Genomic DNA, 144179 nt, shown 5'->3' with positions numbered 1-144179 from the left:
AGAGGCAAAAGTAACCCAAATCATACACTTTTTAGGCCAAAGTTATGTATATTGGGGAAGCACAAAGAACCGAAGCTGCAAGTAAATAAGAAATGCATATTCTGTAAACTTTATTAGGTGGAGCCTAATTGCACACTTGTGTCGTTGGAAGAGTGAAGAAAGGAATGTAAAAAGATGAGAAAATTAGGATGCACTTGCTTGAAATGACTCATGACTTCAGTTAAAAATCAATATATTTCAAGTCAAACACTTAACCGAGCAGACCCTTGCATATTATTAACACCAATGGGGAAAAAGGAAAACCTTAAACTACCAGAAAAACAACAGAGAACTGTATATATCTAAAGCTATGTACTATCATCAAATAATAGCATGTTATGTATGGGCAAATTTATTAACATTTACACTTATTAACTTAAAAGTCATTATCATGATTTCTAAATAACTAGGAGAGTTACGGTAGAATAATGTACTTCTGCATTAAGATAATTTGTCAAACCCTATTAAGCTGGTAGATTAATAGGCATTGAGATTTTTTTTTTATCTGTCATGTACATTAACTCGGCCCAATCCCTTTTAAAGTTAGTTTTGACAATTTTGAGTTTTAAAAATGAAAATCAGTGCAAGTTTTAGGTTACGGTTTGAGTAGTCCTATTCATGTCTAGTATCTTATGGAATTAGTTTAAAAGTATTTTTTTCATAATTATATATTAATAATAAGACTTCTAAAGGACAATATAAATCCAATTATGAAGTTATATTTATATTAATATAATTTATATATTTTAAAAAACATGTCTCAATTTTTAGTTTATGTTTCCTTAATTTTATGATTTAATTATATATGATATTAAAATTGATATATTATATTGATAAATTGAATCAATTTAATCTAATTTAATATATTATCAATCTCAATCAAATTAAGTTAAATCCCAAATTAATAAGTCAGTCAACTAAACACAGATTATTGTTGAAATGACTCAATTACACCAATATATAATATATCATGAATAATTATATAAATGAATTTCATATCACATCTTAACTAAAAATTTTAAAATTTAATTTTATGAGTCTTGTCTTTATTTATATGATATTCAATCTTTTCATTTTTATATGATATGAAATTTTATCTCACAGTAGGCTTTATGTACTCCAAGAGATCTGGCCAGAGATGCAAGTAAGAAATAATTGGAACCAATTTGTTGCATATGTGAAATGCTATGGAAGGATGATTATAGGTCAGTATGTGCGTAAGGCCACCAGCGCTTGTATATCCAAGTACTGATATCAGTTGAAATGCGTGGAGTTTTCATTCACGATAGGCTTGGACACAAGAACTCCCTCGCGGTCCCTTCCAGCACATGTTTTGTACTTTTGCACAAATGGAATTTTTCATGACAAAAACCAGAAAGGCCACCTTCATTTACCAGAAAATTCCTTAGTAATATATTTTTTTTCATCCTTCGTGCTATACTATAGTATTAATTACTACCATCGATGTCTGATTCCAAATATCTAACCGACCAATAGAAGTGATACAACATGTTACAATCTGTCAGAACAATCATGTTACTCGTGGGTGTTAGAAGGGGAGAGGAGAAAAGGGGAAAATGAGACAGAGTGCACTGTCGGAAATCAAATTCGTATACTCACCATTTCTATAGTGCAACTTTGGTTTTCTTACATTACGATGTGAAACGAATTGCACGAAACATATATATCAATTATTTTTGGCATGATTTCTGTAAAACTTTTTTTCATTATTTAATTTATTATTCAACCAATTGTATGCACCCACCTTAATGTTTCGTACTAACATATCTCTAGAGAAAAATGTAAGCCTTGAAAACTGACAACAAATTTTTAGACTAATGTTTGATAGGTGGATTTTTAAAACAAAGCTATGCCACCATGCAACTGGGTCCAATTTATTTCTACGTGATCCAAATTATATTCCTCTCCCAACGATCCCTTAAGTGCCACTACGAACTTAGCTGGCTCTGAGGACTTGTCTGCCTCCACTTTCACATTCATATATATCTGGTTGGAAAAGTTCCAACTCTTCATTATGGTTTCATTGACCAACCTTTGTTAAATTTTGGTTTTAGCTTAATTTAATATCATCATGAAGAATGGAAATATTACGCTCTGTAATCATATTTTTAATATTAGATCCGAATCGGATCTTGTCAACCGGGTGTGCTGAAGCATGCAATTTGCTGACAAGGATTCTTAGAGCCACAAAATACCCCTGCAGTATTGGAAGAGAGAAGAAAAATAATTAATCTGAACCCTTAATTTTATTTTTCATTTTTTATAAAATTAATGAATGAAAAAAATCAGCCATTAGATCATGGCTGCTGGCTCAAATGTGTGAAACCTGACTACAGTGAATCCAGTGTGGCTTTTCACCAATGCCAGCACAGCACAGTGCCTTGAATATCAAATGGGATTCAATAGGTAACCATAACCTGGTTATTAAGTTGTTAATAAAGGTATTTTTATAATATAATTTGGATTACTTGAATAAATTCTAGCTTTAACTGATGAGAATAATATCAGATTTTGTTTTGATTTTTTTGTAAAACATTTAATTATTTTAAACAAATATATTTTCTGTACATTGTTTTATATTTTTTGAATTTAATGAAATACTGTATATAGTTTTTCTGTGTCCAAGATTTTAGAAAGAAAAATCAATTTAAAGTAAAAAAAAAGTCATCAATTTGAGAGTGCAAACTATGAGTTGAACAAGGAAACAAAATGGAGAAGGATTGAAAAAATGCATGATCTTTAAAATAACAAATATTGGCGACACTTTTTCTTACATTCTATTTTCAACACTACTCTTTATGTAATTGGATAAAATTTGTTGTAAATCATCAATTTTTTTATGAATTTTACGTATCTAAATTAGGATAGAAAATCATTGAATGATAAATGAAATCATCAAAATTAGTGAATTTCAATCAATCACATAGGAGTGTCGAAAAAAAAAGTTACTAACATTTTTCTTTCATACATTATTTTTATTGATGACCTTAAATAATCACTTTTAATAAAAATCTCAAAGTCTGGGTTAGTACTGTGTAGGGTGTATAAGCCAAAAAAAACTTTAGTCGATTGATACATTATATTTTTTTATTTATTTTTGTTGTTATTTAAGATTTTTTATTTTATATTTTACATTCAATGCTTAAATGTTTCTTTTGCCTACAAATATATATTTTTTTCTTTTTCATGTAAATTCTTTTTTTTCATTTTAATTTCTATAAAGAAAATTCTAATTTTAGTCCTCTATTATGATAACGTGGAATGTGATTATGTTAACTTTTTGCTGACGTGGCTTTATGATGACCTCAACATTCATGAAATGTTTGAAAAAATTAGACTACAAATAAAAAATACTAAATTTAAAAAATATTTAATTACACAAACTAAAAAATATATTTAAGTAAAATAAAATATAATGAACATAGAGGACCGGAAAGTGTTATATTTTCATTATCATTAGATCATTTAATCCTATAAAAACTTTATATTTGCATCTATTTCCATAAGTATTAAATTAAAAAAATTATAAAATACAATGAATATTTATGATAGGTTATATACATATAAAAATTTAGCAAAAAAAATCATGAACCAAATAAAATGTATATGTCTTCGATAGTAGAATTTTTTTCTTTTTTTCTTTTTAATCTATTTGAAAAAAACATTTCAATATAAATTGTTAAAAAAAACCAAAAGGGTATTAATTAAAATTTAAAAGGGAAATTAATAAGTAAGGGGAAGTAGGTAAACAAAAAAAATTCTTCTATTTTCTCTCCGTCTAGAGAGAATCTCACATGCTTATTTACATTTTTTCTTTGGCCAAAAACAAAAATAAATAGTGGTTCTTATTTGAGAACATTATTTTATGCCCGCTTTTATCTCAAGCAAACAAAGTTGGGTGTTGGCCATTAATATTAATGTCCGTCCAACTCAAGTTAATGAATAGCCAACCATAAATATGACAGAGTATGTTATAAACTTTTTTAAAGACCTATGATTCCATAGGGTACCCTTCGGAAAACTCAGCAAGGGGCATATGAATTTAATTCTGGAAATCAACTAAAGGTTGCCCCTCTTTGTGATTAGAGTGTCGGTGTTTGTCACCCATTTTGGAACATAGGTGTCATCATCCTTACCTTAGCAAGATATTTCAATCTATTTAATTACCTTACAGCATATTTTTTAGGATCTGTAACTATCTTGCTGAATAACTTAAATGGTGTTGGGTAACAATATTACATATGTTAAAAATGTATTAATGTTTGAATAATATTTTTCTTGTATATGATGTGATAGGTAGTGATACTTATTAGAATAAAATTTTCTCTAACTAATTAAATACATATTTTATTCTATTTATATTTAAAAGACTTGATGATCAAAACTATATATGTGCTGATTTTCCAAAATATTTCCTTTGCAGCAAAACGTGATATCTTGTTAAATCTTGAAATTGACTTTCTGTGTATTTATTAATTAGTTTTTCTTTCTTTTTCTTTTTTCTTCTTTTGTGGGATAAAAAGAAAAGAATGTCTTATAAAAGGAAAAAGGATAGACATGAAATTTTCATATTTATTATATTAACTGTAACCCATGCACTATAAAGATTACTTAATATTCGATTTTTTATTTTTTGCTTTAAATTTCCAGGCTACTTTTTTAAATGGGATAACTCATGCATTGTTTTTTTTTTTTTATAAAATTTCTCATATCCTACTAGTACTTTAGTCTACGCAAAAAAGATAAATGTTTATTTTGTATAACTAAAACTTATAATAAATAACAAGTTTGGAATGTATAAATGATATTACAATTAAAGTGTGTCATATATAATTGAGTATATAAATTATATTTTAAATTTAGTTTAAAGAATTTTATTTGTGAGATAAGGTAACTTTTAACTATTGATATTTTTTAAAATATTAAATTTAATTTTAAAAAAATAAATATGAAAAAGATAGATCAAAAGAAATAAGAGGTTAAAAAAATTCCTAAAAATAGTCTAGTTAAAGAAAAATTCATAATTAGTATTCTCATTAAAGAATAATTTCTAAAAGAACTATCATTCAAGGTAATTATTCCAATTTATATAGAGATGGAATTATTTCATTTTTAGGAAAGGATTAATTCGTTGAAAAATCAACATAATGTTTTTTATTTAGTAGTTTTTTTTATAGAATTTATTTAGTATTTATCTTTTTATTTCAAATATTTTTTTCTTCTCAAGAATTTATCTTTGAAAAAATTTCAGGGTGATTTTATTATATGATATCATTATTATTTGATTGTTCTTTTTCCTATCAAAACTTACACTCTGATTTCGTTTCCTTTTTGTTTTTGACTATTCCATAATTGTTTTCGCCTTTTTCTCCCCTTGTTCACAAAAAAATAGTAACGTATTGAATTTGGGTCGCTTTTTCCTTTTTGTCTATGACAATTAATTTGGGTCATCTGGAAGAAATTACAATGGGCTCTAGCCCTTTCTTTGCAAAAAACTGTTAACAGGCTATAACCTATATTAAAGGCAGTTGCTTCCTGCACCTTTAAATATGTTTCCAGCACCTTTTTAACTTTCTAAAAAGGCTAATTCGAAACGAAATGACATTCGGAAAAGGCTAATCTGGAAGACAATTTTACATTCCAAATTATATGTAGGAAATAATTAGGAGGTGCAGGAAGCGACTGCCCTATATATATTAAGGAAGGTCTGTAATTTTGCCAAGATGGGCCCGATGTCTTAGGTCCATTCCCTTGTCCCAAAAAATAAAATAAAAAATCAAAAGATTCCTAGCTAGAGAGAACCACTTTAAGAAATTTAAGGGCAAACAGGTTGCTCCACCATGCAAATTGAATGCATTACGGTGAGAAATTACGATGATAATTTCTTTTCACTATTGGGTCATTTTATGTTGAAATAAATTTAAGAAAATAGATAAAAAATATAAATTTTAAAATTAAAAAAGGATTGAAAAATAATGGAAAACTGCTATCCTTTCTTGGCCATTCTCAGAAGTGTGGTACTTATATAAATGAAGTTGGAAAGGCCCTAATAGCTTTCGTAACTTAAAGCCCAATAGAGTTCTTTTCCAAAAAAAATTATTAATATAATTGAAAAAAAAATAAAAATTAAAGGATTGAATAAAAAAATGAGAATTAAAAAAATAAAAACAAAATTAGTGGAGCGTCTAGATTCACAAATTCCTCTTTTCAAAACGAAATTTTTCTATTAAAAAAATATTGTCTTTTCTTCACCCTTTTCTCTTGAATAATGCCCTTTGTGAAGACTCCTTTCATGCGCTTTGATTTCTATTGAATTTTCTTCCCTTATGGCCATAGAAGACCTTTCAGCAATATGGTTGTCTAGCCTCCTAACTTGAATATCAAGATTTCTAATTAAATTTTGGTTGGCTTCAAAGCTAGCTTGAAAAGCTTTCATGAATTGTATCAGCACATTTTCAAGATTCAAGAGTCTATCTTTTCCAAGTTAGTTGTGAGGGTGTGAGTCTTGCTTCCATAATGAATTTCCCACAAAGTAGATTATAATGACCAATTGAATACTCTTCTCCATAAAGAACATTAAAATTTTGTGGGGCATTGACCCTCAACTGCATGAAATCAAGATGCTGAGACAATTTCTCTAGTTGATTGCTAAGAAGTCTTTGTTGTGTTAGCATGATACTCCAAGAATCCCCATGTGTAAATCTAGAATTCATCAAAGGTTCTACTCTATAAATATTAACTCCAAAGATACACAAGGGACTAAAGTACAAAGGGTAACACAAGATAACATAGTAAAAGAAATTTAAGTGTGAAGAATGAAAGAAAAAAGAATCAATGCCTAGAATATGAAAATAGCACAAATTGCCTAATGCGAGAAACAAGTCCCCGAAACGACACCAATTTGCTTGATAAATCCTTGACAAGCATACCAAAGTATCGTATAAATAAAATAAAATGAAAAGTCTGAGTATCGTATCTACAATAACTTGTTTGCATCAAGCTATCCATGCAAATTCAAGATCTAGTCAAAGAAAATTTTGTTTTAATGTAAAAGTGCAGAAAAATAAAGTTGGTTCTAAACTAAAAAATAGAACAAATTAAAGGTGAGCAAAAAAAAAAACAAGCAGTTGGTGGATAAAAGTAGCTAAATACAAAAATAAACAAAATATTGAGGATTTGGCTATGCTAAGCTAACAATCTCAATAGTTATAAATATTTTCTTTATCCAATGTGTTAGATAAATGATCTCAGTTATCTTAAGAAAGGGAGGTTGTATTAAGATACAAAAACTATTCCCCAATTAAAATTTCACTCTCTCTTTTTGGATTAACAATGTACCCTTAATATGAATTACTCAAAAGACAATTCAAAATAAACTTCTTTAAAGCAAAACATAAAAGAAGTTTAAAGGAAGAGAGAAATGCAAACTTGATTTATATTGGTTCGGTCACTTCCCGTACCTACATCCAGTCCTCAAGCAACCCACTTGAGATTTTCCACTCTCTTTGTAAAACTCCTTTTACGAAAGTCTGAACCACACAGGGATACCCCTTCCCTTGTGTTCAGGAATCCTTACAACTTAAGAGACCATCGGTCTCTTAAACAATTTCCTTTGAATAAGAAGAAGAAGAAGTTTCTCTTTTAAGATAAGGATATTACAATTGAAGATCAATCAAGATTCCTTATTGAATATGCAAGTGTTTGACCAAGGAATCCTTTTTGAGAGGATAAGACATTTCAGTTCAGAAAAACTCTCACAGAAAATTCGTGTCCCAAGTCACCTATATATAGGCCTTTAATGATCATTCAAAATCATTTGAAAAGATATGACTGTTGGGAGTTATTTTAGAAAATTTCTCACTGGTAATCGATTACCAAAATTGTGTAATCGATTACACAGTTGTTTTTTGAAGAGTTGTGACTCTTCACATTTGAAATTTGAATTTTAATTCTGGTAATCGATTACATACACTCTGTAATCGATTACAGACTTTTAAATTTAAATTCAAATTTCTAAAGGCTGCTTTAAAACGTTCAAAACTTCTGGTAATCGATTACAAGCTTTCAAAAATATTAAAAACATTTTAAAATATTCCATTAAGCATTTTGGCCACTGGTAATCGATTACCAGAGAGTAAATATCTATTTTAAAAGCTTTTGAGAAAAACCTTTGGCCATAACTTATGCATCATCAATTTGGAAACTTCTTTGTAAGACTCTAGAGACTAACTTCATCATTTATCTTGGATTTCTTGGAATCTTGTTTTGGATCAAACTTGAAAAGCGCGTTTCTTTGACATCATCAAAATATCATGATATCTTTGCTTCTACACAATGGTCACTCTAATGTCACCTTAACTTACTATGGTGCTCTAACCATTATCTATCATATGAAAGAGCCTAAGTTGCTTAACTTAACTCCTAATTTCTTAGCAAGTCAAGTTAAACCACTCAGACTCAAGAACAAAGGTTTATCAAGGCTAACAACGTTATTTCATCCCTAAACATAACACCCATTAGATACCACTTTTAAGTCTTAGTTAAAAACCATTTACAAATGATATTTTAACTATGAAACATGTTCATGTGGTTGATCACTAATGATACTTACAAACATTCCTTCATCCCTAAATAAGACATTCAATAGATGCTCTATTCAAAACTCAATTTTCAAACATTTTCCAATGATAATAAAATAGAGAATTAAAGCTAGGGTGATTAAGTCATAAAACAAGCAACCAAAATAGAAAAAAGTAATAACACAAAGATAAGTACTGGATAAATATAAAATTGACTACATAAGAGTAAATTTTAGTACACCAATTCTCCAACAAAGGATAAACTAGCCTCTCATTGTCATGAAATGCAAAAAAAATACACAATGAAGGAGAGGAAAAATAAAGAAAAATGAAAGATGGAGGTAAACGGGAGCTCTAGTTCCCACACATAATTCTAGGTTAATACCCCCCCCCCCCCCCTTTATTACAATATTAAAAGTGTCTTATCTAGCCAAACAATCTTTGTCTTTTCTTTATCACAATGCTAATAGCACGAAAATCACTTGTTAAGCGCACCATCACTTTTACACTGATGAAAGTTACAGCTAGCTCAACCTACAAATGCTAGCTAAGCCCAATTACAAAAATTCATAAAATTGTATTGTCAGATGGGAATTAGGCTTAGTGCAAAAATCACTTGCTAAGTGTCTTTAAAAACTCAAATTTGGTCCTTTCAATTTCTAAATGTTTGACATGCGGTCTTCCTTAATGTTCTTATTTGTGTTAAGCAACTCCCAACTCGTTAAGCGAGCAACTTCAACTTCAAATTCTACAATTCCTTTATTGATGCACCAAAATTCAGCAAAACACAACTAAAATTAATGAATTCACTAAAATTAACTTCATTAAACTAAAAACATCAAAAGACATTAAATCCTACTTTATTGAGATCAAACTAAGCATTAAAAGAGAAGAAATGAGATAATTACTATGAAATTTAAGTGCAAAAACTAAATATGCATAACAATTATCATTACCATGAAATTCCTTCAAAGCATCAATTAAAAGAAACATACTTTTATATTGTAAGATCAAAACATTCATGTATAATACTAAGAATAAAGTAAATGTGTTACAAACTAAAATGATGCTCAGAACAAACCATACAAGAGCATTGTCCCTAGGACAAGTCACCACAAGTTGTCAATATTGTTTGTATTGGAGAAAAGTTAGTTACAATACAAACATATTTTAAATGCATTTGTTAAATTTTACTTACTCATTCAAGTAAGTTCTAAGGTAGATCTTTCTTTGTGATTCTTACATCCATCTTTAAATGTAATCTTGAGACTGTTTTTGTGTATTTCTTGATAGTAATAGATTTTTAAATTTTGTTTGAACAAGAGAAAATAAACAAAATAGAAAAATTTAAAATTAAATTAAATAAAAATATGGAAAAGAAAAAAAAATGTTTCTTGACAATTTTTTTCTTTATTTTTTCAACCTAACAAAGTAAGAGATCTTATTTTTTTTTTCTTTTTTCTTTTTTTCCTAACCAAATATAATGTAAGGGTTTTTTTTTATGTACAAATATAATTTAAGTATGATATCTTGCTCGAGTCTCCGTTTCATGCCTTTTTTTTTCTCCTTTTTATGTTTTACCATCAGAACACACCTTTTTTTTTATTGGTAGCTTTCGTTTTCTCTGGACCATTTGGCTCAACTAAACTTTTACTCTCTTTTTTCTCCTTTGACTATTTGCTAGTTTTGGTAGATAAAGCAAAAAATGGTGAATTCCACCACTTTTTATTTCTTAATTTATCGTGTCTCAGATTGAGTAGTGTGTACAAGTGTCCAACACAGAACCTCTTCTACTTCGACCTTTCCTCCTTCTGCTCTAGTAAACATCAATATGCACATTCTTTTTTCCAAGACTTACAAACATCAATAAACACATTATTTAGACACGTACATTGAAAACATTGGCACTCACTTCTATTCCTTAATTAATAAAAACAGAATGGAGCTCATACGTGAACATTCATCTCAGAAGAAGTCTAGATTAATTGCTCAAGCCAATTAGGAACAAGTACTAGAAAGGGAAAAACAGTTTTTGCAGTATGACAAAAGAAGGATTTTTAGAATAGAGTTGTTTAAGTGTGAAACTAAATAATAAAATTAAAAATTTACTTTTCTAATGTTTTAAATATATGGATTAATTAAAAAATTATAGAAATTAAAAAGTGAGAAATGAGTGAATATCTTTATTTTAGTTATACTTTACAATCATTAATTAATATGACTTAGAGAAATACTAGCAATACTTTTTCTGAAATTTTATTTTCAACACTCTTTCGTTCATTTATTAAAATTTGTTAAAAATCATCCATTTTAGTGAATCTCACTTATCATTTAATCATTCATTCTCCTGATTTAGATATGAAATCCATGAAAATTGATCATTCAAAAAAAAAATTAAATCAATTAAAAAAAAAGTATTGGAAACAAAATGTGTGAGAGAGAGAGTATGAATAGTATTTCTCACACGACTTAAATCTAAACCTTTTATTTAAATATGCGTAACTCATCTTGACTACGGCGTAACAACGTTGAAATTTGTTAACCGACGTCGACGCAATATATGTGGAAAATATATGTGTATGTGTGTGAAAAAGAAACTTACAATCTCATTCATCTAGCTTTCATTCGGTGGCGTATTCAACTTAGAATCTCTGTCTTCAATTTGTTCACAAAGTCGTGACAGCAAGTCAGCAATGCTTACATTGCCCAGTAAGATTTTCTCAAACATTTTGTTTTTAACATATTATTTTTATTAGTTAAAGTTCATGTAAATCTTATTAGGCTTGGAATGAGGCATACCAAATTGAAAATAATAAGACATACATATTTTCTTTTGTGTACAATAAGACATATATTACGTCTAGCATTTGTCTTGCCTGTATATCAATAGAAGAGAATATATGAGAAAAGAGTCTCTTACTAGCATATGTAATAAGACATACTTATTTTTATAAAACGTACTAAATTGAATATAATAAGACATACATATTTTAAGTGAACTTTATTGAATAGAAGAGAATATATGAGAAAAGCCTTCTCTTACTAGCATTTTGCCTTGCCTGTATATATTCCTCCTAATTATGCTAATATGAAATTTGGACAGTGAGGCCATTTTGGTCATGGTGTGATCATTTTCTCTGCTCTTATTCTTAATGAGGCTTATATCCAAGTTTGGCCGGTTGCATATTGCACAAGGCGTCTATAAAAGTAACATCACTGAAATCATTGTCAAATTGACACTGCTTTTCTCTAAAAGGACTTCAAAGTTCTGTTAGATATATAGTGTTATTCTGCTTTCGATCGCTCTATTATTCATTTGCTAAGACCTTAGAGAAGACAGAGGATGGGTACCCTGCTTCCAGATGAAAAATCAGAGAATCCAAATGCTTTGGAACAACTTCAACACCAAAAAGATGTGGATGCAGGCGCTCTCTTTGTCCTCAAATCCAAAGGTATTCCTCATTTTTTTTTATTTTTATAACCTTCTTCTTAATGTCTCTTTGTTCTTCTGTTTAGTCTTTTATGAAACATTATTTAGAGCCATAGGATTCTTGTCCTTGTTTCTTTCTTCTTCTCCCACCTTTCCTTCTTCGGAATATGCTGCACGGTTTTAAAAAGTGTTGGTCCTTCCATAACCTTTGTGAGTTCAAAAACAAAACCGCAAAAAGGAAAGGCCATGTTTCTTCCCCTAAACCAACACCAAACACCTCCACCATAATTATAGAAAGGAATATGAGCATCATATTTTATCAAGAAAAATGTTGGAGGGACACTCACAATGTTACTCAACACCTAGAAAGAGAAAATAAATATAAATATATGAAAATTTTTTATTTCTTATCTATTTAGTCAAAGAATTTGAAGAATTTTAATATCTAAAAAAATTGTCATTTAACTTTTGGTAGATGAATATACTGAATCGAAAGAAGAAGAAAAAAGCCATTTAATTTATCCCTATTATAAGTGGGAGCTTAATCATTACTAACTGGCTTTCAGTGATTTCATCGTATAAAAATCATTTCGTTGTTGATTGTTCTCCCAGCCGACTTTGATGAACGAAAAAATTGATGCAATTTTGTCTTGGTTGACTACCTTGGCATAATAATTGGAGCACATGGGATGTACTTGAAGCAATTAAGACGAGAAAATATTCTACATACATTATAAAATGGATACTATATGATATTAGGTGTGATTTTGTAGGTTCTTGGATGCATTGTGGGTACCACTTGACAACTTCGATCGTGGCACCACCTCTTCTAAGTCTTCCTTATGCATTCACCTTCCTTGGATGGACGGCTGGGATCTTAAGCTTAGTGATTGGAGCTTTGGTCACTTTCTATTCATACAATTTAATATCTAGGGTTCTTGAACACCACGCTCAGATGGGTATGCGTCAGCTACGCTTTAGAGACATGGCTCGCGATATTTTAGGTACCTCTTGTGCTCATTTTATTTGCCAGCTCTTCATTTTGCTCTATGAGTTATATTATACATATCTTTTGGCATCAACATCATCCGATACAATATTATTTACTTTTCACACTTCAAATGACTATTCTGCGCCTCAAGAATTGAATAATAAATAAAGTCTAAAAATATCATTATGGTTTGTAATTTTCTTCGAATATTATATTATTAATATGATATATTTATCGATTTTATTAATAATTAATTTTTGTCGAAAAATTTAATTATTCATATTTGAATCACTCTTTTAAATTATATTTTTTTATCCATAAAATTCAAAGATCTTATTTAAGGAGATTAAATTTAATATCCCTCAAATCAAAAACTTATTATTTATGATTTGTAATCTTATCATGCATGTGATCGATTATTTTTATTTTAGAGTTTAGAGAGCACAAGTGTTTTTATCGTGCATAATACACATACGTATATGATTAATTTTTCCTCTCCAATTTTCTTTTAACTTCTGACATCAATGTAAATCTAACCTTGGCAGGTCCAGGGTGGGGTCGTTATTTTGTCGGCCCAATTCAATTCGCAGTCTGTTATGGTGCTGTAGTAGCTTGTACTCTCTTGGGAGGACAATGCATGAAGGTTATCTTGAACAATCTGACTTATTTATCTCCATCAAAATGAAAAGTATATTTTAGATTATTAACTATGTGCATTTTTTTTTATCAGCATAAACTATGTGCATGTATTTCTTTATAATTTCAAACCGTTGGTTCTTTAATCAAAGATTACTCCATATTTTAATCTTTAAAGGTCACTTGTGAATTTTGAAAAATCAAATCGATGACCTCTACATTGCCCTTAACCTTTTATCCTTTTTCCTAATGGAAATAACTCCAGGCAATTTACTTGCTGTCAAATCCAAACGGGACCATGAAGCTTTACGAGTTTGTAATTATATTTGGATGCTTCATGCTGATTTTGGCTCAAATCCCATCTTTCCACTCTTTGAGGCACATTAATCTAGTGTCCTTGGTTCTGTGCTTAGCCTATAGTGCCGGTGCTACTATTGGTTCCATTTACATTGGTAAATTAATTTCTCAATCTTCTTTTCTTCTTTTGGTAATTTAGTAATTTGCACTTTATGCTTGGCAATTGAATTAACTTTTTTTGGTTTGCAATTCACCAATATACAGGAGACTCATCAAAAGGACCAGAAAAGGATTATTCTTTGAAAGGTGATTCAGTGAATCGCTTATTTGGAATCTTCAATGCAATTGCTATCATTGCCACGACTTATGGAAATGGAATCATTCCAGAAATTCAGGTTTGAAACAATTTGTCCCCCTCTAATTCAGCTCACGTATGGTTCAATCAAATTAATCATTGTGTAATTAAAAACAACTCATTTCCTTTCATTATTATTCACTTAATTTGCATTTTCTTCGATTATAGGCAACATTAGCACCACCCGTAAAAGGGAAGATGCTCAAGGGACTATGTGTTTGTTATCTTGTTCTTATAGTTACCTTCTTTAGTGTATCTGTATCCGGTTATTGGGCATTTGGTAATGAATCAGAAGGCCTCATCTTAAGCAACTTCGTGGACAATGGGAAGCCTCTGGTGCCCAAGTGGTTCATTTACATGACCAACATTTTCACTATAACACAATTATCTGCGGTTGGTGTGGTAAGTGACACACTAACACTATGTGGCTATAGGCCAATTTGTTTAAACTTTAAAAAATAATTTTTAAAAAACCATTTTTTATGTAAGAGTTTTTTTTAATAAACAGATAAAATTTGTTTGTTAAAAAAAACAAAATTACTTATTTTAAGTAAAAAACAGTTTAAACAAACACATTAAAAAAATCATAAAATTACTTGTATTATTTTAAAAAAAACACTTATTTTATCCCATCATCAATGTCACCACCTAAATTGAGGGTTAGTATATGTTTGATTCAATTTATTTTAGAGAAACAATTGTTCTTTTTTGTTAACTTTTGAGAGAGTTTTTGAAATTTTTGAAAAATCAATCTTTTCAAACATACAGTTATCCTCTCATGTTAACTGTTAACACGATAATTTCATATTTAAATTTTCTCTCTCTCTCTCTTTTAATGAAAATATTAAATATATCCTACCTATTTAATTTCTATCAAGAAAGAAAGAAATATAAATTTAGAGTCATATACATGAGAACCATTGAGATGCATTTCATCGTAAGAAAAATAACCCTTGAATTTTAATGCAGGTTTATTTGCAACCAACAAATGAAGTGCTAGAGCAAACATTTGGAGACCCAAAAAGCCCCGAGTTCTCCAAACGCAATGTAATCCCTAGAGTGATATCTCGGTCATTAGCTATTGCTATTTCAACCACTATAGCAGCCATGCTTCCATTTTTTGGAGACATAAACTCTCTTATAGGAGCTTTTGGCTTTATCCCACTTGACTTCATCTTGCCAATGGTTTTCTACAATTTGACATTTAAGCCATCTAAGCGAAGCCCTGTTTTCTGGTTGAATGTGATAATTGTTGTGGCTTTCTCCGCATTGGGAGCTATAGCAGCAGTTGCAGCAGTTAGGCAGATAGTTCTTGATGCTAAAAATTACCAATTATTTGCTAATGTATGATCATGTTGGACCATCCAATGAAGTTTTGTTGTTCTATGTATCATGGTTCATACTCTAGTAGTTTAAAACCAATCATTGAGTTATTTCAATTAATATAATTATATAAAGACTATTGCAGAACGAAATTATGAACTAAGGAGACTGAGACTGAGTAACTATTATAAGATGAAGCATTGTGGACACTAATTTCAACAACGCTATACATACATCGCAATTACTTGAAGGGATTTTAAGTTTTAAACTAAACATTGCTAACCACTCTCATTTTTTTTGTAACAATAATTCTTTTTGGTTACATAACCACTCTCTCATTAGTCCACTACATCTTTTTATTTATGTATAAAATTGTAAATTACATAAATCTCCTATATTCATAATGAGGGTTATCAAAACTAGATCAAGTATGGACTAAAGTTATAAGATTGACTTAACGGTGAAATGAGAAGTAAAGGGAGGAAAGAAGTTGTGGGTTCGAATTTTTCTATCAAAAAACTAACACCCGTTGTTACATGTCCGACCCCAACCAGTGACAAGGAAACACACGCTTTGATGAGAGTTGGAGTTGGTTTTTCTTGCTTTGTACTATCAGGGTAACTGTCTGGGATTGTGAACCTCCACCTTGATTCAGTCACAATGATCCACATTCTCCATAGGATTGAGCTTAAAAAGTGACAAAAATCACGCTTTAACCAAAGTTCAACTAGGCCAAAACCGTTCACAACCCCCACCCCCCACACTAGGTTTAGAAGGCAATGGTGGTCTGTCACACCTTAAGCAAGACAGTCAATTTAAGAAAGGAAAATTACTCTCATCCATTTAAGAAATAAAGCACGAAATGAAATCACCGAATGAAGCATCACATTTTTACAAAGATGACTAACGAGTTCTCTCCCACTTCACCAAAACTACATGATGAACAACTTCTCATAAAGTCAGACACTAAAAACAATTTAACCACTGGCATGAACAAAAGGAAACATAAAACTTAATCTCCACAATGAAAACTTGAAGAAAGAGGCTATTGTTGATAACTTCATAACACCATGACACTTGCACTCACATCTGCATAAGTCCTTTGGTCTGAATCGTCTGATGCGGGCTGCGGGGCCTGGCTGTCTAAATCAACAACACCATTAACAGAGGGAGAGTGCACGTTGTGATCTGGAGTAATAGCATTATCTACCATTCCATTGGATGTTGCAACAAAGACATTATCTGCTACACCATTAGCTGTTGCTGTTGGCTCAAGTGTTGTTGGTGGTGGTGAAGGACAACTCTTCTCACCTCCTGTCAACTTTGGAAGTTTCAGTTGGTCCCTTTCTGAATCTGAATTGCACAGCATAAGGGGTGCATTAGAAGATTCAGACAACTGTTTTCTCTTAATTTGTTGGCTGCTGATGTTTTGCTTGAAAGAGGCCATAACAAGCTGATGCACACGAAATAGAAAAAGTTTGAAAATGGTCTTAATGCAACAATGACCAATAATAAATATACATAGTACATCTAACAAAATTTAAAGACAACTTACATATAGTAATGTTGTTCTCTAATTAGAAATAAAGTTTCACTCCGATAATTCACCTAATAGAAGTTTGCATTAAATATGTAAAACTCTAATTCTAATTGGAGAACAATACTCAAAGTACCTGAAGAACTCTATCTAAGTTTTGTTAAATTTAACTCCCATGTCAACAATCAACACAAGGAATTAATTGTCAATAAGTTTGAACACTAATTTACATATATTTGACCCATTAAGACTACATATGATCAAAAGGTACAATCTATCTTCTATCTCAAAAAGTACAAACTACAACGGTTTTACATAAGTTCATTCAGCTTTGACAAGATTTCTTGCCATCCAAAAATTAAAGACATCTCTCATATGCCCTATATGCTCCAGTATATGTACAATACAACTATACTTGTAAATAACTCCGGAGTTATTGATTTGAATTAGCTTTCAGATTTACTTTAAGTCCCATCATGCTTCAATGTTTAATAACATAGCTTTGGTGGAATCAAATGATAAATCTCTACCACACATTTTATAAAATTCTTACTTGAATAGGGCAAGCTGCTACCAATGCACTCTCAAGAACACCTCCAAAAACTCTCCCATCAGTTCTAGCCAATGAAACACTCAACGAGCCAGTTTTACGAACTAGACCAGAAGGGCTACTAGTGTAGGTACATGCTCCAGATAAAGACAATATCTCAAAGGTACCCTGCATGTAGCACAATTAATTTGAAGAAGAAAAATCAGAAAACAAAATGTATACAAGCATAAGCACACACAAAAAAGGTGAGTGAGAGAGCTTATCTAAACATTAACATGCAAAATTTCAGTATATAATTGTTAGCAGCCTCTCTCTTTTCCTATTCCCTTAACCCAAAATCTATATAGTTCTTGTAACACAATGCAAAACTTCGATGTCAAGTGAAACACAGTAGAGAAATTAAGATTCACATGAATACTATTTATTACGTACCTCAAGTCTCATAATAACATGAGAAGCACCATTTTGGCGAATGGCCACATCTGAAACAGCACCAGTGGCAGAAAGTATGCAAACTGCTCGAGGGCCTTTGTCAAAAAATGACATTATGGTGCTGACCAAATCCTGAAGAAAATGACCAAAAACATATAATTTTTCGTTGATAGCACATTGATAGAATAGCTGTTAAACCAAGAAAAATCTGAAATTTGAACAATTCTTTTTACGAGTCTTGTATTACCTCTCCAATTTTCACAGTCAGCACATGAGGTATGATGCTTCCCCCAGCTGTTTCTGCCACAAAACCACCTGTGACAAATAAAGTTTCAAGCATGAGAAACAGATCAAAATATTTTATGCATGGAATGTTTGAAAAATAGAACATGAGATGAAAACATAGTGCATTAATTTTCTGTTCCTTTAAAAAATGCTCAAGCCAAAACAAGGAAATAGAATAAGACGTTTCATTTCGATTTATCCTTGTCTAGACGTTATCTTCAAAATTGATGACTATTTTCAAATTGCTAGTGTCTGGTTAAAAAAAAATTGAATATTACTTTTAATGTTGAAGTTAATGCACCTGATGACTTAAAAATTTATTATAAACTTTAATGGATTAATTGATCATGTTCTTGTTACATGTAGTATTTAAGAGTCCTACAATTTTTGTCTAATAGACTAATAGTCCATTTGTATTGCACAACCATTCCACCACCAAATGTTTAATAAAATAAAGATTCAAAAGCATATTTTTTAACTTATTTTTAAAACTTTTGTGTTTCTTAATCAAATTATTCGAATCTTAATTGATTTTTGAGTATTGAATAAATTGTATTGACCCTTTGACAAGGACAACTTCTTACCAATACCATAGTAAAAACAAAAAGAAAAAAAGAGAGTTCTTCCTTCACTCAAATAATTTAAACTTTAAGAATCATTTGTAAAACTTTAAAGTTTATAATAACAATTGAAAAAAAATTAAAGAATTGTTTACTTCTTTTTTGAATTAATTAATAAGGTAAATATAGTAATAAATAACTATTTATAAAATACATTTATTTTATTTTTTTAATACATCTTGATTGAAAGAAAAAATCCTGTGAAGAGCAAAAATACATATTTAATTTCATTATACTTTTTTAAAACTTTTTGGGGAAAAACTGAAAAAGTATGTTTTATCTTCTAAAACTCCCATGTAAAATAATAATAATAATAATAATAATAATAAATAATTCTGCAGCATCCTGTATTTGTTAAGAGTAATAATTTTGTTCAAATTAAATAAGATTATTATATGCAATAAAATTTTCCATTTCTCAATTAAATGATTATTATGTGTAACAAAATTCTCCCTTATTTAAATTGGTTGGGATTATTATGTGCTGCAAAATTATTATCTCATTCCAAGCATTCCTAACATGAATTTAAAATCATACTGTTTTTTGTTACAAATTTAAACTCTTATATACCAAATTCTTTTTTAAAAAAATTAAAAAAAACATAATCTTTTCTTATTCTAAAAAAAACACAATTCTTCACCAAAAAAAGTATAGTAGTTAAAAAAAAACACATTTTTTTCTCTTCAAAGACATATCGATCTTCCATGAGTTTATAAAATCAATAGTGGTGGCAAGACTCGTAACAAAACAAAAATAAATAAAATCCATGCAAATACGAACAAATAACGAGAAAACTCACCAATGGAAGCTAGAATCTGCAGTTTCCCAGAACCACGGGGGCGTCCCCGACCTCTCTTGACAGTCTGATCAGAAAATCCCGGCGGTCCCGTCGTCGCCGGCAACACAGCACTCCCGACAGCGTCGTACTTCCGAGGCCTCCCCCTCCCTCTCTTCACCATCTGTCCCGAACCTACAGCCTCGGACTTTGCTACAGCCACAACAAGCTCCGAAACAGAACCAACTCCAACGTTAACGGCGGCGCTAACAACGTTGTTGTTGTTGTTGTCGGCGTTGACATGCACCATTGGAGTGTGTGGCTCGTTCGATGTGGGGCCCAGAGTCGAAAACTCATCAGTGTCTGTCGTATGGTTCTGTTTCTCCATGAAAATATAGTTACAGATACCCTTTGAGATTGTGAACTTGGTTTCGTAACAAATTTTCTTGTGGGTGATCAAGAATAAAAGAAGAAGGTGTTAGAACACGCAACAATGTGAAGAAGAAGGTGGCAGAAGAAAAACCCGTTTTTGAGTTTCTTTTCGGCAGAATTTCTTAACTCAAGAAGTTCTGGAAAAGAAAATAACTCTTCTGTTATTCTATTTCTTTAACGTGAATTTATAAATGAAGAAAATGTGGTTTGTTTGCATGTCATGAATACCCTCACCGGGGATTTTAAATTTTGGGATAAAAAAGGACAAAATAAAATTAATACTGGTTGTTATTATTTCGTACTGCATTTGATTTTCTATTGTTTTTAATTAATATAGAGGGCGAAAGAGGAATCTCGTGGATTATGAAAATAAAAATACTTGAATATTAAATGATTTTATTTATTGGCAATTAAAATTTTAACTGCTGTGAATTAAAAATTTTAATGTTTTATAATATTTAATCAGATTTTTTGCCAAATATTATTTTCCGTCTAAAATATTGATTAGTTTTTAATATGGCATTTATTTTTATTTTTGGAAAATGTTTCTATGTGTCTTAAATCATAAATAAAAAAATTATAGCAAAATGCGTCAAAATCTTAATTAGTATTATAAAGTTTAAAGTTTAAATTGTCACCAAAAAAAAAATAAAGTTTAAAGTTTAAAAGGTGTGTAACTGTGTATTACAAACCAGTGAAAAAGTAGTTTTAAAATTGAAAAATAATAATACTTTTCTCTTTTTTCATATAAAAATTTCTTAAATAGATTTTTATGTTTTATAATGGAAATCATTTTATTCTTTTTTGAGAAAAATCATTTAAATTTTTTAAGGACTTTTTTGTATCAAATAACTTAATATAAAAAGAAAATAAGATTATTATTATTGTTGTGAAATGATTTTATTCTTTTTTGAGAAATTTATTTTAATTTTTAAACAAATCAGAATCAAAAGACAAAACAAATTAAATTACGAAAGAGTTATAACAGATCTTAATTCCTAATAAATATTTTCTTTCACATATAATATTGCAGGTGAAAAATCCTATATTCGAAAAAGAAAGAAAAAAAAATGAAACAGAAAGAAATTGCAAGTAAAGAAGTCACATGTTACAAATTGAAGCCTAAACCAACCAGTTGCAAATGGCAAGGAGGCCATACCATATTACTTCTAAAATTAATATAAATAAATTATTTAATAAAACTTCTTATTTAATTAAAAAGATATGTTTTGTTGGCACTTTTACATTGAAAATAGACGGTGAAAGATTTTATAATATCCAATAAGATATTATATAACTTTAACGGAGATTATGATGAAAACAATTGATTTCTTTTTTATGTATATGATAAAAACGATTGATTTATTGTGCTAAAAATTTAATATTTATATATATAGTAATGAATACAGCTATTCAAGTTTACAATATAGCTTTTTTCTTTGCGTCAGTATATATATATATATATATACACACCCCTTTAAATCAATTTCATTGCTTAAAATTTAAATTGCACATTACATTCGATCTCTCAATGAAGTAGCATTGGTCAAAAGATGTTGCTAAGCGATTTTTTTTCTAACATGAATATTTAAGGTACATGTTAAAATAATAACTTTTTAAATTATTAAAAAATATTAATATTTAAGACGTTAAAAATTAAAAACATTTAATACTTTCTTTTTAAATGATTAATAATATTTAATTCAAATTATTTTAAAGAGTAAATGATTTTAAAACGTTCGCTAATTTTAATAGAGAAATATTGGTATTATTTATTTAACATTTTACAACGTACGTTAAGAAAATATTTAATTTAGAATAAATATTTTTATACTGTAAAATAAATAGAAAATAATATAATATAATTTTAAAATAATTATTAAAAATTAATTTATATATATATATATATATATATATATATATATATATATCAATTGGATGCTAGTGAAACAAATAGGTTGGACTGAAATATTATTCAAAAAATAGTAAAACAATTATTTAATTTTGAAACATATTAATAAAAGTGAAGAGGTTTTGTCACTTCATCATGAAAATTCTCAGTATACGTGACAACTTATTTTAATCCATAATGAATCAAATTAGATATCAACAAATTTATAACAATTAACGTGTATATTGGCCAATCAAAAAATAAAAATTAATCTATGATGCTTAATTAATTGAATTAGACGGCTCTTATTTAAAGTGTTACATAATTTTTTTTATTTTTTATAATTAAAAAACTAAGTGTCACTTGACAAGCACATTTAAAAAAATTGTCACGTGAATGTCACAGTCCATGCGGCAACCTTTAAAAGAATTAAAAATGAATAAATAAAATTAAGTTATTAAATATTAAAATTAAATCAAATTTAAATACAGTATTAAATAAGTAAATAAAAATACTAATTAAAATAAAAAAATAAATAAACTTAAATAAAAAAATTCAAAATTAAACTAATAAATTAAATTAAATAAATTAATAAATTTAAATTAAATATTAATTGGAATTAATAAATAAATTTAAATAAAATATTATTTTAAAATAATAAATAAATTTTAATTATAACATTAACTAAAATACTAATTAAATCAATTAATAAACTTCAATAAACTAATAATTAAACTCAATAAATAAAATTAAATGCAATATTAATGGAATCAATAAATTAACCTAAATAAAATATTAATTAAAGTTTATAAATAACTTAAATAAAATATTAATTAAAATCATAAAATAAAAACTTAAAACTAAAATAAATAAAGTCAATCTTCAAATGGTATACATCATGCATGAGGATCACTGATATAATATAGTCAATCTTCAAAGACCATACATCATGCATGATGAGTACTTAGATTAAAAAAAAAAAAACCTTCCAAAGACATATATTCCTACGGGTCATTGGGTTTAAATTTAAGGTAAAATAAAATATGAAACAATTAATTTTAATTGCTTCAATTTGATTTTAATTTTAGAATTTTTTTTTCTAATCCAAACCAAATCAACTCAATAATAAAAGGACTTGATCGGTTTGGATCACCAAATATCCCATCAATTTTTTTAAGAAAAAAAAATTTAAAAAAATAGTTTTGTTCCGATTTTGACAAATAAAGATATCATAATATAATGTTATTGACTTATAACCAACTAAATAATAGCATAAATTAAAAAAACAACACATGATCAATTGATTAAATCATAAAATTGCATTTATAAATTAAAAGAAAAAAAATTAAATTATCCAACACAAACCTAATTTTGAATATTGAAGTAAAATGCAATGAAAAGATTCAAAACAACACAACAGTATCTAAATTAAGCATTAAAAATAGATATACAATTGGTATAGTTCAAATTTAAAAAATGTGAATCTCATACACGATTCATTCAACATCGGATTTCAGTTGTTTTGGACCCAAACAAGAAAAATATTTAAACAAATTGGTTTGATTCCAATTGTTGGATCCATGAATTGATCGAACACCCCTACATATATTGCATTCATTAAATTCTCTTACAACACCTTCCTATGCCGCATTAACTTCTTGCCATGAGGCACAATATCCTTTATCAACTTACCAAAAAAAAAAAAAAAAAGAGAACCAATTCAACCTCAGGCATAAGTTTATTTTATTGAAAGTGTGTCTAAGGTAGTGCATTCAAAAGAAAACCTACTAGACCTGCTTGTGGTGCTTGTGCTCGTTTTAAAAGTGTAGGAAATAAGGTTGCATGTAATTATTGTGGCTGAACTTATGCATGCAAGATTAAGGGATAATGCTACCTCTAATCACATGACTTTAGCATATCTAAAGAGAAATATGTTTAGTTAATGGGTGCACATTATTGGGTAGGGATTAAATGCATTTGAGGTGTAACGCTCACATATTGAATTTGATAGTTTGTGATGGGATGAAGGAGATAGATTGTTCTATTGATAGAACAACGGTTTATTGCAAGTATGTGATGCCTATCTCTAGCTAGTTTGGCTTGTTTTACAAAGTTTGCCCAAGAGACAAACTTAAATTTAAAATAATTACTTGAGTTAGATTGTTAACCAGATGGAATCACACATAATGTTGGAAGCAACTAAAATATATGAGAAGACATTTATTTGGCTTGAATATGATGATATATAATACCTTTGTACTAGTTCTTAATGTGGAAAGGGAACCCTTAAATTTTTGTGATTGGAAATGTGCTCGTTTTTTATGCGATTCTTGAAGATTTTCAATTATGCTACACTTTTTTTTTATCACTGCATGTCACTTTCCAAGTTCAAACAGTTTCTTTACTAGGTTAAGTGTCAAACGGGATGCATTAATTGAATGGATGGGAATGAAAGATTTGGTATTGAAAAAGATGGCAGGAAATACGAAGGCAAATTTTGACAAATATTGGGATAGAGTAAAAAAGTGTGGTTTACCAAAATGCCATCATGAGTAGGGGTCGGAATAGGTCAAGTCGGCTTACAGAGGCCTACGACTTGACCTACATAAAACCTGATGTAGATTGATCTATTTTATTAAAAAGTTAGGCTCAAGCTTCTTTAAAAGCCGATTAAATTAAATAGACCAGTCTTAGGCTTATTAAAAAGTCTTATAAATCTAATAGGCCGACCTATATATATATATATATATATATATATATATATATATATATATATATATATATATATATATATATATATTATTTTTTGAGTACAATTAATATTTTTTTTTAACTAGCAAACTTTGATTACAGATTGCTACTCCATAACTTTCATTCCTATAATCAAGTAAGACTTTAATTACAATTTAAGTGTGAGTCATATGCTCCTTTATATTTCTTATTATTTTTATTGGCTTATTTTCCTATTCCTATTAACGTTTCATTTTCCATTAGGTTTCATTTTCCTTTCCACGTTTCCTATTATGGTCTTATTCCAGGACAAACAAAAATCATATATTTTTCACTTCAAACTTTGATAGAGGTAAAATTTCAAAACCTTGCCATTTTTTCTTGCATCTTCTTATTCCTTTAACATTTTTTCTTTCATCTTCTTTTTACCTTCTCTTTTCCATGCATATATTCTTTCTTCATGGTGAAAGCGTTTCTCCTCCTTTTTTGAAACCTTGTGTGGCTAGTCCTTCTTCAAAGTCTCTTGCCATTGCTCATTCTTTTAAGTTTTTCACCATTGCTCCATCTTCGAATAAAGTGTGTTATTTAAAAACAACTATCAAAGGAATATTAGGTTTGATGTGAAGAAGACTTTTAAAAAGGCTATCAGGTCAGGCCGATCCAAAATAGAAGTCTTTCATAGGCTATAGATCAAGTTCAGGCCTACAAAATTTATCGTAAACTAGGCTCAGACCTTTTAAAGTCTGGTCTGGTCTGACCTATTCTCACCCCTAATCATGAGTAGAAAAGACAATATATTTTCTCAATTGTGGATTAGCGAACACTCAAGTGAAGTTCGACATGGATTAACTACAATTAAAATGTATTAGAAATTGAAGTTAGTGACCATTTTCAATATAAAATTGAACTCGTGTCATCAGCCTCCATCCATTTATTCAATTTATTTCTTTATATTATATTCAAATTATTGTTTATTAAATTATTTATTTTTATTTAATATTTTCTACCTAATTTAATTTAATTATTCAAAATTATTTTGTTTAATTAAATTTATTGATTTATTTTAGTACTTTTACATCTTAATATTTTTTTAATATTTATGTAAAAATCATGTTCACTTTAAAAATAAATTTCAATGACAATAACTCTTAACCATAAAAAAAGAATTAACAGTGAATTTTGAAGATATAAATGCTTTTGTTATGGGTCCAGTTAGCATGTAATATTCATTCTTGATTAATTATGGTTAAGACAATGATGAAAAAGATGACTTTTAAATTTATGCTTCCGTGAGCGTAACTATTACGTGGGATGTGTTTATTATAAAAATTTGAGATGGTTGTTGAGTTGAGTAGTAAAAAAACGTTTTAACACATAGTGCGATGATGTCAAATAGAAAAAACCAACACACTCGGAAACTCGTTTCATAATGAATAACACTAATGCAATGCATATGGTTAATTGAGTATACCAAGTTAAATGAAACTCATGGTTCTCTCATCATTTTTCTTCACCGGGTTTATCTTTTTTCCATTTTTTCACCCTCTCACGCATTTTTATTTTTTATATCTCCTGAACTGAACTAGAAAGGTACGCTTTTCATTCATTCAATGCTCTCGTTCAAAAATTGAACTTTTTCAAAGTTATATTGTTTTTCTCTCTATTTCTATTTCCAATATCTGGCATAATATCTCTTTGTTTGTTTGGGATAGATGAACCATACCTTTCAAATATAATTTGTTAGAAAACAAAAATCACAAGCATTTTCTACCAAAGATTCTATCCTAGGTACTAATTTCATTGCTAATTGAGCAATGAAACCATCAACTACAAGATTAAGAGGTTGCTTGAGGAAGAAGTGAAGAAAAAAACAAAAGGAGATGACAACGAGGCGAAGAGGCGTGGTGTATCTAGAAGATGGAGTTTTTCTCAAGTGTATTTTTTTGTATTACGAATGTTGGTGGTGAAGTATAGGTTCCAAGAATAGAAATTTTGAATATTTAGAAGTTCCCGTCATACTCGTCATTTCGATGAAGAATTGGCTTAGAGAAGGGGGCAAGTATGAATTACTACGATAGAAAGGACGATGAGAAAATTATGCGAAGATCTAATCCATCAAGTTATCAATTTAAATAAAGAATTATTTTTTATTTTATTATCATATTTATTGTTTTATTAAATTGTAAATGGACAAGTCTCTTGATCAAGATTAGAGGTTTGTTATCATGATAGAGATTATGATAATGAGAAATAAGTCCTTTATAATTTTAATCTAAATTGTTCTTGATAGTAGGATCATTTTGAATAAGACATCAATAATCTGAATAGATCAATATATATATATAATGATTTTTATTGGATAAAGATTAATAAATCTCATTTATTAAATTAATTATATATACAGACTCAATTGAGAATCTACAGTGAATAAGCTGGTTACACGTGAAACGAGTGTTACTCGTTCTCATCTTTCCAAAAGAACACAATTTATTTGATAATTAAAATAAAGAATGTAATTTAATCAAATAAATATTTTAGTAGAACATTATTATATTTTTTATTGGCATCAAAAATATAATTAATATAAAAAAATGGAGTATTATTTTATGAATGTGGAAGTTATTCATACTATAAGAAAAATAATATTCTATTGCTATATATGAGAGGTAATTATCATAATTAATGATTAATGGGGAATTAACTTTGTTCTAGATCAGGAAACTTCTTAAAATAAAATATACGAGATAATTGTTATTTTTATAAAGATAAAGAGACATGAGATTATTTTACATCTTTTTTCTTTGAAAGAAGGTCCAACTCCATATATCTTTGACATTAACTTGAGGCAAGTTACACTAGGCACAAACTACGAAGATTAAGTCTAGTCTAATTTTGATAATAGAGATTGGTCTGGGTGTGGATACACGTAGGATCTTTACACTGTTTGGAGAAGAAAAAAAATTATTGCTTTAAAACTACACATCCAAGTATACAAATCTATTTTTTTTCTATTTATTATTGTAGTATAGTTTGAATGCAAAATAGATCCTAATGGTTATAGGGTTCGCCACAACTATTAGGAATCCTCCTATGTAACTATTAAATGACGAAGGATTCATTCATGGTTGAAGTGCTTGTCTCTAGCCTATTGACCTACGGATTGGTGTGAAAAATATTGAGGAAGATATCAATGGAGATAATTATGTGTGAATGTTGATTTCTCCGTGACTTTGCCATGAGTGTGGGGAGAAAGGGAGTATGGGAGTAAAATTGTGATTTCTATCTCACATTCTATTTTTTTTTTTAAATAATAAGAGTGACTTTGCATATCATTGATAAATCTACTCATGTAGATTGATAAAGTTGCTTTGCATGATTATTGCATTAGTTCATGGGAATGGGAAAATTATGATAACTCAATAACAGTAAATTCCATGCAATTCATATTCTTGCAACTTTTTATTGAAAATTGCATGATTTGAGACATTACTAGGCGGGTAGAAAAAATTGTTTATTTTATTCATATGTGCTTGTTTTTTATACATTAGAAAAAGAAAAGACAAAACTGAACTAAACTCTAATAGGTAAAACACCCATGTTATTTGCTAACAAGGTAAGCAGTAATTGGGTAGGACATTGTGACCAATGCATATAAGATTCAACATGCTTGGCACCAAATTTTGCCATCCAATCTGTGAGAAAGTTGCCTTCACGAAGAGTATGACAGAAAGTGACATTTCACTCCATAGCTAGCGGTCCCGGATGAACAATGCCAGAGAGAAATATGGGTGAAAAGGATCCACGTGATCTTGAATTAAACCCAGAGCAATTTTAGAGTCCGATTCGCACACCACATGCCTAAAACCACGTTGCCATGCTGTCTTCAAACCATGATAAACTGCAAACAAGGCCGCCTTCAAGCATGTTGTATTTCCATAGTTCCCAGAAAAACTAGAGAGACATTTGCTTGTTTGATCACGCAAAACACCACCAAAACCAGAGATTCCGGGGTCACCAAAAGAGCTCTCATCAATATTGAGCTTAATAGAGGGAGCTATAGGGGGTTTCCAACCAACATAGCCTGTTGGTTTGTCCAACTTCTGATGAAGAAGAGTTGTATTAATATCAACAAATAGAGAATGAATCTGATTAATAACCTTCCATAGGTTCCAAGGCTGTCTTGAAAAATAATTGCATTCTTGGCCTTCCAAACAATCTAGCATGAGGTAGCAAATAAAGTTCCATTAGGTCCCTGAAGGTTGATCACGAACCATTCCATGTATATGATGCTCCTTGAACAATAGAGGTATTGAATAAGGATTTATGTTCTAAATACTTTGTAGCTAACATCTGAACCTAAAGCTCTTTCTCGTGCATCAAGTCCCAAGTGTGCTTCCCTAACACAGAAATATTAATGGCCCTTATTGGACGAATACCAAGCCCCCACGAGCTTTAGGAAGTGAAATTGTTTCCTAATTCACCCGTGGCGATTTGAAGTTCCAAAGGAGTCTCTAAAATCATGTCATCAACCTCAACGTGAAATTCCTTATTACCCACATCCATAGTATGAGCTTCATTGTCATTCTCATGCAAAATAGTGAATCTATTATGTGAGACAATAGTCTTCATTGGGATTGTAGAATTTTTCCCAAACCCAACATCATAGATAATGGCTCCACTAGTAGTAGGTCCACTCTTGGCATTCACGGTCCCACTTGCGGCCAGTGTTGTTTGTGTTGGACACCATGTTTGCCTTTGTCAAAATTGCTCACCACTTCATGTTTTATTGGATCATGTGTTGGTTTCACAATAGGAACAATATCACATCTAGATTCTTTTCTTTTTTTGTTTGGAATTTGATGTTCTATCCCTATTCGATGGCCCAATATCACCTTGAGTCCCATTCATATGCTTAAAATTATTAGGGATAAAAGGATTGACATACTCTTTTCTGTTATTTCCCCAAATATTCAAATCATGCTTATTATTTGGGGTCATATCTTTACCTCTTATCCGTTGATTCTTCGGTGATTTGTTGCGAGATCTACACTTGACAATGAGTCAATCTCCATGTGGTTGGTCCACTTCATCATTGGCAATCATCATTCCTGTAACCGTGTCATTATTCCTCATGATATTAGCATTTGTAACCGCATCAATATCAACCCCCATATTAACTATTCCCATAGAATTCAAAGGTTGCTTCTCCGTCATCAGAGGCTATGCTTGGATTTGCACATTATTTTGATCTAGAAGTTTGATTTTCTTGTGACAGTTTCTAGCAAGGTTCTTAATATAACTAATTGATTAGTTGGTATTCTGTTGTGATTAGTTTGTATTTTGTTATAACTACTTTGTATTTGTATTCTGTTATAACTACTTTTGCATTCTAGCACTTTTCATTGTTGTATATAAACAAGTTTTCATTCATCAATAAAGTAAGTTGTTGATTGGTCATTTGTTATTTGGTATTCTTCTTCTCCTTCTATGGATCTGTTCATTTTTGTTATGGTATCAGAGCTCTTCATATGAAGAGCTCTGTTGCACACTCAACCTTTCTTCTTCATCTTTCGATTATCACTTTCATCCTTTCTTATCAACAATGAGTGAGGGCAGTGAACAAACACCTAGCATGGACAATTTCTTATACCTCCATCCGAACGAGAATCCAGCAGTTACTCTTGTCTCCCTGGTTTTAGATTCCACCAACTATCATTCATGGAGCAGATCCATAGAATTTGTAGATGGAAGTGCCCCTGAACCACCAAAGACAGATCGAATGCATGGTACATGGCGTCGCTGCAACAACATGGTTGTTTCTTGGATTGTTCATTCCGTATCTACTTCCATTTGACAAAGTATTTTATGGATGGATAAAGCAGAAGAAATTTGACACGATTTGAAGTCCCGATATTCGCAGGGGATCTTCTTCAAATCTTGAATCTTCAGCAAGAAGCATCATCAATGAAGCAAGGTGATCTATCTGTCACAGAGTACTTTACAAAATTACGCATTATATGGGATGAAATAGAAAATTTCATACCAAACCCTATCTGTTCTTGCACTGTGAGGTGTTCTTGTTCTGTTCTCGTTACCATTGCACAACACAAACTCGAGGATCGGGCTATGCAGTTTCTAAGTGGCTTGAACGAGCAATATAGCAATGTTTGATCACATTTCTTGCATATGGATCCCATGCCTACAATCTCGAAGATCTTTTCATATGTTGCACAACAAGAATGACAACTATTAGGTAACAATCTCATGACAAATATTAATCTTGAATCTAAAGGAAGTTTGATCAATGTTGTAAATTCCATTTGTAACTTTTGTGGACGAGCTGGACACATGGAGAGCGTTTGTTATAGAAAACACGAGTTCCTTTCCAATTATGATGGGAAAAATAGAGGAAACAATACCAAGAATGGAAAGACATGCACTCATTGAGGAAGGAATGGTCACACTGTTGATGTGTGTTATAGGAAACATGAATTTCCTCTTGGCCACAAATTTTATAATGCAAAGACCATTGCGAATAGCATAGTGACAGTTGATAGCAAAGTCACTGATGACCAAACACAGCACCATAAGTCTCAAGAGGTTCGTCTCTCACCTGAGCAGTATAAAGCATTGCTCGCTTTAATCCAACAACCATTTCCTGGAAACTCAGCATCTACTCCATCTCATGTCAACCAAATTGCTTCTGTTTCTTCATGTTCCACTAATCCAACACCAACCTCAGGTATATCTTTGTCCTCTATAAACTACACACACACACACACTCACTTCTTGGATACTAGATTATGGAGCGACTGATCATGTCTCCTCTTCACTAACTCATTTCCACTCTTACAACCAAACCAATCCTATTTTGGTCAAACTACCAAACGGTCACCATGTTCATGCTACTCATTCAGGCATCATATATCTATCTGTTTCCATAATTATGTCTGACATCCTTTATATACCCTCATTCACTTTTAATCTCATGTCTATCTCTAAACTTGTTTCCTCTACTAACTGCAAACTAATTTTTTCTTCCACTTCATTTATTTTGCAGGATATGAACACTCAAGCAAGGATTGGTACAGTTGAAGTGAGAGACGGGCTTTATCATCTTACACCTAACCACATCACAACATATGCCTTACACTCCACTATTGTTCATCCAAAATGTAACATAATTCCTATAGATCTTTGGCACTTTCGCATGGGCCACCTATCCTTTGAACAATTACAACTCATGCAGTCTTGTTATCCTTTCTTACGAAATAATAAAAATTTTACGTGCAATACATGTCATTATCCAAAACACAAGAAGTTGTCTTTTCCTTCTAGCAACTCACATGCATCTAGTTGTTTTGATCTCTTGCATATAGATATATGAGGACCATGCTCGAAACTTTCCATGCATGGTCATCATTATTTTCTCACCCTCATGGATGACCATTCCCATTTTACATGGATTTATCTCATGCATACAAAAACTGAAACTCATAAAAACATTACAGATTTCATTGCATACATTGAAACTCAATTTAACAGCAAGGTTAAAATCATACGAACTAATAATGGGTCTGAATTTTTCATGCATGATTTCTTTGCCTTAAAGGGAATAATTCATCAAACAACTTGTGTTGAAACCCCTAAACAAAATGGGATTGTTGAACGTAAACATCAACATCTTTTAAATGTCACACGTGCTCTTTTATTTCAAGCTAATCTTCCACAAAGTTTTTGGTGTTTTGCTTTACCTCATGTTACTTAATTAATTGCATTCCTACTCCCTTTTTACATAACACATCACCTTATGAAAAACTTCATGGCAGCCCATGTGATATTTCCAATCTTCGTGTCTTTGGATGTTTATGTTACATTAGCACTCTCAAAGCTCACAAACAAAAACTTGATCCAAGAGCTCACCCATGCATTTTTCTCGGCTTCAAACCACACACCAAAGGTTACCTTGTTTATGATCTTCACTCCCATAATATCATTGTATCATGAAATATCATCTTTTACGAAGATCATTTCCCAAACCTATTCACTGAAACACAAAACACAAATAATACCTCTCCCTCTCTTGTACCATTCACATATGATAACACACATTTTGATCTTCCCTCTCCAGTTTCACATAGCTCCTTACCAGCATTACCTACTACCCCTACTACTAATAGTTCTCTTCCTCCCTTACGTCGTTCAACAAGAGTCAAACATCCCCCCACCTACCTTTAAGACTACCATAGTGCTCTCACTTCAACCAGTGTTGCCACCTCGCCAAATGTTCGGTATCTTCTCAATTTAGTCTTGTCTTATTCTCGTTTTTCTCCATCTTATCATCACTTCATTATGTCTATTTCTGCCTCTACTGAATCCACTTCTTATGTTGAGGCTTCTCATCATGATTGTTGGATTAAAGCAACGCAAGCTGAATTACATGCTTTCCAAATGAATCACACTTGGACTCTCACTACCTTACCACCTCATAAAATTGCCATCGGGTGTCGCGGGGTGTATAAAATTAAATATAATGTTGATGGTTCTATTGAGCGGCATAAAGCGCGCCTAGTTGCGAAAGGTTATACACAAATGGAGGGATTGGATTTTTTGGATACTTTTTCACCGGTGGCCAAGCTCACCACTGTTCGCTTATTGCTAGCCTTAGCAGCTCTTAATGATTGGCATTTGAAACAACTAGATGTAAACAATGCTTTTCTTCATAATGAGCTTAATGAGGAGGTATTTATGAAGATTCCTCTGGGTCTCTTCGTTGACAATCCTAATCAAGTTTGTCGATTTCAATGATATTTGTATAGGCTAAAACAAGCCAGCAGACAATGGTTTACTCGTCTGTCCTTTTTTCTTCTTTCTCATGATTACAAACAGTCTCATGTTGATCATTCCTTCTTCCTGCGTTTCAATGGTAACACAACTACAGCTCTCCTTGTTTACGTTGATGATATTGTTTTAACAGGGAACAACATTGACGAGATTTGTCATATCACGACTCTCCTTGATCAAACTTTCAAAATAAAATACCTTAGCAATTTGATTTTTTTTTCTTGGCCTTGAAGTTGCTCGATCCCATAAAGGCATTCATCTGTGTCAGCGGAAATACACATTAGATATCCTCTCTGATTCTGGTATGCTTGGTTCTCACCCCACTTCAACCCCTATGGATTATTCTACCTGTCTGAATGCCACCTCGGGCACTCTACTATCTGCTTCATATTCATCTTCTTATCGTCGTTTAGTTGGATATCTCATCTACCTAACAAATACGCGACCAGACATAACTCATGTTGTTCAGCAACTAAGCCAATACATGGCCAATCCCACTACTGCTCATTCTCAAGCTACATATGTGTTCTCCGTTATCTTAAGGGCACCCTAGGTTCTTGTATTTTTCTTTCTGCCATTGGTACTCTTCAACTCAAAGCTTTCAGCGACTCCGACTGGGCCGGATGTAGTGATTCTAGACGCTCCATCATAGGTTTTTCCATCTATCTTGGTAACTATCTAATTTCTTAGCGCTTGAAGAAACAACCTACTGTGTCCTGCAGCTCCTCTGAAGCTGAGTATCCAACTCTAGCTTTAACAACATGTGAACTTCAGTGACTCACTTATCTTCTTCAAGATCTTCATGTTCCTTTTGTCCAACCGGCTATTCTTTATTGTGATAATCAATCAACAATACAGATAGTCTCTAATCAAGTGTTTCACGAAAGAACTAAACATATTGACATAGATTGTCACATTGTTCGTGAGAAAGTCAACATTGGTCTTTTAAAGCTTCTTCTTATTTCCTCTTCCATGCAACTCGCAGACATTCTACTGAAGCTTTATCTCCATCCATATTTCAAGGCCTTTGTTCCAAGCTGGGAATGATGAATATACATTCCCAGCTTGAGGGGGGCTCTTAATATAACTAATTGATTAGTCTGTATTCTGTTATAACTACTTTGCATTTTGGCACTTGCATTCTGGCACTTTTCATTGTTGTATATAAACCAGTTTTCATTCATCAATAAAGTAAGTTGTTGATTGGTCATTTGCTATTCGGTATTCTTCTTTTCTCCTTCTATGGATCTGTTCATTTTTGTTAAAGGTACCCATAACATCCACATGTGGCACAAATATGATGTAAGCCCTCATACTCTACCTTGTACCAAAAATCCTTCAACCAAACTTTGCCAATGGCAAGTTTATCTAAATCAATCTCTACACACACACGTGCAAACATTTCCCTCCTAATGTCCAAGGTATTGGAATCAACCTTGAGTGGTTAACCTACCGCAATTACTGGGGCTAGCAAAATACTTTCATCATAGTAAACTAAGTTCAACCCTAAAAACTTTACCCAAACTAGGGTTTTCTCAATCTTTGTCGAGGGAGAAATAAACTCTAAGGACCATTGTTAAACTGACAGATGACGATCAAAGATCATCCAGGGACCTTCCTCCATGACTATCGTTTTATTTGTGTAACACCTCTTTTCTTAAATAAATTTAAAAGAATTTTATTTAAAAATAAATTTTTAGAAAAAATAATGAGATTTTTGTAATTAAATAAATAAGAAAAAATAGTTTTATTAATTAAAATAATGATTTTAAGGTAAATAAAATAAATATATGTTCTTAGAAAATAAAAAAAATGTTTTATTTATTCATTTGATAGGGAGTAAAATATAGTTTCTTTTTATAAAATAATAAAATAAAAAATAGAGTAAATAATAGGCTGAGAGTATGTAGCTATAAATACAGACATATTAAGTCTCAAATTCGTTTTCTCTTATCCCAAAACCCTATCTTTTTTCTGCATAAATTCAAACTTGTCTCAGTAAAACTATGATCTCAGACTCGTTAATCGTTGGATCGTCGTCATGAACTTTGATCACCAGGTTTGGAACTCATTTTCGAACATCCCCGCCGTTGGAATTTATGAAATAATGTCTGTGAAGGGAGAAATGTCCCTCGAACGCACACAGTGAAATTAAGGCTTCAATCTTTTCTTCTTCTAACACTTGGAAACCCTAGTAGAGCAATTAGAGTAAAAGCTTGAGGAATCTTAGGGAACCACTAGAGACGTCACTATCGTTGTCGAACTACACATGTGAGCCCGCTTAGAGGTAAGTGATGAGTTTATCGTAATTGGGGTTAAAATGAACATGTGTAAGAATCCTTAGAGAATTAAATTGGGGTTTATTTTGGGATATTTATTGCATTATAATTCTTTCTTTACGATTATAATTATAAGATTGTTGTGTTTGATGGACCAATTGATGCCCTTGTGCAAATTGGTTGATAAAATTGAGTGTTCTTGGTGTTTTCATGTTTTTGACCTATGATTTTGATTCCTTTGATTTTGATATGATTATGTAAAATTTTTTAAAGGGTTTTACTTCCCATGTTGTGAGAAGAATTTTTGTATAATTTGTTTGTATTTTGGACAAGATTTACTATATTAGCGTGATAAATTGCTATATTGGGATCATGAAATTGTGATTAAAATTGTATGTAAAGGATAAATTGAGCATGTGTTAATCTATGAGATACACATGAACATGTGATGGTGGATTGTGACATTGTGAGATGTTAAATTATGAACATGGGATATGGTTGTGAATAAGTGTGTGGTTAACACTTGATGTGACAATTACTTTGTTGTGAATTATGAATTATAGAATAACTCGACTGGTGTTTATCTTGAGAAAAGTGTTTATGCGCAAAGTGTTAAAAGGAAAGTGTAGGGTTCCAAGTTAGGAATTTGAGGTGTCAAATTGTAGCGCAATGCGCGAGGTGTTAAAATAAAAGTGTAGGGTTCCAAGCCTAAAATGTTAAATTGTAGCATAATGTATTAAACGTGTTTGAAAATAAGTGTGAGGTCGTGGGTATTGTTTTAGGGGTTGGACCTGAATCAGGAAGGTGAAGCCCTAACGAATTCTTTGAAGTCTAGGCCTTGAGGATAAATGCACTCGATTTGAGTGCTCCTTTAAGCTTATGTTGATCTCTTATGGTTAGAGCATTCTCGCAAAATAGAGTGACCCTAACTGGTCACCTTATGATTTTACTTAGTGAGAGTAACCTGACATACTCATTGTGTAGCATGTCTTGTTATGTACTCCTAAGCGCCCTAGTGTTATTTTTCACTAACATGGTACCACATTGCATATAGGTTTGAATCTTAGTATAATTATTGCATAACGACTGTGAATTGTTTATTATGAAATTGATGAGTATTGTTACGTCTTGAATCAAGTGTGTGACTCATGTGTAATATGATTGGTAATTGAAAAATGAGTTTTAAATGATCAAGTGGTGAAGTGACGTAGATTGTATTAAGTTGAACTATGTGATAAATATGTCTATAATGTATTTTGTTTATGTATTTGTTTATCTGTATTTTATTTAGAAATGTGATAACTCACTCCCTATGCGTTGTTTGTGTTTGGATCTTGTGATGATCTCGAATCTTGTGTTTGTAGGAGCAGATGACTAGATAGATGACTTTAAAGAACCTCATATTAGAGAACGCTGAAATACAATGTTCTAATAGAATGTGACATTGGAGCATGAGTTTCTGTTTTGATTACATGATGTTTCAAACATGTTATTTTACTTTATTTTATTTCGTTGTTTAACTTGAATTATTTTGTAATCTTGGACGGTCTTGTTTTGAGGCAGAGATGTTTTAATAAATTTTATTTGATTGATAACAGTAAAGTAAATGTGACCATTTTACTCATGTGGATTTGTTTTCATGATTTAAATAAAATTGATTTAATTAAATTTCATATTTTTTTTTATATTTTTTTTATTTATATGTATATCGGAATAAAAGGTTTGAGAGTTTCTTTCCACATCGAATTTGACCATATAAAAATTATTTCCAATATCTAAAATGTCAAATCTTGCTAACAACTTCCAAACTCGTGAGAGTCTATCCTTCATTGCATGAAAGCCAATGTTCTTCCCCAAAAGCTTCACCACTAACGCATCTTGCGACGGTGCACATAAACCATCAAAAACATAATCCGCAACATGAACCATTTTAAGCGAGTTGTTGTCCTCGTACACGATTTTCGCCTAGTTTTCCTTGAGTAGATCAACTTTTGGCCTTGGGGGTATAACCTCCTTGTTGCCCATCATCATGTTCTTGAAAGAAACACGTATTTTTCAACCACCATCGCCATTTGGTGGCTCTTTGTCGGAATTGTCATCGCCTATTGCACTCGCCGAGAAGACAAAGTCCTGAGTCTCCATTTACAAGTGATTAACTTTGGGGTATGTAACATATTCATATGTGCTTGTTAAGTTATCCAAATTCAATTTATAACAAATTTTATTTGCGGGTGTACGTAAGTATGAGTTCCTTTGTCGTCTCTAATTTTAATTCTATATATCAACGAACATAAAAATGGAAATATACTTGATTACTGTAGCATTTTTAAGATATTGCTCTACTCATATTCTCTTATATTAATATTTCTTTTGAAAAGTTTTCTATTATATAATATATCAAATCATTAGTAAATAAAATGCACATTAATAGGATGATGACAATGCATTGACCAATAAAACCAGAATTTGAGACAGAAAACAAGTCACCCAAAGTCACATAACGGTTAGTGTATTTCTAAAATCAGACCATTTTGAAGAAACGGTGGGCAAATTCAATTAAGCGGGAGAATTGTTCCCGCCAATATTTTTCTATAATCATTAACCTTTTGTGAGCGAAAAGAAAATATGGCATGCCTACGTTCACTAGGTGCAACGTGCAAGGTCATTGTGCTGCCTGAGTTAACTCACCGTTCATTCCGAGTTAACTCATTATCTCTTCTTTTTTTTATTAAATAAACTATGTTGAGTCGCATTATCCCCAAGAACGAGTCTTAAAAAACAAGAAAAATAAAATCTTAGTAGACGCGAATGAAAAAATTTAAGTATATGAATTACCTTTTTTTTTTCTTTTATGCAAGTATATGAATTACTAGGCAGTAACGGAAGTCTTTTATGCAAATATATAATTAAAGTTAAGATGATTCTTTATAATTTATTATTAATATATTTACTAAATTGAAGCAAAAAAGTTATTAAATATAATATAACGGTTACAATATTGAATAATTTTATAATATTTATTTATATATTATTTTTTAAAGAATTATATATTCAATTTATCAATTATAATATTACAAAAATTATTATAAAATACTTTTAAAATAAATACAGTAATTGATTATATATATATGAGGAAAAAATCTTTCTTTTTCAGAAAAAAAAATGCGCCTTCTTATTTATTTATACAAATATTCCGACTAACTTGTGATAAAAATTAATATAATATATATTTGTAGAGTTATTTAGGTATTTATTATTGAGAAGAAGAAAAAAAGGTTATATATCAAAAGTGTAAAATGTTTTAAACATTCATCCAATCATAATTCATAATATATAATAAATTTGTTAACTTTTAAAATAATTATCTTAAAATAATTTAAATAATAATTTATAATTAAATTATAATGAAAAATTGTTTTATACTGTTAGTACATACCATTAAACTCTATAATATTTTAATAGTGAAACTTTATGTAATAACAATAACATAATTTAAATATGTAGAGCAATTCATAAGTCATTAAATCTAAAGGGATTAGTCCACCGAAACAAGAGAGGGTCTCGCATTTGACATATTGTAGGTTCGAACCTCCACTTATCTTGTTAGGGTGAGATAAATGTAAGTGTCTTTATAAGTGTGATTCTCTCTCCTAAGTTTTCATTATAAAAACAAATCATAAGTCGTTTATGTAAAGAAATATAGTTTATATTTGTTTAATTTAAATATAATATATTTAATAGGTATATTTTTCTTAACCCACAAGATCTTTCAACCGTGAGTCAACAACTAATTTTTTTTAATATGATATTGGTGTAAAGTTATTCTCATTGAAAGTGGTAACAAATTTCTATTGAAAAAATGTATATAGGATGAGTTTTCTCCTTTCAACATAATTTGTTTCATATCCAAAAGTCAACCAAGATTTATCCTAGACCACTTGAACACAAGTTACTACCACTTATATCAATCATTCTTGTTAACTAACTTCTTGATATACTAAGATCAATTTAAGTTGTTAATATCTTTCAATAAAAATTTTCCATATGTATGTAAGATCAAACTTTTAAAATTATATATCAATCATGTCATAACATAACATGTTGGTTAATAAGTATAATATTTAATATTTTTTGGTATAAAAAATATTTAAATTTTTTATAACATCTACTTATATATTAAGTTTTATAGTATTATATTTCATAATAGTATCAAAATTATTAAAATAATATATTTCATAATAATAGAACAATTGTGTAATTTTTGTTCTCTTAGCACGGTTCTTCTTGTGCTCGTTTTCTTACAATAAAGTTTGACTTATAAAAAGAATATAAATATTCATATTGATTTATTTAAATATTAATTTATGATAAAAAAAAATCTGTGAAAAAACTAGGATAAAAATTAATGGAATTAAATACGATTTTGATCTTTATTGAGTCATATTAATGAAGTTAATGAAATTATTTTTGGATTACTAAAAACAATATGGCTCAAGAGAAAAATCATATTTAACCAAAATCTACCTATATATTATACTTTACCCGTCAAAAATATATATTATTATACTTTTTATGTATGTAATGTTATATTTAGTAAATATATTATACTTAATAGCTATAAAATTTAATAATTTTAATAAAATTCCATTAGATATTAAATTTAATTGGTATAATATTTTAAAAATATTTATTCAATATAATAACATAAGGAAAAAATCTCTATTTTTACTATAAAATTTTCTCTTTTATTTATTTATATAAATATTTTAAGAATTTTTAAAATGATAGTTTAGTATAAAAATCAATATTATATATATTTTCATATTTATTTAGGTATTTAATGTATTGAATATATTATATTTAATATTTTAAAATAATTTCAATCATGAAATAAATTTAATATGTATATTATTCAATAATATTATAAAAATTATTATGTAATACTTTTAATGAATACAGTAACTAAATCTATATAGGGAAAACAATATTTTTTATTAATTTAAATTTTAATAATAATGTATTTAAAATAAAAAAAATTAATATAAAAATTAATAGTATTTACATTTATATTCTTGTTTAGGTATATAATATTTTTATAATTAATAGTATTTGTAATTAAATCTATATAAGTAAAAAAAATCTCAATTTTTATTAGAAAATAGCATCTCTTTTTATTTATATAAATATTTAGACTATTTATAATAAAAAATTTAATATTATATATATATATATATATATATATATATATATCTGCATACTCATTTGGGAAACTAATATTTTAATGATTAAAATTTAAAATTTATTTCATAATATATTTTTAACGTTTATATAGAGATTCATAAGTCATATATCTAAAGAAACATATTTTATTTTTGTGATATTTAGCTAATACTTTACATTTAATAGGTATAATATTAAATATATATTTTTTATAAAATTTAATGGGTATAATATTTAATAATATTTTAAATTTAACTGTATAATATTGTTGCTAAATAACTAAATCTATATAAGGAAACATATACATTTTCATTTATTTATTTGAATTTTCAGACTAATTTATTGATTAAATACATTATAATTAACAGGAATAATATTAAATAATCTATAAAATTTAATTATGCATTAAATATAATAGGTATAATATTTAATGGTATCAAAAAATAATTATATAATATATTAAAAATACAGTAATTAAATATATATATATATATATAAGTAAAAATATTCTTTTTTATTTATTTATATAAATGTTTGTAATAATTTCTTTAAAAGAATGATTTATTATAAAACAAATATTATGCATATTTTTATATTTATTTAGATATTTATTTTTTTAATAATATATTTTTAAAGTACATAGATGTGCGATCCATATATTCAATAAATGATAAACTAAAAATGATGAAAATATTTTATAGAGACTAGAAATAAAATTGTAAAATTTTAGAAGAAATAAAAACATAACTAACCCTTGTTATTATATATACCGGCCGTTCACCCTTGTTCATCCGTATTTTTATTTTGCTATCGTGTTTTTTTGTGTTAAAAAAATTTGAAATATTTTTTTAAATTTTATATTACTATATGCATTGAAGTGTATAATAGTAATATAGAAAACTTTAATTACGTACATAGGAAAAAAATGTTAGAAATATTTCAAAAATAAAAGTAAAAGTTAAAATATTACTTATGTACAATAATCTTCATTAGTTAACAAACCAAATAATACATGCATTTCAGCATGGTCTTTAGCTTCCTTATAAACATATAAACATAGGAACCAAATGTTAATTTTGTCATTATATTTAATTAACCTAAAAGAAAGCATACCAACGAAATAATAAATATTAAATTTAAATAGTTTTTGACCTTTCAAGAATTCTTCTTAATTTTTAATAGAATACATCATTCATAGTTTCACGACTTTTGAAAAATTACAAGTCATACAATGTGAGTTTAATTATACTTCAAAATTATTAACATGAAACATGCCACATGCTATTGTCTTTTTCTTCTCGTCAAACACCCAATGCTAAAAATGCCAGTAAAAATAATAAACTTGAATAGTTGCTACATATTTATCTTGTAAAGATTTTCTCAACTGATTATAATTATCAATAAATTTTTAAAATTTTTTATTTTTAAATTTAAGAATCTGAACTGAAATAAGTTAATATTATTTTTCATATAAGATTGATCTAACTTCAACTAAAATAATTTCATTTTAATTTTATAACATAATTTTTAAGATTTGTTTTTTATATTTAAAAATCTCAACTGAAATAAGTTCTCATTTATTTTATGAGTTTACTCTAATCTCATATGAAATACAACCACTTTTAATAAAGAGGCATAACAAAAATAATTTTATTAAAAATGAAAAAATATAGAGAAATTGAAGATATTGATTAATTATATTTAATGAGTTTAATAAAAAAATTAATAATTTTAAAAAGGAAAGTATAGAAATATTTTGATTTCTTTTGAATTTTAAATATTTAGTTTTTTTCATTTATTTTTTCATTTTTTAAATTTTAACTCAGATATACTGAATAAAAAAAAAACAACCTTATTCATTAATGTGATATGTTAAAGGAAAAGTGAAGATAAGGAGCAGTAGTTATTCAAAATCTACTAGAAATAAAAATGGTTATTCATTAGTCGTGAGAAAATTTTTAATTTTCTTGCATTTTATTCAAATTCAAGACTCAAAATAAGATTTAAGATGTAAAATCATAAAAAAGAAAGAAAGATGAGAATGAGAGATAGTAATTAATGTATAAGTATACAATATAGATACACATGCCTAGAACCAAAGAGAATATAAAGTATGTGTCTTTTTTAATCTATCACTATCACTTTAATTGAAACTTAAGTGTTATCAAGTCTGCATTTTTATTTTGTTATTGTGTTTCTTTATACTGACATTTAATTTTTTTTATTTCCTCTTCTCGAAATATGAGAATTTTTAAAATTACTATTTTTCCTTTTAAAAATAAATGATTTTAAAAATTATAAAAATCTATTTTTAGAAATAGGTATGTGTCTTTTTTAATCAAAGAGAATATAAAGTATGTGTTTTTTAATCTATCACTATCACTCACGTGTTATCACGTCTGCGTTTCTATTTTGTTATTGTGTTTTTTTACACTGAGATTTAAATTTTTTTTTTTTGGATTTACTCTTCTCAAAATATGAGAATTTTTAAAATCACTATCTTTCCTTTTAAAAAATAAATGGTTTTAAAAATTATAAAAATCTATTTTTAAAAATAGGTATGTGTCTTTTTTAATCAAAAAAGAATATAAAGTATGTGTTTTTTTTTCAATCTATCACTATCACTCTGATTGAAACTCAAGTGTTATCACATCTCCATTTCTATTTTTATTTTGTTATTGTGTTTCTTTATACTATTTTTTTTTTTTTTGGATTTCCTCTTCTCGAAATATGAGAGTTTTTAAAATCACAAATTTTTCCTTTTAAAAAATAAATGATTTTTAAAATTATAAAAATATTTTTAAAAATAGGTTTATAATTATGTTGTGTTTCAAAAGTTATTTTCCTGCTTTTAGTTTTCTAAAATTTATTAAAAATTTTAAAACAAATAAAAAATTTAAAAAAAATATTTCTGCTTTCGTTTTTCTAAAATTTATTATATTTATGAAAGAAACCAGTACTTTAAATTTAATTTTTGTTTTAAAAATATTTTTCATTTAATAAAAATGGTTGGTTACTTACTTCAAGAATTATCAACATGCAGTTTAAAAAAAGGAAATTTTAAAACTTTAAAATTGGATCAAATAAAGAGGGAATTTTTTTGTTATCCTTTTTCAGTCTTAAAATTAAAATCATTATTTTTCCTTTTAAATAAAAATTCATCATTAAAAGTTGGTTTAAATTATGTTGAGTTTCAAACGGTTTTTTTTTTTTTGCTTTTATTCTTGTTTATGTTAATGATGTTTTTTCCACTTAAGAATATAATAAGATTTTTCTATGGAATTACCATTCTTGCTTTTTTTAACTTCACCTTCTTTTAACTTTAAATATAAGACACACACTTTGTTTGTCTCCCTCGTCATGAAGTTCAAGAAAGATTCAGTATAAATGAGGAGAAAAACTTTTAATTGATCAAACTGATTATCCACGTAACCTAATTCTCAGTGTTTTGTTCTAAATTCTAAATCCAATCTTGATCTCTCATGCACTTGGTACAGTTTCTGTTAGTTTAGTATATATAGGAAGAACACACACAAAAGATAAAGTTTTGATACGAAATTACAAATGACTTCTCTTAAAAGAAAACTTCAATAATGGAAATAAATAAATGAATAAAAAAATTCAAAATTTGATGCATCAAATATTCTAGAGGCCAAAAACAAATATTTTGTAGAATTGGTATAAAAAAACAACTTACCCACAGAAAAATACAAAATAAATTCCAGGATTTCAACACTAAAGGTTTTGCTTGAGTTTTGAGGAAAAAAGTTCACAACTTTAGAAAAATTGAACAGCTTTTCAATCTCAATTTCTCAATAATGAAGGTTCGAAAGTTATATTTCTTCAACATGAAAAATAGAAAGAAAAAAAAAAAAAGAAATACAAATAGGAAGCTAAGAGTATTAAGGAATGAATGAGTTTATGATGAATGTTAAGCTCGATCTATGAAATATTTGGGTTTGATCAAACTCTTATTGGAAATAAACCAATCATCCTTCAGAAAATTAAAATAAATAGAAATAAGAATGAGTAATGAAGTGTGATGAATGATGACGTATGTCCTGAAACTGAAAGGAGTGGTGAGGAGCCTCTTGCGAGAGTACCATGACTAACAGTAAAGAAAACCAAAAACAAAATGAAGCAATTCATGACATAAACCTCATTAGTGATTGTTATCACACACCTTTAACTACCAACCATTAAACTTCAAGATACGATTTTTATTAGAAAAAAACATCATCTACAACCTTAATCACATCCATTAACGTTGGCAAATGGTTGAAGGAGACCGAGGGTAATGTGGTGGTCAAGTCACCAGAGCATAGCCATGTGGGTCACTTTGCCAAAAACAAAAAATAAAATAATTGCCTGGGATTAAAAAAAACAAATGGGATATTCTTAAAATCTTGGCTTGAAAACTAAGAAAATGAGAGAAAAAAAATGATACTCACTGGAAACTTCTTCTGCTATATGCAAATTTAAGAAGATAGTTGTTAAGAACCTGAAAAACAGCATGGTACTGACTTTAGTACCCTGCTGTTTTCAGAGATAAGAACCTGAAAATCAAAATGGGTCAAATCCAAAATCTCTAGGAGATCAAGGAGAAGCAATGTGCCAAAAAGTGAAACATAAAAGAAGAGGAAAAATAGAAAAGGCAAATGAGATCAAACATATTTTGCGAGAGCCTCCTGACTTTAGTAGAAAATGGGATACTGTTTTGGAGGAGCGTGCAATCATAATAGCAATTGAATGAGACAGCAGGGTAGAAAATAACAAACGAGCATGTACATAAAAAATTGATAGGTAAAATTGCATTTTTGATCTTTTAGTTTATCTCCAATTTTAGATCTGGTCCTCCAATAATTTAATTCACAAATTTGGTTCCCCAATTCTATAAATCCTATAAATTTGGTTCTGAAAGTTCGATTTGGACGTTGACTGTTAACCTCAGACGTTGACTGTCACGTGTCAATGTCTGAGTGATTTCTTGTAAAGGCTCTATTTTTTTAAGGAAAAATTATACTTTTGGTCCCCCAATTTTACTCCAATTTTGATTTTGGTCCCCCTATAATTTAATTTACACATTTGGTCCCTCAGTTTTATAAATCCCTTTATAAATTGGTCCTGCAAAATCGGTCTTTTGAATGGTTTAGCCACTGGTGCTAGAGACATGGTAGGTCTTGATAAATCTCGCACTTCTTTTTCATCGCAAATTTTTTACTCACTTGGAACCGAGAGAAAAATCACTCTTTGTCTCTCTCCCATAAACCATAGTTTTCTAGTGAATGGTGATAATAGCTTATTTTTATCCATACCACATAGTTTTTCTTAGATTAAAATGAGTTTTGAGGAGTTTTAATAACCCGCTCTTTTTTTTTCTTTTTTTTTGCTCCCCCATACGGTATTATGTGCATACGACTGCTTAAGTGGCTTATGAATGACAATGGTATTTTTGTTTGAAATTTGAAATACAACTTCTCCGGTAAGGAAATTTGGCTGAATTTATAAAAGGGATTTATAAAACTGGAGGACCAAATGTGTGAATTAAATTATAGGGGAACCAAAATCGAAATTGGAGTAAAACTGAGGGACCAAAAGTGTAAATTTACCTAAAAAATGAAGCCTTTACAGGGAACCACTCAGACGTTAACACGTGGCATTGACACGTGACAGTCAACATCTGAGGTTAACGGTCAACGTCCAAATCGGGTTTTCAGGACTAATTTTGTAGGATTTATAAAACTGGGAGACCAAATTTATGAATTAAATTATCGGGGAACTAGATCCGAAATTAAAGATAAACTGAGAGACTAAAAGTGCAATTTTACCAAATTGATACGAACCATCCGATAGCATTGTATTTGAAGGATTATTTTAGTCTTCTTAACCATGTAAAACGGTAAGGGGGTTGCTTTCGTGGGTGAGTATAATGAGAGCAAAGGGCACGAAAGAAATGTAGAAGAGAAAGAAATACACGTTTTCATGTCAGTTTAATTTTTTTGTGAATATTTATTTTTCAACTTATCCTTTAACTAATACATGTTTTTCTTTTTCTGGATTTGCCTAACAAATTCTTTATTCTTTTTTTTAAATTTTCTTTTCAATCTTTCTGTTTTCTAATACTCTTAAACTATCAAGCATAATCTTAACACCTATAAAAGAAAAGAATAAAACATATATATAAGAATGATTAGTCAATATCTAAGATAAGGGTGGTTATTCAAACTTGTTCATTTGCCAATTAATCTTCTTTCCTAAATCAAATGCATATCTGCACACACATATCAAAATTATGTAAAATAAATAAGACGCTAATAAAGAAAATGGACCGACAAAGATGGGGCAAAAGGATTTATAGAATGGAGGGAGTTATTATTTTTTTCTAATGCAGGCAAGGAGTAAAACAAATAATTGATTTGAAATTAGTATCTTGACTGATTTGGAGTCCCACGCAAATGCCCTAACATGAAAAATAGATGGTTACAAGAAAGAGATCTCAAAACAATTGATTAATAAATATATTTTTTTAAAAAATAATAAGCACTCACAACATTATTAAATTGATACCTTCAATGATTTAGAATCACATATAATTATTGAAAGCACAAAGATCTTTCAATAAATTGAAAATACTTTCATTCAATGAGTTAAATTTTGATGGAAAGTGTTGTGTGACGCGGAGGACTAAAGATACATAGAGATAAAGTTTGTATTGTTCATTGAGAGATGGGAGATAATTGAGAAAGAGAATACACTAGTGATAGAAGAGTCATTTGTATATATAATTATTTTAATCCTAGGCAAATGAAAATTTATTGGGCAAATTTAGTAATCAAATTAAGTTTGGATGTTGTAAATACCAATATTTATCCGAATAAATTTAAAAAATGTTAAAAAAAAGAAAGAGAAAGAAATTAAAAATAAGGCACTTATGAAGCATGACAATGTGAGTGTGGCAATAGTACAAGAAAGAGAAAGAAATTGAAAATAAGGCACTTATGAAGCATGACAATGTGAGTGTGGCAATAGTCACAGTGGAATCAAGGAAGTTATCAAGTTCCTCTATCAAAGAGATAAAATCTTTGATTTGCAAAACAAAAAAAAAAATCTAAAGAAAGTGAGGAATAGAAACAAAGGAGGATTAATTAATATATATGTAATATTTAATATTATCAAGAAGAAAATGATCTTAAAAAAGTAAAGACCAAATTCTCTATTTTAGATATGTACTAGTATGAACACCGTGCATCACAATTTTAGGAGGTAATTTGGAATAATTTATTATATTGTTAAAAATATTTAATAAGAATATATTGTAACAATACAATAGGACTATAAATATAATAATAGAAAACATAAATAATATATGAATATTATAGAAACTTAAAACATAAAATTGTTATGAAATATAAAATAAATATTATTAAAAAAATTATCCAATGCGTGAAAGACGATTAACCGCGTAACACCTATCAAGTGTCATAAATTATCATCAACCACATAAATTATCTAGCCATTTCATTTATGATACTTTTTCTGATTATTTTTTTATAACTAATTATGAGATGAAAATTCTACAAAAAAAAAAAAAAGATTTTCGATGACATTTGATTATATCCCACATTATGGCATCGGATTGGTAGAAAATAAAAAATCAATAAGGTGAATATTTATTTTACTTTTAATTGATATAGGTTTAAAATATGTTAAGGATGAAGAATCTTCATTAATCAACGTTATTCTAGATTGGAGAAAAAATCTCAAGTGACCTTTTTATATTATTTTAATTTACATCATTAACTCAAAGATTAGAAGAAGAATATATAAACTTTCAAAATTCCTGAATACAAATGTTAAGAATAATTTAAATGTGTGAAATGATTTACTAATCAATGAAAGGTAAAAAAAAAAGAAGGAATATATGCATAAGAGGAAATATATATTGTGTTCATCTCAATTTAATGGTTAGTGATAATAAAGATTTTATTAGTCAAATTTGGTTAATAGACACACGATCAATTTCTTTCTATTACAATAACTCCAATATATGATTTTACTCAAGTTAGAATGTAATTAATCCCACTAATTTAAAAGCAATTATAATATATGATTTTAATAATTTCATTAATAAACTCAAGAAATAATGCAAATCAAAATTTAAATATAACATAAAACCAAATTTAGAAGCATTTATTTATATTTTTGTAATATAGATAATAAAATTTATATTACATGTTTTATATCTCTTGAGATAAAGATACAAAGATAAACTTATGGTTCAATCTATGGATACTTCAAATTAAAAGAAAGTTTTTATGCCGAAGATTTTTTAAATGTAGCCTTTATCCTTTTTTGAAATCCTTTTTTTTTTCTTCATGAAATGCATCCAATCACTTTCAAGAGAACGCTCAGTTCGTCTATATATGTCCACCTTCTTCAGTATTTCACACTCGTACAACGAATTGTCATCTTCATCAACTGAGTAAAATAATTTATAAGCATTTGCATGTCATTCTTGACCAAGTCTTGTTGTTGGAATTCTATGGCAAGGAAACAAACTAGTATAACAATTACGAATAATGTAATATGTTAATGAAACGTTATAAAAATACTAACATGTGCAACAACAGTCCTAGAAGATAATGTCACTGGAAAAAAAGTCGTCAACACAATCTCTTCTTCGTTTAAATCAAAATAAGATTTATCAGTCACTCTTTCTTTTGAATTCATATGGCCCTTCAACAGAAGGAAAGGAAAAAAAAAAAAAAAAAGACCTATATGGGATTGTGCGATAACGCTCTATCTATATATAGTGTGAAGGAATGAGAAAAAGATAATCTTAAAAGAGGTAAAAAAAAAACACAATTAATAAAAACATATTTTGTTGGATTTTAAAATAAAACCAATCAAAATATGTAAATCAGTATTTGCAAATCACGTCCAATAATGATAATAATGAGTGGAAACCACATATAAAAATTGTATAATAATATTTTGTCTGTATAAAATGATATTTGTATAAAAGTAAATAATAATAAAACATATAATCAAATAAAACATATAATCAAATAAAAAAATAAAATATCAAATATTTAATACTCAATCAGCAAATATTTAAGCGCAAATGAAAGTTATACTAAATTGGTTTGTTGCATGTAGTGAATAGGAAATGGATTCATATAACGTTTGGGAATATGACATAAAACTTAAGAATTCACTATTTCTTAAAAAATAGTATTTTTATATAGAGGGATTTTTTTTCTCTCTTCTAAACTACTTTTTATGCCAAATTCTAAACATGCAGTGAACTTTTTTATATAATGATTGATTGGCTTTTATAGTTGAAATTATTTAATTTACTAATGGTAGTTGAAATTAATTGACTCTTATATATATATATATATATATATATATATATATATATATGTATATTAAATTAGATCATAGTAAATTAGGCTTTAAAAGAAGTATTGATGTAGCATACAATGTTTTTAATGTAGTATTTACGTTAATATATATTTTAATTCACAGTATTAATTATAGGAAATATTAAAAGTATTAAACAATTAACTTTAATATTTTTACTCAAAATTATATTTATTATATCAAATAAATGCAATTTTTGCTTACTAAATGTATGAGTGCTCATATGAATTTTTATATATCAAAATTCTACCGATCTTTATCATTATATAAAAAGTTTAGATTATAATCTATATCTATATATTATAAAAGAAGGTTTTATATAATTTGTAAGCTGCTACGTGTTCTCCTTTGGCTCATTCTTGAATTAAATGTAATTAAATCAATTCTAATTAATTAATTAAATCAAATCAAATTAATAAATAATAAATAAAGATTTAATCATTGGTTTAATAATTTCATTCTTTCATTTTTAAATTGCTTTAATTTTTCATTAAATCTTAAATTTTGAATTTTCACTATAATAATAAAAAAAGGTCAAGTAAATAGTGATATCTAGATTAATATGTCATATCACATATCATATACTATACAAAAGACCGTTGCTAACTGTGACTATCAGCACATGTGTCATGTTTTAATAAACGGATGTCAAACTTTTTACATTTCAAATTTAACTCAATAAATAAATTATAATTTGAATTTTGAAATGAAAAAATAATTAATTAATTATTGATTAACAGGATCACAATCTTAATGTTTATAATACATTTAATTGATTTATATTCTCCTTCCACACTTTAATAACCAAATAATAAAATAATATTTTTAATATTTAAATAACTTGAATAATATATATTTTAATATTTTAATTCCAAATTTAGCTCAATTAATAAATTATAGTTTGAAGCTTGAAATTAGAAAATAATTAATTAGTTATTGGTTAACAAATCACAATCTTAATATTTATAACACATTTAATTGATTTATTTTTCTCCTTCCAGACTTTAATAATAAAATTTTAAATATTTAAATAACTTGCACAATATATATTTTAATATTTTAATAAAATTATTTTTAAAATCAACTGATATTAATGATTTGAATATTTAAAATAATATTTTAATTATTATTATTATTATATTTGTAATTTAAATATTTGATATTTAATTTGATTCAATTATATATTTTATTATTAGTTAATTTTATATAAATATCATTTTATATAGATAAAACATTATTATACAATTTTATACGTGATTTCCACTCATTATTATCATTATTGGACGTGATTTGCAAATACCGATTTATATATTCTGATTGGTTTCATTTTAAAATCCAACAAAATCTGTTTTTATTAATTTTATTTTTATAATTTGAAATTAAATAATTAATTATTGGTTAACACAATCACAATCTGAGTATTTACAACACGTTTACTTGATTTATTTTTCTCCTTCCAGACTTCAATAACCAAATTATAAAATAGTATTTTAAATATTTAAATAACTTGCACAATATATATTTTGATATTTTAATAAATTTATTTTTTAAAATTAACTGGTATTAATAATTTGATTATTTAAAACAATATTTTAGTTTTATTATTATTATTATATTTGTAATTTAAATATTTGATATTTTATTTTTTTATTTGAAGTGGCCATAAATGGATTAATACTCAATCAGCAAATATTTAAGCGCAAATGAAAGTTATACTAAAGGAAGCAGGGTCTTATACTAATGCATGTAGTAGCTATAAATGGATCCATTGACTGTCACACTAAAGGAAGCAAGGTCTTAGACAAGGGGATCCTCTCTCCCCTTATCTGTTTGTGCTTTGTTTGAAGTACTTTTCCAGATATATGAGCAGCCTCAAGGATGATGCCAATTTTAAATTTCATCCCAACTGTGCAGGTATTCAGCTATCTCATTTGGCTTTTGCAAATGATATTATGCTTCTATCTAGAGGAGACATCCCTTATGTGTCAACTATGTTTGCCAAACTTCAGCACTTCTGTAGGATTTCAGGGCTTTCCATCAGCTCTGATAAATCTGCCATATACTCAGCCAGTATTAGGCCTCATGAGCTTTCTCATATTCAGCAGCTTACTGGATTTAGCTTGGGTGACTTCCCTTTTAGATACTTGGGTGTTCCCCTTTTATCATCTAGATTAAATGTATGTCACTTTGCTCCCTTGCTTTCCAAGATTACTGACTTGATTCAGGGATGGAGCAGGAAGTCTTTATCTTATGCAGGTAAGCTAGAGTTGATCAGAGCAGTTATTCAAGGAATTATGAATTTCTGGATGGGGATTTTTCCTTTGCCTCAATTTGTTCTGGACCGGATCAACGCTTCATGCCGTAATTTTCTATGGGGCAAAGCGGATATTGGCAAAAACAAGCCCTTAGTTGCTTGGTCAGTAATTTGTTCTCCGAAAAAAAAAGGGGGGTTTAGGCCTTTTTAATCTCAAGGACTAGAACCTTGCGCTTCTTTCCCGTATCCTGTGGGACTTTCATTGTAAGAAAGATTCTCTATGGGTTCGGTGGGTTCACCATTACTATTTCAGAGGGAGCGATGTGTGGAATTACAATACTTCTTCATCAGATTCAGTTTTGATAAAGAAAATCATTCAAATAAGGGACTTTATTATCTCCAAAGAGTTAAGTACGGAAGAGGCCAAAAAGAGGATTCAATCTTGGAGCACCAATGAACAATTGCTTGTTGGCAAAGTCTATGAATACATTAGAGGTGTCAAGCCTGCTATTAGTTGGTGTTCTGTTATATGGAACCCAACAATCCCCCCTAAGATGTCTTTCATTCTATGACTTGCTAAAAGGAACCACCTGCTTACTCTTGACAAAGTTGCTTTTTTGAACAAGGGTTCCCTCTGCCCTTTATGTTCAAATGAGGCTGAGTCAAATGCTCATTTGTTATTTTCTTGCAGGAAATCTCTCCAAATTTGGGCTCACATTCGTGATTTGGCTCCTTTCCGTAGACGTTTCACTTCTTTGCAACGCATTACTAACTCTTTAATTAGGGGCAGATCCACATCAGGTGTTTAAGGAAAATTTCGTTGCCTGGCTATAGCAATTACAATTTACTGCATCTGGTTGTCTAGGAACAAGCTGATTTTTGAAGATTATCAATTTTATGTAATAGAGGTTATTAGCAAGATTAAATTTCTTATGTATAGACAAGCGCACCTGTTGCATTTGTTTTAGCATCTTGATCTAGGCCTTCTTGTATTAGGGAGACTTTTGCTTTTCTCTAACTGCGGGGTATGTCCCGTTTATTGCTGTATCATTTTGGGTTTAATATAATTTACATTCCCCCCCCCCCTCCCCCCCAAAAAAAAAGACTAGGGACTAAATTAGAAGAATATCTTCTAGGCCAAAATTTAGTCTTGTACCCGCAACCAATATGGCAAAAAGGAAGAAAAAAAAAGTGATTAAAAATCCCAATATAATACATTTTAGCTTAATAGCTAATTTGCAAGTTATCTAGGATCAATTAAGTCCATTTAATTTCTAAAGCCTAAATTAAATTAAGTTAACTTTCATTATCCTTATATTCAACATTGTTACGAATGTGGGTTTGAGTCTAATTCAATTTTACTAAATCAATTTATAAGATGAGGATTACTTTTCACTTATATACTCTATCTCGATATTATATTTAACCAATATAAGACTTCAACACACTGCCTTTTGTTCACAACTATTCGCCACAATATGGGACTTCAACACACTTTTATTTACTCACAACTACCACAACCACAACTAAGGTGACTAAGACCGACTCCAATTAAGGTGGCTTTTCAACACTCTCCCTCACACTCAAGGCTATTCGCCTAGAGTGTGATAAGTACAAAAACCCACCAACGGATTTAAGATAGGCTCTAATACCATTTGAAGAATTTTTGTAGAGATATATATTTGTAAAAGAAGGATATCTTCAATATTTTATTCATCTTCATTACAAGTTTTATGGACAAACTTGAAAGTCTCCTTCATAGGACTCCTATCTCATCTACAATGATTGGGTGGGGTGATTCTTTTCTCTAAAAAACAATTCTTTGTAAACTTAACATCCTAATGATAATATCTTTAAATCTAAACAATATCCTAAAGATAATATCTTTTAAATCTATGCAATATCTAGAGATTTGAAATGAGAAATTTGAATTATTTCCCAACAATCTTTCCCTCTATTAAAATTTCCAAATTTCATCTTTATGAGTACTAGATGGTCTCAATTTGTGAGCTATCAACTCTGATGCCACTCGATTGCAAGATTGGACATAGAGGGTGGCACAATAGGCTAATACCATCTTAATTAGAAATGAGTTATGGGTCTAACTTAATACTACAACACCGACTTGTAAGGTGAAGGTTGTCCTTCACTTATATACATTATTTTTGCCTTATCACTGGCCGATGTGGGATCTCCAACAAACATGTTCCTAAAATATGTTCCATCAAGTTTGCTTTGAAGTTGTTGATGACTATATCTTTGACAAGTAAGTGTTCTCCTTAGTAGGTATATTACAAAATTAATTTTTGTCATTCCCATCAATAAGAAAGGCATGATTCTTGTTCTAAAAGCAGTTAACTTCTTTGGAAAATTCATATAGCAATTAATTGTCACCCACTATTCATTTTTGTTAAATAATACATTGTCGCCTACTATTTGATCCAAAATCTTCTCTAAATTCCTTGTCCCATTTTTTTCTTTTTAGTTCACTTGCTAGTTTCAAGACTATTTAAGAGATGCCCTTTCAGGTTTGTAACTCCTCATTTTTCTGATTCATTTCCCTCAAATAACACTTCCCACCCATTAGTGCCTCTACCTTGGATTTCACTATTTGCTCATCACTGTTAATTTGAGACTTAGCCTTGGATCTCACTCATTTCTCCTTTATCTCCTTAAAGCAAATGAAGAAAAAAAGGTTAACTTATTATATATGACTTTTTTTATCCATTACTCAAGTGAATAAGGTATCATTGAATACAAATAAACATCAAATGATGAGCATCTTGTATGTATGGGTTTCTTGTTTGATTATGATTTAACCATGTTTAGGTTTACTTGTTTAAGTTTGTTTTTTATTTTAGTTTTTTTAATCTTTTATCTAAGGTTAAACCTAAACTTTCTTACTTTTTCTTTTAATTCTATTTATTTTGGGCCGAAGTTCAGTCCTATACTCATTACCAATAAGGTCTAGTTAGGGAAAACAATGATTAAAAAGCCCAACTCAATATCTTTTAGCATAATAAATGATCATTTGGGCAATTAGGTTTACATTCTCTAAATATATCATTCTCATTTCCTCTTCTTTCTTGTATCTCCGCCGATTCCATAACCATTCGAGAAATGCATTTTCTTGTTCCCAATTCCTCCATTGTCTGGTTTTCTTCTTTTGATCCCACTCTCCACCCATCAATGTTACTACCTTGGATCACTATACGCCCATCCCAACTAACTCAAGATTCTATCTTGTATCTTGTTCATTTATCCTATCTCCTATTACTTGAAGCAAGCGAAACAAAAAAATTAGGTTATTGGAGATGGTTTCTTTCCGATCCATTACTCAGGTGAGTGAAATATCATTGAATACAAATATTGGATACTATGATGTATGTCCTGTATTTATACAGGTGTGTGTATGTGTTTTCACATTTAATTATGTTTAGATTTTTTTTTTCATTTTGATTTATGATTTTTTTTATCCAGGATCAAACATAATTTTTTTGTTATTTTCCTGTTGATTTTGTTCATTGCGGCTAAGGGTGTTAAAATATAATCCAATCCAAAAAAACAATAACAAAAACTTATTTTTTAAAAAAAGCTTGACACAAGCCATTTTTTATGGGATTTGTTTGGATGATTTTTTTGTCTAATCAATTGGTTCGGTTCAATTTTCAATTAGTGTTTCCAAACTGAATCATACCAATAATAATAAAATTTGTGATTGCTCACAAAAAATGTGGTTCTCAAATGTTTACATAAAGATTTTCTTGAGGTATATGTGTATAGGCCCTTACCAAGATTTTTCTCCCTTACATTGTTTGATTTGTTTTGTTTTCCTATCAATTATGGTTATATATTCAAGTGTTCCTTTTTTTTTTGTTAGAATCTAATTATTTAATTGTTAGTTTTTTTTGAAATGGGTGTTTAAATTCACATGATTAAGACACATGTTATGTCATGTTTGTTATGTTGTATATGATTATTAGATGTAGTTAAATAGTTTAAACCTTGTTGTTTTATTTTTTTTATTTTTGTCTTACATCTTTTGCTTTTTCTCATGTATGGATTTAGAAAAATTATAGTCAGATGATTCTATGACTAAAAGTTACCATGCTATGAATTTAGTATTTAGAGTTAAAGACATCCATTATTAGGATACTAAAATGCCTGCTTGTATAAGGATGCGTTAGTAAAAACTAAAGCATGCAATCAAATTCAAACCACACTTTATTGGATCAGGTCAGATAAAGTTTTTTTAGAAAATCATCAAAATCCGTTTTTGCCTCTAAACAATGTTGTTTAAGGTTTTGGGAGTAAATTTGTGATTTCTTCTTCATTTTCTAATAAAGTTTTTTTGGTAAAATAATAAGTGTGACTTATTTATTACTCATCGTGAATTTCTTTATTTTAGGGGAGGGGTTGAGTATTTATATGTGCAATATAAATTACTTAGTTCATAAAATATAATATTATTTTAAATAAATATCATCTTGTTTTCTTCTATGATGACCATTGTGCTATAACATTTTCATAGTTGGCCATTTTCCAATATTAGTAACTATGAATATGATAATGCCATAAAGTGTAAACAAGTTACTCATGCAAACAATCCCTACAACAATATAGGAATAAATATAAGTAGATGAGGCATTTTGAAGCAAGCTTTGAACCCTCCGATGAGATAACTTCAAGATGATGTTGCGACACTCTCATGAAGGAAACATGAATGACATCAAATAAGGTGTTTGCAATGCAACCATTAACAAAACCAATGAACTCATCCAGAGTTAACAACATTAGAAACAAACAAATGTTGAATGATCTTAGAAATTCATATATGTCAAAAAGGTGTGAGACACACTACTTTGGAATACCAATGGTTCCAAACGATGACAACAATTCTATTGGCAACAATGCCTCCAAGTCAATCCTAGACTTGTGATCTCTCGAGCCTGAGTCACTCGATGATTCATCCTCCATATCACCATCATTCTCCTTTCCTCCATCATTCTCAACCACTGACCCACCTTTTAATCAAGTCACTCCAACTAGTGATTCCTCCTTCCTCCCTTCATCATTGTCTTACTCTGATTTGACCTTTACACTACTCCTTGCCTTTAATTTCTCTAATCCGACCCTCTTTTGTGCCAAGTCTTTGTAAAATCCATCATCCTTTATGAGTATGGTGGGGACCTCTGCGCTGTCTAAGTCCTTAAAATCATCACCCTCGTAACTAACCCTACAAATTGCATATGAAAAACACAACTTTCCCGAGAAACACTCAATTTCTAGGAAAATCCTTTAACACATACTTTCCAACAATCGTCATCCTTTAACCCTATTGTTGGTCGCTTCACCTCATTCTCATTCTCATCCTCCTCTCTTCTTCGCTTCCTTGGGCAGCTCCTCAATCGAGCAATTGATAGTTTCATTGTTCAATTGATAGTAGAATTGGAACCTTGAGATAGATCCTTGGTAGAAAGTGGCATTCATTTTTGTTTCCTAACCAACTTTTTATTGGAAAGTTAGGATTTAAGCAGATCTAGCAAAAACATGTAAATAGAGCAAATGTATTAGAGAAATGAGAGTGAAAATGGAAAATGAGATGTGGATTGGATAGAAATTGGAGAATAAAAAAGATGGAGAAACAATTAGTGAGAGATTGGAAAAGAAGGGAAAACAAGTAGCATACCTTTTGATAGGTAAGAATGGAAGTTGATGACGACTAATTTGAAGATGATGAATGTTTGAGAATAAGAAGGTGCGAGAGGGGGAATAAATGAAAAGGAAAAACCTACATGAGTGCAAAAGTAGAGTGAACAATGGGTTTGTTTATTTTTTTTGTTTTCTTTATCTGTAAAAAATTTAAGACATGTACTAAATGGTTTACAACAACTCATACATTTTGTTCAACCTGAGTTAGACTCCATTGGTGACAATGGATTTGTTTTAATGAGTAAAGTGAACAATGAGTTTGTTTTTTGTTTTTTTGTTTTCTATATCTATAGGAATTAAAGACAGGAATAAAAAACTTTATTAGAATAAGATTGATTAAATCCAATTTTTAAAATAATTGTTGATAATAAAAATAATTTCTTGCTTAAGGACAATTTTTACAGGTAAAATATCTCTAATCATTTTCACTCTTTTATTCATGGTTGATAAAGGGAGAAAAAAAGGGAGGGAACCATTTTAAATCTTGTGTTTCCCGGCATAATGGTTACAAATTAATTTTTTTATCATTCAAACTAAAATTTCTTGATTTTGGTTTGAGTGAACAACAATGTTTAAAACGAGTGTGCACTGCAGTGACGTCGATTTCCTTACATGCAGCGAGTGACACGGAGATGACTCAGGTGTGCGCCAACTCGGACGAGACGAGTCAACACACCCTCCGACTCGTCCAAGTACACATATGAACAACGTAACTCGGTAACTGAGTCTCTGAACAAACAAAACCAAACTAAATCCCATTGTTCTTCATTCCATACTCTGCATCTCTTCACTAGGGTTGTTATCTCTTTCCTTTTCTGCCTCTTTCGCATCTTTTTATACCCAATAATCACACTCTTCACTCATCTTCAATAATCCCTTTTGAACCCTAGCAGCAGAGGTTTGTTCGTTCTTCTCTGTTTCCCCTTTTCCAATTAATTTCTCGCAAATCATTTCTCCATTTTTCCCAATTCCCAATTTCCGTTCACTCCACTCCTAGATTTCCATTTCCTCTGTCATTTTCCCCTCACCGTTTTGCAGGATCCGATTGAACCCTAGCTTTCTAATCGAAAGTTTGCTAGGAAAAAAATAAAATTAAAATCAGAGGCACTTTCTGTGGAGGATCTATCCTAGGGTTCTAATTGTAGAATGGAACCGCCGGCTGCTCGACCGAGGGGTCGACCGAGGAAACGAAGAAGAAAGGAGGAGGAGGAGAATGAGGCCGAAGCAAAAAGGCAGGCTATGGGAACGCGAGCCATAGCTTTGGTAGGGAGGTACGTGCTCAAGGATTTTCCCGGAAACGGAATTTTTCTCGGGAAAGTGGTGTACTATGAGTGCGGATTGTACCGGGTGAGTTACGAGGATGGCGATTTTGAGGATCTCGACAGTGGAGAGGTGCGCACCATTCTCGTGAAAGATGATGAGGAGTTTGATAAAGACTTCGCCCGGAGGAGGGCCGCGTTGGAGAAATTGGTGGCGAAGAAGAATAGTGTAAAGGCCAAAGATGTTTCGGAGAGCCGTGGTGAAGGGAGGGAGGAGCAATCGGCCGTTGGGGAGGCTGAATTGAAAGGTGGGTTGGTGTTGGAGAAAAATGAAGGAGAAGGGAACGAAAATGATATGGAGGATGATTCTTCCAGTGACTCAAGCTTCGGGGAAATCGAGTCTGGGACTACTGATGCAGAGTTACTGCCGCCTATGCCGCTGCCGCCGGAGTTGCCCTCGTCGTCCGGCACCATTGGTGTACCGGAGGAGTCTGTATCCCATTTGTTTGCTGTATACGGATTCCTCAGATCATTCAGCACCCAGTTATTTCTTATGCCATTCACACTGGACGAGTTTGTGGGTGCTGTAAATTGTCGTGTTCCAAACACGGTGTTCGATGCCGTTCACCTTTCCTTGATGAAAGTGTTGCGGAGGCATCTGGAAGCCCTCTCATCGGAGGGCTCAGAGATTGCTTCCAAATGTCTCAGGTAATATCTATTCCTTCAATCCGCGATAGCAACTCTGTCAGCTATTGCAGCCACCAACCATGGGTTTCATGGTTGCGTCCTGCATCCTGTATTCCTGTTGTCATCGGCGAGTCTGTGACCAATTGGACTTTTTAGTTAATACTATGCCAATTTTTATGCTCTTTTAGTTTTATTTGGGTACAACTTAAATTTTTATAAATATAATTGATGTAAATCATTTTTCAATTAAATATATCATATATAATTGATATGGGGATTATTGGCTTTCCACCATTTTCTGCGACAACATTGTTTTAGGGGTAAGAATGGGGTTTTGAAGCCTATATGGTTATATGTTGATGATTTTGCTGTTATAGCATGCTAAAGGTCTCTATTGTAACTGCAATGGCTGCTATTGAAAATCAGTCTTTTGTTTGAATACCTAGGGCTACTCTGCTATTTCGCAATAGCACCGCTACAGCATGCCATTGACTACCATTATTTTATTAATAAGATATTTTGTTTGATGTATAACAGGTGCTATGATTGGAGCTTGCTGGATTCATTGACTTGGCCAGTTTTTGCAATTCAGTATTTAGTAGTCAGTGGACACACAACTGCTCATGAATGGCGAGGATTTTACAAAGAAGTTTCCACCGATGAATATTATTTGTTGCCTGTGAGTAGGAAGTTGATGATATTGCAAATTCTCTGTGATAATGCTCTGGAATCTGAGGAGATTGTAATGGAAATGAACATTCGGAGGGAATCAGAGGTTGGGATGGATTATGATGGAGAGGATATCCTTCCTTCAGAAGTTGGGCTTAGAAGAGTCCAGCCAAGATATGCCAATACTCCAGCTTCTGAGGATAAAGAAGCTACAAAGTTTGTTTCAGCTTCAAATGCTGTGAACCAACCTGGGAGCTCTATTTCATATTCCAGAGATACAGAAGGCACTGAAGATGGTGATGTTGATAGAAATGGAGATGAATGTCGCCTTTGTGGAATGGATGGGATCCTGCTTTGTTGTGATGGGTGTCCCTCTGCTTATCATTCAAGGTGTATTGGTGTGTTGAAAAATCATATACCAGAAGGGCCATGGTATTGTCCCGAGTGCAAAATCAATATGATGGGGCCAACCATTGCAAAGGGAACATCACTTCGAGGGGCGGAAATATTTGGAAAGGATTTGTATGGGCAACTCTTCATGGGTACCTGCGAACACTTACTTGTGTATGTTCAGCATCTTCATACTTTCATTTATTATTGTGATGCTGGATCAGTAGGTAGTATTTCTGAAGTTAATGAAATTTGAAGTTCAGTTCGAAAATCCTTAGACTCGAATTTGGGCTTAATCTTTTTTTTATGCACTTTATCCTTATGATCTTTTATTGTGGTTTATTGTAGGCTGAATATTGGGAATGATGAGTTTTGTCATAGATATTACAATCTGAATGACATTCCCAAGGTTCTCAAAGTGCTTTATGGATCCACGGAGCACAGGGCTATATATCATGATATTTGCATGGCTGTGCTTCAATATTGCAATATTCCAGAAAGTACTTTATTATTTCCTCCTTTGGGTGAAACCCCTCTAAGTCCTGCTACTCAATGCAATGGCAACGGTAGCAGCAACGAGTGCCCTTCTTCCAAGTGCTCTTTGGTAAATGGTCAAATTGGTAACTATGACCATGCAAATGATACAGTAAATCTTTCTTCCCAAACCAAAGAAAGCACACAAGCAGGTTTTGAAAAGTGTGAACGCAATGTAACCAATGATCCTGCATACATGGGTTTCTCCTATAAGCCTTTGTTGTACATTAATCACTATGCTCATGGTGATTTTGCTGCATCAGCAGCTGCTAAATTTGCCCTTCTTTCCTCAGAGGAATCTAGATCAGAGGGCCATGTGTCAGACAATCAGAGGAAAACTGCATCTGGAAACACTTACTTGCAAGCAAAAGCATTCTCACTAACAGCTTCGCGTTTCTTTTGGCCAAGTTCTGAAAAGAAGCCTGTGGAAGTTCCAAGAGAAAGGTGTGGCTGGTGCTTTTCTTGTAAAGCCCCTGCTTCAAGCAAGAGAGGATGCATGTTAAATCATGCAGCTCTAAGTGCCACAAAAAGTGCTGTAAAAATGCTTGCTGGTTTTTCTCCTATAAGAAGTGGAGAGGCAATACTTCCTAGTATTGCAACTTACATTATATACATGGAGGAATGTCTACGTGGTTTAGTAGTTGGGCCCTTCCTAAGTGCAAGCTATAGAAGGCAATGGCGTAAGCAAGTGGAACAGGCACCAACATTTAGTGCTATCAAACCACTTTTACTTAAAGTAAGTGATTATTAAATTTTTAATTTGTTCTATTGCTATATTTTAGTTTTTGCAAATAGTTCATTTGTTGTTGAAGGCACACATTATCATTTAGCTAGTTTTGCATTTGTTATTTTGACTTATCTAGTCTCCCATGTAAAATATACTTCCTGCAACAGTTGATGCTGATTCAATGAGCGAAAAGATGCTGAATGGCTTTATGGATGATTTCTATGACTGCTTTTCTTTGTTTTATGAATTTAGGGCTTTATACAGATCTGTATCTCTTTTTGTTATGAAATTCAGCACTGGCACCAGGGACTATATCACTCGTGAAGTAGTTATTTAAGGATGCCTTTTACCATTGATTGCCTTGCTGCTTCAAGTAACTTTATGTACTTGAGTAGATCTTGTATAACATGTTTGGGGCTGTATTCAATTACTAAATGTGGGCATACATATTAGGGTGGTTGTGTTGATATGATGTATTAGTTTTACATTACTTTGTAGCTTTTGGATTGTTGACAGTCAACTTGGTTGCTTTAAATAGTTTATGCTGATGTTGCTGCCTGTCACTGTGATCCTTTTCCAGAATGGTATATTATCTTGCCTGTATTGGGAATATCTCATGATGACATTTCTTGCATGTGCCATATGAGCAACTTTGTTAACCCTTCATTTTCCAATAGCTAATAAATTTTCATTTCAGCTTGAGGAGAACATTCGAACGATTGTTTTTTGTGGGGACTGGGTTAAGCTGATGGATGATTGGTTGGTTGAATTTTCCATGGTACAAAGTGCCTCATCTACTCTTGGAACAGCACAGAAACGTGCACCAAGTGGTAGGCGTTACAAGAAGCGGTTAGCTAATGATGAAGCTACAGCTGATGGTTGCCCTGAAAACTTTGTGTGGTGGCGTGGTGGCAAATTCACCAAATTTATATTCCAGAAAGCAGTCTTGCCAAAATCCATGGTCAGGAAAGCAGCACGTCAAGGTAATTTATTTTTAACCACACACATTATACCAGAATATAGAAAAGAGAGAATAGAAATGAAGTCAAAATGAAACTTCTATTGAATAGCAGAATAAGGTTCTCCCTTCTAACCAGAATTAGCAAGAGTTCAGTAATGAAGGTGAAAAAATAGACTAGGCCTCTCTTTGCCCTGGAATTTTGAGAGTCCTGGCTCTCCCCCTTAACTTCCCAAATGCACACAATACCCTTACACCTGGTCCTCTCTTCCCTTTTTATACAAGCCAACCCTCATTCCTGTGTAATTAACAGAATATGTTATAACTAACAGATTCTCAACTAACTGATCAACTTGCTTGTTAAATGATCTTCCAATTTCTTCCTTCAAACATCCATTTTCCTAATTAATTTTTTGGGGTTGGGTGGGGTCTAAGTTCAGCTTGACTTGATTTGAATTATGTTTTTCTTTAATTTATTGTTTTGTGAACTAATTAATTATAAGATTTATTGCAACATTATATTTTTTAATTGAAATATTACATTACGTGCATATGTTAGTTGAGATGACTAGTTAGCTTTCAAGCTGAATATTGGGTGTTCAAGATATATCTGAGTGTTCAACATACAATAGACTCACCTGATATGATCAAGGTTTGGATCAAGTTAGGTTGAGTCAGTCTACAAAGCATATTGAATGTTTCAATTTGATTGTCTCCCCTGCTTTCCTGAACACTAGTATTTGTGAATTCTTTTCTGCTTAAATTATTAGGGAATAAAAACATGTTCTGTTTATTGTGGGGTACAGGTGGTTCAAGAAAAATTTCTGGCATTTTTTATGCTGATGGCTCTGAAATTCCCAAGAGAAGTAGACAACTTGTTTGGAGAGTTGCAGTTCAAATGAGTAGGAATGCATCACAGCTGGCACTTCAGGTTCCCTATTTTCATCGAGTTATATTTCAAGCATTACCTATAACTTTGTTTGGCTGTAAGCATATTGGATCTTGCAAGCTTGGTGACTTGGTGACTTGGTGAATATTTGATTATTTGCATCAGGTCAGGTACCTAGATTTTTATCTCAGATGGAGTGATCTGATTCGTCCTGAGCAGAACATCCAGGATGGGAAAGGTCAAGAGACTGAAGCTTCTGCTTTCAGAAATGCAAATATTTGTGACAATAAACTTGTAGAGGGGAAAAGTTGTTATGGAATAGCTTTTGGGAGCCAAAAACATCTTCCTTCTCGGGTGATGAAAAATGTTGTTCAAGTGGAGCAAGATCCAGAAGGAAAGGAAAAGTATTGGTTTTTTGAAACACGTATTCCATTATATTTGATAAAAGAGTATGAAGAAGGTAATGGAAATATGCCATGTAATGAGGAGCACTTGAATACTGCATCTGAGTTGCTGCACAGAAGGCGGTTGAAGGCTATCTGCAAGGACATATTTTTTTACCTAACATGCAAGAGAGATAACTTGGATGTGGTGTCATGTTCTGTATGTCAGATGGGTGTTTTAATTCGGTAATAATCCTAGCTTGATTACTCTTTCATTCATCTCTTTTTTCCCCCTTCCCAGTTTGCTCTTTGCACCTGTTTTCTTTGAAGATCATAATTCCTATCTGCTTTGATTTCAGGGATGCTCACAAGTGCAATGCATGCCAAGGTACTCATGATTCTTTATTTTGCTGTCCTAAGTTTCCAAGATAATCTTGAAATGTGAATGTTGTTTAGTTTCTTATATAATGACTTGTATATAATATATAAGTATATAATATTGAATTAATAAAATTTTTCATACTTGGAATATAGACCTTTTTTAGATTACTACCTAACATTCATTTTTTATCAACGAAGTACTTGAAAAAATTTTCAGTTTTATTTTACTACTTGCCGTTAGTCACCTTCCGTTAAGTGATTATGCGGCAGACGGAGTGTCACATCATCATGCCTTGTCACAGACACTTCATTGTCACGTCATTGAGGGTGATAACGTGACAATGAGGTGTCCATGGCAAGGGGTGATGTTGTGACATTTTGTCTGTCACGTCATTACTTAACGAAAGACTACTAACGACAGGTAGTAAATGAAACTAATTTTTTTTTCAGATACATAGTTGAAAAAAAATGAATGTTAGGTAGTAATATGAAAACGCCTTATATTACAGGTATGAAAAATTTAATTAAGCCTATAATATTTCTATATAATTAACAGTTATACACAAACAATACTTTGTATTGATGTTTGAAATTTAAAATCCAAGACTAAAATCTGCTGGTTGATGTGAAAGATTAGAGGATGTGGTTATGATATCTTTAGCTTTTATATTATTCTTGTTCATAAATGTATCTTATTTTAATATTTTGTTCCTTAGGTTATTGTCACGAGGGCTGTTCAACAAGATCAACAGTCTCGGCAAATGAAGTTGAGTACTTGACTACATGCAAGCAATGCTACCATGCCAGATTACTTGCTCAGAAAGAGAATACTAATGAATCTCCAACCAGTCCATTACTCCTACAAGGACGAGAGAATAACTCTGGGACATTTTTGAATGGATCAAGGCCTAAATCTCATGATCAAGTACTGAAATCTTCCAGGACAAAGGCTAATAATCCCAACGTGAAACAAGTTACTCCTGTGACGGCTTTGAAAGGAACAAAGGCTAAATATTATGAACAAGAACCGACTTCTACCAGGACAAAGGATAATAATCATTTTGGCACGCCTCAAGTTGCTTCTGAGGCCACTTTGACAGGAAAAAAACCTCGCAAAAATTGTTCTTGGGGTATTATATGGCAAAAGAAAAATAATGAAGATACAGACAATGATTTCTGGCTCAGAAACATACTTTTGAAAGGGGGTTCAAACATGCCACAGTTAAAACCTGTTTGTCACTTGTGTCGGAAGCCATATATGTCTGATCTGACGTATATTTGCTGTGAGACATGCCAAAGTAAGTTTTTCTGTAGTGAATAATTGATAAAATGTTAAAGGTGATTATATTCATTTATCTGATGTGTTTGTTTTTTCACAGATTGGTATCACGCTGAAGCTGTTGAACTTGAAGAATCCAAAATTTCTAGTGTGTTGGGCTTCAAATGTTGCAAGTGTCGAAGGATAAAATCACCTGTTTGTCCATACTCTGATTTGAAGCCTAAGAGACAAGAGGGCAAGAAGTCACGCACAAGGACTAAAAAGAAAGAGCATTCTGGAGCAGACTCCGATTCTGGAGCAATCTATTATGATATGAGAGATTGTGAAGTTGCTACTCCTGTCTTTCATGTAGAGGATGATCCCAGTCATGTCTTTCCTGTAGAGGGTGATCCTACTCACGTCTTTCCTGTAGAGGATGATCCTCTTCTTTTCTCTCTTTCGAGTGTTGAGCTGCTAACAGAACCTAAGATGGAAGGGGATGTTGAGTGGAACAGTGTCCCTGGGCCAGGGCTTCGGAAATTGCCAGTGAGAAGGAATGTTAAGCATGAAGGGGATGGTGATGTTTCTTTTGGAGGTATGCCTGCAGATGTATCTCCACCTTTAGAATATGCCTCTGCTGTTGACTTTGACAACAAGCTGCTGAATGACTCTGATAATGTAAACTATGATGATTACATGGATTTTGAACCCAATACCTATTTCTCTCTAACGGAACTGCTGCAGCCAGATGATGGTAGTCAGTTTGAGGGTGTTGATGTGTCTGCGGACTTGTCGGGATATTTGGAAAATTCTAGTACCCTTATTCCTGAAGAACGTGGAGATGATAAAACAGAACCTGCATTTTCCTTGCAAGACACCGGCGGGGACTTGTCAGGATATTTGGAAAATTCTATTACATTTATTCCTGAAGAATGTGGAGATGTTATGACAGAACCTACATTTTCCTTGCAAGACACTGGCTTTAGTTGTATGAAATGTTCACAAATGGAACCGGCCCCTGATCTCTTTTGTGAGATTTGTGGGATTTTGATTCACAGCCAATGTTCGCCTTGGGTTGAAATACCATCTAGGCTTGGAAGTTGGAGGTGTGGGAATTGCCGGGATTGGTAATAGGCTGATTTTGCTAGTTCTCTTGGTGGCGGCGTTGAGTCCTCTGGAGAAGTAATTTTGTAATATAATCAATCATGCAAGCTGGTTGCAATTAGCTCACCATGGATGAATTGAATTCTTAGCTCTGCGACCTTGGGGGCAAATGATGAGTGATCAGAGATGTTTTTCAACCTGCAGTCGACGGTTTTCGTTGATGCTATGGAATCATGGGATATCGGCTGATTTTGTTCCCTAATTAGTCAGTCCACAGAAACAGAAATTTGCTCTGGTGTCAGAGATAAGCAATATTTTTTTTACAATGCTTCTCTGATGCATTATTTGTATAGATTAAAAATTAAAAATTCACATTTGTTTTTGAGTTCGGTCAAAATTAAGAAACTGCACTCAATTTAAAGCTCTTTTATACTGCATTCTTATTCATTATAATTTCATTGCGAATGCAAGATTTTTGCAATCTTATATGAAACCCATAACTTAAGCATTTGAAAGCAAAATATATTTACACGCCCCATCCTATTATTGAAACTAGTTTTTAGACAATGAAGGTCTACGGTTGCAATTTGCTCTATACGACTACTATGTGCACCACGAATAATCCAGTAAAAGAGGAAGTATAAGAAAATTCAACCCTCGCCAAAATCGGAGTTAATGAGCACCACTTAGTGCAGAAAGAATCTAAAATTTGCCAACCAACCCAGAAATTCCGCCATCCATTGCTCATGGTTTTGTACCTCCACCCCGCGGGTGGAGTTAGGCGTGGTTTACAGGTGTGTAACTAACATCCATCGTTGACCTCAATACTGTCATATAAGTGCAGCCAACATTGCTCCAGCGTCTGTCAAAGCTTCAAGAGTGCTGGCTTGTTGAGTGTCATTGGAGGTTCTTGCATAGGTATATGCATATCCCGAAGCAACTGTCATTCGCAGCTCTGTTGTCTGCAGGATCCGTTTCAATTCTTATCTGAACACCATTTATAAATAAAATGTTGAAATAATTACGTTTCAGATATCAACGCAACATCATTCCTAAGTTCAATTATGAATGCGTAGCAAACCTAATAATGTTGACAATCGATTAGCAAAAACAGCTGCTCAAAGGAAAACTATCTCATCCCTGTCTGCATGCTTAATGAAAAAGAAAAACAGTAATGACAGTCAAAGAAAATGATCATTTGATATCTCGAAGTTGGTGCAGATGAAAATTGCCTTCTTTCATTATTTTCATACAACAGATTACTTCAAGAATTGTAGATTAAACTCCTAGCAGGAACCACAATGAAATGTGTAGTTCAACATACACTTACTAAACAGAGCATCGCACTTGTACTTTCTGAATGGAATGTTATACTTGCAACAAGATTGTTTGGATTGGGGTCCTAAGGCAGATAGCAGGAAAAAAAAAAAGGAAATAAACAAATAGGTGCCAAAAAATTGAACAAAAGTGAAAAAGGAATTTAAAAATATCATACAAGTCCGGGGCAACTAGTTAAATGGTAGCTATTGAATAAGTTTGCCAGTTCAAGCAGTGGAAGGGGTCTAACTCCTCTAACCTGCAAAATCAACAAAATACAGTGACCATAAACAAGACTTACAAATTGAATTAACTCACTCAAAACTGAATTGGTAAATACACAAACTTGTAGCAGATACATACCACTTCTTGAAGCTTTAAAGGTGGTCAAGAAAGTGATTTTCCATTGAGGGGAAAATTCTTCAGCAGATACAGGTATAGGCTCAAGAAACTTATTTAGGACAGCTAGAAGGTGAAGTTTGGCGTTGACCTACAAAAGGGCACAAATGAGAATGCTGTCACAAGTTGAACCCAGGGGTTCATAATTAAAATTGAACTCTTTTTCCAAACTTTAGAAATGAAATGTAAAATATTATATTACAATCATATTTGAGATATTTCAATTTCCTCAGTAACAAAGATCAGATTAACATAAAAGAACACATTTTTTATAAGCTAAAAAATTTTAAGATTTCAATTGAAATTTGAGGAAAAAAACCTGTTTGTAAAAATAATCGTGTTCGGGACATCAGCTGAAATTTGCTAAAAAAGTTTTTTTTTTCCCGGAAAATAAGTTGTTTTCAAGCATTTGAACATTTGTTGTAGCTTATGATTTTTTCCCAATAACTTTTTTTTTCTCTATAATCAATTATTGAAATAAGTTAAATCACCAACTGGACCTTAAAGCAAAATCAACATGATAAAGGTTTCAGATTACAAGCTGGACTTCATGAGAGATATCTCAAGATAATTTGTTTTAATGCAATATAAAGTTGCAATGGGCCAAACTCTTTCAATATAAGTTTTTATGTAGTAGCAGTGCATGTTAACTGTGTTTGGCATAAATTCTGAGGGAAAGAATCCCATCAATTTTTGAGTTAGCTACATAGAACACAGGTTTAAATTTATGTACCATATTGTTATCAAACTTGTATGAGAAGTCAAGAACAGCTACATCCCTGCTTGGGTGGAGATTAATGATTTTGAGTGGACATTGTACCTATGCAACCAAAAGAGGAAGTTTGAACAAAAAATAAAATAAAATAGAAAGCTTTCACAGTAACAATGGTTTCTGACCTGTGACCGGGGAGGTATGGTTTCTGGTACTAGTGAAAGCTCCATCTTCAAATGAGCAGGAGGCAACACTAAAGATTGAACAGAGATAAGAGGAGAAGTATTCTTGTTCCCCAAGAAAAGAACCAAATGCCCATGATGAGCCCTCCACTCTGCTTCAACACCAATCTGTTACAAATACATAAATGTGCAAAAAGCTAAGAACACCAGAAATCTACTGTAAGCTTTAACCTAACTTAAAATGTCATAGTACGCGAAGTAAAAAAAAAACTAACCTAGTTTCAATGATATTGGTGAAAAATGAAGAAAAGACCTGAATATAAGGATCCTCATATAGAACACCACTATCCTTCAAGCACAAAGAACAAAATCTTTCACCAGTATTTCCAATGGGCTGCATATACAAAAGGTGAAATTGGTTATTTTCCAATACATACAATTTGTGTTGAATGGAGAAATGGAGTCTATAGGGGAAAGGGTAAATGGTCTAAAACTTTTTTTCATTCTAGTATAGAAGTTTTAGCATAAAAATTAACAATGTGGTTCATCCCGAATCTTAATTGTTTGTGCCAAAGAAAATGAAAGTAATACATAATTATATATATATATATATATATATATATATATAGTGACAAACATACAAATGGAATTCTGCAGTAGCATTCCAGTAATGGCACCTTCCATGGCTGATAGGAATACATTGGGTAAAGCAAGAGACTTGATTTCTGAGTTATTATGTTGCTACTTAAGTGCCTGTTTAGTTAATGGCCAAGCAGCCATTGGTGATTGAAGAATTGATTTTGTACAGTACCCATGTTTGTTTGGGTAATTTTTGTGGTGGAGAAAATCAGTTGTGGTGGGTAGAATTCATTTTGGAAGAAGTGGAGTTTTTAAGCTTTTCTGTTGAGTTGAATTGATACTGGGCGTGATTTTGGAATGTCTCATTTATATTCCAAAAAGCATATCTACTTTACCAATCAAACAAAATCATATTTTCACAATTCAATTTTAAATATTATACTCAACAAATCAATTTTTCCAAATTCAATTTTACCAAAATTTGAAACAAATGGACCCTAAATCAATGAAAGTACCTGCATGGAATCGGCCTGCTCTCCAGCAGGTACTATGGCTGATAGGGATTTAACACTGCAGCACCTTCAAGTCCCATATTTGAATTTGAATAAGAGTGGACACTGCTACTGGGAGGGCTCTCAATAGCCAACGAACCCAAGATATCGCCAAGGAGATCAGCAAGGGGGAGGCTAGGAATCTACTTTACTCAAGGTCCCATTTTCCAGGGATAAACTTTGATCTGTTGAATTATTATCCTGAATAAATTGATGTCAGAGTCAACCTAGGAAGCACAAGGAGAAACATTTTTCAATTAATATGAATGATGGTGTTAAAATTTCAAGGCATCTTTCTTATGTTGACAAAAATGATATTGTAAAAAACCACATAAAAAAAGGTGTAGGTAGAGAAGAACTAACCACATTACTGCTTGTACTGGGGCTCAGCATCTTTACATGGCTAAGTTGGCTGACAGGTGGAGTTCCATTAGCAGGACATTGGTCAGTTACAACCAAAGCATTTGATGTTTGTGAAAGCTACTGGGCTCTGAACTTAATAACACTTTGCTCAGTAGTATTGACTTCAGTATCCTCAGCCTTTTTTTTAATCAACACAGACTGAATTCAAAGTAGAACAATGCTTTGGACCTCATGATGACTAAACCGATCAAACAAAATTGTACAACAAATGACTGTGCAATAGTATAGCAAAAAATACCTGCCGCTCGGGGAATTTAGGCATTTCAGCCAATATATCCATTAGAGCTGCACCTTTTCTACTCAATGCAAAATATTCAACAGCTCATTGCTGTATCTCAACTTCAATGCAACCATCATACCTAAAACATTAGAAAAGTAATTAGAAGAACCTATAGCATATTGCAAACCATAGAGCAATACATAATAAATAAATTGAAGGGTAAATCTCACTTCTTAAATATTGCCCCATATCTGATTCTGTAGCTCAGGGTCTGCTGGTTGAGTGTGCATAAGAATTTTAGCATATGTTGAGAGAAGAACAGGAATGGTAAAAGTGTATGAAGGTGTCCAAACTCTCCAAGGATATATGCACTAACCTGTTGAAGTGTATGAAGAGGAGAAACAGATATTAACTTCGTACTGGATAAAAATCAGACCTCATGCTATGTTCCAGTGATTCGATAAAGTAAAAAATGATTTAGTGACAGCAAATATGACAATACAAAGGAAAGTTCATGAATAAACAGAAAAAAATAATTTAACATTCAATCTAACTACCTAGTTCTCCAGCACTATCCTCTATCTTAACGGTAATTTTAGTTTTACTACCAGAAAATTCAAACCGAATGAAGGAAAATATTCTAGAGATTTGGACAGACATAACAAACTGCTAATAAAATCCTACAATGGATCTCATAACGAATACTCTAGTAAGCTATTAGGTGAAGACAAATGAATAGTTCAATATCTCTAACATGCCCTTTCATTAATAGCCCTTTGGGTTGAAGTGTAGACAATGCACAGCCCACCTAAGTTGTGAAATGCAACATTTATTTATATTTAGCAGAATAGAGAAGACATGAATCAAACTCTTGATCATTCGACCCTAGATGTCTCTTTCACAAAGATTAAGCAATTTGGTGACAACACAATGTTCTTATATCTCTAACACCCCACCCCTTTCTGGTGAAGGCAGGGGGAGCCAAACAGAATTAAACAAGAAATATTTTTTCTCATATTTTTGCCTCCTCATGAACATTTAAGTCATCTTTCTCTAACATGAGTAAATGCCTCCCATGAACATTCTACAATTTAGAAACCACCATCACTAAATGATACATTAAGTCATTAACTGATAATTCTTATCCAATATCAACTAATACCAATTGAAAAGTATTGAATGATCATACCTTAACCATCGTTTCATGTATAGCAGGTTTGTCAAGATACACTCGAGCTTTTGCTGCAGCATAGGGCTGATCAAGGACATAAAAAGTGCCTTATAACGATGTGTATACAAGCAAAGAACAAGTACAATACTTGCTACAAATTTCAAACCCACCTGTAGGTCTTCATTGTTTGTAACAAATGTCATCACTAATAAATTCTCCAGTCTTGTCAATTAACTGAAGAATAACATCAACATACCTGTAGTATAAAAATGGTAAGATATCAATATATAAATAACAACAATAAGTCCGCTTCATGATGGCTTGGGAATTATTTAACTAAAGGTCTATTCTATAAAATGCTGCACAAAGTTTTCGTTTTCTTTCCATCATTAATGTTTAGAAATCAATGATTTACAGCTCATGTTCGAAAAGGACACAAACTAGTTCCAGTAATTAGTCTTTTACAAAATTTTAAATTGCTCCATACATTTTGGTCCTAGGAATCTTAGTGTTACCTTGCTTTTTTCAACAAAAGAGATTTTATTGAGAAAAGAAAAAGGCGCAAAAACTGAGCACAGAGCATCCTCTGAAAAAAAAGCTGCTAAGATGGGAAAAAAAACCCTACACATTCCTTCTGTGTGCTTCTTTTGATTAGAAAAAATACCCAATCACACTTATGACAATGCCCAACACCATAAAGAGCCAGCAAAAACTATCCAATCCAACAGTAGCGCTGCTAGAAACCAAAACATTGGGCATGTTCTTCCAACAAAGAATTAGAAATACATCAGTTGTTTGAAACATAATTAACTACCCAAAGTAGTCACCCCAGTGTCCTTGGTTCATTAGATTTAGATGCTATATAATAGTCAATACCTCTGGAAATAACCTATATGGGCAGTTCAGCAACTACAGAGAGACAACAGAAGTTACAAAAGGCTTGCAATTATTGTAAAGAGAGTACTCAATAATGGATGGCTGTTGCAATAACATAAAGTCATTCTTATATGAATTTAATTTGTATGCACTGTCTGTAAAAAAAAATTTACGTAGGCAATAGGAAATCACCAAATTGCCACAATTATCCTATTCATTAATATGCTGTGGCAATGGGGTGAATTCTTATTGGGTGTTTATGTAAAAATGTTTTACACTAACAATACATATAAATTATTAAATTAAACTCTTTATATTGTCCAACGTTAAGCTCTGTCAGTATTAGTGACAATCTTCAGTTCTTACATCATTGTCTTTAGCAGCAACATCTAAACTAATGTCAACAGCTGAAGAAAATCTCATGTTGATCAAATGCTATAATAGTGAATAATTAATACTTGCCAGTTGCCATCCATATCAAGTTGAATTAAGCAACCAAAGAGACACGAGAAGCGGATATTCAACCAATCATGGACCTAACAGTATACTCAACAGGCACCTGAAAGGATGAGAAAAAATGCTGATCTGTCAGCACACTCCACAATACACAAGCTACCAAGAGTGTATTTGTTACACACATACACTGATACACGCCAGCCATTATGCATCAAACAGTAACTTACTATTCAAGTCACACATACATGTTACGAACAATGCAAAACAAATTATAACAATTTCCCGCGCAAACGACGACGCACATTGACGTCACAAACTCGGAAACTCAAGTTCCAACTCGGCGTCGCTCATGGCGAGAAAAATCAAACGCACGTTTCGTGAAGTCAAAAAATGCGAAAGAGAAACCCTAACCTTCTCGGTTTTGAAGCGCGTTCGGATGTTGCCGTGTTCCTAGTCGACGCGGAGCCTCTCGTATTCCTTGTTCTGGCAATTGCGGATGTCGCTGATGAAAACGGGGAGACCTCTCATTCCGACAACGCCATCGCCGGTTAGATCCTCCGCCGAGAGGGAGCGGAGCGCCGCCGTCTCCCTCTTCTCCGGCAGCAGAAGGATCCGGCAACGCAATTGGTGTTGACGAGATTCAGATTCAGCTCCGATTCATAACGGAAAATGTGCAGAGTGAGAGAGAGAGAGAGAGAGAGGGAGGGAGGGAGAGAGAGAGAATGGAGCGAGTGAAAAATGAGAATCAAAAACTGAAAAACCCGCTAGGCGGGGCGGTGCGGTGCTGGAGTGACCCATGCTAACCGATTATTACTATTACTGTAACACCTGCAATTTTGCTTCATCATCGTTATTATCCCTCACCTAATGCTTTTATGAGTTTTTCTTTTTAATAGGACAGGTACAAAGTAATGATTAATTATGTGTGTGTTTCTTAATAAAATTGATTTTGAATAGAATTAATTTTGGTTAGAATTGATTTTGAAATAATGTGATTTATGTTATTGTTCAAGTTAAGAATGATATCTTGATTCGATTAAAATCAAGAAAAAATTCAATCTTAATATAATATAAAATGTTGTTAATGTAATACATTTTATATTTCTACTATTAGATTTTTTTAAGGAGTATTTTTAGAGTTTGATTAATATTATAAGGTTTCTAAAGTGATCTTAAAACATAATAAATATAACAAAAAATAAACTATGCATGATGTATCTTTTTATATTCTTTCGGATCTATCTCAAGCGATTTGTTTTTCTTTTAGCCTTTTCGCATTTTCACGTTGAAGGTTGGGAAATTGTGTATCATCTTAATTATATGCCTATCAAATCATATGATGATCATGAATATTAGATCATTGACCGAACCTTTATCCAAATATGGATCGACCTCATTATGATAGATGAGGTCAAACACTTTGGTCTTATCTCAAAGCCACGTCAATATTATTGACATAATCGCTTAAGATGTATACTTGAAGATTTCGGAAAAATAATTATGTCAGTTATGAAAAATCGTCCTTGTAATATTACTTTCTAAATGAAAGTATATAACTTGACACTTAAACTAAGCACTCAACAAATTACAGTTTTTCATTTTTTTTCATTTGAATGCTTCTAGGTTAGGTCTCCTATTTCCCTAAACATCTTCAGGAACAATTTCTAAATGCTCAAATTCATGTTACATGATGTTTTATTTCCTCTTTAATTCCTTGATTATTTTCTTTATTCAATTCCTATCAACTCCTTTTTGGTTAGCTAAATTTGGAACTAATAGTTCTGAGCAACATATATAGTCTATCATTCACTATATAGTCTATTCTTATAGAGAGGATGTGCAAGACTATATAATCTATTCACCTTCACCTTCTATAAGATGTGCAAGATTATATCCTCTATTATTCACCATATAGTCTATTCTTATAGAGAGGAGAACAAATGTATTGATTGGTTAGCTAAATTGAAACTAATGATTCTGAGCCTCTTTTTTGGTTGTCAGCTTATCTGATGTAGATGTCTCATATTCTTATTACTAATGCTCTAAGAACTCTATTCTAGGGGTAGTTAGTTTGTTTTTTGTTATTCTCTATTTCTGTATTCGTAAAATTTTCCAATTATCTTTTGACTTAGTAAAGCCCTACTGTCGTTCTCTGCGAAATTATGGTAGTATGTGTGCATTACTACTGCAAATACTTTATTTGCAGCATCTAGAATGATTGGTTACATGAAATTTCAATCACTATGAAATCTTAAAATATGAGAAAAATGCAAAATTAGCATCATCAATGAGGTATGTATGATTAGCTTCCAAAATCCAAACCATGTATGATTAGCCCAGTTATGACAGATAATGAATGAGGTAGCATACATTAGTATCTTAGCAAATGAATTTGTAGCATAATAAGACTAAATATACTCGGTCAAAACATTCTGAAAAAACAAAAGAAGAATAGATAAAAGCTGATAGGTGGATGGCATTTTTATTATTTTCCTATATTAAACGAGGCATTTCAATTCTCTGATACTTCTGATATGATTATGAATTATCATAGCAATAATAAATATGATTGATCAAAGAGAGTTTTCAAAGTTAAAGAAACAAACCTCAGTCAAGAAGGAAAAAACGCGCGTGGCAAAAGAGACTCATTAAAAAGTCATTAAACGTCGCCTGAGAGATTCGAACTCTCGCGGGGAAACCCCATGTACTTAGCAGGCACACGCCTTAACCACTCGGCCAAAGCGACGTTGTTAGTCGATGACTAAATAACTATATATAATATTATTACTTTTATAAAGATATTGACATAATTCTTATAATTTTTTTTTGTACATCTATAATTATTCGTAATTGTTAAAAAAATTGATTAAATTCTAACTAAAAGTGGATACTCGTAACTCTTATGATTGAGTATAAAAATAAATGTCTAGAATCGAGTATTTTGATCCTAGGATAAAGAAAAGAAAAAGACACGTGCATGCCAACATGCATAATTGAGCTAGTGGCACAACAACTATATATTAATGACAAAACAAAATTCAAAATCGAGCTGTTCAGGGCATGGGATATTGGGATGGTTGGCAAAGAGTATCGTCTAAACATATAAAATTATGCCTTTTATAGGTTATTTGAATATAATTATAAAAGTGTCATTAAACATGTTCTTGATTGGTATTTAGAATATTCATTCAGAAGAGCATAGTATTGAGCGACAATTTTGGAAGCAGGTTTTAGAAATCTCAACAAAATCAGTTATTTATCCTCTTTACAAAGGGATCTATTCTAGAAACTTTAGGACCTAAAACAAAATTATTAGGGAGACTATGTATTTAAATAATTAAATATATTAATCTTTTAGTTTTGCATAATCATTTATCAAAATTTTGTTTATAAAGCAACTCTAATATTTCACTTCCACTAAATAAGATGACTAATCTATTAATGTCTTATAATACTAATGATCTTAGATTGAGTTTAATTAATTTTAATTTTAAAAAACTTTTTTACCGATATATAGTAATCACTATATTATAAATAATACCATAAATAATATTCTAAAATACATAATATTTTAAAAAGAATATAATATATTGATATAGTTTAAACTTCCATTGGAATATTAATTTCATGTTATTTTTCGTTTCTTATTGGCTGACTATCTATAGAAGAGGTGTAAGAAATTATTTAATAGTCTTTAACTATCACTTAGTTCATGAACTTAATTAATCTCTATGACACGTAATTTAGTATTATATACTATTTTCTCTTTAGATATGTATTATATGGAAATTGATAATAATGATAGGTTAATAGTGATCCTAGATTATCTAATAATTTCTTGGAGGAAAGAAGAGGATATATTTAAATAAGTTAATTTAAAAAAGGAAAATGATGTATATTTAATGATTGTGGGAGGTGCATTTAACAATTGAATTAAAATGGTTGCCTTCCAATACTAACTTTCTCCAACATCTTAAAACTTTTACTTTGCTCTTAATTCTATTGGCAATGCCTCGTTTGGAAAAGTAGAATAACATTTAGCTTTCTCATTAAATGAATGTATAATGACTATTAATAATTAGTAACCAATCTGCACTAGAGGTGTTCGTTCACCTAAGAAAACCCAAAAGAAATTATGTAGACTGTTATGGCAATCATCTTAAATAATACCAAATGATGTGAAAAAACAATCCACTGCTAAGATAAATTTGTCCTGCCTCATCTCAACTTAAGCTACACGTATTTCAATTAAAGCATCAATAATAAACTAAAAATTAGGCTAAACTTACCTTTGAGAACCATACAACCAGTTTCCAACATAATAAGATTAAAATGTACTTAAAAATTCATCGTAAAAGGTGGTGTGACTCTTATCGAACCTTTTCAACTAAAGAAGGGTGCTTAATGCTTATTGTCATTCAAATAGTAAAGACCGAAAAAACTAGCAGCGACAGGTGATAAGGAGTGGAATTGTAGAAATCATTTTTGTCCCCCTCCAATGTTTCTAACCTTGCTTTCTTCTCTTTCCTTTTTGGTTAATAAAAATGTTATCCCTTTTAGCTTTGTATAATAACTTGGCCAAATGTGTGAATCGTGGTCCAACGGATGAGTGGCTTTGGTTTTGGTTAGAAAAGAATACCCTGGTGATCATTTGGTTGTAGCATTTGAGTGAGACACACTCATACACCAGCTAGTGCCATAACATAAGTAACTGCATTCGTGCATTTTCATTTTCTATTTTTATTTTTTGAAAATTATTTTTATTTTTAAAAGATTAGAATTCTGAAAACATGTTTGGTTTGATTTCTTGTTTTTTGTTTTCATGAAATAAAAATACTGAAAATTTATGATATATTAACTTCTTGTCTTTTTGTATTTTTAGATTTGCTTAAAATTACATTCATTGTCACTACAATTTCATTTTACCCGAGATGAGGTTTCTGTTCTCAAATGAAAACATTGAAAATGAGATTTTATTGTTTTCATTTTCTGGCTATTTCTTGTTTTTATTTTCACTGAAAATATTTTCAAAAATCCAACCAAATACATTTTCGTCACCGTTTTCTATTTTGAGTGAAAATGAAAACAGAAAACAACTAAACCAAATAGCCTGAGCCATTTCATTTTCTTATTCAATGTTAGCATTTATTGGTAAAATAGGGAATGAACTTAATGATACATGTTGATTATTAATTCAATTGATTGATTAACTTTATATTTGATTTTGGATATTTAGATCAATATTGCAAGTCAAAGTTCCTTAATTTATTGAAATATTTTGTCAAATATAAATTTCAATGGCCAGTTAATACATATTGCTATCAAATAATTTACACGTTTTAAAGAAAAATGTATGAAAATATTGAAAATGTAAATATCTAACTGTAGAATAAACATTAATTCAATTAGAATGCATAGATAAATTTAAGATTTTTTTGTAAGTTCTTCGTCCCAACCCACGTGCTTCGTTCCGACCCTCCAACATGAATTGAATGTTGATATAATTAACGGGCTTGAGAATTTATCGCTTTTTCCCAGATGCACCCAAGGAATTGGCATCAAGTATTATCCAGCAAAAAATTGTATTGGATAACATGACGGTGAAATCAAGTTTGGTATAAAATTTTGAATGGAACTAAACGAGTGACACTTGATTCAAGTGTTTTTTTTTTTTTTTCATTTTCAAAAGAAAACAAAAAATAAAAATGAAAATAAGTTTGTTTAAAATTTCACTACTAAAATAATGATTTATTACGACACGCTGATAACTACGGTCGGTCATATAATACAATGACATCTTAAAATACTTTTGAATATAATTTTTTAAATCATAAAAATTTAAAAATAAAATTATTTTCAGAAAATAAAAAAAAACTGTGACGTAATACTTGACTTTTACATTAAGTTAAATAATTGTATTAAATTCTATCACAATTATTTTTAAATAAATTTTTTTATATAAATCACTTGAATTTAAACTTATTTTAATTAAAATTAATTTTATAAAATTAAAATAATTGAAAATCTAGTTGACAAAATCAATATTAAAATCAAGTGTAAATTACATGATACTCCCTACTTTTTTGTTGGCTTACATAATACTTCCTATAATTTATAATTTCTTCAAAATTCACATGACATTCCTTGAGAGGATTAGTTTTGATCCAGCCAAAATATTCAATTATCTAATCCAATTCTTGTCAGATAAGCAAGATCGCAATGTAAAATTATGTGATATTTGTCTATCAGAATTATTTTACTTTTACTACCGCAGATTTGTAGCCCACTAGTCCAGTGAAAGATGGTAGCCAAAAAGTTGTAATCATTTCTTAAACATTGCAGGGAGAATAGACACAAATCCAATCAGATTTAGACACAATCAATTAAAAAGTTACACATAATTTAAAATTAAATAAAAGAAAAAAATATTTTATCTCTTCAATTTATCCCTTCTCTTTTGTCTTTTCTCTCCCCCACACCCTCCTGCCTCTTCTGTCATGAAAACTTCAAAAGTTACAAAATTAGATCCAATACCCTCACATCAAATAAAACATATCAAATTTAAATCATTTCATTGGTTCAACATCAAACAATCCCTTTATGTAGTAACCTTTTATTAATACAATCTTTGATTTGTAAAAAAAAAATTCCTTTATAATGATACCCTAACAACATCCACCATTAACTTAAAAATCAAATACAACTAGTTGAACCAGGTAACCCTAAACCATGAATACGTGATGAAAACATTGATTAATTTTGATTAAGATAATACCAAAATTAATTTAGAAATTCTAGTGTAGCTGTAAACACTAAACACACATGATTTCTGGTGTGTGAAGTTTGAATGCGCAGGAGAAAATGAGCATAGAATATATATATATATATATATATTATTTTAAATGATATGTAATTTTTTAATTGATAGTGTCTAAATATAGTGTAAGGTTAGTGCCCAGGACTATTAAAATATCCAGAAGTTGACAAGATCTTTATTGACAGAGTACCGGAATAATAACAATGGGGAAATTAGTAACAAAAAAAAATATTCATAAAATAAATTAATGACAATAATTTAGAACACATGGCTTAAGGTCAAACAGAATGATAGAATGATACAACTTACAGCTGACCTGGAAAGACAACAAAGCAATGAATCGAGAGATCCTTAAAAACACAGAAAAAAGTCTTCCCTAGGTAATATATAAAGTGTCTCAACATGTTTAGCAGCGCATGGTCTCTACATTAAAATTACATAGAGCACAGATTGCCCTTGTATAAATTCCTACTTCTCCATGTGGGGGCTATATTGCCTACAGGCTAACGAAACCAATAGGAGGAAAATTTACGATTTTATATAAAATCAACCAGTATAATATGGCAGAACACTTGGGCAAGACAAGAACACCCTTCTCAAAGGTAGCACATCACCATCACTGTAAAAAGCTTAACTTGCAACGGGTTTTGCAATGACTTTCTTAACGGCTTCAGCATATGTCCTGTGCTGATATGTCAGAGTGGACTCAAGCAGGTCCCAAAGTGAAGTCTTGGGATTCCATCCTGAGAGAAGCAATGACCATTAACAGGTAAATTAAGTTACAATCTTAAAAGGGTCAAATATGGTTAAATTAAAGAGTGAGGAAACCTACCAAGCTGCCTGTTTATTATGGTCATGTCAGGGATTCTCTTGTCACTATCATCATATCCCTCACCATAAAATTCTTTTGAGCTCACATCAACGGTAGGTGTTTCAGGAGTTTGTTCGCCACTTACCTTTGAATAAACCTGTATATAGAATGGAATGGAATAACAATTGATTCATGAATTCCCAAAACAACATGCCAAAATTCTAACAGTAGAGTCAAATAATAAAAAGAAACTTGATCATTTCACCTTAATCATTATTTCAGCAAGCTGCCTAACAGTAACCTCATTGTTTGGGTTACCCACATTAAATATGTGGCCATTGGCCCTGGCAGGGTTTTCCTGTTAACAGGTCATAACACTCAGTGGACCAGCCAACAATAATTTGACTTGAAAAAAAAATCACATGGACCTGTATGGTATTTAAAAAACAAACAGTCCCAAAAATAAAGATAGACATTAGAACGTACAATCATCAACAAGACAGCTTCAATAGCATCTTTAATGTAAACAAAGGTTCTCTGGGACTGGCCACCGTCCACAAGCTTGAGGGGCTCTCCTCTGAGAAGATTCTGCAGACAAAGGAAAACAGAAAATTTTGAACAAATTTTCAAAACTCTGGCTAAAATTATCTAAAAACTTCAACATAGCAAAAGTAAGTAACTGACATTGCTAAAGCATGCAAGAACCCGGGGAACACCCTCACTTGGACCATCAATGCCAGGAATGAAATCCATTCGAGGTCCAATCCAGTTAAAAGGCCTCACAATTGTGAACTCCAAGCCATTTTCAGCACCCTCAGCTGCCAATAATCACACATCAGCGAGAATTATCAAAATTGAAAAAGAAAAAAAAAACAACACCTAAACAAAAAAAAATCAAAACTCACCATAAATCAGCCTCTCAATCAACTGTTTCGCACAGGCATAAGACCACCTCTGTTTTTCAATAGAACCAAAAATGCAAGGAGACTCGTCTTCTTTAAGAACATAGTATGCCGGATCCTAACAAAAAATGCAAACAAACAACACATATCAGCTCAATCCCATCAGAAGAAAGAAACAACAAACAACCAACCAACCCTTGCTCCCAATACAAAACCAGAAAAAAAAATTCCAATAAGGAATGCAACCACAACCTAAATCCAACTCCAAATTCATCAAAAGAACAAAATCACAACACGTCAACCTCCTCTAACAAACAATCCAAACGCAAGTGAAAATGTCCAAAGTCGACATCGTATAATAACAAGGCAATCATTAATCACAACCTAAATCCAATTAGCCACATCATGTCACCGACAGATTCCAAATTAATGCAAAACGCAAAACCACAGCTCAGAATGCACAGATCTGGAAACACTCTTAAAAAAGAAACGGGTCAAGAATAAAATTCAAAAAGGCCACCTTACGAAGAGGACTATCTTTAGGGAGAAAGGCTCCAATCGTCTTTCCGTACACTTCGCAAGTAGAGAAATGGATAAGGCGCTTGTTGTTCTCGGAACAGTATTTCACCTACAAAAAAAGAACGAAACGACGTCGAATCGAACTCAAATCATTCAAGATTCAACAATTCACATTTTCAATTAGAACGGGTAGTTAGTGAAGTAGTTAAGTTACCACGGGGAGCGCGTCGATGAAATTGCTGTAAATGGTGTCGAGAGGGCGGGTGTTGTAATCCGCGGGAGTGCAAATGGCAGCCAGATTAATAGTCTGAAACGGAGAAAGAAACGATACGATGTAAAGAAAATAAAACAAAGAGGAAAAGAAAGAGAAAAGAAGGTATTATTACGAGATCTGCCATCTTGATGAGGCCTTCGAGGCGAGAGTCGTGTTTGATGTTGAGGCGGTGGAAGGTGATGCGGCCGGCCCAGGGGGAATCGGAGGGTTCGAGGAGGTGTTTGATCTTGTCGTTGTAGACGTCGAGGGCGAGGACGGTGTGAGGGGTTTCGGACATGAGCTTCTCGCAGAGATGCGAGCCTATGAAGCCGCCAGCGCCGATCATGCAGATCGTAAGTGCCTTCATGGGGTTCCCGTCCAGATCCACTCGCGCCATTGCTGCGAAGAAGAATAGTGTTGTGGTGGTGGTGGTGGTGGTGCTTTTTAACGGGACTCAGCGACTGATAATATATAGAAGACGGAGATGTGATAATTATTTAATTATATTTTGAGAAGAACATGTATTTCTTTTTCCGACTGTGACACACTCACACCCGCCTTGCGTACGTTCCTTTCGTTCATTACTTACTCGGACCACCAGTTTCCACGCGCCCTTTTGTGCTCTACTGTCTACTCGCTCTGCATGCCTCCCACGATTCTTTTTTCTTACCTTTCATTTTTATTTATATAAGATAAGATATAATAATTTTTTTAAAAATATTTTTTCATCATACTTTATTTCTATTGTCTTATGTATTAATTACTTTTTTACTTAAATATTTTTTTTTATTTTAATTTGTGATTGAATTCTACTTTTGAATTGTCTATTTCTCTCTTTAGATAAAAGAAGATAAATAAACTCTCAATAATATTATAAATAGATTTTAAAAATTATTATAATTATAATCAAATTTAATATTAATACTTACATTTAACTCATTTTTTTAATATACATAGATTAATCAATCAACAATGTCTTACAAATAAACATGAAAATAGTAATTACTTAATCTAATTTGACACACATTTTCTCTATGTCTTGCATACTTTCTAGTCCCACAAAATCATGATAATTGATAGAGGGTGTTGTCTTGAATTCGAGACCAAGACTATCTCCAAGAATAAAAAGCAAGAGTTTTACAAGAGTACGGAAATAAGTTTTTTTCTGTTGCCTTTATTCATGGCTTTACGTGCTTTTTAAATACAAATATTGCCAGCTATGGGTAGTTTTAGAAACTCCTATACAAGGACATGTGGCAGCCTAATATTTCCTAGTAATACTATTACAAACTGCTAAGCATGCACAACATGCATGTCTAACATGAAACTCCTATATAAGGACATATAAAAGAACATGTGGCAGCCTAATATTTGCTAACAATGCTATTACAAACTGCTAAGCACATACAGCATGCATGATTAACGGTTTTTGGCAGTTTCTTCTATGTAATCCAGCAGGTATGTGGGCCTTTGCATGTTCCGTTTGGGTCGTGCTTGTAGCGGTTGCTGCGGTATTCTATCAATATCCTCGGCTGGCAAAGGCACCTTATCCTCAAGGTGAAAAATGGCACGTAAGTCGTGCCATGGTTCCCAAGTGGTGTCTTCCGAAGCAAGGTCATTCCATTGAACCAAAACCAAAAGTGATGGGGAAGAGGTGGAGGTAGACCATTTGCTGTCTAAGATATTTAATGGTTCAATCAGTGGGTGATGATCGATGGCGTTTGGGGGTAGAGGGATAAGTGAAGTCACAATTGGGCCATGATGAGGTTTGAGTAAGGAGCAATGGAAGACATTATGGATACGAGAATTTGATGGGAGGTCCAGACGATAAGCGACAGCACCGATCCTTTCAACGATTTGGAATGGGCCATAGTACCTTTTAGTGAGCTTATAGTACTTTGTGTTGGTCAGGGAAGTCTGACGATAAGGATGAAGTTTAACATAGACCCAGTCGTTGACTTGGTAGGATACATCTCTGCGTTTGGCGTCCGCGTGGGTCTTCATAGCACTTTGGGTCTTCATAAGTCTCTTGTGGATGAGGTTCCAAAGATCCTGGCGGGATGATAAGAGGTAATCGATGACATCGACGCAAGATGAACCCAACAAGTACTGAGGAATTGTCGGAGGTGGGCAGCCGTAAGTCGCCTCAAATGGTGTAACACTCGTTGATGAATGAATAGAAGTGTTGTAACACCACTCTGCTAACGATAGGTACGAGAACCACTTGGTAGGTGTTTCGTGTACAAAACACCGAAGGTATTGCTCCAGCGTACGATTGAGAACCTCAGCTTGACCATCTGTCTGAGGATGGTATGATGTGCTCATGCGCAACTTCGTGCCGCACTTAGTGAATAGCTCTTCCAAAAACGACTAATAAAGATGGGATTTCTATCTGAAACAATGTTGTGAGGAAGACCATGAAGTTTGCATACCATGTCAAGGAAAAGAATGGCAACCTTGTGGGCTGAGAAATGGGAGGGTAAAGCTCCGAAATGAGCACCTTTGGTGAAACAGTCCACGACGACAAAAATCACCGTGTAACCTTGTGAGGGTGGAAGACTGGTGATGAAATCCATGGAGAGGTCCGTCCATGGCGACGAAGGCACAGGCAAGGGTTGGAGTAATCCTGCAGGTGACTTTGGAATGTACTTGGCTTGTTGACAGGTGGCACATTGGCGGACAAATTGCTTGACGTCGTTCCGCATTGATGACCAATAAAAGTTTTGTTGGACACAGTGTAATGTCTTCGCAAAACCCATGTGGCCTCCGAGGGGGGTTGCATGATATTCATCGATTAGGGCAGTGCGAAATGAGTTATGGGGGTCAAGCCAAATTTTCCCGCGAAAGAACAATAGTCCCTTGTGTAATTTGAAGTCAGGATGACTGTCTGGATTGGCTGTGACCAATTCACATTGTTTTCTGAAGTGGTGATTGTCGGCCAAGGAGTGCCGCAGGTCATCGAGGAAGGTGAAATTTGGTGTCGATAGGACAAAGAATGAGGCTGTAGTCCCCAACGGAATACGAGATAGAGCATCTGCAACAACGTTCGACTTGCCGAACTTGTACTCGATGGTATAATCATAACCTAGTAGTTTTGACAAGTAAATTTGTTGCTCAGGCGTTTGAATTACTTGACTCATGAGATCTTTGAGACTCCTATGATCTGTAAGAATGATGAAGGAATGTCCCAGCAGATATTGTCGCCACTTACGAACGGTTGTGGTGATGGCGTGAAGCTCTCGAACATATGTTGAAGATCGTTGAAGGCGTGGGCAGAAAACCTTGCTAAAAAATGCCAGTGGGTGTCCATGTTGGGCGAGTACTGCTCCCATTGCTAGACCTGAAGCATCAGTTTCAACAGTGAATGGAGTGGTGAAATCAGGTAATGCCAATACTGGTGCCTGTGTCATTGCTTCTTTAAGGCGAATGAAGGCTGCAGAGGCATCATCAAGTGGGTGGGGAGGAGGGTCAAGGTCAGGTGCATCATCTTCAACAATGAGCAAAAAGAAACGAGCTTTGCATCTATGGGAAGGGCTCCATTTGTCGTCGCAATTATAGCATAAGCCACGTTCGCGCTTGGTAGCCAATTCCTCGTGAGTGAGGCGTTTGATCTGGGTTTTGGGTGGTGGGTTGGGAGATTGAAGAAGGGCTGGGAGTGAGGGGTTTGTCTGTGGTGGCGGTGGTTGAGATGGTTGTGGGGGGTTGTTAAGGAGCCGAGGACGATAGCTACGTCAACGGTCCTCAAGTTTGTCTTCTTGCAATTTGGCTAGAGAAATTGCCTGAGGTAGTGAAAGAGGTTGTAAGGCTTGTACCTCGCGTCTCAGTTCCGACGTAAGACCTGAAATAAAACAGCTAAGGAGAAATGATGGTTGTAGGCCGACAATGCGGTTTGCTAGCCGCTCAAATTCATTGAGATACTCGTTTACAAAGCTCCGTTGAGTAAGTTTGAATAAGGCACCTTTCGGATCGTCGTAGAATGATGGTGCAAAGCGAGATTCGAGGGCTTGAAGGAGGGATTGCCACGACGTGATTAGACCGTTCCTGAACATCCATTGGAACCAACTCAGAGCCGAACCATCCATGTAGAACGAAGCTACGGTTATGCGTTCTTCGTCAGGTGTGTTGTGGTAGTCGAAAAACTGGGATATCTTGAAGATCCATCCCGTGGCGTCATGTCCGTCAAAACGGGGTACTTCGAGTTTGATATGCGGACGTGGATGGTTAAGGTTTGGTGGTGGTGGAGGTGGTAGTGGAGTAGGTGGAGGCTGTAGTTGTAGAGCATTGAGTTGCTCCTGGATCGCGTCGAGGCAGAGTTTAAAGTCGTGGTGGGTATCGGATAAGGTGGATTGGTTTTGTGTGAGGCGGAGCACCACTTCCTCAAGGCGGTCAGTGGTCTTGGAGCGGGTGTGGTGTTCGGTCATGGTGAAGGGGGTAGGTCGGACCAAAATGATAGAGGGTGTTGTTTTGAATTCGAGACCAAGACTATCTCCAAGAATAAAAAGCAAGAGTTTTACAAGAGTACGAAAATAAGTTTTTTTCTGCTGCCTTTATTCATGGCTTTATGTGCTTTTTAAATACAAATACTGCTAGTTATGGGCAGTTTTAGAAACTCCTATACAAGGACATGTGGCAGCCTAATATTTCCTAGTAATACTATTACAAACTGCTAAGCATGCACAACATGCATGTCTAACATGAAACTCCTATATAAGGACATATAAAAGGACATGTGGCAGCCTAATATTTGCTAACAATGCTATTACAAACTGCTAAGCACATATAGCATGCATGATTAACGGTTTTTGACAGTTTCTTCTATGTAATCCAGCAAGTACATGGGCCTTTGCATGTTCCGTTTGGGTCATGCTTGTAGCAGTTGCTGCGATATTCTATCAATAATAGAGTAACTTTCTAGTATTTATAAATATTGAGTAGATAGGTAAATTGGTACATAACGCCCTAATGAATCAAACTAACTTGAAATTAGTTTGAAATTGGTTTCAATAAATAATTTATTTATTTGATGATGATAATAATCATAATAATAATGTCAATTAGAATTGACCTACACGCAAAAAAAATTTAAGTTTTTTAAGTTCATTGAAAATTTTAATTTAAAGTACAATTTAATCTAATAAAATTTATGAGTTCTACCCTATAACCATTTATAGTTTTAAAAAAAAATTGTTTTACTTAAAGTTAATACTATTTATTTTATAAATGTTTTTAAATAATTTTTTTTATACAAACATGCTTTATCGAGGATGCCAAACATGTTAATTTACTATATATAAAAAAAGCAGTTCTACAAGCCGCATATATAGAATGTTAAATTGGACTACAAGCCAAACATGTACAAAAAAATATTGGATTGAAACACTCTTGCCATGAATGTCCTAACCTTTTTGTTTAATATAAAAAAAATTTGATGCAAAGTGTAAACGGGTAAACTAAAAAAGAATATTTGATGCAAAACCATTTTGTTTAAGATAAAAATTAATTAATCGCATTAAATTCATAAGATAATTGATACAATATTTGATTATAGTTAAACTTAACTCGTTTCCTTCTACATATTTATGTTGTCACGTTTTCTTCATGTAAAAATTTATGTGTTTTTGGGTGAAGTGAAAGATGTGTTCTGGTAAGATATACAGATAAATAATAAAAATAAACTGGCGTTGTCGCGTTCAACGCGCTTAGATGAAAAGACAGGTTTTGTTTGTGTTATTTGCAAAGGAAAAACGATGGAGCTCAATCAGCTTCACATCATGGTCATGGGCTCACACAAGAGCCACTGGTGTGGCGCGGCGCTGAGCTGTCTAAATTTCATTCTCACGTCATCACGTGCATTTTTTGTTTTTTGGTATGTCCTCACGTGCTTAATTATGGTTCAAATTCACCATTTTTTTCTCGAAAACATTAAGCATGTTTGAATTATAAAAGAAAAGCTTATTTTTTCAATTTTCTACGAATAATAATAAAAAATGTTATTTTTTTTAACTTCTTAAAGGCTTTTGGAAAAGATAATAAAAGTAAAGTTCTATCACTTTTATATCGGTTAAATTATTTTTCCCTTTTTATTTATATTATTCAATTTGATCCTGTAATTAAAAAAAACAATGTTGTTTTTTGTCTATTTTTTTAATGCGTCAAGTAAATTTCGATGGAAGGACGACATTTAATTTTTTTTTACAAATTAAAAAATCAAACTGAACATTTAAAAAATGATCAAATTGAAAAATGTAAATGAAATAATAACTAAAAAAGTAATTTATTGTTTTCTTTATAAATAGATATTTTTATGTTATATAGATAAATTTAATTTTTCTTTTACTTAATAATTTATTTTATTAGATAACTCCTTTTTCTTTCTTTTTGTGATCATTTTATTTTTAATATTTATATTTTTATATTTCAAGTATTTAATTTGTTGTGTATCATAAATTTTTTAAGGTAATTAAGATTGTTTTTATGATTCTTTTTCTAATTTGAATCATTAATTGTTTTATAAATTGGATTGAACCAGTGGGTTTAACTAGTCTGATAAAAAAACTAGTCTGGTAATTGATTTATGAATTTTAAAAACTCAACTCATCTCATATTAGGTAAAAAAAACGATGACACCAATCCAAAACCATAAAAAATTAGGGTATTTTTCAAATATAATTTTATTTATTTATTATAAAACGAATTTAAGATGAATAAAACACTTATTTAGATATCAAACATAGGTATAATTTATTTATTAAATTATTATTTTATTTCTTCCCTCTGTTTTGAAATTTTCAATATTTTATTTTTCTACAATTTCATTAGAATTGTTAGCATCAATTTGAAAGAAAGAGTAATATTAAATATTCTTTATCTCAAGTAATATTTAAATTTGATTCTTGATGGAATAATTCTTCATCAGATTCTAATTATATCTTTGAGTAAATTCTGGATTAATCAAAATCTCTTTTTCCTAATTAACCGAAGGATTAAGAAAAAAAAAATATTAAACATTCTTCAAAAACTAGAATACTAAATTAAATTTTTTAAATAGAAAATAAATAAAAAATGTAAATGAAAAGAAGGAAAAAATAATTTAATCTTTTGTATCATTTTATTATAATGTATACAATTTAAAAAATACAAACAATATTTTTAGTTATTGATTAAAAAAATGCAAAGCATTTAAAAAATAAATTCTTAAATATGGTAACATACTTAAAAACATTAATATGAAATAAACATTTAGGGATTAAAACAAGCTGAGCTTCGATAGTTTTTTTTTTCTTCTCGTTATAAGCTTTAATAGGCTTGAGTTTATCTTGATTCATAATTACAAAATTTTAACTTTTTTTTTTGTTACAAGCTAATTTTTAAGGCATATGCTACCATGCTCAATGGTATAGTACAATGCTAAGTTACAATTGTAATGACAAAGAAAAGTTGCCTTGATTTTTCTTTGTTTGAGAATTTGTTTTCTTCTAATGGAGTTGTGTATGATTTAACTGTGAGGTCAAATATATGTTTACACTGTTTGCTTAAATTTGTTTGACTTATTTAAAGAATGGGACTCCGCAAGGCGTCAGCAACAATGGGCACGATTGTCAATTGGGACTCCGCAACTTCGCACCGACACAGTGTTTTTTATGCACGCGACGCGATTGTTGGGCGCTTGAAAACACAAATACTCGAACTCCAATATTATTTTTTCAATCATTATAAATTTTAATCTAGAAGTCAATATATTTTCTTTAATCTAAAATCAATTAAAAAAGATGAAAATGTAATCAAGTCGCTTAATCATTGATCATGAAATCTAGCAGGAAGATTTGCTGACCTTCATTGTCTTATCCCTAATGTCATTGTCATAGTTAAATTATTGTTTTTTAATAATTATTAAATTATATTTAAGATAATTTTAACTAATTGACAAAAAATTCCTGTATATACATGTTAAATAAATTTTTTATATATAATTAAATATCATGTTCTTTATATTACTAGCATAATAACATGTGGTAATAAGTTTAAAAATAAATAATTAATAAATGTTTCAGTATATTTATTATAATTTTTTTAAAAAATATTTTAAAATATATAATTTCAATATTTTAATATATTAAATATATTTTTTAAATTCTCTTTATTTTTATTTTATTTTTTAAAATTGTCAAATAGCTAATTAACACATTGTTTAACAATACTATTGTCATAATATTCAAGAATTTTTTCTTATTTTAAAACAATAAATTTTGTTTTAAATAAGAAATGTTCCCCTGCAGTGAATAAAATATATTTAAAAATAAATAATAAATTTTTTAAATAGTATATCAATGAAATTTACTAAATTGGTAATTCTAGAAAAAAGCATTTATATTTATGTATTCATAGAAATTATATTGAAACCAAATAAAGAAAATTTGATTTTGATGAATAAACTTCTTATAGAATGTTTATAATTAATTAAACATATTTTAATCATTTTTAAGAATCATAATACTCAAGGTGTTTTCTAAGAATCACGATTGTCAAAGGATGAAAAATCTTTATTTGTCAAACATGAAACATTTTGTTAGAACTTTTTTTTATAGAGAAACATCTCATAAGGACTTGAAAACTTAAAAGAGGTCGATAAATCAACTAAATTACAAATGAAAAAGAAAATAGCATGAAAATTATATGTATTATTTGAGATGAAATAAATATTTAACATTATCCACTTTAATAATTAACATTCAGAATTATTTTTTAATGGAGTATAACAACAATCTTTTCCTACAGCTACTGAGAGTCTAGCAGGATACTGTCACAACTCATGATCATGAGTGTTACTATTGGTCCCTATCAGCCAAGAATAATGACCAAAATACCATTTGAGCATTTCATCCCTCCCATCCTTCCCTTTCTTAATTCATTTTATCATTCCCTTTCTCCCTTTTTCTTCATTCATTCATTCCTTTTCTGTTTTCCTCTTTCCCCTTTATCTCCTCTCTTCATTCTTTGTAGTCGCACTGTTGAAGGTATTTTTTTTTTCATTTTTGTAAACATAACGAAATCATGATTTTACTATACATTTTTGCACAATAGAATTATGATTCTATTTTTTTTGTGTGTGTTTTTGTATAATACAACGAAATCGTGATTTCGTTGTGTTATAGGTTTTGTTGTTTAACAGAATCATGATTTTGTTGTGATACAAATTTTCACCCCATTCAACACATCAACATTATGTTTCCTTTGTGTTATACAAATTTTAACACAATGAAATTATGATTCCATTGAGTAACAAAACTTGTTACATAATGAAATTTTGATTTCGTTGGGATACAAATTATGCAATAACCAATTTTTTTATGGAAATAACCAATTTTTTTGTGTTGATTGTTTAGGTCAATTGATTGGAATACATATATATTTTGTGAGGTTACAATGCCACCTGAATTGGGAAATATGGATGATGAAAGCCAATGTTTCTTTTACCAACCCCTATTTTTATATGGAGTCGAACCTAATGATACTGTTATAGGGAATGATAATAATGAAAATGTGGGTGATAATGACACTGATATGCATTTGCAACCTAACTATCTTGACTTTTCTAGTTATTTCATGATTGATGAGTTATGGAAGCATTGTGTTTTGTTATTGAAATATTATTTTGATTGTTTTAGGTTTTCAAAGAGCGTGATGATTTGTTAAATTGAGCTCGATGTTTGGGAAAGAAGCACAAATTTGTGATTGTGATTCAAAAGTCATAAATAAGTAAAAAATGTTATATGGGGTTATGAAAGAGGGGAAAGAAGTACAAAAGTACAAAGACAAGTTAGTGCGCAAATTCACTCAAACCAAAAAATGTGGATGCCTTTTTAAATTAAAAGAAAAGTTTGTGAGAACCATAGGATGGAAAATTACTCTAGAATGTGGTTTTCATAACCATAAAGTGATGACAACACTGTTTGGTCATTCATATGTTGGTTGTTTAAGCAGTGAAGAAAAAACTTTGGTTAACTAATTGACCAAAAATATGGTGAAGCCTAGTCAAATTTCACTAACAATCAAAGATCAAGACCAAACAAATGTCAGCACCATAACACCATATACAATGAACGTTAGAAATATCATCACAAACAAAGGGAACAAAGAACGAAAATACAATATCTGATGAAGTTGATAAAAAGCGAAGAATATGTTTACTGGTTTAGATGGTTGGACAATGAAGATATTGTCAGAGATATATTGTGGGCACATATAGATTCCATCAAACTACTGAATTCATTTCCAACAATGTTGATTTGTGATACAACTTATAAGACAAACAAATATCATCTTCTGTTGTTGGAAATTGTTGGTATCACTTCAACAAACATGAATTTTGTTGTTGCCTTTGCTTATTTAAGTTCTGAGAGAACAGATAATTTTGAATGAAATTTAAGTAAGGTGAAAGGATTTTTTATGAAAGATGATGTGTTGCCTTAGGTTATTGTCAGTGATAGGAATTTTGCTTTCATGAATGCATTGGAGAATGTGTTTCCTTTTTCAACCAATTTGTTATGTGTGTTCCACATTACAAAGAATGTTTGTGCAAAATGAAAAATCCTCGTGGATAAGGTTGGAGAGTGGAAAAATATCATGGATGCTTGGAAACTATTGATGTAGTCTCTGGATGAAGAATCATATAGTGAACGCTTGAAAAGCTTTACAAACCGGTACACTCATTATAAAGTATTTGTTGATTATGTCCAAAATACATGGTTGACGCTTTTTAAGAAGAAATTTGTATAAGCATGGGTTGATCGGGTGATGCATCTTGAAAACATAACAACAAATAGGTACATAAATTATTTGACATTATTTTTTTAATGTTTCATTTTGTTAAATTAAAAGTATTTTTTACATTTCCTTTTGCTATATAATAGGGTTGAAGGCGCTTATGCGAGGTTGAAGAGGTTACTTCATGATAGCATGAGAGATTTGTATAGTTATTGGGATGCAATGAATAACATGTTTGTCTTACAACATATGATGATTAAGGGTTCATTTAAAAAAAACATAAATGTGGTTGAGCACAAGTTTCATTCCCTAGTTTATAAAAAATTGTGTGACTTTGTATCAAGAGAAACACAAGACATCATTTTCCATGAGTTGCAATGGGTTGACACCTTAGGTATTAATAGTTCTGCTTGTAATTGCACACTTAGAGTTACCCACAATCTACCATGTGCTTGTGAGCTTAAACAATTTATCAGTATACATGGCTCCATTCCCTTGAAGTTCATTCATATACATTGAAAGATGTTAGCCATTCGTAGTTCAAAAGACACAAGTGACTCTTAGGGGGACTTAACCTTGACACATGAGGTTGATGTATTACTAAAGAGATTTTCACAACTAGACTTGTGCGGTAAAATCACCTTAAAGACTAAAGTCCTTGAACTTACATTTCCAAATACCACTTTAATGTGTCCCTCTCTAGAGAAAGTTAAAACAAAGGGTGCATTTTTGTGAAATCTACCAAATGTGAACCTTCGATGTGGGAGCATATCGATGAATTAAGCATGATGGTTGATAGTTTGAGAACTCCAAATGTGTCTTGCAAGGTTGATCATGACAAGAAGACGACAAAAATGGATCATTATATGGATGAATTTCTCGATGAGTTGCAACACTAACATTAAATATATCACACCAGATGAAAATTGTGGTTATAGGGAAATTGCAGCTTTGCTAGGCCAGGGTGAGGAATCTTGGTCTCTCATTTTCCAAGATTTGATTCAGGAAATTCAAACATGACATTCTTTCTATGTTCAATTATTTGGTTCAGAAGAAATACTATTGGAATTAATAACCTCATTGTATGTTGAACATGGCCGAGTACCTGATGCATAGTGGATGACTATTCTCGACATGGGTTATGTCATTGTTAGTCGGCATAATGTTGTATTGGTTCACTTATCTAGGATGCAAAATTGTACCTTCTTAGGAATCTCGCATAAACCGTGCCCCGTCTTATTGTAATCAGATTTGTCAATGAAAATCACTTTGTGCAGGTATACATTATCCACTAAAGATACCATTTACTTTTGTAAGCTAATATTGGTTTATTTGCTACTCTATCTTTTGTATGATAAATTAGCTTTTTTAAGGGATACTTGTCCCTTGCCTCTTGTTATACCACAATGGAGAAGATACTATACACCCATAACCTATTCAGGGCAAAAGCCTTATATGAAACACCTTTTTAAGGATTGAAATAATTTTAAATATTAAATATGTGTTTAATTAATTTTATGGATGTGTATTTCAATATGTAGTAAACACTTCTATGAAATTTCATTTAATACATAATTTTTTTTCTGTCTTTGAAATCTATTTGTGTAGCCATTAGAAAAATACAAGAAAATGTACAATGAAAGTATGATTTCGTAGTACACTTTACAACAAAATCCTACTTCCGTTGTACATGTCATATTTAGTCCCCCATGCATAATGGAATTATGATTCCATTGAACATTTTTTCTCTCCCCCCCCCCCCCCCCTTGCTTTTAAAATTTAACAAAACACTATTGTTTGCTAGCCATATAGAAAAAATGACTAAAATAAAACTTTCAAAAACATAAATGATTAAAATGAAACTTTTAAAAAATAAAACGGTCAAAATAAAACCTTTAAAACTTAATGTACCAAAATGAAAATTCTGAAAATATAAAAATTCAAAATAAAACTTTTAAAAATATAAAAGACCAAATTAAAAATTTTAAAACTTAATATATCAAAGTAAAACAATATTAAAACATAATGAATCAAAAATGACATTTAGCCTTTCAATTTTAAACCTTCAGCATGCAACAATTTCTTGGGTGAGTCATACATTACAAGTGAGATTAATCTCTGATCCAATAAATTAAAAGACATTTATTCATGGTCTCTAAGATAAAAAAAATTATATATATATATATATATATATATATATATATATATATATATATATTCAGTGAGAATGCTTTGAATAAATACTGTATGCATAATGAATTTTTAAATTATCATTTGTAATATAATTGTTTACTTTTACCGTAATTATTTTAAAAATATACTAATAATAACCGCTGATTCGACGATGTTAAATATTTTAGAATGACACTCATAAAAATTGTACCAATACAATAGTCTCGTGCTAGGATTGTTTCAAATTTTATACTAAAATTATGAGTTTTTAATTTGATGTATAGAAATGGGAATCTATGGCCATTTGAACCTTCAGCAATCCCCCTCCTAAAGTGTCGAGAACCAATGCTGATTTTCTAAAATGATTCATAAACACAATTGCAAAGCATCAGTCTATTACTGTTAATACATCAAGGTTTGGTTGGGTTACATGTCAACGAATGGTAAAAAAAATTATCTCCAAAATTTCTCACTCTTCTTTTATACTGTTTTTTTTTTATTTATTTACTACTATTTCTCTTTCTGACTTTCTTTTTCTTTTATCTTTTTTTACTTACACACAATTTTTTTTATAATACTATTATTTTATTTATATTATATATTATGTAATATCTATCTATTCTATTACTCTTTTAATGCATAAATTGAATGATAATATTTGTTTTTTTTCTTGAAATATCAATTATAATATATTATATAATATCTATGCGTCTATCTATTCTATTACTCTTAATAATTTTTTTTTTCATCTACATGTTACTCTCTCATTAAAAAAATTCCCTCCAAAATTTCTGTTTCTTTCTAACTTTTCTCTCTTCCTTTTTAACTTTTTTTCTTTTTCATATTTACACTTAAAAGAAAAAATTCTTTATCATTTTATTAGCCAAAAATCCATATTCTTCTTCTTATTACATATGTAAAAATATATTTATAATTTATAATATTATTAAGACATTGTGTATTATTTATTTTCCTATATTAAATATTTATTTTTTAATATTATATTATGATAAATTTATATAATTACTTATTATTTATTAAAATTAATTATAATTTAATCAAAAAAATGTTTCAAATTTTTATAAATTATTTTTTTAGGAAACTTGTTAAATAATTTTAAATAGCTTCATAAATAAATATTTTTTTGATTAATATTTATATTATAAGATTGAGATTTTTATAGTAAAAATTAATTTAAATCTAATTGTTGTTTTATATAAATTTGATTCTATGTTTAGAATTAAATATATTTTAAATAAATAAGAAATAATTGTGCCACAGTAATCAAATATATTTTCTGTAATTGTATACTCTTACTCTTTTAGTATTTTCAAAAAGTTAAAACAGTTAATTATGTTTTTTAAAATATATTTAATCTTTTATGAGACTTAATTTTTTTTATCATAATGGATTGAGCTTATGTTATGAGTCATTGTATTTTTATTGATTATTAAATTTAATGAAAGCTAAATTAATTTAAAATTTAAAATTATACAAAAAATATTTACAAATATATTCTTTTAAAGGTAGTCATTTTTAATGGACAAGGGTGTGGACTGAATGGATATACATCATTCTGAGTGTGGATGAGATGAATACAAAATTTTATCTCCAACATAGATTAACGACAAAGACAAAATTGAAGATGAGAACACTAACAGGAAAGAAAACGACGTACACATTCTTGTCCTATTCCATTGTCATGTTTATTCACAATTATCACTAATACATTTTTTGGCGTTAAATAGTTACAAACTTGGATAAGATTAAAATATTATTTACTTATTTAATTATTTTATTTTTTGGTTTTAATTTTATTGAGTGAGGTGAGAATGGGGACGGGGATGGAGACTGACATACCCATTCTCGTCCTGCCCTATTGTCATGCATATTTTCAATTATGACTTATATATTTTTTGGCCTAATTATTTTATTTCTTGTGTTAATTTTATTGAGAGAGGATGAGGATGACGTATCTATCTTACTTTATTGTTATGTCTATTTATAATCATCACTTTATATATATATATATATATATATATATATATATATATATATATATATATTATTTTAAATACTTACAAATTTGGATAAGATTAAAATATATTTTAGTTTTTTAATTATTTTTTTTGGTTTTTATTGTTTTCTAAATTAAAAAATACTTTAATCCATTCACATGTCTTTATTATATCAATTTATCATATAATATATTATTATACACAAATAATTTATCTCTTGTGCGTCTTTTTGTTGTTGCTTGTAATATATTAAATTTAAACTTCACCTATGATTACTCTTATCTTATATCGTATCATATTTTTTAATATATAAATTTGTATCGTATTTTCTCCTAGTAGAAAGTTTTCATTTTATTGCTATATTTTTACTAACTATAAAAAAATATAGTTTATTTGTCTATAAAACGTGTAAAAATAGCTAATTCACCCGTGCAGAAGCACGAATATTGTGCTAGTTCTTCCACTAAACTCTGTTTGAAAAGGATAATGCTTCTTGTAGTTTCGACATGCATGGTTGAGTTGGGAATCTATAGTGTCTGCAAAATTTTCAGTGCTAAACTTAAAAATACATTTTTTATTTAATAATTGAGTTCGCACACTAAAAAAGGAAGTGGATGATTTTTTTTATATTATTGGTATAAAATACGTATTCATCAATTTTACTAACGATTAATATTCGTTAAGAAATTTGATTGAACATTTTTGATGAAATTATTTCTTTTTAATCATATTTTTTTAATAAAACTCAAATTCAAAATTTTATTTAAAGGGATCAAGTTGAGTATCATTGGGATCAATGAATTATTGATTCCTCACTGTATATTTGCATATGATAAGTTGGTATTCAATTTCATAGCTTTAGATTTGTTGATTTCCCTCGTTGAGACTTGAATACAATTTTAAACTTCAATCTTGGACGTTTCAAATTGGATTTTAAGAAATAAACATAAATTAAATATGATAGGGTATTGATGCTTCTCTAATCACGAAGAAAATAAGTCACGAATCATTCTAAATAAAAACCATCAATTTTGACTTTTGAGTTTCATATAATTCAACATGACTTAATTAGTTTATGTTTACGTAAAACATTCATATTCATACTCTTCATCTAAAAAATGTGACAAGCTCTCTATTTTATAAAACTTTCACTTCATACTCTTCATCTAAAACATTCATATTCATGTCTGGTACGTACACAGGAACTAACTGAGCTTAGTTATTAAGCCTTTCAAGAAATTAATCATCTAAAAGTCTTTGTTTATTTTCTAGTGGCGTGTTTGGTAGGACTGCCCTTTCTATATATCAGTTTTTGTAGCTATATATATATATTTGTATTGTGTGTGTCATATTCAAGATTTACAGGGCGTTGGAATGTATCACGGAAGGATAACAAAGAGATATTGGCCTGATACGATTAATGGAATCTTGGATCGGAGGTTCACTTAGAAAAAAGCCTCCACTGCAAAACACCAAATTCAATTTAGAGTCCCTTTTGCCCACTTGCCAACTTGATCAATGGGTCTTTTCTGTAGCCTTCACCCTCCCCAGACATACTCACACTCCACAGCATCAAATTCACTGTATAATACAATGTTTTGAAAATGGGATTGGTCATTTTATATGGAGAGAATACTGCTTCACGAAACAGATGATTATATATTTTGACACTAGTATATATTATTGTATATTTTATGCAATATACAATTATAATAACACATCATTAAATAATATTAATTTACAAGTAAAGTTTTCTATACACAATTATTTATTTATTTTAAAATATTTTTAGTCAAATAACTGGTTAGAATCAGAATTTTATTAATTACTTTCTCGGTAATTCTTTTTAATTGTGAAATTTTTAGAGAATTTATATGTCATCGTTTACAAAAATTTAAATCACATTAATATTTTTTTTTATCAATTAATTATATTTTTAATTATCTTTTTATCTTTAATTAATTTACATATGTATTTATTGTAGAATAAAAAAATAAGTAAAATAAAAAATCCCACAACTATTTAATTAGAATTAAGAAAATTTATCACATTTGAAGGTTTCATCAATGTTGTATAAGTCAATCAAAGTTTGCCCATTTTTCAATGTAATATTTCCGAAAACAATTTATTTTGTTGCATCCCAAGCTCTCTTCCATTCCATTACATGAAATTTAAAAAATTAGGGTTGTGCACACATATTTGATAATACTATATATATGCACTATTTTTTGTCTGCATTCTGCCGTTACATCCATGATCTCTTTTGTGCAATTTAATTTTCTCTTGTTTTCATGTGTGTTTTCTTCATAGTTTGTGCATGTTTTCTCTCCCATGATTAGGGACACACACAACAACACGTGGTGCATTCTCTCTCTAGAGAGACCGTAAACAGCTCTTTCAACTCAGAACTTGCCATTCTACTACAGCAAGACAAAACCTGTGTCTTCCATTTCACATTCCATGCTTGGTGTGGAAAGGTCCAAAAGGGCCAAAAAAACATAAAGAAAAAAGGAGCATCCACGTGAAAGCACAGAATAGAAACGCTTGGAACTCAGCACAGTGACACCTGATACAGTGCTGCATGCAGATTTTATTATTTCAAGACAAGTGTCTTAGTGAAAAACCCAAACCAAGCCCCATTATTTGGGTTGATATATTCCATTTCCAACATATGGTCTTCATGAAGAAGAGTATCATTAATTTGTCATTGACAAATATGCCTCAATGTACGTGTATGGGTGAATAGTGAACGGTGAACACTTTTACTAATTCAGTGACTCATCTGAAGCAGCATTCAACATTTCAAGTGAGGTTAATTGAAAATGGTTTCAATTTCGAAGTTGAAGAAGTTCTACTTGGTGGAGCCATTGAAGTCATCTTCCCTTGGTTTTCATTCTTTTGAAGAAACCAAGAAGTGTGAGAGCATTGTTATAAATGAAGTGGAAGGAAAGAGGCAAAAGAAGCATAGAAAGAAGCAGTGTAAGGATTGGAGGTGCATTGATTATTGCTTTTGGATGATAGGGTACATGTGCACCACTTGGTGGCTTCTCTCTTTGTTGTATGGTTGCTTGCCTGCCATGTTGCTTGGCTTTGAGGCACCAGTGTCACCTGGGGTGAGGCTAAGTCGTGAGGGAGTCACTGCACTTCACCCAGTTGTTCTTGTACCGGGCATTGTGACTGGTGGGTTGGAGCTATGGGAAGGGAGGTCTTGTGCAGAGGGCCTTTTCAGAAAGCGGTTGTGGGGTGATAGTTTTGCTCAAATCCTCAAAAGGTGTCATTATAACTAAAGCTCATTAATTGTTCATACTCTTAACTCATGGTAGAGTAAGTGAGGTCACATTAATTATAGAGTTTCAATCCTCAAAAGGTATGAGTTTTAAAATAATTTTGTACATGTCAACAAACTTATTTTATACTACTATCACTGAATAATCTTTTTTCTCTTAATTATATTGGTGTTGAAACTATACACGCAATTCTACAAGGATTTTAGTTTAGGAAAAAACTTGCACGCAGTTCTATAAGTACTTTTAATACTATTTTCCAATTAGCTAGACTTGAAGTTTCATCTTGTAATCTATGTTCATTTTTAATAGAAACTTTAATTATGCAGATTACTAAGGTAAAACTTCAATTTTGATTTGAAAATAACACCAAAAGCACTTATTGAAATGCATATTAGTTTAGTCCTTTAGATTAAGTTGTGAGTGTGAATGTCGAATCCAATCACTCATTACTTCATTAATCAATACATATAAGCACTTTCTTTCCTGTAGGCCTTTGTGCTGGTTAGAGCATCTCTCTTTGCATGATGAGACTGGTCTGGACCCTCCAGGCATTAGAGTCAGGGCAGTGCCTGGGCTTGTTGCTGCAGATAATTTTGCTTCTGGTTATCTTCTTTGGGCAGATTTGATTGAAAATTTGGCAAGAATTGGTTATGAAGGGAAGAATTTGTTTATGGCTGCCTATGACTGGAGACTGTCTTTCCAGAATACTGAGGTATAATGATTATTTTAAAAAAAATTCAATACCTTATGGTATAATAATGCTTATGGAATTCAACCTAAATCTGTCATAATTCAATTCCTGTTGCTCAAATGATCCTTGTGCAAGAATCAGATGTTCTTGTTCATTTACTATTGGCAAAACTATAGAGTATAGATGAAATAGGTGATTAATTGCAATAACACTGGTATGGAACGGCCTACAAGGCTTTCATAGTCATTGTTAAAAGAAAAGAATGTGATATTTGCTTTTAATTTCACGGGAGAGAATATAGGTGGACTTTCTCTCCATTCCCTTTGTTTCCTAACATTTATTCTCCCAATCTCCGGCCACCCCTTTTTCATTTCGGAACCTTTTCCCCCTCTGTATGTCTTTCCTTTTCATCTCTAAAGCCAAGTAGAAATCATGCATGGTTGGCATCTTTGCAGAAACGAGTTTCAGCTAATTTAGTTTTAATTGGACAAATCAGATTCGAGACCAAGCACTCAGTAGATTGAAGAGTCATATTGAGCTTATGTTTGTAACCAATGGCTATAAGAAAGTGGTGGTGGTACCACAATCTATGGGGGCTATTTATTTTCTCCATTTCCTAAAATGGGTTGAGACACCTCCTCCCATGGGAGGCGGCAGCGGTCCGGGTTGGTGTGACAAGTACATCAAAGCAATCATGAATGTTAGCCCTGCATTTCTTGGTGATCCTAGGGCTGTTAGCAATATATTTTCAACCGAAAGCAGTGTTGGATTTGTCAGGTCAGTATTTGCAACAAAATCCTTTATTTCAATCTGGCATCTTGTTATGAAATTATGAAATTTGAAGGTATGATTTGAAATTGTAGAAATAATGATTCATTAGTGGGTTGAATGCCTCTGTCTCTAATAATCTGGTGATTTAAAATACAAATTTCAGCAAAATATCAAAGGTTTCGGTAATATTAAGTTACAAAACAGAACTTTATAAGGTAAATGAAAGAAAATACAGGATAATGAATAAGTTGCAACTGATTATCACATTTTAAAGAAGAGAAGTTGGACCCAACATAACCGCTGCAAGTAATATGCATAGTAAAATGAAAAAGATTGGAACACTGCTTATGTACATGCAAGTCTTTTGACTTACCTAATTGTTAGTTTTTTGTAATGAACTTGTGGATTGATATTATCTAATTAGTAGCAATTCTATCTACTTATATGTTTCCATAAATCAAAGGTAAAAGAGAGACCATTTGAATATAAAGATTTAGGGTTGTCCCCTAAACAACTGAAAAGGAGGATTGTGACTGTCAATATGTCAAAATCTGTTTAGCTGGATAAATTGTTAATTGCACATTTTTTTTGTGATGTGACTGTGCCATATCCATTATCTGTACTATAACCATATTTATAAACAATTATTACACATTTGGTAGATGATGGAGTCACTCAATTTTTTCAGAACTGTGGCTTCTGGCATTTTAAATTTTGATTACATTGGTCGTCAAACTCTTGAGCACGCCATGCGAGTGTGTAGAACGTGGGATTCAATCATCTCATTGATGCCAAAAGGTGGTGAAACCATCTGGGGTGGCTTGGATTGGTGTCTTGAAGACTGGAATAACTATGATCAGGTAAAGAAGGGAAATGTGAAGCACTTTGCAAGTGAAAATACTTTTAAAAGCAGTGATGAGGAGAATTGCAGAGAGATCTCCATGTAAAAGATGCCAGAATTTCTGTCTCTATGATTTTCATTGATAGTGAATCATCTATAAATATTAGAGATATTTACAGCCATAAATAGCACTAATGGCACAATTATTCTAATTCCTATAATTAGGCAATATAATTATATACAATGAATAGACAGATTACTAATTCAAATAAACTGATTATATTCAGCATATAATAGGAAACAACAATCACAGGATCCCTTATTGACAAAAGAAACTATGAATTCTGGAAGTTTAATCTCTTTAGGTGAGGCAGGCTCACAGTTACCTGCTTCACTTCTCATAGACCTTGATTCAGATATACCAAAGTTACACACTTCTCTTTGTTCTTAACATGATGTCACTTCACTTTTTTCTCCGAAGAAAAAAAGAACTTGCTCAATTTTCATCTGGCTAGTAATTTTGATATGGAAGAACAGAAGTAATCTTAAATTTCATGCTTCAAGTATTGCCTTCTTCCCTTAGAAGATGCCAGACATTAATTGCCCAGTGCAAATTCCATTTATTCCATCTAGTAAATCTATAATACTGTATGTTTCAGAAGGCATTCCTATCATCGATTGAATCATAACTTAAAGCCTTTAGTTTACTGTTCCATAATGCAAGTTATTTCAGTTTCAATGTGGATTGAATCATAAAAGCATGATTTTTATGTTTTATCATCAGCAGGAAATTTCATGGGGAAGTAATTCTGCTACTTTTAACTTATCATATGAGGCTGTGTGGATTGATTGTGATGAGATGAGCAGAGAAAGCATCCAAAAAATTTCTAAAAAAAGAGCTTATACTGCAAGAACAGTTTTTGATATACTTAACTTTGTGGCTCCAAAAATGATGAAGCGTGCTGAGGCTCACTTCTCTCACGGGATAGCAGAGAACTTAGAAGATCCTAAATATGCTCATTACAGATACTGGTCTAATCCACTTGAAACCAAGTATGTATATTCATGAAATACTTTTGACTAGTTTTTCCTTAAAAGATTCAGTGGCATTCCTTTAATTTTGACACAACTTTTCATAGTTATTCAAGTTCCCCATTAACTTTAGTATTACTTTTGCACATTTGTCACAATTCCATTAAAGTCCATGATTATAGAATTCTAGCTACCCAAATTGAGCAATAGCCTTAAAAGATCATCAGTAGGAGAAAATTTCTTTTCTTTTTCTAATTAAGTTAAGCATCATGCCTTGCAAGCTCTGAGATATTGGTACTACTTTTGATCAGTAATTCTCATTTGATTTGTTAGTTTTAAAAAATTAACATGAATTTCTGATTCAGACTACCAGATGCTCCGGATATGGAAATATACTGTCTTTATGGAGTTGGAATTCCGACTGAAAGATCACATGTACACAAGTTCTACCCTTCTGAAAAGGACAAGAGTATTCCTTTCCAAATTGATAGTTCAGCAGATGGAGAAGAGGGAAGTTGGCTACACAATGGTGTTTATTTTGTGGATGGTGATGAGAGTGTACCTATTGTAAGCTCAGGGTTCATGTGCGCCAAAGGATGGCACGGAAGAACACGGTTCAATCCATCTGGCACGGCTACATATACAATAGAGTATCAGCTAAAACAACCAGGTGGTCTTATTGATCGGAGAGGCCTAGAGAATGGAGCAAGTTCCAACATTATGGGAAATGCTGCCTTAATTGAAGATGTTTTACTAGTAGCTGCTGGAGCCACTGGAGTAGATATTGGAGGTGATAGGATATTTTCAGATATAATGAGGATGTCTGAGAGGATAAATCTCAGACTATGATTGTGTTTAATGGTTGGATTTTCTTGCATGATAAGAGCTGTAGAAGAAATATGCAAGGTTAATGCAGAAATAGAGAATGATCACTAACAAAACATGTATGTAGGTGGAATCTGATGACAACTTGTGTAACCATCTGCCATCAAGAGAAAGCTGTTGAGTGTTGAGATTTCTGAGATTCTTAAGCTGGTAGGATCTAGGATGCAAGGACAGGGTAGAAGCATCAAATGGGGTCAACAATATATGAATGCTAAATTACACAACAAGGAGCACACGTTAAACTTAGGTACCCTTAGGTAGAATGGGAAAAAATGCAAAAAAAATAGAATTGAGAACTTTTCACTCATTTCTCTTTCTTTTCTCACAAATCAAACGGTCCCTTAGGGTCAGTCAATCAAACATGTGCACTTACAATTGAAACAATCAACTTCCCATTCACGCGAAGATTGAATATATCACATCCTATTATTATTCCATTTGAATGGTTAACAGAATTGTGTATAACATGATGTCTAAAACAAACCTAATTGGAAAAAACATAGTGGAACAAAACAATGACTCGTTATATACATCTTTTCATATTTGCTCTCATATCACTTTAAGTGACCAGTTAATAATTCATTCATTATTTTTTCCAATTTATTTAATTACTATGGAGGCAAACTCTTCTTCCAAATCTTATCATTATTTTTTCTTCTTGTTACATTTTGAACAAATAAGTCGGATATCTCTATGAAAAATAATGATATACCATGAATATTTTCTATTAAATAGATTGTGAGAGAAGTAGGCTTTTCAAAATTATAAATAGATTATCGGTTTGTTATATACCTGTACATTATACTAATTCAACTTAAAATTTATTCAAATAATCTTGTTACACCTTTAAATTTGACGATGCACCATTTACATGATTAAGAATAAATTTAAATATGAATTTAGTTTTTATAAGTTTGTGTTTTTTTTTTTAATTTTAATTTTTGTAAAGTTATTTTAGTTCGATAAATTTGTGTTTTTCTAATTTTAGTTTCTAAAGTACGAATTTACAAAGATTAAAAATGAAATTTTAAAGTGACTAAAATTAAAAAACACAAACTTACATAGATTAAAATGAATAAATAAATTTATAAAGACTAAAATTAAAAAACATATAAATTTACATAAACTAAAAATAAAAAAATACAAGACTCAAAATTAAAAAAAAGCACGAATTTATAGAAATTAAATTCATATTTAAGCATTAAGAGTATGTTAGTGCTAGAATACACCATTAATGGTTTACGAAGTTAAGGCTTTTGTTTTTTCGTATAATAGAAAAATGCACAATGTCAATGCTATTACTAGTTCTGCGTAAAAGTACAGAAAGAACATTGATTGCCTGTGATGATATTTATGTTTCACAGTGAAGTGGCAGACATTGGCATCACTCCAGATGTAGTTGGAAGTAAGAATGAAAGATAAATTTCAATTTACCAAAGATTGAGGAGTCTTATTTGATTGAGTTATTATAAATTTTTTATATGTTCTTGCCTTTAATTTTTAGGGATCAAAACATTATGATAAGAGTTGTCACAAATATAGCACGAGAGAGAGAAAATTCATACTAGGAACACATGTTTGACTTGATGACAATATTTTTTCATTTAAAAGATATAGAACTCTGATTTTAGGAATTTGCAACAACTTAGACATCCTCGTTAACTTAGTTAGATTTCTTATTGACTTGATAACTATGATGATTGCACTAAATTTCGACGATATCAAATTTAAATCCCTATCTAAACTTAATATAAGTAAATTTTGTCTAATTTAGAAAATGTGAAAACACCTTATCATCTTAAAATATATATATAAAAGATAAAGCTACCTCTATCTTAATATATTACTAGTACTAAAATGTAGAGAAGTGTTAATAATACATTTGTTAGTATGTCTCATAAAAGCATTTTTTGTTATTAACTTGAAATTTGTTAAAAATTATCAAACTATCTGAATTTTACAATCAGGATCAACAATATAGTTTTGCTGATTGCTCAAGCAATCATTAAAGTCTGGTTTTTTCAAGAAAAAAGTATCATCATAGTGGATAGTGGTAGAAAAGATTATAAAAAAATTGTCCCACCAAATGTGGAAGTGATGAAAACCCCACTTCCCGGCGCAAGAGAAGCAATTGAGTCAGCAAGAGAAAGGTTTAAGTGAGGAAAAGACACCTAAAAGGCTCTACATTAGTGCTGTGTGAACAGATGCGTGGCAGAAGAAGGTTGTGATCGAAGTGGTGCTGCCACTTTAGTAAAGAAGGCACGCAATACAAAACCTAAGTGGTCACCAACCGCATTAATACGTCCAAATACAAATTACTACTACGTCCCTTTCAGTAGTCTTTCTAATTTCTTCTTTCTTTTCCTTTTGTTTTCTCTATACATGTTCTTAGTTGAGTTCATGTTGTGTCCTGTTGTATACATTTGGTAGTATGGTTGAAAAGTAGTAAGTTAGGATCCTGGGATAGTTGAAGACATCGTGTGTCAATAGTCCAATTCTTGTACTTACTGGTAAGTAGTACTAACAAACATCCGTTATTTCTATTATAATATTCTGTCATGTTTTTGGTTTGGTGAATACAGAGAACTGACTAAGAAGTAGACATTTACTACTATTTATTAGCCTCTACATGTTTTTAGTATATGCTGAAAAATACACTCAGATTCAAGCCTTACTGTGCTCTCACTCCTTGTGGCTCTCTCTGATTCCAATTAATAGGCCTTAGCTCAAGACATGCATGTGATTTCATCTGAGAATTGAGAATGAGTTAATATTTCCTCAAGATTGAGAAATATTAAGTGGATACAGCTAGGAAAGTTAAATGCCATGTTGCCACCTAAATAATACTCCCTCCATTCCGAAATATATAAAGTTTAAGGTTTTGGCACAAATATTAATAAATATAATTAATTTGTTGAATTTCAAATAACACATTAGATAACTTTTTAATATATCCTTTATCTCTCTAATTAATGACTTATTTACTCTTCCTATACACTATTCTCTCACTAAGTATTTATTAAGGGTAGTCTTAGAAAAAAATATTTAATATAATATTGATTTTGTAAAATGACATATATTTTGGAATGATTTTTTTTCTTCTAAAATGTCAATATTCTGGAACTGAGGGAGTCCCATCTCAACAGTAAACTTTGGTAGCATTAACCAAGCATGCAAGACCTTTTTTCAAATTCTCAAATTAAGAACTCAAATAGTTTTTTTGATCAGCAACAACTCACATAGTGTTTTTGAAGTTACAGTAATGTGGACACTGGACAGATATTTTCTGTATTGACTTATGTTGGTACAGTTCAATATCTTATATTTAAGTTGAAATATTAATGAAATTCTTGGAAATGCAGCCTTGCCAAACCAACTATACTGTATGCATCAGATTCAAAGCAAAAAACTTATGTCAGATTATTAGTTCCCCAAACTTCTTCAGAGTCTACTTTCTCTATTGTGTCTTTTTGCATGAACAACAAGAAGCTCATTGCTGAAGAGGAATTGAAAAGAATGGGGTATTCAAGGTCTTTCTTGGCTTCTTTGCTTCTTGCTGTGTTTCTCAATGTGACTAATGGGCAGCCTCTAGTCCCTGCAATGTTCACATTTGGGGACTCAATTGTTGATGTGGGCAATAATAACCACCAATTGACTATTGTTAAAGCAAACTTCCCTCCTTATGGAAGAGACTTTGAGAATCAGTATCGCACAGGAAGGTTCTGCAATGGAAAGCTTGCAACAGACTTCATTGGTACCTTTTCTTTTTCCTCAAAATTCCCATTTAACTAAATATCTTTTCCCTAATGTCCCTATTACTTGCATTTTTTTTTAAACTTGGATTTGATCTTTGTTTCATTAATTCATTCACTGCAGCTGAAATCATTGGATTTACCTCTTATCAACCAGCCTACCTCAACTTAAAGACCAAAGGAAAGAACCTCTTGAATGGTGCCAACTTGCCTCAGCTTCTGCTGGTTACTTTGAATTGACATCCAATCTATATGTAAATACATTTAAAAGTCTAAAACTCAAAAACTCATTTTTTTTCTTCTTTCTTTTTTAACATCATATAATTGGTAAGTGCTGTTGTGTGTTTTTCTTTTGTGTGTGTAGAATTCAATTCCGTTGAGCAAGCAGCTGGAATACTACAAAGAGTGCCAGACCAAATTGTCAATTATATCTGATGCTATATATCTTATTAGTGCTGGGACCAGTGATTTTGTTCAGAACTACTACATAAATCCTCTGCTTAGCAAGCTTTATACAACTGATCAATTCTCAGACATTCTCTTGCGATGCTATTCCAGTTTCATTCAGGCACGCCTTTCTCAACCTTGACATCTTGCCCTAGAAGTTTATATACCATTGATTGAATATTACCAAAAAGAAAAAGAGAAGTTATTTGCCTTTGCCTTTGCTGATTTTGATTTGCATTTCTAATCTTGGCTTTGATAGAGTTTATATGCATTGGGAGCAAGGAGGATTGGTGTGACAACATTACCTCCAATAGGCTACCTGCCTGGAGCCATCACTCTCTTTGGAGCTCATACCAACGAATGTGTGACAAGTTTAAACAGTGATGCAATTAACTTCAATGAAAAGATCAACACCACATCTCAGAACTTGAAAAATATGCTTCCAGGCCTCAATTTGGTTGTCTTTGATATCTACCAACCCCTCTATGACTTGGTCACCAAGCCTTCTGAAAATGGTACAGAATCTAGATAAAATATAGATACGGTTCTGTAGGTGCTTTTAATAAAAGTTTGCATCAAAGATCAAATGATCATTAATTATTACTGGACTGAATTCCAATTCTGATTTAAAAACAATACTAATAGTACTTAAGAAACTGCATTCTTGCTTTGTCCAATTTTTAATTATGTTATGGCTAGTGAACTGAACTAATCATCTAATGGATTATGAACTAGGATTGTTAATTTGTTTCCCATGTGCGGCATGCATTGTGTTATGTTATCACAGGATTTTTTGAAGCAAGGAAGGCTTGTTGTGGAACTGGGTTGATAGAGACATTGTGCAATAAGAAGTCCATAGGAACATGTGATCATACTTACCTTAAAATCGTAATAGTAAAATATGGATAACAAATACTTAACCTTATAATCGTACTAATAAAACATGGCTTAAATATTATAGGAGTTGACTTCACATATTATTCATGTGTAATTTTCTTCTGTTGGGCGTTAGCCCTGTTTATTACAAAAAAAAAAAAAAAAAGACTTGATATACTTTTAGTCTCTATAAAATGAGTGAGTCTTAATTTTAGTCATTATAAAAAATGTTCTTTGGTTTTCTTCCTCAAGAAAATGAAATCGTTATTTTTTATCTCTATTATTATGTGACATCGTTACTACCATTTATTGATTTGGTTTGGTGTGATTGATTTATTCTCTACTTAAAGAGTTAACCATGGATATGATTTTATTATTTTATCAACTCTGGCCATTGGATTATTTTGAAGCACGTAGTCGACAAATCTGTTTACTTTCTCATCAGATATAATTTCATATGAGTTCTTCACTTCCAATTTCAATAACTCCAATCTAACAAAAGCACGGAGGTTGAGGTGTCATTGAAGAAAGATATACGACATCCTACACAATTAGAGTGGCCACTGGCCAGTAAGAGACATAATTAAAATGGATATATATTTTCAATTGCTAGATTGAGCACTGGCAAAAAAAAATATCATGGCTTGCCAACGAGAATGTCAATATTTTTTACATTGGAAAGCACTTGTAGCCATGTCATGAGAGCATTATTTGTCGAGAAGAAGAGGTCAAGGTCAACGTATACTTCTTCGAGAAGAGAAAAATTGCATGTGGTGGAGAAAAATTGCATTGGAAAGAACTAAGATTCGGAATAAAAAGCACAATTTCCAAATATTCTTTACGGTTCTCTATTCTCAAACTGGAGAGGCTAGTATTAGATATGCAGAGGACTTGTTTCCTTCTTCTGTCCACTTTACATTGTATAAGGACCAAAGTATTTAACACGTGACAGTTTGAAAAGGGCTCAACACTGTCATTGCCACGTGCAGTAAATTTGACATGTTCGAGATGCAAGCTTTTTAATGCGGGCAAGTGTAGAGATTTTGCTATTACCAGAGACCAACATAACAGATGTCAAAGAGTGACAGCAGAAGATTAAAGGGAAGGACCTACAATTGTAGTAGGATCCAAAGTCTAATGAAATGAGTGTTTGCAACAATCTTGAAGTGAAAAATTTTATGCTTCTCATTTGTTATGTAATTAATAAAAAAAATTTCAAGAAATTATAATTCTTGACAATCAATTTTAGCTTACTTTTTTGTAAAAATATTTTTACGGAAGGAAATAAGAATTCAATTTTTTTTTTAGTGGAGAGAAAACTTTATTTAAATATTATACATAGATCGTTAATTCTTAGGAATATCCTGGGAATCATGTTAAAATCCCCCTAAATTGCTGGAAATTGTAAAACAGCATATTTAATGACCCTATCTCATGATAAAATATTATACATAAATCATTAATTCTTAGGAATATCCTGAGAATCATGTTTCTCATGCAAACTCCCCCTAAATTCATTATATCAGCCGCTGGACATTGTGAAACAGCATATTTAATGACCCTATATATCTAAGAATGGAGCCTTAACCAAACCGTTAATAGTAAGATTAAGTAGGGAATAGGAGTCATCTGGAGTAGCCAGAATCCAAGAGGCAATTCAGGTCCCGTGTAGTAAAGGGGACAAGAAAATGTGAGATTGGTGAGACGTTTGCAAAGGTCCTTCCACCTTTTAGATAAGACACAAGTTTGAAAAACATCTTTTGTGTCCATAAAACTTATTATGTCAATAACTCTGTCTTCTTTGGTGTCGAATAACCTTGAGCAGCTGAAAATGCCGCCATGAATGCTGACTTCCACTGCAGAGCCCAGTTTGAGGTAGACTGAACGGGGTTTTTGTCTTAGTAAGAATTAGGGTTTTAGTTCTCTTGAAAGTTGATGTTAATATCTCAAGTGAAAAATGAATTAATGATCATTATGTTACAGGAGAGGAAAGTTTGGGAAATCTAACCTCAACATTTTGTCAAACCATTTTTTGCCTTCCAATTATTTGACAAAAACTCAAAAAGAGATTTAACTTTTTTTTCTTTCTTAAAATTCCTTATATTAATTTATGTTTTTAACCTTAAAATTAATCTTGTTCAAAAACCATCACCAATTCTGATCACCAAAATAAAATCCAACTATATACATACACAAAGAAAAAACATGTAAAAGAGTGTGCAAATGCAAATAATACCGAATCTCAAAAAAATACTTCTTCCATTTTCATTTCTTTCACCTAATCACTCTCACTTGGTGCTTGCTTCATCCCTACCTAACTACAAAATTCAACTTATCATCTTCCTTCTAAATCTTCTAAGAACAAGTTTCTTCTCTATTCCCCTTCATTTTCATTTCTTTCACCTAACTCTTTATTTTACATTCATCCCATTCTCTTTGATGTAGCCTTGGTGCTTGCATCCTTGACCAACCCAAAAAGTGGTGAGTTGACAAAGATTCAAATATGCAAATATCAAAGAAGACAAATAGAAATGAGTGATAACAATACCACTTATAATATCAAAATCGAAATTTAAAACAACTAGGGAGACCAAATTTATAATTTTGTAAAAAATAAACCATCACTTATCATAGGCGGTAATTTGTACAAAGATGATAGTGTGCGTATCTTTTTTCTTTTTTTTTTTTTGCAAAAAAAGAAAGTTAAGCATCTAAAACACCATACATCCATACCTTGCGATGGACCCTGAGCTACTCCTTGGGAAGGAGCATGTCTTCCTTATCCATGAAATAGACACAAAACCTTTCATTCCCTAAATACTGAGTGGCGTGTCCCACCATCGATGGCCACGGAAGGCCTCTACCTTGTCGGCGTACTTGAATAGCTAATGGCGGCTCTCTCGCGAGGGCGACGGTGAAGGCTGAGAACTTCAACGTCGGTATGGTACTGGAACCATGAATCTGTCGGAATCGACGTGGCTGACAATGGTGCCGGGAAACCATGAGCCTTGGAAGCCACCACCATTGTCCATGCTGAGAATGATTTTCCTTGTAACATTTGATTTTCTAATTTTATAAATTAATAATTTTGGTTCATTTTTTACATTGTTAATTAATAATTGTAATTAGTAAAATTATTAATTCAATTATAAATTAAATTTTTAATAATTAATAATGACTTTTAATTCATTTATAACTAACTTTGGTAAGAAAATTATCACTACAAAAATTAAAATAACATTATTAAAAATTCATTATTCGATGATGGAATTAAAATTAATATATTAATGTATTTATAATATTACAACTGCATATTATCTATTTGATATTAATTGTGAAAAATATCAATAAATGCTTAATGTTCTGAACTCAAATATGCAGATATTATTAAAGTCTCCTAATCGAAGTATTATTCGCTTAGATACTCAATTAATCATCATAATTTATTATTCTTGTAAAAGATATCTTGATGGGTTGAGAAGAAAAAATGTTTATAAATTATATGTGATCTACTCCTAAGCAATATGAAACTTTTTTATTACCAAAATAAATTATATCAATTATCAATATTGATTGCTAAAAATCAATTGACTTATAATACTCATATAATATTTTATTGAAACAATATTAAAAAAATATATCAACAGTTAAATTTTATTATGGGGGATTGATATCGATCAAATTCAATTTTAGAGGTGAAATAAGGATAGTAAATTTGAAATCAACTAACCAGTCTAAAATAGATCTAAATGTTAAAAAGATTATATATATTTATATAAATTGAGGAAAGATATTGATATATATTGAAATAGATAATTGTTACCCTGAATTAAAATTGATTGGGTTATTTTCAAAACAAAATTTAAAATATATATTGAAGATCTCTCTTTACATACAATGGACCGTAACCAAAGTTATATGTTCCATAAACTCAACATGCAACAAAGTCTGATGCTAGACAAATCAAGGATTAGCTCATTTGAAGTACAATTGGACAACCCCCCAAAACAAATGTCGTATTTCTGAAAGACAAAACTCTAATCTGGGGAGCAGTTCCAAACACCAAAAAATATCTAGTTTCTAAAACTTAGCACACTTAATCAATTGAATTTGAAGCTAACCCTGTAATACCAGTAAAGGTGAAATAAGTTAGGTTACAACAATACAGAAATCCAGCCGCTTCGCCCCAGGAAGAGCTTTCCCAAGTCACAAGCTCGTCGTCTGACCTGCATTGCATATAATGTCCCATGTAACATTTCCACAGATATCAAGTTCCAAGGACCAGCAAAACTTACCCATTAAAACAAAACAGGTTGCATATACCGCCAGACAAGCCAATTTGTATCTATTTGAATGACTTTAGAGGTTGGGAGTCTTTGAGAGGCTCAGATGTTTCTTTAATGGATATATTCCTCAAACCAATTTCCACTGCCTCCTTCTCAGCCGTTTCCCTCTTCCTCCTTTTAGACAATTCCTCGTTGATGGCATCAGGTTGCACGGTAGTTATTGAGGACTCAAGAGTCCGAGGACCTGCACTCATCCATGGATGACTAAGGCACTGAGCAGCTGTTGGTCTCTTTTCCGGGACAAAATCAAGTATTGGAACAAGGAAGTCAACCAAGTCATTTGTGTCTTGCTCATTGAAATTATACTTGTCCATCAGCACCTTATCCATTGGCCAAAATCGCAAATTGCTGATGTGCCTCAAGTCACCATGTCTATTGAGAAATTCTCGGGAATAGCGACCACCTAGTGCAATCTGAATGAAATATTTATTCAAATTTTGCAGTTGAACACGGATGAAATATCAACATCAACCAATTTTCAGAGAATGAAATACAGCAAATTACCCTATTCAGTTTTTTTTAAGCAGAAAACCTCATTGAAAGAAAAATTGAGTACACTGCATGAGGATATGGAAAATAGTCTGAAATGGAGTTTAAATTTGAATGTTGATTCTTGAATATAAACATGCAAAATGGATGATACCAACGAACTTCAAAATTCCCTGCAGACCACATAACATTCATACCTTGGGAGGCATCTTCCCAAGAAGCTCCATCATCAATGCCAGATGATCCTGTAAAACAAACATTTAAAGGTCATCAAAACAATCCATTGATTGAAGTTCAAATTTAGGTAGACAGTTTTATTTTCAAATTTTGTAACATTTGTTTCCAAGAGAATAGGAAGCTTCAATATATATCTATCTCTCTCTAAATTTTGTTGGGTAAAAAATATTTGGTTTTCCACTGAAATAGTTGTCAACATTTTTTATGCAGAACAACAGTGGCCTAGACCCCAAGTGATTTCAATATATCATTTTTTTCCATTATTTGTTCAAATTTTTCTTTGATTAGCAGCACCAGACAGAGATGAATGATGAAGCCTCAATTCTAACCAGCAGTGTAACAGCAAATTATTCAACATTGAGAATCTAGAGACATCTTTGAACATCAGGTCATGTTTCGGCCAATTGATGATTTCAAAATGCTATGGACACAGGCAACTTCTTTGAAGAAAAGTCATGATCCTGTAGGCAGTAGCATAACTTTACAGACTGGAAGCTAAAGACTATTTTTCAACCTTCAGAAAGCAAAGATGAGTACAAAGAGTCTAATATCCTTAGTAGGAAAGAAATCACTCCTTAACTAAAAGTACTCTGCTTACAAAAGTTAGCAATGTTCCCAATGAACATTTTCTTATTTTTCAAATACAAGTCAAATTCCAAAGAATGCTGATATAAATGAAAAAGAATCAGACACAAGCAAAATAATATTATTGATCCATGCAGCAAAAGAAAAATAACCCGTTTAGGAGGGAAAATGCTATTCGACTATCATGTCCTTTGTATTATTGTTCCCAGCCCCAGGGCACATAATATATTTCCCATTTGCCTTTTACCTTTTCAAAAAACAAATATTTACTTAAAGTCAGCAGAAATATGTTGTTCTGCATTCACCAGCATGTAATAAGGGCATGAAAAGGTACAATATTCAATTGTATTAGCAAACAAACCAAAAAGTTAAGAACAAGAGAACTTTTACTCTGTTTAGAAAACACTCGATAGAAAACAAGTTCATAATAGTTGTAAGCATGGTGGTGATACTTAATAGCACAAAATAAAGCCAAATAGCTTCTTTTTAGTACAAAACAGGTGCAGTTATGGTTACCTCATCTCTATCATAGTTGTCACCACTGTGAGGATCAAAAAGAACATCACCAGTGGCAAGCTCGAAGCAAATGCAAGCAAAGGACCATAAATCTGCAGGGGTTGAATATTTGGATCCAAGAAGAACCTCAGGACACCTATATTGCCTTGTCTGAATATCATTTGTGAATTGTTTGTAAGTCCAACAAGCACTACCAAAATCAACCAGCTTGCACTTAAGATCAACAGCTTCCAGCAACTTCTTTCTCATGGAACGGCTGCCTCTCCTGTGACCATGACTTCCTTGTGAAACATCCTTCTCAAAAATCTTAGATGAACTCGATTCATCTTTACTCAGAGAACTATTATGTTTATCTTCAACTGATTCCACACTTAATTTCACATCATTGCCACTATCTTCTTGCTCGAGTCCTTTATAATCCTCAGCTTCCTCTGAAGTTTCCTTCTCAACACAGCCTTGAGCTACCTTAGCCTTCCTCTGCATTTTCTTTTTCTGGTTCTTCATCGGATCTCCATTCAAAATTTTATTGTCTTGGTTAGTCCCATTATTGGACACAGCCTTATCCTTGGTGTTTGGAAGGATGAGTGGAGCACCTGATTTCCTAGGATCTTTAGATGGATTTATCAGTGACAGAAGCAACACATTCTCTGGCTTCAAATCAGTGTGAATGACAGAAAGCTCGCGATGCAAGTAATCCAAGCCCACCAAAATATGAAAACAGATTTCTTTAACCATGGGGAGAGGAAGCCCACGATAGCCACTATATTTGATAAGGGTGAGAAGATTATCACCCAGGAATTCAAAAACCATACACACATGCTGGCCATTAGGCCCCGAATGCTTAAAATGATCCAAAAGCTTCACAACACATTTCTTATCATCCGGGTCCCCCTCAGCTATTTGTTTGAGAATCTTTATTTCATCCATCGCGGCTTCAGTATAGTGCTGTGCACTCTTCTGAATTTTAAGGGCTACATAATGCTGCAAACAAGAAAAAGTTTTCCCTTTATTAAGTGTGTACAAACTTCAAAGTTTAAAATCTAAAAACAGTAACAAGTGAAACATGGTGGATGTTTGGTTTGTTAATTTGTGTCACATTTTCATTTTCAGTTGACGTGTTTTTACTGATAAAAAACAAGAGTAATTAGTCCATGCATTGACAGTGTAAAAGCATCCAATCACAACTAGTCAAATACAGTAAGAGTGTTGAGTTTTAGAACGAACAACCTAAAATGCTGTACCTATGCAAAACTTTTTACATCAACACTGCATAGAAATTAAACTCTAAAAACAAAAGCGTCCCACAATTTTCATCTTGTTTCCTATGTCGAAGGTTTTGCAAAGTCTGTTATCAGTTCTCACCCTTCCTCCGCAACTAAAACACCGGACGGAACATAAACAATGGAACATTTTCGTAACTATTACTTGAAAAATGTAACCTGAAAATGAAAACAGGGAACCAACTAAACTCAACGGAGTTCTCAAGGAATTAACAATTTAATACGGTGAGGGACCGAAAAAAAAATCATTAACAATGCATAATAATGTAGGCAATTATAGAGCGAAAAGACGAAGAAAAAAAAAAAGGAAATATAAGGTTAACGCAGTGGTTGGGGAAGGGTGAAAGGAGAAGGGAGGAAAAGAAGTCACGGGTTCGAATCCACCAACTCCAACGGACAATTCTAACAAAACTAACAAAATAACATTTGTCGATAAAAAAAAGACAACAGAAAAGTGTTGAAAAATGGCGGCACCGAATTGAGAGTGTCCCAAGCGAGCCAGACGGTGGAAAAATGGCCCCAACCGAGTTTGGACTGCACGATGTAACGGCCATTGTTGAAAGCGTCGCCGACTCGAACCGCGTGGTATCCTCCACGCCGATAATCCTCCGTGCATTCCTCCTCTGAACTGTAATCAACACTTCTCTCCATCCGATTTTCGGTTACGAATCCGAATGTAAGAGTCGGAGAGAGTGAATCGGAGTTAGGGTTTTTGAACTTTACCGGGAAAAATAAATCAACGGAATTTGTGAGGGAGGGGGAGACTCAGACACTTATTAAAACGGGCATTATATCTATTAACGGATTAATTAAGAATTAAAAAAAAAGGTTTTATTATTAACTAGTTGAAAAATAGGTAATCCGTGCCTTAACTGTTTTTTTTTAGTTGAATATAATGGTAATAACTGTCACGTTGAAAAGTTATTAGAAAATAATTACTGAGTAATTTTTTTAAGTAGTAGAAAGTAGTAGAAGGATAAATTTTAAATAATAAATTTGTGCATCAAATGAGATAATTGTATTTATTAATAATTATAGATAATAAAATATCATATTAAAAACTATTAGACAATAACTATTTATAATTAAGAGTGATTTTTAAAAGTAGTTGAATAATTAAGAAAAAAATACACAACAAATGAGATAATTATCTTTATTAATAATTATTGATTAGTGAGACAGAATAAGGACTTCGTGCCTCAGACTTTTTATGTGTTTTTTATTAAATAAAATAACAAAAATGACTGGGTAGGGTGATTTGTAAAGATAATTATTAAGATAAAATAATAACTTACATATATTTATAAGAATAAAATAAATATAAAAAATGTACAGTAAAATATTTTATTCTCAATATATATAGTTATAAATTATGCTTCGGTTCATTTTTAATTTTTAGATTTAAAAAAATATTTATTTTTGTTTGTAAAGTTTAAATTTATATTAGTTATTCTTTTATAATCATGTTTTTACTTTTTATTTAATTTTTAATTAATTTTCATATATATTTTTTATTGTCGAGTGGAAATGAAAATGAATAAAATAAATGATTCTATATCTATTTTATTAGAATTAAAAAAATTATTATATTTCTTCATTTCTGCATAAAAACAATAAAAAGGAAAGTATTAGTAAGTTCAAAGAGTCTCTTTACTTCACTCTGAGATTTTATTATCAAGAATTGAATGTATATTATTTTACCCGAGATAGGTACTCGTATACGAATTACTATTAAAAAATGAAAATTAATTTTACCACATTAACTTATGGACATTAAATTCTGTCCTAGCTCATCAAGTGGAGTTCTAGCATTTATATATCAACTTAAGGGGATAATAAGAAAATTATGGAATAAAAACGAGAGGATTAATTTGTGTCAGTTAATACATACATATATGTAATTAAGAAAATGAGTCAACAAATATGTAGCATATCTCACCTCTATTAGGAAAACTAGAATTCTGTACCCGTGCTATTCACGGACCGGAAAAGCAAACAGGAATTGCTTTTTAAAATGTAAAAAGTAAAAAGTGAGAGTGTAGTTGTTGACATGTGGAATTTGCTTGGTGGCTGGACGGATTTATATATACTATTGATTAGTCCAGCAGATTTGTAAATAAAAAATAAAAAATTAACCATGCAACCAATTTTCTAAGACAAACTGATATAATCCTGTCTTCAATTACTTCGAGTTTTTTTTATGGATGAAAAACCCAACATCTAAAGTAAGATCGAAAAAAGAATCAACAAGATATTTCAAAACTTAGCGATGCACGTTTTCAAATAAAAAATTCAACAAACTTGAATTTAAGAGTTTATACTTAAGATGTAACTATGTGTTCGAGTTTATTTAGATAAAATATATAGTTTTTGGACTAAAGAACTAATTAAAGTCTGTTTTTTAATTTTCCTATGAATTTTCGTATCTATTTATCATGTAATAATTTCATATGATTCATGATATGTTTTGGGTTAGTTTTTATGTTTTTTAAGCTTCCTTAGCCATCGTATTGGTTAGTGGGGGTTTTATTCCTAGTGGGAAATAAATGTAAGTGGAAGTTAGTTCTTAGTAGGAATTAATTCTAGTGGGATATCTATAGGAAATCCTAGCCTACAATTAGGAAAAACTTTGTAGCTTTGAAGTAGATTGAGTTTGAATGAAAGTTTTGGTTTTCTTCCTTTGTGAGAACTGCCCTTGGTTCTTGGGCAAAGAACTAAATATGGTTTTATCAAGACAACTTGTGACAATGAAATATATGACTTATTGTAAATGTATGAATACAGGTTTTGATGATGTCAAAGTATAATCAAATAAGACTGCTTCAAGAAAAATTCAAGATTAAACAAACAGAGATTGTTTCAAGATTAATTCAAGGTCAAGCAAACAAGATCAAGAAAAAAAAATAAGGTCTTAGTTTATTTGTTAAAAGAATCTCACTGGTTGATCAGTTTTGACCTCAAACAGATATTTTCAAACAAATCAAGGCACTGGTAATCGATTACCAAACATTGTAATCAATTACTAGAGACAAGATTTCAAATGAGCTTTTCAAAAGGGTTTTGAAATTTGAATTTTAAATCTTGTAATCGATTACCAGTAACGGAAAACACTTTGAAAAATCATGACCCTTCAAAATATAACTGTGTAATCGATTACCAGAATCCTGTAATCGATTGAGAAAATTCCAGAAAAGTTTTTTGAATAGACACATCTCTTCATACCATTTTGAAAAGGCACAATGAGCCTATATATATGTGTCTGACTTCGAAAAGAAGAGAAAGATATTCTAAGAGAACTTAATTGTCAAATGCTCTCTAAACAACTATTGGTCAAACACTTGCAAATCTGTTGAAAATTTTTCTAAGATCTTCAATTTGTATCATATACTCTAAAGGAGAGAAATCTTTTTGTTCATCTCATAAACTCAGTTGTAATCAAGAGACTATTTGTCTCTTGGATTGTGAGAATCTTGAACACAAGGGTGAGGGATCCCAATGTGTGTTCAAAGTCTGTAAAGGATTTACAAAGATAGTGAAAAATCTCAAGTGGGTTGCTTGAGGACTGGACGTATGCACGGGAAGTGGCTGAACCAGTATAAATTGAGTTTGCATTTCTCTCTTCCTTTATCTCAGTTATTTTATTACAGATTACTTTGTCTTGCGCAATTAAAACAACATTATTAAATTAATTACTTATTCTTCTTCTACATTCTGAGCCTATCAAATATCATTTAAAAGAGGGTTAAAGTTTGTTAGTGGGAAAATTTTGAAACTTAATTCATCCCCCTCTTAAGTTATTGAGGCCACTTGTCCAACACTTATCACTCACCTTCTCAACTATTTCTTGAGTGTGACGTCAATATCCTTCTCTAAAAGAAAACTAAATCAACTTCTAATTCTGAAATCTTCAAGGCGATCCGTCCTATTTCTATATTCTTATCACAATCACGTAAAATCCTAATATGTTGAGATCTTTAATACATGTAGAATCAATCAAGCTCTTTTCTCTATCAAATATTGTTATGAGAGTACAATATATTTCTTCTTTCCCCACATCCCACTCTGCCATCTCACTTCTCAATTAAGTATTGTATCTCTATTCGTTTCTTTTTATGCCGATTTTTTATTTCATAGTCTTCTTGTAATTAAGTCTCTCCAAGGGTTTACAAGACCTAGTCCAAGAACATTCAATTGAGACCAAATGTAATTTGTCTTCTCAACTCTAAATGAAGGGTTCTTATTGATAAGGTCCCTTCTTTTATTACCTATTGATTGTGCTCCCACACACCTATTGGGCACGTATAAAAGCGCTTGTGGGTCCTTGACAGTCACTACATTTATTCAAACTCTCTTCCCTACTCTTCCACACTCCAGTAAAGAAGATTTTTGGTGCCACTAAGTCAGTTTTGGCATAGTGTTTTACGATTTTGGGAGTGAAGAAAAGGATTTCTAGTGCGACGATTTTGGTAGCGAACACTAGGTGGTGGTTACTCCGTTGAAAGAAAGCAATACCAAGGTACCATTTTGTCCTTCATTCCATTGTTTACTAAGATTTTTTGTTTAGGGGTAGAAATTTGGGAAATAAATGGTCTTAGATTACCCTACCCTATTCATGGGCAAACAAGAATTTTTTAAGGATCTTTATATTCCAACCTTGGTTTGTTAAACGACCTTAAAGATGAACTTGTGTTCACTTTGGATGGGGACGACGATAAAATCATTTGGGGCCATGCAAAAAAAGGAGATCATGTGTGTGTTCAGCCTCAACTCGGTGAAGAGCCTTTTGTCTTCTTTTATGAAATAGTAATTAGCATATTAGGGCTATGGTTGTCTAGAGAGGGGTTCTTTAGGCGTTGAATGTTGCACCAACACAGTTGCACCCGGATAGTTGGGCTTTTGTTAAAGGGTTTGAGGTTTTATGTGAATGTCTTGATCTATTCCTAACCATATACAAGTTTTTCATTTTTTATTTTTTTGAGTTCACAAACACCAAGAAAATAACGTGGGTGTCAATCAATAGCATCCATTGTTGGGGTTTATGAAATTTGTATACTTTGTTGTATAAAGGGTTCAAAGATAAGTTTTTTTCGTTTAAGACCAACTGAAAGAATGCCAACTATTATCACAATATCCTTTTCCATTGGTCGAGCACACCTCGAAATTATGGTGGTGTGTCGTTGGGAGAACTCTCTGAAGAAGATCAAGTGGATGTGAAAAGGCTTAAAGAAATTACCTATTTCAATACATTGTTTAAAATTGCAAAAATTTAGTGTTGGAGTATTGTTGGGTTGATTTGAAAGTTTATATAGGTGTAAACACGTTGTTTTTAACTTTGCTGAAATTTGTTTGTTTGAAGTTTTATGACTAATGAAAATTTATTGTTATGTAGAAAAGGGCTTCTAAGAAATGAGCAGCACCAAGCAAAAGAGAAATGATAAGATTGTTTGAGGACAAGGTGAAGAGGGATGCGGCTGAGACTACTACTACTAAGGTTGTTGCTGATGCGGAAAATGTCAATGTTGGTGGATTAGTTACATCGAAAAATGTTTTGGTTAAGAAGGTTAATGATGAAGCTCGCCGATCGAAGCGCCCTCACCATGACATTGGTGAAAAAGATCTCATTAGTTTGGATGAATCTCAAGAACATCCTGGTTCGGCTAGGTCTGGTCACCATTCTCCTATGGATGCAGACGTTGAGGAAAATTGGGATGTTCAAAATTTAGGGAATGCCCTAAATCAAGCTAAGTCATTTTCAACATGTATTTTCCTCACTTAAAGCATAACCGAGTACACAACTACTTGAAGGCCAATCATGAGAAGTTGTTAATTACAGGGATCATCGGTTATTTTCGAGGCATTTAGGTTGAGGCTAATAGATTGACTATTATTTTTATGGCTATCGAAGATAAAGTCAAGGAGCTACAACATTAAAGAAACAACTGGAGAAGGACAAGTCTGTTTTGTCTAAGGACTTGGAGCGGTTGAGAATCGAGTTATCGAATTTTGAAGCCAAGAAGCTAAAGTTGGAGCAAGATAAGGTTAAGCTTGATAAAGACAAAAAACTTTTTTGTCGATGAAGAGACTTGTCTAAAATTGAGATGGAAAAGCTCTACAAAGCTGAATTATGTAAATATCAGTTGGCTTTTGAATGATAATCTCTTTTAAATGTTATTTCACATTTTTCCAACCAGAGGAATTTCTGATTTTTCCTTAGGCAATGAAACAAAGAGAGGGTTTTACCTACCGACTTTGATAAGAATCTTGAAAAAAAGGTAATCCAACTTGATAATTGTTGCACTTACTCAGACTCTACATGTCTTTCATGATCAAGCATTTGTCAAGATTTGCTTCAATGCCTCGGTTTGTGAGCATGAAACTTAGGAACTTCCCGCTTAGACACTAAATGAACATTTCTTTGTGTTTAACTTCAATTGATACTTGCATAATGTATCAAAAACTTCCTAGAGATCGGTTGTGTGATGAGTGACCTCCATTGATTTCATAACCATGTCATCGATTAACATCCCAAGTTTCAAGTACTAAAAATATACCTTAAGGTTAATCCTTATTAGAACTCTTCTGTTATATTTTCTGTAAATTCTTATTGTTGTTGTTGTTATTACTATTACTACTACTATTATGTTTGGTGTTATTATTATACAATTATGTTAGTGTTGTAGTCATTATATTTGGTGATAGAGAAGTGTTATACTAAGTTCTTATATAAGAATTCTTGAAAAATTGTCTAGTTATTGTTAGTTTTATGATGGAAACTCTAGAAAGATCATGTTGTACCTTGAGTTATACTTATTCATTTGAGGTGTGGTTTGCACCGTTGGAAAGCTTGACAAAAAAGCTACAATTCATTCCTATACTTAGAAACCAAAACCAGCTTCTATATTAGAGAAAATTGACCACAAAGTAAGTCACTTGATCATGAAAAATACTTCAAGTCCACATTGAGCAAAATAACCTCACAAGCCCCTTTCCACCCTATATATAGAGGACACCACCAAGCCTTATGAGCACTACAGAATAAAGTGGGCTTAGCGTTAAGTGTAGAGCCCCTCATAGTTGATATTTTTTTTATCTTTCCTTTAGATTTTCCAAACATGGGGTATATAGTCAATGTGGGGTCATGTTTTAAATTGCACCCATGTTTTAGCCTTGGTTAAGACTTGTGGGGATCATGGTGGAGATGCCACCAAGTTCGTGCAGGTTAGTCGATGTTTGTCTTTATGCTTTCTTGGTGAGTGTTTTACCTTATCCTTCTTAAGTTATTGATTTCTTTATTGTTGGTGTAAGTAATTTGTCTTTTCTTAATAATTAGATATTTTATCTTAAATTAGGAGAATGAAATGGAAACCAAGATATGTGAATAGAGTAACCAAAAACGTGAATTTAATGTGAAAAGGTCATGAATCTAACGAGATTAGGCTTAGATGTCTTCATAAGAAATGTATAACTAGATGTTAGCCAACAAATGAATTTGGTTTCATTGGATTTGGACTTTTGGAACTCTATATATGGAACAATTAGTGAGCAAAGGTAAATTTTTTAGGATTATGCAATTAGTTCATTTTCTTCTTAATTTTAGGCATAGCAGATGATTGAACTAACTTTCGAGGTAAACATAGAAGTTGTAAATAATTGTCCTATCTTTAAAACAAGATAAAATTCAACTTTATAGGATTAATTTAACTATAGATATAGTGGTTACACCTTAGAGAAGTCATAGACACGCAACGAAAATTGATAAAAGTAATACTTAAAACTTAAAGGATGTTATACCAATCATAACCCAAAGTAGGTAGATGCTACAATTGATGTGTGACAGAGTTAAGATGTACATGACTTGATTGAATGATGATATTGGATACAAGTATTGATGCTATAACTTGAATGGTGATTTATGAGTGTTGTGGAATCATTGAATGTTTTGTTTTATCTCTAAAGTGTGAATTATAATGTATGATATTTGTGTGTACATGGTGAATCAAGTGATTTCATGATAATATTTTGAAAAGATGTATATGTGGCTCGAGTTCATGTGGAGCAGGGACCACCATGATATGATGAGTTATGGTTAGATGCTATTGAGATGGGTGACCTGGTCTATGTGGGACAAGAATGGATTTGAATGGTATTTTGACTGAGTTGCCTAGCCTGTGTGGGGCAAAAATGGGCTCACTATGTTTAATGAGAGGTTAAATGGAACCATTTGTGTATGAATGTTTAGGACATGCATCAAACAAGTGCATATGTTTTTAACACGAAGGATGTGGTCAAGCTTACCGGGGAAGGCACAAATGAGTTGAAATATGACTTTGTCCTTGAGGGGTATCCATTTTGGAATCTCCATATGACTCATGTTGATTCCATAGGTTGGAGTGTCCTTGCAAGATTGGGTAACCTTAATGTATCATCGACAGTCTCATCTTGGTGAGAGTGTAGTAATGGAATCATATGGGTTTGTTACTACATGTCCTCTCGAGCTTCTTTCACCAATATTTTTATGGTACCCCATGCATATGAAAAAGAGAAAAGAACATTGCATTGCATAGTGCATTATTGTGAGTTAATATAACTTAGGTGATTAATGCATAGTGCATTATTGTGAGTTAATATAACTTAGGTGATTAATGATGTGGATAACATGAATGCCTTGGGTTGTTGTTGTGTTATGAGTGAATGGTTTCATCCTTAGTTATGATATATTGTGATGTAAAAATATTGTGATGACTTGGAATGGGTGAGATGTTCCTCTTTAAGGGCATAAAGAGAGATCTATATAGTATATAGTATAGCATTATGTGAGTATAGGCTATAATGTATATTGTTTTTTAGCATAGACTAAAGCAATGTTAGTTTTGAAGAGTAAAGCCCGAGTAAGGAAAATGAAGTTACCGTAAGAGGGAGAGCTAGTGTGGAAAGAGTAAAGTTGAGTATAAGTCTGGGTAAGAGTAAATCCCAAGATATTAGTGAAGATGAACTAGTGTGGTAAGTGAGTATATTGGATAAGTTTGAAGCAAGAACTTACGATTCAATGGATGTAAACCTAACTATAAAAGTGGTAAAATTTGATAAATACCAAGTGGGGGTAAAGCCATGAGAAACAAATGAATGATGGGTTGTTTGAGTAGAAGAGTCTAATCGAATTGTAGAGCCCTTAAAAGACTCACTGAAACATTATGTTTCATCCCTTTAAGTTTCCTTCTTTTTGGAAACAGGTGGTGATGTGGATTGTGGAGCATGGAGTCTTGTTATGGAGAACATAGTCTAGTTATATTTTATGATTATATGTAATTCATTTCATATGATGTATGAAACCCTTGTTACAAGGGATCATTTTTATTTATCAATATTATAGTTATATTCTAATTTGTATATTTATTTGTTAGCTTCTGCATGATAATGTAGTACAAATGTTTTTAATTTTCATGTTCTAGAAAAATAAGCATAATTACGGCAACACCCTTAGGGTGTTACAATCGATGTAGGCCTCTACATTCCTTCCTATCAGATTGGTCGGGATTTTATCCATCAATCTTTGGTAAGTAGCACCAACGTTCTTCAAGCCAAAAAACATGACCTTGTAGTAATAATTGGGTTGTCCAAGAATGAAAGTCATTTTGTTCTCATCCATGGGATGCATTTTGATTTGGTTATATCCAGAGTAGACATCCATGAAGCTAAGTAACTAAGAACCTGAGGCTCCATCAACTAAGCAATCAATGTTTGGCAGTGGATATGAGTCCTTGGGATAGGCCTTATTCAAGTCTATGAATTTGACACACATTTTCCACTTCCCACTTGACTTTTTCACCATCACTACATTTGCTAACCAGGTTGGATATTAAATTTATCTGACATGGTCAGCATCTATCAACTTTTTTGTTTCATCAACAATTGCTTTCATCTTCTCCTCATGAAATTTTCTTCTTTTTTGGATGATTGGCTTTGTTGAGGGATCTAAAGTCAATATGTGATAGAGGAAATTTGGGTCTATGCTTGGCATGTCTATTGAGTTGTAGGCAAAAGCTCCAATATTACATCTTAGAACATCAACAAGTGCGGTTTCAAAGATAAGATCCAACGTTGATCCTATCTTTACTTTCCTCCCTTTGGCTATCTCAATCTCCTTCAATTCTTCAATGGGGCTCAGACAACAATCAATAAAGTCACTGTGAGGATCATTTGGCTCTAAGACTTGTATTGTTGTCGCATTGAAATGAGCCAACACATCTTTAAGGGATTCAATTTCTTACTGACGAATGTCAAATAAATTAGTTGTTGTTAGTGGTTTCTCTTTATTAGTTGCAAACTAGGTAGTAAATAGACATGACAACTCATCAAAATGAGCAATAGACCCATCAATTATTCCACTGAACCAATCCAACATGATACTTGTTAGTGTTCCCACAAAAAAACTTACAGTGGTGGGCATTATTACCACCACTCATTATCATATGAGCACAATACTTCTTCAAATGTTGAGTAGGATTTGTGGTCCTATCAAATTGTGGAATCTTTGGGTCCAAGAAATCAAGTGGACTTGCTTCATTCACCACTGCCTTGGCAAAGGGTTTGAAATCCCTCGACAACTCAATCATTGCTTCTCTTTTCAATCGCCTCAGATTCACCGCTTGGTTCTACATCGTTGTTTCGACAGTGTTTGTCCACCTCCTTATTTCATCATTTTGCTATCCTCCTAGCCTCTTCATTTTGGAGACGTAGGTAGTCTTGACCTCTTAATGCCTCGTTTTTTATCATTCAGACACCTCAAATTGTCTCATAATCTCTGCCATTTTTGCCATCAGATATTCCAACATCGACGACACAATAGGTGTCTTTGACGTGGAACCGTCATTCATCTCCTCACTCATTCCATCAAAGAACACAAAGCTTAACAAGACGATGGGGAAAGTTTCAGTATAGCCCCACGGTGAGGGCCAAAATATTCATGTAACTAAGTCTCACATAAGATTTATGGGACCTAGCCCAAGAGCATTCAACTGATACCAAATGTAATCTACCTTCTCAGCTCTAACTAAGGGGTTTTTATTGACAAGGTCGATCCCTCTAATCAACGATCACTACTTTTTCCCTTTATTACCTATTGATTAGATGTTAAAGGTGTCTCATAACAATGTCTTCTTTATGATCATTACGACTTCATGGGTTATAATTGTGGTATAACGATAACAATCATGAACATGCTTGGATACTGACTCAAAACAAACATCTAGAGTAAATCGTAGGTCAATCAATAAACAATCATTAAGGACCTTGAAATCATCTCGGTCAACGTACAACAAGAAAAGATACACAATTTTTCAGCCTAAAGTGTATAAACATGAAGAAACTTGAGACTATTATGATTGACGCACGACCAAGAAGGATACAGATAGCATTTCCAATTATTTGATTGTTAATTAACTTTGAAAATGTTTATTTTGCCTTTTAGCATATTGAATCGAGCAAAGTCACAATTTTTTAGGATGGGTGAGATCTCGTACTCCGATAAGTACTACGACGATACTTATGAATATCGGTAGGTATACGCACAATTCCATTTCCTTCATTTTCTTTGTGATTAACTTAGTTTTTTGCTGGTAAAGAAAAAACAGTTTTATGGATTTTTTTATATTAATTTGTTGTTCAGACACGTGGTTCTGCCTCCTGAAGTTGCCAAACTGCTTCCTAAGAATCGACTTCTCTCCGAAGTAAGTACTTATTTTTGTAAAATATATTTTGAAATTTTAAAATATTGGTCTAATTTATATAAAAAAATAATATAGTTTTAGTTCCTATATTTTACTAAAAGTAATGTGATTTTATTCCTTCATTAAAGACTAAAGACAATTTTGTCTTGATAAATATAAAAACTAAATTGATATAGTAAAAAGTAGCATCGGTATCCTTTGAATTATGCAAGTTTAATGGCTGCTCTAAGTATTCGGTTTTGGTTTTAACTTTAACTTACAGAATGAGTGTCGAGCAATTGGGGTTCAACAGAGCCGTGGTTGGGTTCATTATGCAATTCATCGACCTGAGCCACAAATAATGCTTTTCAGGAGGCCTTTGAATTGTCAGGAGCAGCAGCAGGAAAACCAGGCCCAAATTATTTGACGATTTTCATAACAGCAGCAAGATATTTGAAAATTATTTCAAAATTGTAACTTCATTTTTTTTACGGCAAATTAAAAGAGTGAGATTGTTTAAAATTATTTCTTGAAAAAAAAAATACTTGTTTTAATAAAATAAATAGCTTTATGTTTTCTTAGTAAAACACGAATAAATTTACTAATTTAAATATTTAATTTAATTAAATATTTAATTAAAGATTTTTTATTATAAAATAAATTATTTGAATTTCATTTTAATAAAAATTCAATTTTGTAATATTTAGTTATGAATTACGATTTAAAAATTTATGTTAAAATTAACATTAACGATGAGATCTATTATTATTTTTTGCATGTCTTTGAAAATTTAGAATAGGTAAAAATCCTCCTAATCTATGGCCTATCGTACGATGTGTTTATCTGAATTACTTATGCTTGACAAAAAACATTTTTTGTTTATTTTGAAAAATAAATTCTATTTGTTTATTAATTTTTTAAAAAAATGCTTATTTTTAAATTTATTTTTTGAAAATTTTAAACAAATCAAGCCAAAGGCTTCTATATCATAGAATAAACTTTTTTTATACCCACAAACGGAGTATCTTGACTAATCTTTGCTACAAAATCTAATTCATTATTATAGGATTTTTTTTTTTAAATCATATTTTTTTCATCCACAAAGATTGAACTTGAGACCTTATTTAAGAGTATTAAATAAACTTGTTGGTAGAATAAACTTTAATTTTAATTATTGAAAAACATTTTTGTATCAATTTATTATCTCAAGACATAAATTTTACCAATTTATTCCTTCTAAACTTTTTTTATCCCTCCTTTTTGAGATGTGTAACATGTTAATATGTTAATTTGTATGATTAAAATGATAAATCACATTGAGTTAATTAAGTCCAAATGATCTCATATGACCCGAATTTATTTTAAAGATATGCAAATATTCTAAATAGTAATACATAAATTTGACAAAATATTATGTTTTTATCTCAATTGATTGAGTTAAATGTATCATCTTTTTAATGGTATAAAAAAACCTTTTAAAGTTAACAATGTACACAAAAATAAAAACCATAGACTTCACAAGTTAAAAACTAATTTGATAATTGATATTTTTTACACTATATTCAATCATGAATTGTCTTATGTGATAATTAAGAGTTTAATTTTTATATATTATTGGTAGAATATTTTACACAATCAATCCACCAAAAATATTATTTTAAGATAATTATTGTATTGTAAATATTTTTTTATAATAAAATTTTTATCAATAAGAAAAAGTAGAGCACAAGATGTGCCCTGCTCATCTAAACAAAACACAGATAACAGCTTTTTTGTTATGACAAACTTGCCGTTTATATTGGTTTGTGATAGAATGGCATTTGTAGAGTAATTTTTTTTACACAATCAATGCTTTAATTATATTTAAGGGACCAACTAACTAAATTATATATTTTTTCCAACCACCAAAATAAAGTTTTGCTCTTTAACTTTATGACTTGGGAATGGGATAGGAGGGAAACTACTGAGGAAAAAAAAAGAAAAAAGAAAAAGTGGTGGAGTCTTACAAAGATGAACCCCGACTATAGACCTCACTCACTAAAGATATTCTTTTCTAATAAAACAAAGCCCTCGTTTATGACCAAAAAGTCGAAAGCAAAACCGAGCAATAGGATTACAGAAGAATCCATGGATATTGGCAAAATAAAAAATATAAAGTGTTCATGGATGAATGATGTGTTTCTAGCGCCTAACTAGGTGCCGTGGTTGATGATTCAAATTCAAATGAACCAGAACACAACCTTGAGAGACGTGTACAAGGGAAAGGGATAAAGATGTATCAAAGAGAGATTTCTGGTGACTTCTATAGAATCATTGATGTTGATATTATTTTATGCAAAATATTTTCCCATTAGAAATAATTCATTAACATAACAAAGAAAATGATCTTACTTAAATATTTTAACATTCCTCAACAAGTAAGTGATCTTACTTAAATATTGTGGGTGTTCTAATTAAATTCATATGAATTATGTTACTGGGAATTTTCTTACATTATCATCCAGTTTTTAAGAAATTCAAATAAAACTATATAATGTTATTATATTTTAGATCTATCTTATAAAATCTTTAAGTTATTTAATTTTGTTTCTTTTGAGTCTCCAATCCAATCTATCACTGTACAATATACATACTACTCAAACCCCTAACCATTAGACCAATCCTAGTAGGTTGTGTCAAAATCAAAAAAATGATAATAAGTATTGTTATTACACTAGCTCTAGTTAGGAAAAAAAAAGTATTTTGTTATGTTAAAAAATGATAATTATTGAATATTTATTTTTAAATGATTAAAACACCTAATATTTTTTTGGTTAAAAAATACTACATCTTTTAAAGAAAATAGTTAGCAAAACTCACGTACATATTAGTAAATATGAACATGTATGTATTTGCATTTATTTTTAGCCAGTAGATTCATAAATCTTTTATTAAGCATTCCAATTATAGGGAGACAAATGTGTTATACTTAGTTTCCCCATAATAGGAGTTTGAGATTTACAATTTGATTATTGATGCAAGAGGTTGGGGGGATCCGGAACCATAACCACGTATCTTGCAAGGAAAGTTCAGCATAAGTTGATGGAGAAAGTTGGGTATCTCTGGTACACAAGCTACAGGCACTTTACTCAAGCAACCATTTCATGCATCAATGGATTTCTCTGAACACTTTCGGTCAATTTATTGGATAAGAAGTGGGGGAAAAATTAGCTAGCACTAGCTTGATATATAGATTCCGTTCTTTCATGGGTTTCAAATATAACACCTAAACTAAACTGTTCATATTAATTGCGTTGTCATAGGTATGATTGAGAAGTCTAAACAACACGGTAGTTGTGGACTTTAGTATGAATATATGACATAAAAAAAGAAAAAAAGAAGGAAAGAGATACAACATATACTAAACAGATAATACGATAGAAAAAGAGAGAGAGAGAGAGAGAGAGAAATAAAAAAATGAATGTGAAAATTTCTATATATAAAAGCCAATTTTAAATTTTTCCATTTTTTTTATTTTAAACTTTACAATAGAGTAAACCATAAGACTGTTACTTGCTGAAGTTGTAATATTTTCACCAAGCAGCCCAAATGATGTTAGTCGGAAATGCACGTTTAATTCCGATTTTGAAGCTTTTATTTCGATTGACACTTGACTAATCCTCTCCTTTCACCCTTTTCACAATGGATTAACATTGAAATGCTCAAACGAGCTTATAAACACAGTTTAAAGAATCAATTTTTAATTAGTCAACCCATTTGATTATTCAACCGAAATCAACCCAATTAAAATTAAATTGGTTTGATTTAAAAAAAAAAAAAAAACTCAATCTAACTCAATCCAATTATATTCTACTAAGTGAAATCTCAAAATAGATTAAACACAACTCAGTTACACCCCTGACTAAAATGCATGCGATTATAAAAGAGTAACTCGATTGTTTATTTAAATTTTTAACCTCCTCAAAAAATCTATTGGTACTCATATGGGTTGTTTCCTCCCACCAAATAATTTTTTCATACACATTAGTCAGGATTTGAATCCTTCATCACATGTTTTAAGAAGTTTAAGTTCCAGCCTCTTGAACTAACCATTATTAGTAGGAAATTGTATAATGTGAGGATAAGAGAGATAAATTAATATTCATCATTAAATTTTATCTTAAATATTTAAGATTAAAATATTGAAAATGTATAATTTTTAAATAATTATATGATTTTAAATATTTTTTTTATTCTAATTATTCATATATAATTGTATAGTTAAGTTTATATTTCTTTCATTTTTTATAAAAAAAAACTTCTAAAGAATTTTTGTTCGACAAAATTTTTATTTATTAAAAAAAGCAAGAAGATAACTTTCTCCAATCAGATGTGAAAGTTTAGGCACATGAAAACAATCGTATGGCTAAAACATAAAAATCAATGGAGATATAGGATGAGATAGATGGTTAAGGAAAAAGAAAAGAACAAAAAAGTTATAGATTTGATCATTTTTACTAACAAAACTAACATTGTAATATTTTTTTAAAATATATTTATAAAAATATATTAGTTTTTATTAAATATTTTGTTATTAGATTTTTTTAATAATAATAATATAAAATTAGGTTGGATTAAATATTTTTGGGTCTTTAATCTTGGGAAATCTAATTCAACTCTAAAAGCTTACAAGTTTCTTACATAACCTCTTTTTGTTATTGTGTCATTAGATTCGCAAACAATAAAAGGAGAGAAAACATAGAAGATTATCATTTCTATTGCTTTTCTTAGATGAACACATACTTGAGGTAAGGGAGAGTGTGTTCTCTCTTTCTCTTCTATTGTATAAGTCACAATGAGTCATAGCTAAATTATATGATCATAGGTTTATATTTAGATTCAATTGGATAGATTACAAATACCCCAAATCATGTTTATTAACTTTGTATTATGATTTAGTTACATAAGTGCTTAATTGTGATTTGTGTTTTTCTCCTTTTGTGATTATTATGGATTTTGATTAATTATATCTGATTATTTATGTATATTGGATACAATTTTCAAATGATTGACTTATTTTATCTATGTTTAATTTGTTTGTGGTGATATTGTTATTATCGATGAGTTTTCTACGATTCTCATGACAGGAAAGGCTTCCCTTATGCATAGGTTGAATTTGCTATGTTGAAATTGAATCCTTTCTTGTATACGTGTATAACAATAACAATTGTTGTGAGTAAAGTTTAATTATTACCAAAAGATGTTGCAAGTGCCCATATATTTGTTTTGAAGCATAAAAAAATGGCGTGATGGCAAAATATATATATATATATATATATATATATATATATATATATATATATATATATATATATATATATATATACTAAGTCACAAATCACGTTTTCGAGGTATATATTAAGGCTTTAATTTGAAATAGGTACACAAGGTTTAGTGGGGGTGCACACTAGTATTAACAAATTATTCATATATATATATATATATATATATATATATATATATATATTGTGTTTGTGTTTTGTTTAAGTTTACACACGTAAGATATATTACATAATGTTATTATTTTGAATTAGTTAAGAATAGTAGTCTAAGTTACTATATTTAGTCTTTTGTTATTAGTTTTTGTTTTACTATTAGCTCTATTAGTATATATGTATACGGTGTACTGTTCATATTATTGATTGTTATTATGATATTATTCTTAGTGGTGTTGAGGAGAGATGCTGAAAATGATTATTGTGTCAAAGTTTATGCACGTGTTAGTTATACATTTATGTATGTACAAACGATTTTTGACATGAGATTGTTGAGATTGTTTATTAAGAGTGTAATTATGAGAATTGGAATTATAAAATTGACTTATCATAATATGTGATATCTTATGTATTTAATTGACTTCTCATATCATGTGATATCTTGTGTACTAGATGTAAATACAATGTGTCATGACATGTGTATTTATTGTGCAAATATTAGGAGAATCTAATCTTTGTGGGATAAGAATCTTTTAAGGGATTTTGAAAATAAATCATGAACATATTGTCTAGAAATCATTCATCATATGGTGCATGTGTTTTGAAGTAAAGGAGGTTTATGAACCTAACTAGAGAGGTCATGAATGAATTGACCTATAACTCTGACCTTAAGGGTGCAACGATTTGAAATTTCTTTTAAGTTCATGTTGATCACATGTGTGAAGCATCTTTACAAGGTTGAAACATCATGCATGTGTGTCTATGTGTGTATGGGACATTTGAAGTTGATGTGTGTTTTTGTGATACAATTCCTATAATGCATCTTATATCTTTATGCCTTCTTTGAGTTTTATGTATATTGTGAGATGCATCTCATTTCTCATTTGTTTGTGTTTAAACTCAATGTCACCTTTGCAGGAGAAACTCTATGAGGTCATGATGATGATGATATTGGAGGAGAGGCTTAGACCTATGTTTATTATCTTTTGTTTTTAGTTTTATTTTGGGATTATAAAGTTCTAAAAGGTTGTGACATTGAAAATTAGTTTTTATTGTTTTACGTCTATGATTTTGAAACTAAATTAACGATTTTATTTCTTAAAGTTGATTATGTTTTAAGGACTTGTAAGACTAAATGTGGGCCAATATATTTTATTGACAATTAGAGTATTTATTTGAGTTTGAATTATTTGAGTTATATATGTGATGTCCTTTATCGCAAGATTATGAAAATTTTAGATTTATTACTTTATTCTGTAATAAATATTATTATTATTTTTATTTAATTATTAACTAAGCAAGTGAATGTGTTCACACTAACGATTAACATTTGTGATAAAAAATGATAAATATCCAATTTGGTTTTTAAGTTTGTTGAGCGTTGAAAGTTACGTCATAAAAAATTAAAATTTTATCCTTAAATTTATAAAAAGTCTAACAAATTCATCATGTCATCAATTTTTTTAATTAACCCAAATGAACGTGCTTATGTGATGCTGACTTAAAGGGACTAAATTGTCAACGAGTAAGTTCTGTTTTTTACTATTTTTTTTTTCTCCTTCTCTCCCTCTGATTCCTCCTCTATCTCTTTCTCCACAAACTTCCAGTTTCCTCCAATGGATTTCACTAATTCGAACAAAACTTTGTTGTTTCTCAAAGCCTCGAGCTTCCCCAAGAGCCACCAAAACTTCATGACTACAATTGAAACCTTGTCGTTGTGGAATGAAAAAAGTTTCAGCACCGTCTTGGTCTCCAATGGTGAATTCTCCTCTTCCACGTCCTCTTTTAGCTTGAAAATCTCCGCCATAAAGCACCTCTTTGGTGCCTTCAATTTTGACCTCTGCATTTATTGTTGTTCTCTCACCGTACATGCAAGACAACCGTCGATGTGTGCGTTCACTACTGTCAACGTCGTGGCTTTGGAATCACAACGCACCGAACAAACCAATTTCACATTCTCCTCTTCCTTCTTCGTTTGAATCCACAACACATCTGCTGCGCCAATTCCACCTTTGAGGATTGCAACTGCAAACTGAACTTAGGTAATTATGTTTGAAAATTCAAGAATACAATTTTTATTTATTTTTTATTTTTTAAGAGTCATCACCTTAGAAATTTAAGGAGTAAATTGGATATTTATCTTACATAAAAATCAATATGTGAAAGTCAAACGTTTTATTTAATTTTTTATTTTATTTTTTTGAGAAAAAAAAAAGTGCCATATGACTAACTTTGCAGTGATGATATAAAGCTTGTTGTACAGGTACTTCATACCTGTCCAGTGATTATTGTCCAGTTCGCTGACTCTTGTTAATGACAACTCACCAATTTAATTTCACGGAATCGCTGTATTTAAGCCATCTAAAAGCACAATTAAAATTTAACTTTTATATAATCTTATAATAAACATTTGTATGTTATCAAAAATTAAAATTATTATATATATATGACAAATTATTATAAATATATCTTGTAGAATAATTATTACAAAATTAATAATCTCACCACAATTTATATATTAAATTATTCTGTAAATTCTTGAATTATTTGAAAATTTTTAAGTAAATCTCTAAACTAAAATATTTTTAATCGTGTCCCTAAACTAAAAAAAAGTAGGGCCTGCAGTTGTTTATGGCAACTTAAAATAATTAGAAAATGATAATTTAGGACAATTTTAAAATTTAAGGAACTCGATCAAACAAATTTACATTACCAAGAACCCAATTAAAAATTTAGTTTGAGGGCCTATTTGTAAATTTCCAAATAATTTAACCATTTTATAATTAAATAATAGAATAAAATATTTTGCATTCTAATTAGTTTTTTATAATATTATTTCTATCTCATCTTATTATATTCCTTATTTTATTTTACATATAAGTTCAAAAAAATTATTTTACCTATTTTCTCTTTTTAATTACAACATAGTACAAATCTTTATAATAAATAATATTGGAAATCAACATGTCGTTAATATGAATGGTATGGTTGTACTTTCAGAAATACCTCAAATAAAATCTCAAATTTAAATTTTATAATTAAAAAAAATTCACTAGATCTAACCCATTAGAATTTCCATTAGAAATTAGTCGTCAAAAAAAAAAAAAAGCAGCTGCATTATTTATAATATCCGTTGTGAAATCAATTGAGGGGCGGATTGCACATCAATCGGTACTTTAGTTGTAAAGAATTCAAATAATCTTTTTTTCCTTTAAAGGATAAGAATTCAAATAATCATTGTAACGGAATCCATTCAAATCTTTATAACATGTATATATCCGAAAAGCATTGTCCTATCTAGACAGATAAGATAATATAGATTATTGATTACTTATTTGTTTACAGTTAGTTTATTCACTTTATTGTAATATTTATCCATTCTTTTAATTAATTTACCTATTTAAAATTGGTATCATTAAATTAACTAAACTTTATATCTCGTCTAAAACAAAACCTCCTTGAAGTTAGCTTGGAGTTATTCACCTGAAAATGTAGACTTTATTGATATGAGAAAAAAAATAAAGGTGCTAATAAAGTGGACAATTATTATTATACCGATCAACTGTTGTTTAATTTAACTTGTGAACTCTCTTAAAAAAAATTAACTTGTGAACTATATATATCTTTCACTAATTTCATTTCTTGATGTAATTAAATATAAATTTATCATCATTATAATTCACAAAAAAATATAACTTTTTAGGCCAAAAAAATATATAACTTGAACATTCAATTAATTGACACAATAAATCTAAATATGTAATAATTTATTTATTCACACATTAAATTTTTTACTTTTTATTACCAAATCAACTTAAAATAATATACATTAATTATATCATCATCTTACGTTTCAAAAACCCGAGGTCGCAAAGTTAGTTGATCAAGAGCAACTGTTTAAACTTTTAGCACTAACTTTGAAAAGAGAAATTATTTCCGAGATAAATAATTGTGGCATAGCAATTGTAAAGCAATTGTACTTTTGAACAAGTTAAAACCCAATTATTTTAATCAGTGCATGAAAGACATTAAGACAAGTGTCAAAGCATAAGTAAAAGCATTTTACCTGGAGATTTGCGTCAACTTGGAAAATTAAGATGACTTAATGATTAAGCTTAGATACGTAAAAAAAAAAAATTAATCCATTGTTATTGAGCAAATGTTTATTCTACTATAGTACATATATATTATGTGGATTGTTATAAAGTGTAGATAAAGTTGTCATTTTCAAAATAATAGTATTGCCACGATAATAGTACTGTCATAGTATAGGTGAGGAACCTAGAGATGCTTTTAACAATATGTAAAGTCAGAAATTGAGTTTTTTAGCTACATGCTTGGATAAGTAGCCTTGTAGTGGTATAAGTAGTTGTAAGAGTTTACTTAACACTCATCCAACAAATATCTTCACTTGCTATCATCAAGATAAAGATGGAAGTAGACTTTTGATTGCCAAGGCAAATTGCAAAATCAAAATAACTAGTTGCATGAAGTTGATTAGACTTCTTATTAGTTAATATATAACCCCTTGGTTTGTAAATATCTCATGATTTTCCAATGACCTAATTTTGGGTTGCTCAAGTAACTCCCTAAAACGTTAGCAATAATGATAATAAACTTCAGCATACATTAACTACCAACAATCAATTATTTCATATCAATCCTTTCTATATCATTTTGGCCTTTTGGGGACATTGAATTTTAGAGAATTTGCCACCTTTTTGAATAAGTGCAACACATAAGGAGAAAGAATGGATGTTAAACCTCATGAGAGGATCTTTTCAATATATCCATTACGAAATAATCCAAGAATGCCGCATGACCTATCATGTTAAATCTAGATGACCATGCCAAAACTAAAGTATCATTAAAATCCTTCGTAACAAAGTAGATACTTGACATTAACTTTCACTTTGTCAATGGTAAATAGAATTACTAGCATGAAAAATGTTGTCGACTTACAAAACAACAATTATAAAATTACTCTCATAGTATTTAAGTAAATGCATTGATCATGAGGCGTTTTTTCTTATGCTAGAGGAGGTGAAAACTTGATCAAATTTATAATATCGTTGCCTATATGCCTAAAATTTAGTCCATAAATAGACTTTTTAATTTTGCAAATCAAATGCTCCTTGCCAATTTCAACAAAACCATTAGGTTGAACCATATAGACATCCTTAACAAAATCTTCATTTAGAACAAACATTTTCACATCCATAAATAGACTTTTTAATATCATTGCTTATATGCCTAAAATTTAGTCCATAAATAGACTTTTTAATCTTGCAAATCAAATGCTCCTTGCCAATTTCAACAAAACCATTAGGTTGAACCATATAGACATCCTCAACAGAATCTTCATTTAGAACAAACATTTTCACATCCATATGTCTAAATCAAGATGAGCAACCAAAGCCATGATAACTTGAAAGTCTCCTTATAATTAATGTCTCTTCTCTTTGACTAACCTTTTGCTCTTAGTTTAACTTTGTAATTATAGCCCTCAACTTTATCATTTGGACTATGCTTAGTCTTAAAAACCCATTTGCATCCACGTGATCCCAAACAATATTATGAGACTTGGAACACAATTCATCATGCATACCATTTAGCCAATAAAAAACATAAAAGCTAAAGTGATGGGATCATGTCACTATGAATATTAAACCTTTGCTCTTGAAGATACACTACATACTCATCTAAGTATAGAAGGTACATGTACTCTCCAAGATAATCTCAATAGATTAATTTGTGTATATTGTTTAGGAATTACTATTTTAGAGAAATATTGTTTTTGAATTTAATTGTGATACATCTAAAAACAATTTACACTCTCATACAATTATGAATTAATATGTATAATAAAATCATTAAATTTTGTAATAATTATTTTAAAAGTCATATGCAAGTTGGTTTTTAAATAGTTAATAGTATAAAAATCTTTATAATTGACAATACATCAAAATTAGACTCGTTATTTTTTAAGATCAATTAAATTGAACTCATATTATAAACGATTCAGTGTTTGTTTGTAAAATATTAAATTATGAAAATAATGATTTTTAATTTTCATAAAAAATAAAAAAATAATAATTATTTCTCTAAAATAAATTAAGTCGGCCATGTGAATTTAAGAACAATTCCATCATTAAAAATGCGTGTGTTCATTAAGTATGATCAATACAAACTTAAAATTTGTTAAAGCAGTGAGAATAAAACAACAAATTAATTAAAGCCATTATCTCCCTTGTCATGTGGTCCATCAAATCCTCATCTCTTTCTATTATTTGGATTTGTTTTAGGACTCAAAGTTTCAATCCCCTGTTTACCGAATATTTATTGATTTTGTAAACAATTAATCTCTTCCGAAAAACAAACTAACTGATTACTTTTAATATAATTTTTTTCCAATCATTTCTTTTCTATTTAGACCCAAAACTATTTTAATGGATTTTACATATTCCCTCCACTAGAGGTAATTCTACTCAAGTCAAATACAACAATTATAAATTGCAAAATTTTAATTTTTTCATCCCAATAATACAAAAAAATTTAAAAAAATTATTCAAATAATGCAATCCAAAAATTATTTACACAAATAATACAAATTACTATTTAAGATCAGAAATCAACTTCTCAACGTATTATTTTTTTATATTGTGCACTATAGAGGATAGTTGATATAAATATTATATCGTGTAAATTTGATTAAACACTATTTTTTAATTTATGACAAAGTATAATTTTTTTTGAATAATATTTAAGAAAAATGTATATATTTAAATACTTAATATAAATATAAATGGTACAAATTAATGTGCAAGATGAAAAATTGATTCTCCCAAATTGATTTCTTACTTCTTTTTTTTCATTTTGACATTGTGAGATTGATTTGACAATGTCACAACGTGTAACGGGTTTTTTTTTTCGTAAGACGTTCTTACTACATTGGTTCCTAAGGAATTGTTGTAAGGCCCTTTTTTCTTAAGAAATACGGTTTAGAATGTGTTTTTTTTATAACTTATTTCAGTTTTTGTTTTTTTAAATAGTTTTCTATTTTATTTGTTACAGTTTTTTTTTAAAAAAAATAACTTTTTTTAGTTCACTAATTTATATATATATTAAATTATAAAAAATATAATTTATATAGAATAACATTTAATAACAATACATATATTTAAATAATTAATATAAATATAATTTTGTTAAATATTTGTGAAAAAAAATATATTTAAGTGATCTAATTATTTTACCTAAACAAATCAAATAAATAAAACATGTTAAATTTTAACAGTATTATTTTTTAAAATAGTATTGTAGATTAATTTATATTTAAATACTCATAGTTTTCATCAATGCAAACTATTAAAATTAAACATGTTTTATTTATTTAATTTGTTTAGGTAAAATAATTAGATCTCTTAAATATATGAATTTTTTATAAATATTTAACAAAATTATATTTATATTAAATATTTAAGTATATCCATTTTTCTTAAATACTATTTTATATAAATTATATTTTTATAATTTAATATATATAAATTAGTGAACTAAAAAAAATTAAAACTAATAAAAACATTTTTTTAAATACTGTAACAAACAAAATAGAATTTTTTTTAAAATAACAGTTAATTTTTTTAAAAATAAATGTAAAAAAAACATAAAATTATTTAAAAAATCAAAAAAGAAAACTAAAATAAGTAAAAAAACAAAATAAACATTTTGAAATGTGTTTTTTAGAAAAAGGCCTTACAACATCAATTTTTATCATAACCATATGGTGTATGAAACAATATTTAAAAAGTTCTTTTTTAAAAAAATAAAAATAAACACATCATGAAATCATATGATGTATGATACAATATTCATATCATACATCCTCTATCGCACACGATAAAAAACAATAATAATACGTGAAAT

General features: G+C 31.0%; 9 protein-coding genes, 1 non-coding gene and 1 pseudogene across 14 annotated transcripts; 6 read left to right on the top strand and 5 right to left on the bottom strand.

Annotated features, from left to right (window-relative positions):
- The first annotated feature begins 11754 nt into the window (after positions 1 to 11754).
- Positions 11755 to 15787, top strand: LOC114378121 (GABA transporter 1-like). Its single transcript, XM_028336665.1, has 7 exons — positions 11755 to 12091; positions 12843 to 13073; positions 13606 to 13703; positions 13962 to 14148; positions 14258 to 14388; positions 14517 to 14750; positions 15318 to 15787. The coding sequence occupies exons 1-7, from the start codon at positions 11983 to 11985 to the stop codon at positions 15696 to 15698; spliced, it is 1371 nt and encodes a 456-aa protein (XP_028192466.1). The 5' UTR covers positions 11755 to 11982; the 3' UTR covers positions 15699 to 15787.
- Positions 15788 to 16513: 726 nt separating this feature from the next.
- LOC114378162 (AT-hook motif nuclear-localized protein 9-like) lies at positions 16514 to 20434 on the bottom strand. The gene is made up of 5 exons (XM_028336709.1): positions 19895 to 20434; positions 18438 to 18505; positions 18191 to 18322; positions 17762 to 17926; positions 16514 to 17124 (listed from the first exon to the last, which is right to left on the bottom strand). Exons 1-5 carry the CDS (start codon positions 20256 to 20258, stop codon positions 16732 to 16734), a joined length of 1122 nt encoding a protein of 373 aa, XP_028192510.1. The 5' UTR covers positions 20259 to 20434; the 3' UTR covers positions 16514 to 16731.
- Positions 20435 to 52554: 32120 nt separating this feature from the next.
- Positions 52555 to 57885, top strand: LOC114380322. The gene is made up of 2 exons (XM_028339324.1): positions 52555 to 53108; positions 57792 to 57885. Exons 1-2 carry the CDS (start codon positions 52555 to 52557, stop codon positions 57883 to 57885), a joined length of 648 nt encoding a protein of 215 aa, XP_028195125.1.
- Positions 57886 to 59262: 1377 nt separating this feature from the next.
- LOC114380545 (DDT domain-containing protein PTM-like) lies at positions 59263 to 68327 on the top strand. Its single transcript, XM_028339654.1, has 9 exons — positions 59263 to 60625; positions 61142 to 61837; positions 62012 to 62933; positions 63622 to 63907; positions 64689 to 64813; positions 64937 to 65400; positions 65514 to 65542; positions 66252 to 66833; positions 66915 to 68327. Exons 1-9 carry the CDS (start codon positions 59805 to 59807, stop codon positions 67922 to 67924), a joined length of 4935 nt encoding a protein of 1644 aa, XP_028195455.1. The 5' UTR covers positions 59263 to 59804; the 3' UTR covers positions 67925 to 68327.
- Positions 68309 to 75640, bottom strand: LOC114380546 (AP-2 complex subunit alpha-2-like). Its single transcript, XM_028339655.1, has 13 exons — positions 75195 to 75640; positions 73622 to 73707; positions 73470 to 73535; positions 72511 to 72656; positions 72299 to 72419; positions 72001 to 72198; positions 71602 to 71864; positions 70821 to 70901; positions 70511 to 70675; positions 70347 to 70433; positions 69578 to 69704; positions 68979 to 69473; positions 68309 to 68884 (listed from the first exon to the last, which is right to left on the bottom strand). Exons 7-12 carry the CDS (start codon positions 71605 to 71607, stop codon positions 69469 to 69471), a joined length of 471 nt encoding a protein of 156 aa, XP_028195456.1. The 5' UTR covers positions 71608 to 71864; positions 72001 to 72198; positions 72299 to 72419; positions 72511 to 72656; positions 73470 to 73535; positions 73622 to 73707; positions 75195 to 75640; the 3' UTR covers positions 68309 to 68884; positions 68979 to 69468.
- Positions 75641 to 77447: 1807 nt separating this feature from the next.
- On the bottom strand, positions 77448 to 77529 carry TRNAS-GCU. The gene has a single exon. It is a non-coding gene; the product is annotated as a tRNA-Ser (tRNA).
- Positions 77530 to 81812: 4283 nt separating this feature from the next.
- Positions 81813 to 84579, bottom strand: LOC114379821 (UDP-D-apiose/UDP-D-xylose synthase 2-like). The gene is made up of 9 exons (XM_028338581.1): positions 84219 to 84579; positions 84047 to 84139; positions 83834 to 83941; positions 83317 to 83431; positions 83096 to 83229; positions 82898 to 82999; positions 82677 to 82769; positions 82433 to 82568; positions 81813 to 82343 (listed from the first exon to the last, which is right to left on the bottom strand). Exons 1-9 carry the CDS (start codon positions 84480 to 84482, stop codon positions 82231 to 82233), a joined length of 1158 nt encoding a protein of 385 aa, XP_028194382.1. The 5' UTR covers positions 84483 to 84579; the 3' UTR covers positions 81813 to 82230.
- Positions 84580 to 101381: 16802 nt separating this feature from the next.
- LOC114379317 (putative phospholipid:diacylglycerol acyltransferase 2) lies at positions 101382 to 106983 on the top strand. Of its 2 annotated transcripts, none has more exons than XM_028337957.1 (6): positions 101382 to 102310; positions 102816 to 103038; positions 103514 to 103794; positions 104477 to 104648; positions 105414 to 105682; positions 106027 to 106983. In XM_028337957.1, the coding sequence occupies exons 1-6, from the start codon at positions 101862 to 101864 to the stop codon at positions 106508 to 106510; spliced, it is 1878 nt and encodes a 625-aa protein (XP_028193758.1). In that variant the 5' UTR covers positions 101382 to 101861; the 3' UTR covers positions 106511 to 106983. The 2 variants fall into 2 exon arrangements, with proteins under 2 accessions (XP_028193758.1, XP_028193759.1); XM_028337958.1 differs by having other exon boundaries at positions 101385 to 102310; positions 105417 to 105682.
- A 1760-nt stretch (positions 106984 to 108743) lies between these two features.
- On the top strand, positions 108744 to 112915 carry LOC114379518 (annotated as a pseudogene).
- A 2553-nt stretch (positions 112916 to 115468) lies between these two features.
- On the bottom strand, positions 115469 to 119843 carry LOC114380411 (SRSF protein kinase 3-like). 4 transcript variants are annotated; one of them, XM_028339449.1, is made up of 6 exons: positions 119549 to 119843; positions 119157 to 119233; positions 117795 to 118775; positions 116654 to 116701; positions 115917 to 116380; positions 115469 to 115847 (listed from the first exon to the last, which is right to left on the bottom strand). In XM_028339449.1, the coding sequence occupies exons 1-5, from the start codon at positions 119688 to 119690 to the stop codon at positions 115967 to 115969; spliced, it is 1662 nt and encodes a 553-aa protein (XP_028195250.1). In that variant the 5' UTR covers positions 119691 to 119843; the 3' UTR covers positions 115469 to 115847; positions 115917 to 115966. The 4 variants fall into 4 exon arrangements, with proteins under 4 accessions (XP_028195250.1, XP_028195251.1, XP_028195253.1 ...); XM_028339450.1 differs by having other exon boundaries at positions 115469 to 116380; XM_028339452.1 differs by lacking the exon at positions 119157 to 119233 and having other exon boundaries at positions 119549 to 119842.
- Positions 119844 to 130575: 10732 nt separating this feature from the next.
- On the top strand, positions 130576 to 131206 carry LOC114380321 (cyclin-dependent kinases regulatory subunit 1-like). The gene is made up of 3 exons (XM_028339323.1): positions 130576 to 130628; positions 130740 to 130800; positions 131063 to 131206. The coding sequence occupies exons 1-3, from the start codon at positions 130576 to 130578 to the stop codon at positions 131204 to 131206; spliced, it is 258 nt and encodes an 85-aa protein (XP_028195124.1).
- The last annotated feature ends 12973 nt before the right edge of the window (positions 131207 to 144179 follow it).

Source organism: Glycine soja, chromosome 12 (genome assembly GCF_004193775.1).
Source record: "Glycine soja cultivar W05 chromosome 12, ASM419377v2, whole genome shotgun sequence".
Taxonomy (NCBI): domain Eukaryota; kingdom Viridiplantae; phylum Streptophyta; class Magnoliopsida; order Fabales; family Fabaceae; genus Glycine; species Glycine soja.
This window is presented reverse-complemented; position numbering and strand designations above follow the sequence as displayed.

Bases quoted from the DNA above. Each gene is read 5' to 3' on its own strand.
- LOC114379317 (XM_028337957.1), top strand. From the start codon at position 101,862: ATGGTTTCAATTTCGAAGTTGAAGAAGTTCTACTTGGTGGAGCCATTG. The intron at 102,311-102,815 runs GTGTCATTATAA...TCTTTCCTGTAG, and splicing joins TTTGCTCAAATCCTCAAAAG to GCCTTTGTGCTGGTTAGAGC. The intron at 103,039-103,513 runs GTATAATGATTA...TGGACAAATCAG, and splicing joins TGTCTTTCCAGAATACTGAG to ATTCGAGACCAAGCACTCAG.
- LOC114378162 (XM_028336709.1), bottom strand. From the start codon at position 20,258: ATGGAGAAACAGAACCATACGACAGACACTGATGAGTTTTCGACTCTG. The intron at 18,506-19,894 runs GTGAGTTTTCTC...TATTTGTCACAG, and splicing joins GCAGATTCTAGCTTCCATTG to GTGGTTTTGTGGCAGAAACA. The intron at 17,927-18,190 runs GTACGTAATAAA...TGCTACATGCAG, and splicing joins ATGTTATTATGAGACTTGAG to GGTACCTTTGAGATATTGTC.
- LOC114378121 (XM_028336665.1), top strand. From the start codon at position 11,983: ATGGGTACCCTGCTTCCAGATGAAAAATCAGAGAATCCAAATGCTTTG. The intron at 14,149-14,257 runs GTAAATTAATTT...ACCAATATACAG, and splicing joins TATTGGTTCCATTTACATTG to GAGACTCATCAAAAGGACCA. The intron at 14,389-14,516 runs GTTTGAAACAAT...CTTCGATTATAG, and splicing joins GAATCATTCCAGAAATTCAG to GCAACATTAGCACCACCCGT.
- LOC114379821 (XM_028338581.1), bottom strand. From the start codon at position 84,482: ATGGCGCGAGTGGATCTGGACGGGAACCCCATGAAGGCACTTACGATC. The intron at 84,140-84,218 runs GTAATAATACCT...TCTCCGTTTCAG, and splicing joins TCATCAAGATGGCAGATCTC to ACTATTAATCTGGCTGCCAT. The intron at 82,770-82,897 runs GTACGTTCTAAT...ACCTGTTAACAG, and splicing joins AAGCTGTCTTGTTGATGATT to GAAAACCCTGCCAGGGCCAA.
- LOC114380322 (XM_028339324.1), top strand. From the start codon at position 52,555: ATGAGCAGCCTCAAGGATGATGCCAATTTTAAATTTCATCCCAACTGT. The intron at 53,109-57,791 runs GTCAGTAATTTG...TATGTCAAAAAG, and splicing joins AACAAGCCCTTAGTTGCTTG to GTGTGAGACACACTACTTTG.
- LOC114380411 (XM_028339450.1), bottom strand. From the start codon at position 119,690: ATGCACGGAGGATTATCGGCGTGGAGGATACCACGCGGTTCGAGTCGG. The intron at 118,776-119,156 runs GTGAGAACTGAT...TCTTGTTTGCAG, and splicing joins GTTTTAGTTGCGGAGGAAGG to CATTATGTAGCCCTTAAAAT. The intron at 116,381-116,653 runs GTATGAATGTTA...TATTTCATTCAG, and splicing joins TTGGGAAGATGCCTCCCAAG to ATTGCACTAGGTGGTCGCTA.
- LOC114380545 (XM_028339654.1), top strand. From the start codon at position 59,805: ATGGAACCGCCGGCTGCTCGACCGAGGGGTCGACCGAGGAAACGAAGA. The intron at 64,814-64,936 runs GTTCCCTATTTT...TATTTGCATCAG, and splicing joins CATCACAGCTGGCACTTCAG to GTCAGGTACCTAGATTTTTA. The intron at 66,834-66,914 runs GTAAGTTTTTCT...GTTTTTTCACAG, and splicing joins TTGCTGTGAGACATGCCAAA to ATTGGTATCACGCTGAAGCT.
- LOC114380321 (XM_028339323.1), top strand. From the start codon at position 130,576: ATGGGTGAGATCTCGTACTCCGATAAGTACTACGACGATACTTATGAA. The intron at 130,629-130,739 runs GTAGGTATACGC...TTTGTTGTTCAG, and splicing joins GACGATACTTATGAATATCG to ACACGTGGTTCTGCCTCCTG. The intron at 130,801-131,062 runs GTAAGTACTTAT...TTTAACTTACAG, and splicing joins AGAATCGACTTCTCTCCGAA to AATGAGTGTCGAGCAATTGG.
- LOC114380546 (XM_028339655.1), bottom strand. The intron at 70,434-70,510 runs GTCAGAAACCAT...TTGGTTGCATAG, and splicing joins CCATACCTCCCCGGTCACAG to GTACAATGTCCACTCAAAAT. The intron at 69,705-70,346 runs GTACATAAATTT...GCCCTTTTGTAG, and splicing joins ACAAGTTTGATAACAATATG to GTCAACGCCAAACTTCACCT.